Source organism: Gymnodraco acuticeps, unplaced genomic scaffold, assembly GCF_902827175.1.
Source record: "Gymnodraco acuticeps unplaced genomic scaffold, fGymAcu1.1, whole genome shotgun sequence".
Classification (NCBI taxonomy): domain Eukaryota; kingdom Metazoa; phylum Chordata; class Actinopteri; order Perciformes; family Bathydraconidae; genus Gymnodraco; species Gymnodraco acuticeps.
In genome coordinates this window covers 264,513-388,799 of record NW_022990501.1, presented here as the reverse complement: position 1 = coordinate 388,799, position 124,287 = coordinate 264,513, and the positions used below count along the sequence as shown (strand labels likewise).

The following is a 124,287-nucleotide window of genomic DNA, read 5'->3' as shown; positions in this document are numbered from 1 at the left end:
ATAATATAATGCAGTACAGTACTATTACGTCTGGGTCTCTGTGTTTCATTAAAGCTCGTGTGTGTGTGTGTGTGTGTGTGTGTGTGTGTGTGTGTGTGTGTGTGTGTGTGTGTGTGTGTGTGTGTGTGTGTGTGTGTGTGTGTGTGTGTGTGTGTGTGTGTGTGTGTGTGTGTGTGTGTGTGTGTGTGTGTGTGTGTGTGTGTGTGTGTGTGTGTGTGTGTGTGTGTGTGTGTGTGTGTGACGACGACCAATTTTGTGTGCACGAGCGAGAGAGAGCGCACCGGTACTGGAGATCGTTGTTGTTAGCTTCTGGTGCTAGCGAGCTACGCTAACAGATATAAGGAGTTTTTTCAACAACAAAGTGGAGGAGAGTCCTCTCCTGTCAGACTGAGAGACTCAGTGAGCTAAAGGACTCTGTGTTATCTCAGTGGGTCTCAAAGGTTTTGGTCACCATTAATGTAAACAATTGTTTCCGAGGCACACGTTTATATGATCATTATAGTTATACAAAAATAAGAGAATAAATGAAAAACAGGTATGAAATACTATATGACAGTAAAAAAAGAATAAAGTTTAAAAGGGCGATTTGTAAAATATCTATAAAGTAAATCTGTTTACAGTTCTGTTTCATATGGGTGTTGAGAGAGGTATCCATAGAGCTCTTCATGTTGCTCTCAAAGTGCACCAGATTGATGCTTTCAACTTCAATATTTAAAAATAAATCTTCCCGGGGGAGCTTGCCCTCGGACCCCCCTAGAGGAGGTGAGGACCCCCCTATGTGAGATCCACACACCACCTGTAAAAATAGCACTTTACCCCTGCTTACACCTATATGCCGTGAGCTGATTATCGAGCCTTCATTGTAACAGTCGCGGGTACACTGTGTATATGCGTGGGGAGTGTTGCAGTAGAAAATGCCACTGTAGCGCCCGGTACATTAATGGGAAACCCTAAATGTTTGAGCACCCTCTATGAAACGTCAAGCTACCCCACAGCACCCCAAAAATAAATCTCTGGCGCCGCCACTGAGCCTGACTATTTGTGTTGGGGGGGCCCGACTTTTTTTTTTCTCCAAAGGGGGGGCCTGACAGAAAAAGTTTGAGAACCACTGCGTTAAGGTCACATTTTAAACGGAAAATAAGGTAACCAAGACGATTGCCACCATTCTGGTCTTATTCATTATGCACGCATTACCCTTTGCTGGCTGTATAGGGTGGCCCATATGACATCTGCACCTGAGAAGATGTGTGTGTGATTTCATTCAGCTGCATCTCTGAAGGTCTACAACAAAATGTAAGTCGAATCCAATCAATATTTGTATGCTATGAATGGATGAAATCAATATTTATCAAATGAGAGGAGTCATTTATAGTAAAAAAGGCACAGGAGATATTCTCCCTCAAGTTTAAGGAACGTTTCCTTTTTTATCAGTGTTTCCAGGTGCTGCAGGAAGCTGTTTTTTAGCAAATGGGAAATGATTGACTCATCGTACATCGCCCATTGGTTTTTGGAATACCGTTTTTAAAGGTCACCTAGTATGCAAAATCCACTTTTTCATGTATTTTATAACATCATCTCTGTGTAAAGAGATTCTGAAAGTTTCAAGAAAAAAGATTCTCTTTTTGTCCTGATCCGTTTATATAAAAACCTGTCTGAAAATGAGCTGATCAGATTTTGGCCACTTTATGATGTCATAACGATTTATGATGTGTAACCATTGGCCAATAACCAACCAAGGTACCCCCCCCCCCCCCACACCATATCACCTGAATCTCCTCCTAGAGCACCATTGTGTTATTTGTAACCAACTTTCTCTCAGAGGGGCGTGGGGAGGGGCTCCTTATATTCATCTAAAGTAACAGACTGAGAATCAGCACTTCTGAAACAGGGCTGAAACAGAGGGGATTATGGGATGCTACAATGGGTGATCTGTTTGGCATTTCAGCCAAACACTTCAGAGACATGTTTGTATATATCTGAGACCTATAATATACTGATGAAAAACAGTATTGTTCAGGCCGTTGTGTCCTTGGGCAAGACACTTCACCCGAATTTGCTCCTGTGGGTATTGTCCACAGTAGATGACCATTACATGTATGATACTATCGACCATGATATCCTATTGCAAAGACTAGAGCACTTAGTTGGCATACAGGGAACTGCTTTAGGCTGGTTTAGGTCCTATCTATCTGAACGCTCTCAGTTTGTACGTGTCAATGATGAATCTTCCACGCAAACCAAAGTTAGCCATGGAGTGCCACAGGGCTCAGTGCTCGGACCTATTTTGTTCACATTATATATGCTTCCGTTAGGCAATATTATAAGGAATCATTCTGTACATTTTCATTGTTATGCGGATGATACTCAACTATATTTATCAATCAAGCCTGATGAAATTAATCATCTAAATACAATTCAAGACTGCCTTAAGGACTTAAAAACATGGATGACCTTAAACTTTTTGATGTTAAACACGACCAAAACTGAAGTTATTGTACTTGGCCCGAAGAATCTACGAAACAAATTATCTAAGGATATATTAACTATGGATGGCATTAATTTGGCCTCCAGTGAGACTGTAAGGAATCTTGGTGTTATATTTGATCAGGATTTATCCTTTAACGCCCACATAAAATCAATTTCAAGGACCGCCTACTTCCATCTACGTAACATTGCAAAAATCAGGCATATCTTGCCTCAAAACGATGCAGAGAAACTAGTCCATGCATTTGTTACTTCAAGGCTGGATTATTGTAACTCTTTATTATCAGGGTGTACCAAGAAGTCAGTCAAGTCGCTTCAGCTGATTCAAAATGCTGCAGCTCGTGTACTAACCAGAGTTAGGAAAAGGGACCACATTACTCCTGTTCTGGCTGCCTTACACTGGCTCCCTATAGAACACAGGATATAATTTAAAATTCTTCTTCTCGCCTACAAAGCCCTTAATGGGCAGGCGCCATCTTACCTTAAAGAACTCATTATACCCTACTGTCCTACTAGGGCATTGCGTTCCAAGAATGCAGGGTTGTTGGTTGTTCCTAGAGTCTCTAAAAGTACAATGGGAGCCAGAGCCTTTTCTTATCAAGCTCCACATTTGTGGAATCAGCTTCCAGTTTGTGTTCGGGCGGCAGACACCCTATCCGTTTTTAAGAGTGCGCTTAAGACCTTCCTTTTTGATAAAGCTTATAGTTAGGGCTGATTAGATTCAGCCCCTAGTTTTGCTGATATAGGCTTAGTTTGTCGGGGGACATCTTACTTCTTCCTTCTCTCTGTCTATACCTGTGTACTCTCATGTTCCGATTAACCCAGCTTCCCCAAATGTCTTTCTTTTTGGTGTCTGTATACGCCGGGATCCGGAGTCATGGATGATCCTGCGCTCCTCTGTCCTGGATCTTGAGTCGTGGCTGTGGTCCTGGATCATAGGTCCTGGATGGATATCCTCGTGGATTCATCTTCCTATTATACACACATGCATTTCCAAACATTTGGACTACCTATGTTGCAAATGTATTATCTTTTCAATTTACACACGGCATCTATTGCACGTCTGTCCGTCCTGGGAGAGGGATCCCTCCTCTGTTGCTCTCCCTGAGGTTTCTCCCATTTTTCCCTTTAAACTGTGGGTTTTCTTCGGAAGTTTTTCCTTGTACGATGTGAGGGTCTAAGGACAGAGGGTGTCGTATTGTCATACTGATATTTTGTACAAACTGTAAAGTCCACTGAGACAAATGTAACATTTGTGATATTGGGCTATATAAATAAACATTGATTGATTGATTGACTGATAATGTGTATTTGTAAAGCGCTTTGAGAGTCTTTGATAAAGCGCTATAATAAATATAAGGATTATTGTATAATAGGGGACCTTTAAGCTTTGAATTAGCCTTTTTAGCCGCTTTAATCTAGATTCTTTTTTTAACCAGCAGTGACATCAAAGGGTGGAGCTTAATACTACTCAACGCTGATTAAGAAATGTTTAGACAACCAAAAGCTAACTTTCATAAACTGACAAGGTTAAAGATGAAAACAAGCAAACAATACAACACTGTTGTAGCGACCTGTCAATCAGAAGGTAGCCACACCCTAAACCAAACACCTCTTTAATTTAAATGGGATCGAAACATACTAAATGAACATCTGCTAAATTGAAGATCACTTGATATTAAATTTGTCAGAATTTTTTTTACTGAATCTGGTAGAGGTCAATAGTCAGCTGTTCTCCACTGTTTTTTTACATTACATTGCATTTAGCTGACGCTTTTATCCAAAGCGTACTTACAATAAGTACATTCGACCAGGAAGACACAACCTTGAAGAAAACAGAATCATATAAGTACATCAGGTTTCATAGAGCCAAACATTTCAAGTGCTACTCAACTGGCTATAGATAAGCCAGTCCTTTATTAGTATATAAGTGCTTTGTTAATAAATCTATCGCTCGAGGTGGAGTCGAAAGAGATGAGTTTTCAGTCTGCGCCGGAAGATGTGCAGGCTTTCTGCTGTTCTAATGTCAATGGGGAGCTCATTCCACCATTTTGGAGCCAGGATAGCAAACCCACGTGTTTTTGCTGATGGGAACTTGGGTCCCCCTCGCAGCGAGGGTGCAGCGAGTCGTTTGGCTGATGCAGAGCATAGTGCACGCGCTGGGGTGTACGGTTTAACCATGTCCTGGATGTAGGAAGGGCCAGATCCATTCGCAGCATGGTATGCAAGTACCAGTGTCTTGAAGTGGATTCTAGCAGTTACCGGAAGCCAGTGAAGGGAGCGGAGGAGCGGAGTGGTTCGGGGAAATGTAGGAAAATTGAAGACCAGACGAGCCGCTGCATTCTGGATGAGCTGCAGAGGTCGGATGGCACATGCAGGTAGACCAGCCAGGAGGGAGTTGCAGTAGTCTAGGCGTGAGATGACGAGAGCCTGGACCAGAACCTGCGTCGCTTTCTGGGTCAGCTGGGGACGTATCTTCCTGATGTTGTAAAGCGTGTATCTGCAGCAACGGGTTGTAGCAGCGATGTTTGCAGTGAAGGACAGGTTGTTATAGGGTCACACCCAGATTCCTTGCAGTCTGAGTCGGGGAAACAACAGAGGTGCCGATGTTGATTGTCAGGTCAAGAGTGGGACAATCTTTTCCCGGAAGGAAAAGCAGTTCAGTCTTGTCAAGGTTGAGCTTGAGATGATGAGCAGACATCCACTGAGAGATGTCAGCTAGACAAGCAGAGATGCGTGCGACGACCTGGGTCTCTGAGCGGGGAAAGGACAGAATTAATTGGGTGTCGTCAGCGTAGCAGTGGTATGAAAAACCATGCGGGCTAATGACTGATCCGAGCGAGTTTGTGTACAGGGAGAAGAGGAGGGGACCAAGAACAGAGCCCTGAGGGACCCCTGTAGTTAATTGACAAGGGTCGGACTCGGACCCTCTCCAAGTTACCCTGTATGTACGGTCTTTGAGGTATGAGGTGAGGAGGGAAAGTGCAGAGCCTGAAACTCCAAGTTCTTGGAGAGTGTGAAGGAGGATCTGATGGTTCACCGTGTCGAATGCAGCAGACAGGTCCAACAGCATGATGACAGAGGAGAGGGATGCTGCTTTGGCAGTGTGCAGTTCCTCAGTGACAGCAATGAGAGCAGTTTCTGTGGAGTGACCTGCCTTGAAACCAGACTGGTGCGGATCCAGAAGGTTGTTCTGATGGAGATAACAGGAGAGTTGTTTAAAGACAGCGCGTTCAAGTGTTTTAGACAGGAACGGGAGTAGAGAGACAGGCCTGTAGTTTATAACATCAGACAGGTTGAGAGTGGGTTTCTTTAGGAGAGGGTTTACTCTTGCCTCCTTGAGACTGTTTGGAAAGTGACCAGAAGTTAGAGAAGTGTTGATGAAATGGGTGAGAAACGGTAGAATATCAGGAGCGATAGTCTGAAGGAGGTTTGAAGGGATAGGGTCCAGAGGACAGGTGGTAGGGCGGGCAGAGGTAATGAGGGTAAGAACCTCACTTGGAGAGAGAGGGGAAAAGGAGGTTAGTGTGTGGGTGGAAGGAGGGTCTGGTGACCCAGCGGTGAGTAAAGGTGAGTCAGAAAAAGAAGAGCGAATATCATCAACCTTTTTTTCAAAGTGGTTAACAAAGTCGCTTGACAGAAGTGAGGAGGGGGGAGGGGCTTTGGGGGGGTCCAAGAGGGTGGAGAAGATGGAAAATAGTTTGTTGGGATTGGAATAGGAAGATAGGATCTTATCTTGAAAGAAAGTGCTTTTTGCCTGAGAGATCGAAGCAGAGAAAGAGGAGAGGAGAGCCTGATAGGTTAGTAGGTCGTCACGGTGTTTGGATTTCCACCGTTTCCGCTCTGCTGCCCTAAGGACGGTTCTATTAGCACGCAGTGCGTCAATTAGCCAGGGAGCAGGAGGGGACTGACGAGCCTGCCGAGATGTGAGAGGACAGAGAGAGTCCAGAGAGGATGAGAGAGTAGAGAGGAGAGTTTCTGCAGCAGAGTTTGGAGGCAAGAGTTGGAACGAGTCAGAGGAAGGGAGGGCTGAGAGCACCGATGAGGCAAAGGTAGAGGGGGAGAGGGAATGAAGGTTACGGCGGACAGGTGCAGGATGGGAAGAGATTAGTTTGTTATGTTTGGGAAGGGGTAGAGAGAATGAAATGAAGAAGTGATCGGATGTGTGGAGCGGGTTTACAGAGAGGTTAGAAGTAGCGCAGTTCCTTGAGAATATGAGATCAAGGACATTGCCAGCTTTATGAGTTGGTGGGGACGGAGACAGTGAGAAAGCAAAGGTGGTTAACAGAGATGTTAGTTCGTCTATCTTCCCTGTCTGGAGGTTGAAGTCTCCGAGAAGTACAGCGGGAGGGCCAGTTTCAGGGATGTGTGAGAGGAGATTATCTAATTCCTCCAAGAAGTCTCCCAAGGCGCCTGGTGGACGGTAGAGAACAACAATGGTTAATTGTATAGGATGGGTTACTGTGACGGCATGGAATTCAAAGGTGGAAGGAGTGAAGTTAGGTAGCTTGAAGAGGGAAAAGCTCCATTTGGGAGAGAGCAGGAGACCAGTGCCACCTCCTCTGCCAGTGGGTCTGGGTGTATGGGAGAAGGAATATGCTGTGGAGAGAGCTGCTGGGGTGGATGTGTTGAATGGAGTAATCCAGGTCTCAGTGAGAGCAAGTAAATCCAGGGTCTGCAGGGAGGCGTAGCCAGAGATGAAGTCAGCCTTAGGAACAGCTGACTGATCGATGGGGCTTCTTCACGCCGCCGGTGGCCGGGGCGCTCTTACGAGCAGCCTTGGTGGCCAGCTACTTCCTGGGAGCCTTTCCTCCGGTGGATTTACGGGCGGTCTGCTTGGTTCTTGCCATGGCTAAAGAGAGTCTGCTTCTCTGTTCGAAAGTAGTAACGTGGAAGACATGTTTTCTGCTAACCTAAACAGAAAATGTCAGGAAGAGGCAAGACCGGAGGAATTTGGTACGAGCCGAAATAGCGAGACCCGGAAATGATGAGAGGAAGAGGGAAAGGAGGAATTTTCTTCTTAAATGTCGAAGAATAATCTGATAGAAAATGTAAACATTATTCCAACTATAGTTGACCGTTTGATGATTCGTTCTGAACGACTCGAAAATGATTGGAAGAGGAAAGGAAGGAGGTGAAAAAAAAATACTAAAAAAATATATAAGAAAGAAAATGTCTCTTCCTGGAAGCGTGCCATCTTTTGCTTCAAAATTTGGACAGTTTTGGGTTCGCCTGAACTTCACAGGCTCAGGAGAACCCCCAAGTCGTGAATATGTTGGAGAATCACTATTATTTGATACCTGCTGGATCAATACAAATGATGTGTATTCCTTCATTCCACTGCCAAACAGAAAGGAGTTTGAACTTTGCTTTTAGCTAGAAGCTCCCCTGATGTTCTCACAACTAAAACCTCAGATCCCAAGTGGAATGACTGGACTTTCGAATCTTCCATTCAAATGGATATCTCAAACATCATTGTTAAATTCTGGACTGACCGTATTCCAGACCATGATGTTGAGACCTATTTGAAGAGATATGGAGATATAATCAGCAAATACAAACCAATAGATAAATTTGGGATATGGTATGGAGTGAGAAAATACAAAATGAAGATGAACAGAAACAGTGATGGTGAGATCCAAAATCTCCCAAATTCGATATCTCTCGGCCCCTATAATGGGAGAATAACTTATCCAGGGCAATCCGTCACCTGTTTCATCTGCAACTCAGCTGACCATCAGGTCAGAAAATGCACCACAGTGAAATGTTGGAGATGCAATGAACTCGGCCACAAGGCTAAAGATTGCAATTCAGACAGTCTCTACAACCTGTGTGGAAAGATTGGGCACACCTTCTTCAACTGCCCATCTTCTTATGTAAACAAGGCAAAAACCCAGCAGCAGCCTGGTCCTCCTTCAGTCACCCAGCAGCAGCCCCGTCCTGCAGCCCAGCAGAAACCTGGTCCTGTACTCCCTCCAGCCACCCAGCAGCAGCCTGGTCCTCGTCCTTCGGCCCAGCAGCAGCCTGGTCCTCCTTCAGTCACCCAGCAGCAGCCTGGTCCTCCTTCAGTCACCCAGCAGCAGCCCCGTCCTTCAGCCCAGCAGCAGCCTGGTCCTAGTTCTTCAGCCCAGCAGCAGCCTGGTCCCGGTCCTGGTCCTGGTCCACGCCCAGCAGCAGCCTGATCGTCGTCCTGGTTCTCACCCAGCAGCCCAGCAGCAGCCTGGTCGTCGTCCTGCCAGCAAGGATCTCCCTTTCCCTGGAGATCAACAGCCTTCAACTCCTGAAGACGATTCTCCATCCCAGTCAGGTGAGGGTAGATTAACTATTGATAGTGATGTAGAGAGCGAGTACAGCTCTGAGAATGAGATTGAAGATGAGAAATATTATGAGAGTGTGAGTGAAAGCCCAGGATCTGACTCCAGCCCTGACAGCCTTACAGCTGGTCAGCATGCCCCTCTACTTGCCCCCTGAGAGCAACTCGGGGTCTTTTTCACCAACTCCGGAATTTCCAGAGTGAGACTCAGGGGGAAGCCCCGTCTGAGGTCTCAAAAAAGAGACCTCCAAGTAGAAACTTGAACCAAAATGGAAAACGGGCAAATGTAGATACATCATAGTGATTCATTTTATAAACCAATATGAGCTTCTTAAATGTCGCTACCTGGAATGTACGTGGTGTTCAGTCTAAAGACTTTCGAGAGAGGAAAATTAAATATTTATTAGACACTAATTATGACTTCCTCTTTACGCAGGAACTTAGACTGAATACCACCAGGGATGTTGATGATGTGTGTAAACGGTGGCATAAAGGCAAAAGTATTATATCCATCTGAGAGAGTAGAGCTGACGGAGTTGGCATTTTCTTTAAAGAAAAATACATCACTATTATTAGAAGAAGGGACATAATCCCAGGAAGGCTGCTTATGGTGGATTGCTTTTATAAAAATGAAAAATATCGACTTAATATTTATACTGCCCCTGAGGCAAAAAAAAAGTTACAATTATTCATGGACGGCTACAGAGCCCAGGAGGTGTGGTCGCTCCTACGGGGCATCGGGTTAGACTTCAATGTAGAATATGTCTCAATCATGTATTGTATTCTGGATGAGGGGATGGACAAAAAACACAGGGACCTTTTTCAGCTGGTAATTTGTATCACATGTATGAAAATCTGGGAAACAAGGTGCAAAATGGTACTAAATCAGACAATCATAAACAGTGGCACCATCGTGAAACAAATACTTACTGAACTAAGGAGAAGAAAAACCCTGGACAAATCCCAGACTCAGCGTTTTGAGTCTGTGACCGAGCTGAGTCTCATTGGCCACCTGTTTTTCACACACCTTTCAGCCTGTAACATCTTTCTCTCAATCTTTCTTCCTTTACACCCTCCTTAGTTAGCTGACTTCCTCTCAAGATTTAAAAGCTTTTCAGGGCCTGGAAGTATTAGATTAAAGTGTAAAGTGGATTCCTTGGCGAATCGATTGAGGTGTAACTGTCCTAGGGCTTCTCAGATACTGCAGTCTAATGTGTTAGACCCTGCACACACACACAGGTGTTTTCCTCTTCTGGCTGACGAGGCCTTGGTCCGGCAGAGACTTGGAAATGATCAAGTTTGTTATATAAAAACATGGGACTGCAACTGGAATCTTTGTTGGATATGAAACAGAAAATGTCCTTAGGAAATATGAATTATTTCTGACCGTTGTATTGGAGCTGCCTTTTAAGAGGACATATGATGCTCCTTTCCAGGTTCATTTTAGTAGTGCTGCAGCACTTCTTTTCACCCTCTGTCTGAAACCACGATTGTTAGGTAGTGATGTCACTATGTTACGGAAATAAACAAAGGAGTCCAATGGAGGTGTTTCAGGCAGGGGGGGGAGTGTGTGGGAGAGAAACTCCTTCTGGAGGGAACTATGGGATTTTAGCGTTTGCGCACAAACTATATAAACACACTACAGGAAAGGGAAAACTCCAAAAAGCAGAATAGGGCCCCTTTAATTTATTCTACAGCTCTGTAAGAAATGAAGAGACCCCTGCAAAATGATCAGTTTCTCTTGTTTTACTATTTATAGGTATGCGTTAGTAAAAGTAAAATAAAAAATATACATGTTATTCTTTAAACTACTTCAATTCAACAGACACTGGAATGGAATGTCTAGTCTACCATACATGAAGAGATTGAGATTTGAGTTCTCTTAATTTTTTCAGAGCTGTATATAGCTGTACTTGTTTGTTTTTGTGCCGCTACCCCTTTATAAAAAACAAACATTTGTATGATGTTTTTCTTCTACTGCAAGTGTGTGTTCCGTTAAATGAGCAAAGTTGCAGACGTTTGCTAACCAATCAATTTCCAGTCCAAGAAGTCCCTGCATCATCAGAATTGGCAGAAAGTGAGCTTACGCATGAGCATGAAGGCTTAATTGAAAATAAAGTGCTCATAATAGCAGTGTCGTCCTCATCCTCCCCCCACACGTTCCCCCCTCCCTCCTTTTCTTCTGTTTACTACCACCTTTTAAGCACATCTATCATCAGCCCAATCAATTTGAGCTGTTATTCAAGTGTAGCTACCCTTCAGAGGGTCCTCCCTTATCAGATCTCTTTCCAAAAGCTGTCTCGTTTGTTCTCTCAACTGCCTGGACATTAATTCATATATCCTTATACTTCCAGCTCAACAAAAAGGTCAAGGGAATTGAAGCCGTCAATCTACGAGAAGTAAGTTTTTCAGATTGTGTATGAGGAGGAGTCTGATAAGTAAGGCCCATATTGTTTATATGGTGTGATATCATAAGAAGAGAGATCACATTATGTCCATTTCTGATAGCTGCATGATCTTTCGGGAATGTTTTGTCAATATTTGACGATGAGCAGTCAGGAGTTGCTGACTGATTCATGAAGCAGGAGGGAAATGTTTTGTGCAGGCAATGCAAAAGCTACCAAGTAATTGCTTTTCCTGCAGTATTTTCTCCCTGTGTACAATCTATAGAGCGTCCTGATTAGCATTGATAACTGCATTTATAAATAATCACCATATATCCTGATGTATGCACACACAGCACAAGAGAGCAGTTTCATTGGGTTGGACAGTGTTCAGGTTGTGTGAGAGCTCAGAGACAGCTCCTCTCACACAGATTGAATTGAAGGAGTAAAATGTGTTTAAGAGTTTATTTGGTGAGGGCATGAATAAATCAAATCCTGCTACTCAGCAAGCAGAGACCAAGCACAAAGCAGGAACATGTGGAGAAAGATGGTTTCAGTTCTTCGAATTAGACTCATTTCACAGATGCATAAAATACATTATAACCAAAGGAGGGAAACATATTCAGATCTATTACTTAAGTATAAGTAATAATACTTTACTGTAAAAGTACTGCATTTAATATGGTACACAAGAAAAATGATGTAAGTATGAGGAGAATATACTTAAAGTATAAGGAGTAAAAGTACCCATTGCAGAAACAAACAAAAAATAAAAGCAGCAGAACTTAATGTTTGCGAAGCTGGAACTATAACACGTTTTATTCACCAAAAAGTACCTAAACAATCAGAAAATGGCAGCCAATAAATAATAATAATAATAGCGGTTCTGAAAGGGTGAGTTTTGAATTCTGATTTGAACATGGTGAGATACGACGGAGAAGGCTTTGTCTCAGAATAATTGTTTTAGGTCTTACTTAATTATATCGTTGGATAGTTTAATCTACATCAAACATCATATTTTAAAGGTTCTTCATATGGCTGTGTGTAAACATCTGGATCTTTAAAGTAAATAGAGCTATAAAATAAATGCAGTTGGGAAAAATATATTCCTTTTAATTGCAGGAGAGTAAGTACAGTACTTGAGTAAATGTACTTAGTTACTTTCCACCACTGATTATAACATTGATGTTAAACCCCTATGACAAACCCAAATACAATTATGTGCTTGCTAGTTTCCTTCTTATGGACAAGAATGCATCTGTGTATTACACTTAACACTGTTTATAGGTGACATGTGCATATATTACTAATTAGTTAACAAATACCAGTCTGCATTTCATTTCTGTTAAATACATTATTTTTACTATACTGCGGAAACATCTACTTTCCCTTACTCAAAGAAACCTAACACGATAATAAAAACATCAGTATATAATATTTTAAAACAGCATTGATCTTCTCTGTGTATGTCACATGAAATCAATCCCCTTTGAGTTCCTGTAAATTGTATCGTTGCTGACTCCTCTTGTTCAAAGGGTGTGTCAAACATTCCAACCAATCAGATTTGAGATGATGATCAGCTGATCGACAGAGCAACATAGAGCAAGGTGTTCAAGTGTGTCACTTTCAAAACATGTCCACTTCCTAAAGGGCTCTGGATGTGGATAATAAATATGTGAAAACTTGTAGGTATGTTTACTCGACAGAGGAAAATGACAATCTCTCTTCTGGTTAAACTTGCTCACTGAATGCTTGAAATAAAAAACAATATCTAAATACAAAGATGCTAACATTGGTTCATAATGGCATTGGATATGTTTTACCTATACAGTATAAAGCGTACATTATTGCTCATTCATATTTGAAGTCTGACTGAAATTGAGTTTCCCAAATGAACTCTTGTTTGTACATACTAAGTTAAGCAAACGGAAGAAGTTATTTGATATTTTGCTTGAGTAAAACTATCAATACTACATTCTTAAAATACTCTACAAGTAAAGGTCCCGCATTCAAATGTTATTCAAGTAAAAGTACAAAACTATTGGCATCAAAGTATACGTCAAGTACAAAAACTCAGAGTACTCATTAAGCAGTACGGCCCGTTCCTGAACCATGTAATTGTAATTGTTGATTTGTTCATGTCAATGTTGTCTGGAAGAGGATTAGGGCCACATGTGAACATTTGTCTGAGATATGATCAACAGTTAAGCTTAAGGACAGTACTTGAGTAAATAAGTTACATTCTACCACTGACTATTTGTTAAGGAGTTAGAATAAGCCCTTTCGATAAACATAAGGAGCAGTCCTCTTCCATAGAGCCCGCCATGAGGCATCGCCATGTTTCTATAACAGCCCAAAATGGACAAACCAAACTCTGGATGAAGGCCCTCTTAGTTTTCCAACTCACTTAGAAAGGGAGGAGTGAGCGGAGGGGTTTCAGTTTGGTTTGATACCGCCCACTAAAACCCTCATATTGGCCCTTAAACAGGTGGTTGGAGGTAGACAGCTGAACATCCACCCCTCATAACTCAGTCATATCAGCCTCACCATGGACTGCCACAGCTGTGAAATCTTCTCAAAATCAGACGTCTCTTTTGCTATGATGAACAAACAGCACAGAGCTCTTCAGACCCCTTCTTCTGAATTTCAGTAATATAGTTTGGTATCATTTGTTTGATGGGACTTCTATTATCTCTACCCTCTTTCACCTGTCCAAAAAAGTATATAAGAATATACTGGTGGCTGCCAGGAATGTCAGCAGAGCCTCCTGGATGTAGATGGAAAAGAGTGCAAAGAGCATTAAATCAGGCTTTATTGGACGAGCTGAATTATTGTTCACAGTCAGTGCTAAGTCTAGACATGAACCATCTATGTCCAACAAACACACAGTCACTGAGTAATAATCAGTTATTTCCACTCTGGATTAGGAACATTTTAATAGAAAGAGATGTCCAGGACAGTTTGACTGATTTAGTTGGAATGCTGTATCAGCATTCCAACTCTGTTATGCTACGCACAAAATTCTTTATTATTCCGCCGGGTTATTTTGCGCCACTTCTTCTCCCGCATTGTACATCGCAGAAAACTCTGTTCAAACATCAAAACGTTCAGCTCGGTCGGGAATCGATGGCTATTACTTTTATCATTCATAACTTTCATAATTCCAGAGATACATCCCATAATTCATCACATTTTTAACATGGAAGTCAATGGAGAGACTCTTCAGACTTCAACAATCTTCATGCAACTTCAACTGCTAACTGCTCCTTCTTCAACTGCTAACTGCTCCTTCATACTTTCACTCAGAAACCTCATTTCAACTTTAAAATGTCACACATCTTTCTGACATTATTCGTGTAACACAACTTTTAAATCTGATTCTTACTTTTAGAGATATTAAACATTGTTCAGACCTTGGTAAAGAGGCCTTCTTCAGATTTTAGAGTGCGTGATGTCACAGCTAGAGTGGAGGACAGATTTAATTTTGCCTTCATATTTTCTTTTAAACCTGCCATAATTCCCAAACCCTACATTCCTGAGACATAATTTTTCATGAGAAACGTAGGAAAACATCTCGTAGCTTGAAAGATAAAAAAAAGATTGAGCAAAATAATTAAACAAAATGCCTCTTGAGGGCATGAAGTGACAAAAACTTTCAACATGTCTCCATTAAAACCCATTGTAAGTTCAGCCTCACCTTTACCCACCACAGCAGCCGCACACCTTTAGTTAATCTGCCAAAAAGGCCACATTATTAACCCGAAAGTATACAAAAGGTACACTTTAGATGCTCAATTTCCTTGACATGCTTCACGCTTTGAAATTTCACCGATATCTGTTACGGTTCTTCAACAAAACGTTCACATGTAACAGGTTTATCTCTCATTCAGAACAATGAAAATGCTCTCCTCTCACTGATCACCATGGAAACCTTTGATCTCTGGACACGTCATTAGCTCAAATATAAACACCTGTGTCATGGAACACGATTATGTCATAACTCCAATTGACATAATTAGAGCAGCAGACTAATGACGTGGTCCCTGGAGTTTAACAGACTGTCTCAGCTTATTCTTTTCCGTCTGATGGAGACTTCATACTGACTTCAACATGTTCCACATATTTTAGACATTATTGGTGACGTATGCTTTTAGTTCTAAAGTTTTAAGTTCAAATATTCTGCTGCTTTTTCATGCATTTAGACTTTTATTTTATTGTTCTTATTTCACATTCAAGTCCCCTCTATTCATGAACCCTTTAAAGTACTCAGCCACACCACTTATATACCAGGTATATACTGTTGCTATGTGAGTTAATCTTTCAAATACAAGGTTGCTTGTTTGATTCAAGCTCTTGTAGTCAATATGTCAAGGTATTTATCCCTAACATTTGATCAGCTAACTAATGACACACACTCAGAGGATCTTTATAAACGTTTTAAGTATTGCACATCTTTAAACATGACTCTTATAAATCACTTTTAAAACCAGCGATGCACTACAGTCAGCTTTTCTAAAATAGAAACTTCAATGTTCACATCTTTCTAAATGATTCTACTTTTCAATCACCTACAAATAATCCTAATAATAATAATCCCATTTTCAATCTTCCAACTGTTCATATTTTTTGGTCAATTAACAAACCTGTTACAAATGTGTTGTTCAACAAATTTGAGCCTTTGCCACATTTATTTGATCACCATGGAAACCTTTGATCTCTGGACACATCGTTAGCTCAAATATAAACACCTGTGTCATGGAACACGATGATGTCATAATTCCAATTGACATGCTCAGAGCAGCAGACTTCAGATAATGGTTAACAGAGCATCCACACTACAGCTTCAAAAAAAGCTTGGAGCTGGGCGTGTCTGAAGCTTGGGGATTTTATTCGAGCAACGCGACCAACAACCAATCACATGAATCTCCCGCCCCCGACATACAAAGCAAAAAACCCCGGGGATTTTATGCGAGCAATATATATATAAACTCCCCAAACAGGCGAAAACCTACCAGTTTCACCCACTGTCTCTGCCACCTCCCTCCATGACTGGTTCTTCCGGTTTGTATCCCGGTAGGTGAAGAGGGTCTGGTCATACAAAACCGGGTGATTTGCTACCGCGATAATTAGTTTCTCCTCCATCTTTTTTTGAAATATAGAAATGAACGGTGGGATATCACTCCCAGCTTAGACGCGGTTTGATTGGCTAGGGCTTGAGCTGTCAGATTTTCAGAAACGGGATTTGATTGGCTGGCGTTGGCTACTCCGGCGTCTCTGGCGTCAGAAGTTGAACATTGTTCAACTTCTGACGCCGGAGACGGACCGCTATGCTACCCACAATTCAGTTCGGCGAAAAGCGAGGCAACGTGACGTCACCCCATTCAAAGTGAATGGGCAGACGCGTTGGAAACCGTTTTTGAAGCTGTCGAAGCTGTAGGTGGACGGCCCGTAATGGTCCTGCCCTCGACAGCTCTACGTCAATGATGGGGTGTCATCATATACCGTTTCCATGGAAACGCATCCCTCGCCATAAAACACGATGTCGCTGTAACTCCAATGGACACGGTCCGATCGTCCCCCAAACTTCGCTTGTATATCACCGGTCCATGCCTCAACAGCTTGACGCCAAATCTGAGATCTCACCATAGGCTATTGCTATGGAAACGCATCCCTCGCCATAAAACACGATGTCGCTGTAGCTCCAATGGACACGGTCCGGTCATCCCACAATCTTCACCTGTATAGCACCTCTCCATGCCTCAACAGCTCTACGTCAAATCTGACATCTCACCATATGCTGTTTCCCTCGCCATAAAACACGATGTTGTCGTAACGCCTATGAAAAGGGTCAAAACAGCACCACACTTCAGATAATGGTTAACGGTCCAGCCCTCAACAGCTATACGTCAATTATGGGGTTTCATCATATGCCGTTTCCATGGAAACGCATCCCTCGCCATAAAAGATGATGTCGCTATACATTAACTCCTATTAAAATGTTCAAAATGTGCTCAAACTTCACATGTGTGCTAACAGTCCAGCCTTGAAGACATCTACGGGACAGTTTTGAGATTTCTTCAAATGCCGTTGCCATGGCAACACAATGCTCGCCATGAAACACGATTTTCTCATAACTTGCTCCAAATGGCCCAAAACTCCACAGGTTTGGTAACGATGCAGCCATCAACTCATCTAAGCGTATTATGGGATGTCATCAAATGCCGTTGGCATGGCGACAGATCATTCACCATCAAGTTAGTTCAAAAGTTTGCAGTTCAAATATTCTGCTGCTTTTCCAAGCCTTTTTACTTTCTTTTCTTCTCTCATCACACATTCAAGCCTCCAGTGTTCATGTATCATTTCAATCTAAATTATTCACTTTCTTCTTACACATTACATTTCAGCATAGCAGTTTAGCGTCAGCTTTTCAGCATAAAGCATTCCCACTAGCAATTTCTTCAGGAATTGCATTCTCTAGTTATGGATTGATCCCCATCTTCTCAACTCCTCCCCAGCAGCCTTAGAAAAAGACTCCTCACATCCTTTGTGGTCGGCGCAACCACATTGATTCTGTCAGAAGGCAACCTGATGTTTTCTCAAGTAACCAGCCTCATGCCCCCAAATTAGCTTAGAGATTATATGCATTCACAAGGTGAGGCGGCAAGCTGCTCAGCTGGTTTGCGTTTTCCTTAGAATTGCTTTTTAATCTGAGTTATATTTTTGATCTCCATAGACAAGCCTGACTGAGCAACACGGTCACAGCTTGGGTCTTCAGCACCTTAGCTTTATATTGTTAGTTTTCTTCTGTCTATTTGTCTTATTTTAATATATTTATTTACATTTTTACCTCTTACAAATGTGATTTGTTAATGTCAGGTCTGTGAGGCAATTTGGCTATTTAAATCAATGCACATTAATACATATTAACGTCTTATATTTGTGTGTAATATTTTTGTATATATAAAACATCTTTCCTTGACACGTACGCTGCTTTTTTCAATAGCTTCTATGTCATGTGACCCTCCAAATCAACGCAGCTTTCTATTGTTTGTGTATGGTGCTGAATCATAGTGTCATACTATGTCATACTAGCCACTTTTCAATCTCAGCATCACTCTCTTTGTGTTCAACAAAATATGTAAAGAAGATTAGCAACAAACATTTGTATTCATAACCATCAGATAATGTAAGCATGCTTACACACTAAGCTAAGTTGGTTCACATGCTTTGCAGTATGCCTCCAAATTTGCACCAGTATGTTAGCATGCAGATACTAGCATTTAGCTCAAAGCTTTGTTATTATATGTTAAGACAATAATTATTTGGTAATTTTAATGATCATTTAATTCCTTGTTCATAGAACAACCTTTACTGAATGTGTGATGGAGGGTTACACACATGCAGAGTTCATTGTTTTCAGCTATTTTCTTCATTTATGAATCATACCTTTTTTTCCTTCTTTATATTCTTATTAATTCAATTCAAACCGCTTTATTAGCATGACCATAATTATATACAGCAACATCCATACAAAAATACACATTCGAAACAAACTGGTAAATTCTGAGCATAAGCAAGAACAACATGTTTTCTTTATTTCTTTTAAGCAAAACAAGGAAGGAAAATTCAGTCAACTCATATATTCTTATTATTTGACAACAAAAATGATGCAACCCTTACTACAGCATAAAAAGGCTGACTATAAAATAACACTAAATAGAAACCCAGGGATAATCTTTTTATTGATCTATTTTAGACAGTCGTAATTTATCTAATGACAAGATTGAAACAAGAAACATCCTGACCGGCATGTAATTTGTGATATATGAGAGGAACATGTGAGAATTTACTACAGTGTCCTGGATCTGCCTGAGACACCTTATCCACACACACACACACACACACACACACACACACACACACACACACACACACACACACACACACACACACACACACCACACACACACACACACACACACACACACACACACACACACACACACACACACACACACACAGAGAAATACAGCAGCAGCAGTTGTGTGGAGCAGACTGTGTAGAAGATGGGATATTAAAGCAGAGTGATAGGGGCTGAGCTGGCTTCCCCCTGCAGAGTCGACAGTGTAACACCAATCGGCTCTGAATACATCTCAAACATTGATCCTTTGTAGGTATTGATATGACTATAGCCACTGAACTGCATTACACACATTCAATTTGACACTAATTCACAGAAGGAACTATGGAATATGAATAATTCTGCTTACAAACTGAAGCAAATGAAACTGCCTTATCCCTTTGTATCATCATATCTTTATGATCTATATTCCTTATGTCTTTATATCATCAAATATTTACCTAAACAAGCTGATCTAACTGGAGTCAGTAGTCATCTCCAGCTCTATTCATGTGTCTCTCTCTTTAATTCACTCTCACATTCTCCATATCAAGTGAGTTTGACTGAGTATCTTTTGCTCTCGTGTGCTCAGCAACAACCATCCTCCTCACCGCCACACACACACACACACACACACACACACACACACACACACACACACACACACACACACACACACCACACACACACACACACACACACACACACACACACACACACACACACACACACACACACACACACACACACACACACACACACACAGACAAACCTGCGTGTATGCGGCTGCCAACCTCATGAAACACTATGCATGAGGAGACCGGTTCTCTGGATTCTTCTGATCCTTCATTTTGAGGTAAGCACACTCCTAGCTGGACTGTATAGCGCGTTGGTCAGTATTGTACATTTGACGGACCCGGAGGGACGTAGTAAAGAGGTCTGCAGCAGTCGGACCAGCACTGTTGGCACTTAATGCAAGCCGTATTAGTATTTCCTCTGGTCTAGTGTGGTAAAAACTGTCTGGTGTTGCAGTCTGAGGTAGGTATGCAGCAGATACCATGCTGTTGATACTTGATTTGCTTCTTGATATGTTTTAGATATACAGCCCAGAATGTGCTTCAATATGTTTTTGATGTATAAAAAAGTAGATTAATGTGTTTAAGGAATAACAGATGGACAGAAATGTGTTGTTTTTATTTTATTTTTCTTGGTTATTTTACATGCAGTAAATACAAGTACCAGGCATTTAGAGTTTACATACACTGCTAACTTTTGGCTGTGTTGTGTTCAATTTGGTAAGTGGACAGTCTCCTGTATTCCCAGCAGCTGTAAAACTGTTTGGAAAGAAGTGTACATTTAGCTGTCACCGTGAGACAGCTTATTGCCTTGATTTTGGATCAAGATCAACAGATCTGCTGACTCAAGAGCTGCACCCACCGAACTTAGGGAGAGGAGAATTCGTTTTTATTGTTTCTTGTTTTAATTCTAGCTTACAGTCTAGTGATGAAGAGATTATTCGGAAGTGGCACGCTCCTTATCCAAATGATGAAGATCTTTCACTACGATATTCAGGGAAAGGGAGTGTTGGATACGTCTAGTTTCTCAACTCTTTGACAAAGTATCAGAGTTCAGAGCCTTGAATCTCTAGTTTCAGTTTTATATGAGAATGCTTTCTTGGTTTGAGCTGACAATGACCGTCATCATCGCATCAAACTGGGTTTAACGGCTGGACAGCAAAAACGTCCTCACCTCTAACATTTACCTCTGAAGTTCATTATCTGCTGTTTTTGGAGGTACCTGCACTTCAACTTGATTATTAACTCAATGCTTATATGTGTCAACTAAAGGATTCACACAATATAGGTGTAACCCTGAGTGACACAGCCACGCCTGAGAAATTAACTTGTTGTTGCCTGTCATTAAGGATTGTCTAACAGCATTTGTTCTTCTTAATCAAATAAGTGTCTGTGCTTCGATCTAGTGTCCCCTCCTTCAGAGTGTGAGGTGGACGGACTCCCCAGTGGTTACGGATCCAGGGACTCCATCTTCAGACCTGGAGCGAAGAAGGATTGGAAAAGGCGTGGGCAACTAAGGCGGATTGACAGGTAAGCTCAGCCATTATGAGTGCTTCTTTATGTGCATTCATGACTGAGCCACTTGTGCAGTCGAAGTGGTCAAAGTGTTGGTGGACTGGTGTTTCATCTGCTGTTACATTTACTCAGTGTCAGCAGTGTGGGGAAGCCATTTAATGCCTCATGTGCAGCTAATAGTTTTGCCGTCTAGTGCTGGGTTTGCTGTCAGACTGGAGTTGTGGTCGGTATGAAAACGTTGTATTCATGTGGTTGCTGATGTTTCAGCTGCAGCAGCTGGGATCCAATCCATACCAGCCCCGCTGAGTCTGGAAAAGGGAAACAGCAGCCTTCATTCGGACTGGGTGGAGGTTCAACCATGCGCTGCTCCACCCTACTCGGCATCCTCACGGGGGTGGTTCTCTACTTGGTGCTGGGAGCCGTGGTGTTCCGTGCTTTAGAGACTCCACGACAGGAGGGAAAGCACAATCATCTGCAGGACACGCGCCGGGACTTCTTGTTGAACTTCACGTGCATGGGCCCAGATGACCTCCAGACCCTCATAGAGGTACAGTACAGCCCATGACACCATGTCCAGTTTAAATGTCATAAGTCTTTAACATTCATGTTGCTCCCAGTCTGTAAATGGGCATATTAGTGACACACCACAAATACTGTTGTTTCAATATTGTGCTGCATAAAGCCTTTTGTTGGGCATGTGACCCCTTTAAATTATACAATGCATGTTGGCTCAACAGAGTTGATGGCCTTGACAACATTTTTATTTTCTTGTAATTTATAGCAATTTAACCCAAAAAGTTAAAAGAAATTCTGTGTCTTTTGAACTTGTCTTGTAACCTTTGGGGGTCTTGACCCCGAGGTGCACAAAACCGGGCTTATTCACAGAGTTCACCAAGGAAGACCCCATTTGCCCTCTGTGCTTGAGCTGCCCCCCTAGCAGGAGAAACAAGTTGTATCTATGCTGTTGTGGTTTCGGAAATACGAGTAGCCCACCTGCTAAAGTTAGACCGCTATATCATCCAGACTTTCATTACTCAATGACAGACTTCATAGCGACTCAAATCAAGAGGCAAAGTGATGCCCTCAGTTTAGCACTTTACAGAGCATTTTTTTTTTTTTATCCGGGGGGAAATGCTTATGTTGCACTTCTTTATTTGTAGAGAAACAGGCCCTTAAAATGTCTATTATGGCGCGTTTCCACTGCAGCGGGGTAGCCCCGTTTAAGCGTCCCTAAGCGTCCTCGCTCTGGCCTCGGGCTGCCTCGCTGGCCGTCCGAGGCCGTGGCGCATTTCCATTACAGTTTAGGACCTGGGGTAGCAACGCAGTGTAGGCGGGGCGATCGGCTTTGTTTTTGTTCACATTTCGAGTTGTTCCGTCGAGCTCTCGCTGGATTTGATCATCCCCAATGAGATGTAGGAACGTCGTCACCTCCTCGGTCGACCACGTTGTGCTTTTCTTATTAGACGTAGCCATTTTTGTAGCTCATCCGTTTACAAAATGCTGTTTATAAAAATGCTGCAAGCTTGCTTCTAAATATATATGCGACGCTAGGGATGAACTCGCGCGCGATCTTGTGACGATTCTCTCTGGCCAATCAGCAGTCGAGAGTGTTGACGTCACTAGTTCAGCCCTGGCCCTGGTCTGATAGAACCACGATTTTATGGGGCCGGAAAAAGAGGGAAAAAGTACCCGCTAGCCGGTACTAGGCTATATGGAAACGCCACCAAAAACTGGCCTGGCCACTTGAGGACGGTTAAGGACGCTTAAACGGGGCTACCCGCTGCAGTGGAAATGCGCCATTACTGTCCCCTAAACACAATAACTACTGTATAATACGTTGACAATACGTTACTTTTGTGGAAAAGGCAAAATGTCATGCCATTAATATTACAAAAATAAGCTAAACCAGAACTTTTGATGTTCTATCTTCTTTAACATCTGAAACATAAAAGGGCCTTAAAGAGCCTGTGACAGCATCCCAACAACTGTTGTGCAATGAAATATTGGGCTATTAGTAATCTCGAACTGTCAGTTTAAAAAAGAAAAAGCGATACCGTTCCGTTAAATATCAATAATTTCGAACATCGCGGGGAAATTCCTTCGACTCATTTTGAAGTTTTGGGGGAAGCCGGAAGTGACGTCAATGCGGGAACGCTTCACTGTGCGGCGAGAGAGCCAAACACGGACAAAGTGTGTTGTCATGCGTAGAAATGGTGAATTACTGAGTTTAGGCACGTTAATAACGTTTTAATGAAGTTGACTACAGTATATTCATATTTGTCAGTGCTTTCATGTAAATTCAGCGAACATAAACATAAATGATCGTGGTGAAGATGATGATTACATTAGGATTCAAAATCGGTAGTGAGAGCTGCTGAATTTCCTCCCGTCGGATGTGATATAAAAACAAATCGATTATTTTTGTAGTTGTAAACTCAAGTGGATGAAACTACATGTATTAGTGCTTTCATGTCAATTCGGCGAACATATGATACATTAAATGATCGTGAGAATGATGATTACAAATCGTTTGTTTGTGCCGGTCTGCATTTCCTGATGAGAAAACAAACCGATGCTTTTTGTAGTTGTAGTAGGCCTACACCAACATGAATTAAACGTGTGGTTTTTTCACCACAATGTTGGGGAAATTAATGGATAAAATGCACGGATTATTATTATTATTATTCCCACTCCGATCGGGACACTAGGTCCACCGTTTCCCCGCAGCGAGGCTCCCCCCGTTGACAGTTTACGTGGGCTGGGTGCAGTGGCGGACTGGCCATCGGGACGAATCCCGATGGGCCGGTACCGAAGTGGGCCGGTCGGATAAGTCACTAGCACATCCCCCATAGGCGGCGCGTGAGGCTCAGGTTTGGGAAGGCTAAATAACTTTTTTTACCTGACGCTGCCCGCCTCCGGCGTCTATAGAAAAGAGATCAACTCAGTGAAAGCACCGTCTGCTGACCAATCAGAGCTCAGTGTGCGGAGTTTAAATCTCTCAAGTCATATTACAGGATAAAGGAAATACAGTTTAAACTGCCGTATGCAGAGAAGACGCCGACGTGTCGCACTTATCATTCATATTACATCATCAATCAGATCATCGATCATATAATGTATCATATATTTCCTTATCTGAGTCAGCTTCTCCAGCCGTATCTGGCCGTGCAACACTTACAGTGTCACATACTGTATGCATAAGTATTATTTTAAGCAACACATTATGTTGACGAAACACTCGAGTCAAATGTAATTAAAGTCAGATCCACTCGTGTCTTAGACGCAGTGTTGGGACTAACGCGTTACAAGTAACGCGTTACTGTAACGCCGTTATTTTTGTCAGTAACTAGTACTCTAACGCATTACTTTTTAAATTCAGTAACTCAGTTACCGTTACTACATGGTGCGTTACTCCGTTAGTTTTTTTATATAGTCAACAGCCAGGCGAACAGAGATGAGAACTGTACTTAAGTACAGTACTTGAGTAAATGTACTTTGATACTTCCTGTGTCACATGCGGAGATGGGCTGTGGGCGTGTTTGTGTTGTTTACTAACAAGACTATCATGGCGGCGGCGGAGCTCAAGTCTAGTTTCTCCACCTGGAGATATTCTCACTATTTCACTTTTGTCGAGCACAAAGAAAATAACGTTTTAGTTAAATGTAAGTTGTGTCTTGGCGGGTCAAAGATCCTACACTCTTAAAACTACTGAGTTAAAAAATAACCCAATCATAACCCAGCTGCTGAGTCACTATAGGACAGAACACGCGCTGGGTTGTCTTAACCCATATACTGGGCTGGATCATTTTAACCCATACATTGGGTTGTTCATTTGACCCAAGCTAGTGATTGAAATGAACTATATCACTGGGTTAAATAAATATAAACCATACATTGGGTTGTTCATTTGACCCAAGCTAGTGATTGAAATGAACTATATCACTGGGTTAAATAAATATAAACCATACATTGGGTTGTTCATTTGACCCAAGCTAGTGATTGAAATTAACTATATTGTTGGGCTAAATATAATATAATAATAATGTATAATAGTGTAATGAATAATCTCCAAACACACCGTATATATATATATATATATATAAAAATGCATTTATTCATAATTTGAACATCTTTGGCAAATCGTCAACATTCAGGCCACTATAAAAGAACAATGCAAACAATACAAATTCAACCCCCCCCCCCCCAAAAAAAAACAAAGAGCCTTAAAACAAATGATATATTACAAAGTGCTGTTATCTGGACCAACTTCTCTTTCAGGTTTAAATAACATGAACATGTTTAAATATAGAGATAAAACATTTCTCTGCCCAGCAGAAACTATATACAGACACAAACATAACAAGGTAAATAAATAATAAGTAAATTAAATCACGTAAAGTAAGAAAAATAAAATTAAAATAAATGAATAAACAGGAATAGTAGGTACTGTAAACGCGGGTCAATGTTTTGACACAATTAAAGTGTGTGCCTACTGTCTTCTGCAATCATGTTTTGTGTCAATCATATTTTTAGAGAGCAGCTGTCAACTTCTTTGACACACATCACTAAAAGGCTACTTCTCTCTGTGTACCTTTAGGCCAAAGCTGCAATTGATGTCCTCATAAATTTGACATTTGAGGATTCATGTCCATCAATGTTATATACTGCCTGTTGGATAAACTCCCAGATGGGGAGACACTGCTTTGTGTAATTGAGGTCAAACACAAAGAAAGCCTTAAAACACAGATCTACTGCACCCAGCAAAGTGTCCGTTTCAATGGCGTTGTCTGACACAATGGTGAAGGTCTGGCATGTTGTCATGTCATCACCAAGACACAAGATGTGCGGGAAGGGTTGAGTTCTCTCTGCTGTCTGTAGGTACTGTACCATGTTGGTCCCCACCTGTTAATTACACAACAGTTACTTGCAATATAACCTGCCATTTAAGTTAAGAATGTTGTTTTTATTATCTTTTTTATTGAAGTATGAAAATGCTAGTATATAAACACAGAAACACCCACCATTATTGAAGTAGAAAAACAAAAGTAAAACTTACTGGTTGGATATTAATGAAGGACTTGCGGGACTCCTCTATGGTGGGTCTGTGGACTTTTCCTCCAATCCTGTAGACCGATGGAGGAAGCAGAATCGGCAGGACTTTCAAAGCTCGGTCTACGCAATATAAGAAAAATACATATTAACATCAACATTTAAATAGTATATAATAGGGGTGTAACGGTATCCGTATTCGTCCCGTACCGTCACGGTTCGGACGTCACGGTTCGGCACACACAGTCACACGACGAATACGCATTTTTTTTACGAGTGGGAAAAAAGTGTCATTCAGGGCAGTATCCACTACACTATATATAATCCAGGGGGCGGTATTGCGCCTAAAAGCTGTTTGCCAGCCGCCCTTAAACAACAAATGAAGAACAAGAAGAAACACAACAACAAAACGAACAAAATACAAGAAGAAGAAAAGTTAGTATGGCGATTTCAGATAACACACAGTAGCTAGAACCCACCTGCTTCTTTTAAATCAGCTGTGTGGGAACATTTCGGGTTCCCTGTGGACTACAATAACGATGGAGTGTGCGAGTGGTGGATCGGACGAGGACGGTGTGTCGCCGTTGTTCTACAGTGGTGCGGTATGCTAATGGTAACACACGCCAAACATGCTAAATCATATCAGAAGGCATCACCCAGATTTACCAATCACCGGAGCAAAAGACAACAGCAGTTCAACAGCTGATCCCCGCCGTGAGACCAAAATAAATAACTGAAGCTTTTGGCATATGTTTTTCAACGACATTGCGCTCTTGAAACACTTTCTTATTATTTATGATGTCATATTTTCAAGACATTCTTTTTAGTTTTACAGCTTGATGAAACCTTTCTGTTTGACATCAGCCATTATAGATAATATGGCCATCTGAGTGTACTGTGTATGGTTTGTTTTTAACTGTTTAATACAGTTCATTATTCAAAAAAGAGTTCTTTTTAAAAAAAACTGAAACTTGCACTACTGTTCAAACATAAATAACAACAAACCTGGAATTATGCATTTGGGACTTTTTTTTTGCTTTTTCTTGTTGTACCGAACCGTACCGAACCGTGACCCCCAAAACGAGGTACGAACCGAACCGTGACTTCTGTGAACCATTACACCCCTAGTATATAAAGATTGATATTTCTGAACCAATATTGACTTTTCTGCCCTGGTGTTGAATGGTAAAAACAAGGTGTGAATTGTATAGCCTATTATAATCACAGGAAGTGTTGTGACATCTTATCAGAATCTGAATCTTTATTGTCACATCACAGGTTTACAGGTGTAAAACAGTGGGTGAAATTTGTTTTTGTGCAAGCTCCATCGTTTTGATTGTTTCCAGAAAGAGAAAGAAAAGGAAGGGGGGGAGCAGGAATCAAAGAAAGACAAAAGGTATCTAATGAAGTGGTTCACAAACTTGTTCATGTATTTGTCAACAGACTCCCATCCGAAAACATGTTGTGCAAGGGACCCCATACAGATGATTGTTAAAATATAAAAAAAATTGCAGATCCACAAGCTCACAACGAGTCTCATTGGGACGCAATGCAAGCATGTAGATCTGCGACATGCTTGTAGCTTAAACGGCTAAATCGCGTTTAAGAGATTTTAAATCTCAGATCTGCTCAGGCGAAACCTGCTTCACAGGTCTCAGCACTCAAGCCTGCATTAATATAGGCAGGGCCAGTCTATTGTCGCCCATCAGCTGTAGATAGTTAACTAATTAGAGGGGCGTGGCCCTACAGCTGTGAGAACTGAGCAATCAGGCGTCCATTTTGGGTAGCTCTTTTCTGGAGCGTCAGCTTCAGCGTCAGACAGCCGAAGACTGACAAAGACATTGGAGTCCTGCGGGAGTAAGACTGACAAAGACATTGGAGTCCTGCGGGAGTCACGAGGGAGGCAAAGAGGAGGCAAATCCTACTCTGATTGAGCTGGTGTCTTATTTCTCTTTTCTTTAGTTTTCTAGCCCCGCATGCTATAATCATGTGTATTTTCTCCATTCCTGTTCATGTGTCTTCTCGCAATTATCACTGGCCCCGTGTATCTCCTAATCGATATAACCGGCCTGCTCTCGTCTATCCCACGTGCTCCGCTGAGATCCAACATCTAGTTTCTGGTGGCCTGTGGAATTGCCAGTCAGCTGTTCCTAAGGCTGACTTCATCTCTGGCTACGCCTCCCTGCAGTCCCTGGATTTCCTTGCTCTCACTGAGACCTGGATTACTCCATCCAACACATCCACCCCAGCAGCTCTCTCCACTGCATATTCCTTCTCCCATACACCCAGACCCACTGGCAGAGGAGGTGGCACTGGTCTCCTGCTCTCTCCTAAATGGAGCTTTTCCCTCTTCAAGCTACCTAACTTCACTCCTTCCACCTTTGAATTCCATGCCGTCACAGTAACCCATCCTATACAGTTAACCATTGTTGTTCTCTACCGTCCACCAGGCGCCTTGGGGGACTTCTTGGAGGAATTAGATAATCTCCTCTCACACATCCCTGAAACTGGCCCTCCCGTTGTACTTCTCGGAGACTTCAACCTCCAGACGGGGAAGATAGACGAACTAACATCTCTGTTAACCGCCTTTGCTTTCTCACTGTCTCCGTCCCCATCGACTCATAAAGCTGGCAATGTCCTTGATCTCATATTCTCAAGGAACTGCTCTACTTCTAACCTCTCTGTAAACCCGCTCCACACATCCGATCACTTCTTCATTTAATTCTCTCTACCCCTTTCCAAACATAACAAACTAATCTCTTCCCATCCTGCACTTGTCCGCCGTAACCTTCGCTCCCTCTCCCCCTCTACCTTTGCCTCGTCGGTGCTCTCAGCCCTCCCTTCCTCTGACTCGTTCCAACTCCTGCCACCAAACTCTGGTGCAGAAACTCTCCTCTCTACTCTCTCATCCTCTCTGGACTCTCTCTGTCCTCTCACATCTCGGCAGGCTCGTCAGTCCCCTCCTGCTCCCTGGCTAAATGATGCACTGCGTGCTAATAGAACCGTCCTTAGGGCAGCAGAGCGGAAATGGTGGAAATCCAAACACCGTGACGACCTCCTAACCTATCAAGCTCTCCTCTCCTCTTTCTCTGCTTCGATCTCTCAGGCAAAAAGCACTTTCTTTCAAGATAAGATCCAATCTTCCTATTCCAATCCTAAAAAACTATTTTCCATCTTCTCCACCCTCTTGGACCCCCCCCAAAGCCCCTTCCCCCTCCTCCCTTCTGTCAAGCGACTTTGTTAACCACTTTGAAAAAAAGGTTGATGATATTCGCTCTTCTTTTTCTGACTCACCTTTACTCACCGCTGGGTCACCAGACCCTCCTTCCACCAACACACTAACCTCCTTTTCCCCTCTCTCTCCAAGTGAGGTTCTTACCCTCATTACCTCTGCCCGCCCTACCACCTGTCCTCTGGACCCTATCCCTTCAAACCTCCTTCAGACTATCGCTCCTGATATTCTACCGTTTCTCTCCCATTTCATCAACACTTCTCTAACTTCTGGTCACTTTCCAAACAGTCTCAAGGAGGCAAGAGTAAACCCTCTCCTAAAGAAACCCACTCTCAACCCGTCAGATGTTATAAACTACAGGCCTGTCTCTCTACTCCCGTTCCTGTCTAAAACACTTGAACGCGCTGTCTTTAGACAACTCTCCTGTTATCTCCATCAGAACAACCTTCTGGATCCGCACCAGTCTGGTTTCAAGGCAGGTCACTCCACAGAAACTGCTCTCATTGCTGTCACGGAGGAACTGCACACTGCCAAAACTGCATCCCTCTCCTCTGTCATCATCCTGTTGGACCTGTCTGCCGCATTCGACACGGTGAATCATCAGATCCTCCTTCGCACTCTCCAAAAACATGGAGTTTCAGGCTCTGCTCTTTCCCTCCTCACCTCATACCTGAAAGACCGTACCTACAGGGTGACTTGGAGAGGGTCTGAGTCCGACCCTTGTCAATTAACTACAGGGGTCCCTCAGGGCTCTGTTCTTGGTCCCCTCCTCTTCTCCCTGTACACAAACTCGCTCGGATCAGTCATTAGCCCGCATGGTTTTTCATACCACTGCTACGCTGATCACACCCAATTAATTCTGTCCTTTCCCCGGGAAAGAGAGACCCAGGTCGTTGCACGCATCTCTGCTTGTCTAGCTGACATCTCTCAGTGGATGTCTGCTCACCACCTCAAGCTCAACCTTGACAAGACTGAGCTGCTCTTCCTCCCGGGAAAAGATTGTCACACTCTTGACCTAACAATCAACATCGGCACCTCAGTTGTTTCCCCGACTCAGACTGCAAGGAATCTGGGTGTGACCCTAGATAACAACCTGTCCTTCACTGCAAACATCGCTGCTACAACCCGTTGCTGCAGATACACGCTTTACAACATCAGGAAGATACGTCCCCAGCTGACTCAGAAAGCGACTCAGGTTCTGGTCCAGGCTCTCGTCATCTCACGCCTAGACTACTGCAACTCCCTCCTGGCTGGTCTACCTGCATGTGCCATCCGACCTCTGCAGCTCATCCAGAATGCAGCGGCTCGTCTGGTCTTCAACCTTCCTAAATTTTCCCACACCACTCCGCTCCTCCGCTCCCTTCACTGGCTTCCGGTAACTGCTAGAATCCACTTCAAGACACTGGTACTTGCTTACCATGCTGCGAATGGATCTGGCCCTTCCTACATCCAGGACATGGTTAAACCGTACACCCCAGCGCGTGCACTACGCTCTGCATCAGCCAAACGACTCGCTGCGCCCTCGCTGCGAGGGGGACCCAAGTTCCCATCGGCAAAAACACGTGGGTTTGCTGTCCTGGCTCCAAGATGGTGGAATGAGCTCCCCATTGACATCAGGACGGCAGATAGCTTGCACATCTTCCGGCGCAAACTGAAAACTCATCTCTTTCGACTCCACTTCGAGCGTTAGAACTATTAACGAAGCACTTTTATACTAATAAAGGACTGGCTTATCTAAAGCCAGTTGAGTAGCACTTGAAATGTTTGGCTCTATGAAACCTGATGTACTTATATGATTCTGTTTTCTTCAAGGTTGTGTCTTCCTGGTCGAATGTACTTATTGTAAGTCGCTTTGGACAAAAGCGTCAGCTAAATGCAATGTAATGTAATGTTATTTTCAAAGAACCGGTGTGTGTGTGTTACATAGTAAGAAATAGCTTACCTGGTGTCATGTCATCAAACACCAAGGGCAGTTTTCCCTCTCGCTGGGCATATGTAAGGATTTGGTCACTCATAGTAGCCCAGTTCTGAAACAGTTTTCCTACTGCCTCTGGATGAAGCTGCTGGAAGTCTTGTGATATCTGATACATTTTGAAAAACATGAAAAACAATAGAACAGTGTTTAAAGAAATGATATGGGCTTGTAGTACCTGTTAGGAAAAGGGTTAGGGGACAATTTGACAGCCAGTGTCACTTCAACAGGTAAATTATTAAATTATTACAAAGTATATACTGTAGGGTCTAAGTGGTTAAACATAAACTTGTAGTGCATTGCAGAGTATCAGTCAAATTGTCTCGATCTGTCTGTGTTGTGTTTTGTCTTGTCTAGATCTGTTTTTGGTTTCCTGTTTTATTTTGAAAAGTGTTCACCCCCCCCGTCTTGTCTGTTGCTTCCTGTCTCTGTGTTCCCTCCTGCCTGATAACCCAATTGTGTTCACCTTGTGCCTCTGTGTTTTCTCCTCCCTCCTCACCTGTGTCTTTTCTTCCTTCCTGTGTTTTCCCTCCTGTGTCTGATTGTGTTCACCTATTGCCTTTCTGCATTCCCTCCCTGTGTCTTGCCCTGTGATTACCCCTCTTTGTATTTAGTCAATCAATCAATCAATCAATGAATGTTTATTTATATAGCCCAATATCACAAATGTTCATTTGTCTCAGTGGACTTCACAGTTTGTACAAAATATCAGTATGACAATACAATTTAGTCTTGTCTTCCCCTGTGTTCCTTGTCGGTTCATTGTCTTTCCTGTCACCCTCCATGTTTGTCAGTGTCGTTTTTGGCTGGATGCTACCTTGTGCTACCTGTTTATGGATTCATGGTTTTGTTTTGTTTTTTCATTGTCAACAACTTTTTGTAATTAAAGCTCGCCTTTTGTTACACTTTGAAACCTGCTTTTCCTCAATCTGCATTTGGGTCCTGCCTTACTTCAAATCCTAACACAAATAGAGTATCATTCAAATAGACAAAACCACAATAGCAAAATAATTTCTTACCATGCCAGGATTGTCTAAAAGCCTAGGGAACTCAGTCAAGATTTCCGGGAGGCTTTTAGATCCATTGCTGCGAATCCACTTGCCTCTATGTAGAGCTGTTTGATTCATGTAGTCCTCAACTTGGGACACTGGATACCTATTGACCTTCATCCATTCAACCATTTCTAGAAGTTTTTCAGGAGGCACATCATATTCTGTTGAATGATAAGTACAGAGATCCTCAGATTCATTATAGCTGATTTCAAACATTTGGGGTTCTGGCCTACTTGGGAGAGTGTGTGAAAAGTCGCCAATCGGTCCATCGGTGCCTGAGACTAGCTTTTAGAAGATGGATGGACAGAAGAGTCATGGGACCTAAAATATAATCCCTTGCATTTGTCTATTCTAGCCTGGCGGGGATAATTAATATTGGTTATTAGTATTACCTGGTGTACTAGGGACGGTCTGTTCCTTCTGTTGTTCTTGGTGGCATGGTCGTTTCAGCATTCTCATGCGCTTCCTGACGTTCCTCAAGCGCTCCTCCAGGAAACCTGTAGCAGGTTTGTGATTTCGGCCAGGTGTGTACCAAGCTCCCTGTAAAAGAGAAAATTAGATTCAGATTAAATTGGCCTGGCGTAAACCATGAAGATGGTTACATGGGATTTTCAGGAGCAATCCAAAAATGTGCGTGTGACTGTGCACTAGGAAAAACGTTTGAGCACATTTATTTTAGGTGTGTGTGTATGGAGTGTTCTCCTTTATGTGTTGATAGCCAGTGTTGGACAGCAACATCGTACATTTACTTTACTGACATTTCTTATCTCATCTGTTTGAAAGTGTATGTTCACAGAATAATTCATATGCGGCTCACTCATTTATGACTTAACATCTCTGTCTCCTATTGATCTGAGTATATTATAAAGAATAGCCAGTTAATTGAAGCATTATAGCACAGGCCTTTGTCAGATGGTATATTACGCTGTTTTTTTCCTGCTTCGAATAGTTCTCTCTTTTTTCACCATACCTGTGTTTGCATCGCTGTAACCAATGAGCACCTACGTATGAGAATGGCCCTGACTCCATTTCAGCCCAGATTTACAAACTCCTGGCAGGACAAGCTCCAGCTCAATTCTCGCACTGAATTTAAAAAAAGTGAGTGAGGGACTACAATATAAGAGGGAAAGAAAAATAAACTTTAAAACTGTTCAATTGTTATGATGTAAAGACTGATATTGTTCTATAATCGGCTGAAACTGTTAAGTCATGATGTGAAACGGTTAACAAAGAAAAAGAGAAACTCAAGCTGCTGCTACACTTTATTTTATTTATCTAAAATTAAGCACTTTAAGATGCACATATTTTCAAAAGCTATTTTATTTATTAGAGGAAACTGAGTTATTTAGTTTGTTAAAGTTTCACCTATTCTGTTTACAGTTCTGTCATCACATTATTTAATACCATTTGTTAAAACACTGTTGTTTCTTTTGATGTGAAATATTATTTATTTTATTTAAATTAAAAGCAATGTTAATTTTGTTCAAAATGTGTTTAGTTAATTTAATAATATATGTATTTTTGAATCAAGTATTCATCTTTATTGTCTTAATTGTTAGTTTCCACATGCCTAAAACAACCTCAAGCTACATCTAAAAGTTGATGGCTAAATAAGAGCGTTAGAGAAATTGTGCAAGGCATACAGTAATAGTCCGAATAGTCGATTAATCGTTTCATTAATCGATAGATTAATCGATTATCAAATTAGTTGTTTGTTGCAGCGCTACCTTGCTCTTTTTAATATATAACAAAATATTTAATAGTAACATCTCAACATTGTCTCAATAAAAATTAACTTACCTTTAAATGTGTCAATCAAGTTCTCAAGCTGCCATGCAGTCAACGTCTCTGACAAACGTGTCCATGGTGAAACCCTCTACTAGAATCAAATCAGATTAAGTACATTAGAATTTCACAAAACTGTGCAATGTTTTAACATTTATTGTAAGGTACCAAGCTACTAATGTACAGTTACTACAGGGGGTCTGCCAAATCTCTCCATGAAGACATTTTAATCATTCACGAATTATTATTATTTGCCCCTGACACGACCTAGCTGGTTGGTGTGCTATGCTAAGCTAAGCTAACCTATGGTAACACGTCGATGGCAGGGAACTAAAATGTTACATTATGTGGTTCGGTGACTCCGGTCACTCACTTCTAAAAATAACTTCAATAGTTGCTAACTTTAATGATTAATGTAATTAATAAATAACTCTAGTAACCTAAACTTACCTACATCAATGAGCTTCTTTGTCGTCTGTCTGTCCGTATGTGTGAAAGCCCGCGCCCGAGCTGCATGCTGGGAAAGAGAGTTGTGACGTAAAAGCCATCTGATTTATACTGCCTTATTGTACATCTAATACTTTTGCACACAAATCCAAAGCTATAGTTCAGACCCATTTATAACTACTAGTAGAACACACGTCTTTGTAAAATAATAATTCATCGCATCACAACGTAAATTCAAGGCTCTTTCACTCATTGACAGAAATGTAAAACATTTGTAGCCGACGTTAACTGCTAATGTTATACTTTGCACAGTCTGTTAAATGCCTACAGATCCCTATTGAACTGTTATCACAACTCATTAAAAAAATATAGGTTACAGAATTGTATAATTATATAAATATAGGTAAAATATAGGTTACATACCTTGTGTTTTGAAAAAGATGATTCCAGAATGATTCAGAAGTGGGAAAATGAATAAAGCAACCTCTGGGTTATAAATAACCCAGGCGGGTGTTCAACTGCAATTTAAGCCTTAATAACCCCTTTGACCCAGCATGAACAACCCACCAGTGTGTTTACAGTACCCAAATAACCCAAAATTATGACCCAGCCAAATCAACCCAGCAATGTGTTTATAGAAATAACCCAGCATTTTTAAGAGTGTATCTACTGCCCAAACCAGTAATTCAAATATCTTAAAACATCTGCAAAAACAACATGCTGGGACGAAGCTAGTAGCTAAGACCACAGAGACTCAGCCGACGCCACTCCACCTAAGCAACAGCGGCTGGATTTTAACCAAAGGACTGCTAGCCAGGGAAAAGTCGATAAAGCCATTGCACGGTATGTTGTAGAACACATGCAGGCTATTGCTACAGTGGAGTCACCTGCTTTCAGGGAGCTAGTTAGCATGATAGCATGTCCGGGCGGCACACGGCATATGGGACGGAAAACTTTTTCCAACTACCTGGAGAAAGAATATACAAAAATGGAAAGCCAGCTAATATCGATGCAGATTGCATATAATGCATGTCAAGTTGATCAACAAATTGTATTATTCTCCAATGCAATAACAGTACTGAAATGAAGGCTATAAGGGCATTAATGGGAGCCCTTTTGTCAAGTAACGAAAACGTTACTTTTCACAGTAACGCATTACTTTTGGGTGTAAGTAACTAGTAAAGTAACTGAGTTACTTTTCACATGAAGTAACTAGTAATGGTGACTAGTTACTGGTTTTCAGTAACTAGCACAACACTGCTTAGACGTGAACGCGCTCTCAGCTGGTGAGAGAAACCCTGGCTTGATTTACCGAGTTGATAACCAGCGTCGTAGGACAGCTTTAGCGAGATCTCGTGTGTTAGTTTGTTGTTGTTAGTTAGTTTGTTACTCAAATATATCCAGGGTATGTTGAACTGGCTTCGTAGTACAGGGCACAGGTGGCTAGCAGCGCTAATGTCAAAGACACAGACATTATACATTATATTTGTATTTTACCAGGATGCAGTGACACAAATATTTACATATTTACATTTACTATCTACAGCACCTGCCGCCCCTGACATCCCCCACTCCCCCCGTTGACAATTTACTAGCGGTACCGAAGTGGGCCGGTCGAGAGTCCCGGGATGATTTTTAGTCCCAGTCCACCACTGGCTACATGACCGTATGATCGCCCATATTGACGCACCTAATTCCTAAACTTCTAACAGATACAACATAAACCGATCCTTCAGCCTCATATGAGCTCTCAGACACGTTCAAAATTAAACTGTCATCGCTGTCTGAGCTTGCTGCTGTGTGCGCCATCGCGTTTACATGCAGATGCTGGGATCCTGAACGGTGCAGCTGGAGCGCTGTGCCCGCAATGACGTCACACATCATTTGGCGGGACTTGAAGAATCCCCGAGAAGATCCAGAAAATGGTCAACATTGAAGGGAAGATTAATGGTTATCAAAGTACAAATATCCAAAATCAGTTCAGTAACGGTTTTCAAGGAGACAATATTTACTCAAATTGATGGGTTTGGATGATGGGGGAAACTCGTGTCACAGGCTCTTTAAACACTGGCCAGCTCTCGTAGGCATAAATACAGTTACACCTAACTGTCAGGGAATAATTCTGTATATACATGTTTACCTTTTGCCCTCTGACGCAGATACCCAACCTTGGGCGCTATCTCCCTTAAGGAGGGGCTGCCCAAGCATTTTGTTGTTGTTACCAGTTTATGACCGGGCAACTTCGGACAGAGATAGTTATTGTTGTGTGACACCTGGAACACATCCTTCTCGGGTTCTTCAGTTTCCTCAGCTGTTTAGTCTATCTATTGAAGAATGTTGATTATTACACTCTGAACTAGTTAAAACCTGGAACTACAGGAGGGTTCTTCAGAATTGATGTGGCATCTCAACCGTGTGGTCAACTCGTGGCCCGTGACATGTCTTGTCAATTCTCCGGCCGAAGCTCCAAATAAACCGTCAGTGTTTGCCATCAAAGCTCCAGCTCTCCTCGTGTCTCTCTGAGTCCTCTTTCCAATTGCTTCAGAAGTTTCCCCCACACTAAATGCATCACTTTTTATATTCATTGGGAACCTGTTTGACCATCCTATCATATTGAATCAGTTGTGTGGGTCCTCAGGGTGACCCTTCAGATGCGTAGAGTGTTTGATAACTGATCACTGAAGCTGTGCAGTAGCTGTAGAGCAGTACAGGGACTGTGGGCCAAAGAAACAGGTGTGGTCAGAGCTGCTATGTTCGAGTTTGTAGTCAATGCTAGTGCATGAAAGCTCAGTGTTACGCACAGGATTGGCAACCATGCTGTAATCTTGAGATGTTTGTCCTTCAGCCTTTCGTTCCAGAATGAAACTTGTAAATGATGTTTTAGCAACTGACATTTGCAAAGGAAGGTTAAAGGAACTGAATGACATTACATTACATTGCATTTAGCTGACGCTTTTATCCAAAGCGACTTACAATAAGTGCATTCGACCAGGAAGATACAAACTTGAAGAAAACAGAATCATATAAGTACATCAGGTTTCATAGAGCTAAAACATTTCAAGTGCTACTCAACTGGCTTTAGATAAGCCAGCCCTTTATTAGTATATAAGTGCTTTGTTAGCAACTCTTTGCTAGTAATTCTATTGATCGAAGTGGAGTCGAAAGAGATGAGTTTTCAGTCTCCCGCGGAAGATTTGCAAGTATCTGCTGTCCTGATTTCAATGGGGAGCTCATTCCATCATTTTGGAGCCAGGATAGCAAACCCACGTGTTTTTGCTGATGGGAACTTGGGTCCCCCTCGCAGTGCGGGTGCAGCGAGCTGTTTGGCTGATGCAGAGCGGAGTGCACGTGCTGGGGTGTACGGTTTAACCATGTCCTGGATGTAGGAAGGGCCAGATCCATTCACAGCATGGTACGCAAGTACCATTGTCTTGAAGTGGATTCTAGCAGTTACCGGAAGCCAGTGAAGGGAGCGGAGGAGCGGCGTGGTGTGGGAGAATTTAGGAATGTTGAAGACCAGACGAGCCGCTGCATTCTGGATGAGCTGCAGAGGTCGGATGGCACATGCAGGTAGACCAGCCAGGAGGGAGTTGCAGTAGTCTAAGCGTGAGATGACAAGAGCCTGGACCAGAACCTGCGTCGCTTTCTGGGTCAGCTGGGGACGTATTTTCCTGATGTTGTAAAGCGTGTATCTGCAGCAGCGGGTTGTAGCAGCTATGTTTGCAGTGAGGGACAGTTTGTTATCTAGGGTCACACCCAGATTCCTTGCAGTCTGAGTCGGGGAAACAATAGAGGTGCCGATGTTGATTGTTCGGTCAAGACTAGAGTGGGACAATCTTTTCCCGGAAGGAAAAGCAGTTCAGTCTTGTCAAGGTTGAGGTAGTGAGCAGACATCCACTGAGAGATGTTCGCTAGACAAGCAGAGATGCGTGACGGAAGTTAAGCAGGCCAAAGCAGGCCAATACCTTATTTATACAAAGATGATAAGAGATCTGAGGTGCTCTAAACAGGCAACGTCTTTCATGGTTCATAGAAGTAATATTGATTTGATGATTATTTTGAAACCTCTTAATCTTCAAAAGGTCTTTAAACAAGGGTTGGTTAAAATATGGAAGTTTACCAACCATTTTTTAAATAATTTAAAAAAAACTAGCTTAAAAACAAGTCAAGTTATATTCCTTAAGTAACCATTTTAACGTTAGCTTGACAAGGCTTCATATGCTACCTACCTAGAAGGCTAACAAGCTTGTGATTCTAGATTATTATTCACTATCAAAGTGGAGAGCCTGTGTTAGCATTGTTAGCTAGCTCCTTTTGGCGAGAACGACAACAGGGAAACACACTGTATTTTTGTTCTTTGCAGTGTTGTGTCTCTCAGGGGAACATTTTGATTCAGAACACTGCATAGGTAAATCTGAATGAAGAAGCTATTGCTAGGAGCTAACCAGGCCCGGACTGGCCATCGGGAGGACCGGGAGGTTTCTCGATGGCCAGGCCTGGCCTGTTAAGTGGCCTGGCCTGTTAAGTGGCATGAGGATTTTTTTGTATAGTATGTATTGTGAATGCAACGCTGCGCAAATGTGAGTCTGACTCTGCCTCACAGAGGGTGACTGGCTGTCTACATGATGTGGCCTGCCGAAATGGCTACTTTCATACAGATCATACACTAATGTCTTCGATTGGTCTCTGTGTGTCATTAAAGCTCGGGAGGGTGTGTGTGTATGACATATGTGGTGCGAGCGAGAGAGAAAGCGCGCGCACCGGTTACGTGTATTGTTGTTGTTAGCATCTGGTGCTAGCTAGCTGCGCTAACGGATATATAAGCCTAGGAGCTATTTCAACAACAAGGTGGAGGGAGAGTCCTCTGCTGTCAGACAGAGACTGATAACTACAGCTCAGGTGAGGTAAACGACTCTCTGTGAGTGTTTAGATAGTTAACTTAGTCTAATGGCGCGTGGTCTGAGTATGCTAAACTAGAGAGAGAGAATCGCTGGCAAGGGGACTACAACAAGATGAACATATTTGACTGTGATTTAATTGTAATACACGTTTCAAAATGATGCCGAAGTAACAACATACTGATACCGGTTAGTAAAAAACATGAATTAATGCTTTGACAAGTCTACAGACAGACGGCAGGCAAAAAACCCTTTTAAAATGCGTGTTTTCTAAATGGAGCTTGGCTAAGCTAACGTTATATATGCTCCGACCGTCCACACTCACAGCAACGGCCTATACAGACATAAATAAACCAGCGACTGTATTCGCCATGACACAGGCAGTCTGTGGTTTGTACTGGTTTCACTTTTGTCTAGTTTCTGAACAGATATGAAGAGCTGAGCTTGATTGATTGATTGAAAAGTTTATTAACGGCTTGTATATTGGGTACAGTACAGTACAGCTCAAAACATACAATTGTTAAGGGGATGCAGACCAGAGAAAGACTTTCGTCTTGTTTACATCAGGGTCCCCCATTTCCAATTCATCAAATCAGCTCTGAGTGCTAAGAGCTAACGGCTGTGTTGTTTTTTGGGGCGCTCATTGAAGATGACGTCACGGCTCCGCCTACACTGCGTTACTATAGTAACTACCCCAGTTCCTAAACTGTAATGGAAGCGCAGCATTAAAGTGAGCCGGGCCTAATAAGGCCTAACCAAACCGAGCGAGGCCGAGCGAAGCCTGCAGTGGAAACGCGCCATTAGTTATCTCTGTGGGTCTCAAACGGTTTGGTCACCATTTATGTAAACACATATTTCCATTTTAGGGGGGAGTGATTGGTAAAATATGCATGAATAATACAAATAAAATGTTAACTAGGTGAAAAAAGGTAAGAAACTTTTAAAACTTGTTGAGAGCTAAAACTAGTCTTTGCTGCTGCCTCAAAGAGGAGAGGGGGGAGACGAGTGAGGCTGGTTCAGGAGCACAGACACACTCACAACTATAAATGAACCAAAAACAAATAAATAAACAAGTTTCAATGTTTTTTCATATTGGATATGGTATGTTATTGGTTATGGCCATGTACTTATGATTTTATGATTATTTAAATGTGTACAGTTCTGTTTCATATGGGTGTAGTCTCTTTATTTCCGCCTCAAAATGCACCAGATTAATGCATTTAAGTCCAACATTTAAAAACAAATCTTACAGGGGGAGCATGCCCCCGGACCCCCCTATAGGATTTGAGGTCCACCCCCACTTCAAATATGTTCACATGGATAGGTTCCTAAATAGATTTGCAACTTTTTTTAAATAGTAACCCATGTCCATATGTTTATTCTGGGGTAGTAGATTTAAACTAGAGGGCTATCACTATGGGCAGCAACGCTGTAAATATTGACAAATAAATCCAGCAAAATGGCACAAAAAAATGGTAGTGGCCTGGCTGGGTGTATAATTCCCGGCCTGACTTATTGTCCCAGTCCGGCGCTGGAGCTAACTACATATGTTCTCCACTTTGACACTGAGTAATTAACAAAGCCTACACCTAGCCTAGCTTGTTAGCAAACTAAATATGGAGCATGTGCAGCTTCTATCAAGCAAAATACAAAAAAATAGCATTTTTAAATGAAATCTCTATATTAAATAAGAAAAGGTGCTACTTAATATATTATAATTATTCATCTTTTTAACATTGAGTTAAAGCAGGGTTGCCAACTCTCACGCATCTGGCGTGTGACACACGCTTTCACTCTCAATCTCACGCTCTCACACTGCCCAAACTATTCTCACGCCAAAAACAAGAATACCGAAGACTAGAAACTGTTTTGAAAACTTTTGTGACGTAGTGATCGTCTTCTCAATAGAACATCTTTGATAATGTCTTCTGGCCAATCAGAATCAAGATAACGGCGTGGTGTTGTTGCAGGAAGTCCCGACGGAGAATACTTTTGCTCTAGTACAGAGGTGCCCAGTACGTCGACCGCGGTCGACCGCGGGGGCAATGCTGGTAGATCGCGAGTCATTCATAAAAAAAAAAAATCCGGCTCCGTTACAATAGACAAAACTGGTTTTGATCCCTCCTCCCTTGGCCTCCCTGTCACTTAATTCAGGAGTTTACTTGATTGACAGAAAAAGCGACCTATCGCTTTCCAGTTTGTTAACCCAGAATGCAAAGCGATACAAAATCAGTCAAGTGCGGGGAAAACATTCACATTCAAAGGTTATTTGCCTTATTTGTAAAGCAAGCGTCGCTCTGCCAAAGAAAGGTAACGTGGAGAGGCATTATCGGAGTGTTCACACGGCATATGGCAGCGACTTCCCTCCGAGTAGCGAGTTGAGAAAGAGAAAGGTCATGTATTATTGCTACAGAAACATTATCTCGCAGTCTTAGTGTCGCCAACTCGTTTCTAACATGCAAAAAGACACACAAATTCGTATATGGTCGGTGTATTTTCGACCTGTATCTCTCTCCCCCGTCTGTGTGCGAGGGGGCGGGGCAGTTTACACACACGCAGCTGCTACATGCAGCAACACACGGCGGGGATGGCGGAGAGAAGCGCTCCAAGGTGTGGTTAAATGTTATCCGTCTTGAGGTGGACAATGCTCCTTGCCAGGGGCGTCGCCTGGACCTGGAAACATTCGGGGCTTAGCCCACAGTGGCGGCGCTACAGTCAAATTTTCTACTGCAAGACTCCCCACACGCACATACACAATTGCGCCATCTGGTGTCACAAACGTGTGCCTGCATTAGCTTTGTTACGGCAATGGATTGTGGGAGATTTTCATAGCACGTGAGGATCTCTTGAGGGTAAGGTGCCTGTATTATCTCGGTGGACAAAATGTATGTTTTTATTTTATAAGGACAATAACGTACTGTTGTGTTTGTTTAGTTTAATGTTAATTGTTTAATGCTCACAGTCACAGCAACATGTTTTTAATGTGATTGGCTATTTGTTTTATATGATTTATCAACGTGATCATCAATAGCTAATCTGAGCACCAGAACCCAGCTCACGAGTCCTTTTATGCTGTCCATTGAAATGCAGGTATGCGAGTTTTGTACACCAGTTTATTTATGTTTAATGTTGCTCCACATGTTGCCTTGACTACAAAGTCTTCCAGGTTTCTACGCTTGTTCCTCTGTGTCACAGTTTCGGGAATATCAAGATCATTGCACAGGGCCTTGGTCTTGTCATAGACCTCATGTGCTTTCTCGTTACTTTGGTAACTTTTCAGTGTGTTCTCAACTGCTGTTTTGTAATCTACTGCCTGCACCAAGTCAATTGTTTCTTTCTGCAGGTATTTGTGCAGGCCCTGAGTGGTTGAGAGCAGTGTCTGGAACATGACAGCATGTAGATGGTACTGCATTTTCAAAGCTTGCTTTCCAGTCCCTCTGCTAGAGGGGCTGAAAGGCTCCCTAAAGTCTTGATCAAAGCAGGGAGGTTTTTGACATGCCCAGCGAACAAGTTGTTTGTCCCCTACCTCTAGCTGTTTCTGAAATGTTTGCAATCTCTGATGGTGAACAAGAGATGTGGAGAAGAAGAGTAGAGACACTCCAGGAGATCAACGCAGGTATGTGAGTTTTGTACACCAGTTTGTATAAGTTTAATGTTTCACATTGCTTGTGAAAAATATACTACCACTATACGATCACTGATGTTTTGTTGTTGACTGGACACTTATTTTGTAAAAGAGATAGCATGAGAGGATCTCTTAAGCAATGCAGCTCACGTGTCCTTTTTATATGCCGGCCATTGAAATGCAGGAAAGTAATCACCAGCTCTGAGTGATCTGTTGCCGAGGGGACACTACACCGGAGTTACATAAGCAGAGATAAAGTGCTATTTTGGGGGGAACTCACCTCCTCTGGGGTCCCCTAGGAAGACTTTTTTTAAATACTGAAGTTAAAAGCATCAATCTTGTACACTTTGAGAGCAACATTAAGAGATATGGATACATCTCTCAACACCCATATGTCAAAAAGAAATCAAAGAATCAGAATCAGAAACGGGTTTATTATTTAAAAACACTTCATTTTCCAATTAAATCATAAACTATGTCAAATTATTAGAAGTTGTTAGTAATCAGATTAAACAGAAAAAAGGGATGGAAGGAGGAAATAATAATCCCTCATCACTTGCTGTTTGCGGTTGAAATTATCTCTTTTGCTGGCCAAACATGCTGGATGGAAAGCAGTGATGTCTCACTTGCCTTGGCCCTGTATCTGCAGTCCCTAAATCAGTCATGTTACCCATTGACTCTTGTCTGTTCTGGTGTTCCTGTTCATTGTTGTCTCCATTGTCGTTCTTGTCTGTTGTATCTCCTTCTTGTGTGTCCCTTTCTCCTGTTCTCCTTTCTTCATCCTCTACTCTGTTTGGCTCATCTGTGATGACTGTGTAGGTAAACACAAACAAGTATGTATCAGTTTCCAGCTCTGTCAAATAAATGAATTTCAAGATACACACATGTGTCTTCATTAAAATGAGTGTCACCACACTGTCACAAAATGTAATACTAACCAATTGAAAATAGTTACATTTACATCTCTTGTAGATATCACTGTTAGAGTAGTTATCTGCCAATAGGACAGAATCATTCCTATACAAATGCAGTTTGAGTAATTCACTTAATATATTTACTTAAAACTTTAATATAGTCATTTTCACTTAATACTCTAATATAGTCATCTTTCTGCATTCAACACTAAGGAAAGCTGTACAATTTGACATGATAATGAGGAAAAAAGGCCTCCGACAATGCAGATCATTTTTTTATCATATCAATTTTAAGATGGGGGTCAAGGCTTAATATTTGGGAGCATAGTGTCCCTTCCCCCTTTCAGGAGCCCCACTGGATTGGCTTTGATCTGAAATATTTGTATAAAAAGCTTGTTAGCTGGCTGTCCATCTCATAATGTTCACATAGAAACTAGCTGTCAATAGGAAATATAAATCAGAAGAATTCTATTTTCATGCAAAATCTGTCACAAAAAGAGGTTGCACATTTAAATGCAGGTGTTGTTATGGCAACGTCAGTGGCCAGACAGCCACATTTACTGCTGCAAATACGTTCAAACATGCTGTCGACACGTAAAGCAGTGGCAACTATGCCACCATTTCAGCTGACTTTTTCTCAGAAATACTGTCACATAACATCGATATATATATTTCAATGCTAGGTTGATGCTTAGCTAAGCTAACTATGAAACACTTTAACTGACAGGACTCAGGAATCAGGATCAACTGTTTACTACTGTAAGGTAGCTTCTAGCTTCATGTCGAACACAGACAGTAAGTCAACATTTCCCATAGAGCTTTCTTTGAAATCACCAAGTAACGCTAAAAAACACAACATTTAGATTGTATGACAAAGTGTTTATTTAATATATCTGGCTAGCTATAGCTACTTGCTAACGGTTTAGCTTACCCGCGCGATTCAAAGTAACGTCAACGTAGCTATAATGTATGCTTTGCTTACATGTTCGCATAACTTGTAAGTTTACTGACAGGTACATACCTTGTTCACCTGGCTCAGGTGGTGGCTCTGGGGTTGTTGTGTGAGCCACCCCTTGAGAATTGCCGTCTTTTTTATTAAAGAAATGTCTAATGTCCATCTTCAGAATCTCAGCGTCCGGGGCTGACAGTTTAAAGTTTAAACATTGTCACAGAGGAGAGGTACGTACCTGTCAGCCAATAAAACACGTGTATTTCCATGCAACTCTCTGATTGGTCTGGTGGCGTCATCTTGCCTCTGTGTTGCATTCACTGAACATGGGAAATTACATTTCTGCCGTCCGTCCTATAGGTAAAGTAGGTTAATGTACAGGGCTGCACATAACTGGTGCGCAGGTGCGCATGCGCACCTCCGCCAAAAAAAGAGCACCGTGTCATTTGAAAAAAGGCGCATTTGCGTACCAACATTGAGAGAGAGAGAGAGGAAGAGAGAGAAGAGAGAGAAGGGAGAAGAGAAAAGAGAGAAGAGAGGAGAGAGGAGAGGAGAGAGGAGAGAGAAAAGAGAAGAGAGAGAGAGAAATATATTTGCGAGTTGCATATGAACCTATGATATGAACTCAGGGCCGGCCCGTAGCACTGGCGTAATAGATGTTCGCCTAGGGCGCCAGATCTGGGGTGGCGCTGCGCTGGCAGATCTGGGAGGGAAAAAAACATTTTTGACCGTAGGTGCTCATCCTAATTTTCGGCCTTGATGTAACAATATTCACAATTAAGTAAATGTAACACCTTTTCACGTTTCACGTTACACGTTGCATTTGCCCTGTACGATGGGCGCTGTAAGTGATGAAAATGGGGGATGTTGGCTTATCTGGCACCCGCAGCTCACAGCCAAAGTGCGAGTGAGCGAGGGAGAGAGGGAGGGTGCACCGATTCCGGCGCTGTTGTTATTAGCATCTGGTGCTAGCTGCTCTAACGGAAGAAGAAGATGTTTCTACAATGATGTGGAGGGAGAGTCCTCTCTGATAACTACAGCTCAGTGAGGTAAAGGACTCTGAGTGTTTAGATAGTTCACTTTAGTCTAAGTTAAAACGGTTTGGTCACAATTTATGTAAACACATATTTCCAAGGCACTCCTTTATAATTATTGGGATAAACAGGTTTGAAATCATTCCAATGTATACTATAGGACAGTAACCAAAAATATCCTTTAAAACTGGAGAGATACAAAAATATGCATAAATAAATAAATGTTAAGGTAAAATAAGATATGAATGAACAACATAAATAAAATAAATTACATTAATTTGTTATTGGCTATGGTAGATTATTGGTTATGTTCACATACTTATTTGATTACATCCACTTTTCTAACATGACAACAGAGCTAGCAGCTAATCACAGACTCAACCAGAGAGAAAGTAGTAGGCCTACATCATCAGCTATACCATGTCTGACAGAGAGGAAGACAGTGAGGAGAACAGTCAGGAGGGGAGTGATGACAGCTTGTAGGATTACTGGTCGTGCTAATGTTGTCTTGTGTTCACCTCTGCATGTGTGTTCTGTGTTCACCCCTGCATGTGTGTTCAGTGTTCACCTCTGCATGAGTGTTCTGTGTTCACCTCTGCATGTGTGTTCAGTGCCGTGTCGTGTGTCTGGCAAATAAAGTCAAGACCCCCTCAAAAGTTACGGTTTATTTCATTTTAAGGATGAGCACCAAGCAACATCTCCAGGTGCTCCTTTGAGAACCAGGGCAAACAAGTTATGTGCACCCCTGTTAATGTATTATATTATTGAGGGAGAATTTGTCCGGGGCTAAAGAAAAAACATCCGGGGCTAAAGCCCCAGATGCCTACCCCAGGCGACGCCCCTGCTCCTTGCCAAAAGTGTTTAGCATGTAACACGAGCAATTTGTCTAAACATTTAGCAAAAGTGCTCCACATTCAGAACGGAGGAATGCACCGGGTTCCACTGTCTTTCTAGCAGCTCTGTAGCCCCATCCACGAGTAACGTTTCCACGTCAGGTATTGTATGCTAGCAACAACACACAGAGTTAACTATTATACAAACATGGGTTAATGATCAGCTCACCGAGGTCTACCAACCAAAAATAAAGGAGGTAACAGAGTTACTCTTTATTTTGTTAAAGTTTCAGCTATTCTGTTTACAGTTCTGTCACCAGATTATTTAATACGATTTGTTAAAACATTGTTGTTTCTTTTGATGTGAAATATTATTTATTTTATATAAATAAAAAGCAATGTTAATTTTGTTCACAATTTGATAAATTAATTTAATAATGTATGTATTTTTTAATCAAACTGATCCCAATCCTGTGTTGTCGGTTTGAACTACCCGTTTTGAAGATTTGATCCAGATTAAAGCTTGGATTGGATTTCCTGATCTGATCGGATATCAAAGTGATCCTAATCCTGTTTTTTGGTTTTGAACTCCCCAAAATCCAAATCTGATTTGATCAGATAGGGATTACAAGTTTTGAACTCAATCAGATCCGATCAGATTTTGAAATCCCATTTTTTGTGATCCAGGATCAGAGAAATCGGCCAGATTTTGTCCCTGGAATTCAAAGCAATTCAGGATAGGATCTGATCCAGATTACGATTTTTCAAGATTACTAGATCCTGAATATCAGTGCTTTAATTCTACTGATCGCCATCTAGTGGATAGGAAAAATAATACAAGGAAGACAAGAGACCACATTGCAGACATCTATAATGTCTAATTATATTTTTTAATTTGAAAGGTGATGATGACGGATGATGGACTTTTTTTTTGTTGAAGATATTTTTCCTTAATCTAAATTACATTTGTGATTGACAATCTTTGTTGTGATACTTTTATGAGCATAAACATTTATGTCATCAACATTTGGTTGAAAACAAAATAGGCCACCACAAACGTGAGCAAAAAATGAAAAATAAAATGTATTTCCCATGAAGGCTAACAATTGTGTATTATTTCAGTTAACAAACTTTGCCATCTTATTTAAATTGAAACATATTTTAAAATAAATGGTACAGTACATTTTGCTTTGGTAATCCACTGGAAACCCACCCCTCTGGTTGGATCAGGATAATCCAGTTTTTTGGGATCAAACTGATCCCAATCCTGTGTTGTCGGTTTGAACTACCCATTTTGAAGATTTGATCCAGATTAAAGCTTGGATTGGATTTCCTGATCTGATCGGATATCAAAGTGATCCTAATCCTGTTTTTTGGTTTTGAACTCCCCAAAATCCAAATCTGATCTGATCAGATAGGGATTCAAAGTTTTGAACTCCTGGGCCCAGAAGACTACGCAGTAGCTGACACGCACATTGGTTAACCTCTTATTTTAGCCTTTGACCCTGAATTCTAAAAACAGTTTTTTACTGCTGACTTAGAAGGAAGATCTGGTTCTGAAAACCATGTTGGCACCTAGAGATATGTCATCCTTAAACCTGCAATTATTATGCTTATTTGGGGTTTTCTAACCAATCAGAGCAGACTGGGCTCTGGTTTCAGACCAAGGGTGAAAAGAGGTGCTGCAGTATGAGAGAAAGTTAAATAACAACTTTATCATACTCAGATATCAATTCTGAGTTAACAAATGTCTTCACCTACCAACTGACACAAAACACATAATTATATGGAGAATTAGATTATCTGTGGTGGCACGGGTTCGATACACTCGGGACATAATGAAGCCGTCACAGTTGTTCATCACCAGTCACTTATTTGCCACTGACTGCCTGCAGCTGATGCCATGACAATGCATTTTTACAGCATTTCCAACATAACTGCCCCAGATAATTGGATAATAAAAATATACTACTTGTGTGTGTGTCTTTGAATCTTGTGTAACATTTATGACACCCAGGTCTATTATTCATTCTAAACATACTTACAATGCATTATATTCTATATTTAATCACTTGCGATGTATCATTATACGTAAATATTGATGGTCACTCATTGGCATTCTTTTTGCAAGGAGACTATTGATTTAACAGCACTTTGAATACAGTGTGTGTACACATAAAGCGTCTTTGAGCATTAGGAAAAGTGCTATAAAAATCCCATGTATTATGTTTATTATTATTATATAATTATGCAGTGCTATAAGCAGATTTTAACATATTATGTATACATGTTTGATGATATGTATGATGCATTATTTACATAGCTGTCATGGAAAATGTTCCCAAAAAGTCAGAAATTATGTGTTTCTATGGTTTTGCTTTTTTAATGATCTGATTAAATAAAAATTACTGAACTCTTCTTTTCTCCACCGTCCCATCACAGGAAGTAGTGGAGGCCGTTGGTGCTGGAGTGGATCCCAGCAGCAACTTCACCTTCGTCAGCCAATGGGATCTGGCCAGTGCCTTCTTCTTCTCAGGAACCATCATCACAACCATCGGTGGGTGTTCAATAGGAGCATTTAGATACAATTCTGAGTTAATATTCAATGGAATCAGTTCAACGTATCTTAATCTTCCACCTTTGACCCCCACATGTTCAGGTTTTGGAAACATCTCCCCCAAGACAGAAGGAGGGCAGCTGTTTTGCATTTTCTATGCCCTGGTGGGAATCCCGTTGTTCGGTATCCTGCTCGTTGGAGTCGGAGACCATCTGGGTACTGGGTTGAGGAAAGCTGTTGGCAAAATAGAGACTCTCTTACGGGTCAGACCCTCAACAGAGCTTTCAATGTCTAATTTGCTTGCACTGTATACTCTCCTTTACTCGTCTCATCCTATTTATTTATTACCCTGCTGATAGAAATGGCGAGTTAGCCCGACCATCGTACGAGTGATCTCTGCCGTCCTGTCCATCCTGCTGGGCTGCCTGCTCTTCATTGCATTGCCTATATTCGTTTTCCAAGAGGTTGAGCATTGGACTCTTCTTGAGTCGGCCTACTTTGTGGTAATCACCCTGACGACGGTGGGGTTCGGAGATTATGTTGCAGGTATACGACCACACACGTGTTTAATAGTACGCTAACAGTATTACAATATTATATCAATATTGCAATGTGGAAATTAGATATATTTTTTACTCAAAAGCAGCTAACACATTACACAGAATAGTTTCTTTCACAAAGGGAAATGTACACTGTTACGGAAAAGTGACAGTGCAGATTAAGGGCCAAATAAAATGCGAGACAATCATATTAAATAAAGAAGCAAGCTTATCTTAATAAAAGCAAATCAAATTAGGTCACATCCATGCTAAACAAATGTATAAATAGGTAGCAGCATTATAAAAGTAGCAATATGCAACAAAACATTGTATAGAAAGTATATATTGCACATAGTAGTATACTGTCTTAAGTAGTCAAGTAGCAGCCAGTGAAAATAATAATGTATTGCAAAAGAAATGGGTATATTGCTCATTATTTTGATATTGCACAACATTATGTATACTGGCCATATGATTTTAAAGCGAATATACAATACCTTTTATGGTAATGAAGCTGTCAAATGTGAGGAAAAAGTAGGGAATTGTTGAGTTTACTGGATTCTAAATCTCTAAGTCTGTCCTTGCCCTTTCTTAAAGAGGCTAGGTTTTATTTTTGCCCTGAGGTCACGTCAGAGCAGAACTTGAGCTGACCAGAGGGCCTAACCCTCTGTTAAGGGCATCAAAGTGTCTATAATCTATTTAAAAAATGACATTTCTACAATCACTGTCTTGTCATCACTGGACACACTTTAATACACAGATCAATATGAATGTATTAGTGACATTGCCATGTTTGTAAAAATGCATTTCAAGTGAAAATGTGTTTTAAATCTGACTTTACATATTTTAGCTTTTTCATTGAATTCATCGACCTGTAGATGAGAAGATTTAATTAGCCATCTGTAAATGCATCAGTGTCAGTTGTAATGCATTAAGTTCACTTAGCACAGACCATTTTCATTTCCCTCATAAATTATTCAGGGTGTTGTTGAGATTAATTATTGATGATCTAATATGCTATATAGTGTCTCTTTTGTTAAATGTTTATTTACTTGGACGGATGAATATGTTGCGTTTACACACTGTATACTGTGTCTTCTTAAAGGGGATTCTGGAAATGGGGGAAGCGAGCACTGGTACAAGCCTTTGGTGTGGTTCTGGATCTTGCTGGGCCTTGCCTACTTTGCCTCTATCCTGTCTATGATTGGTAACTGGCTTCGAGTTCTATCTAAGAAGACCAGAGCTGAGGTACTCCCCATTCTCATGTCTGTTTTTGATCACATCTCGCCCAGATTCCTTTCAATAATCTCTGTTTATATCCTCTTCTCAGATGGAAGAGCTTCGAGCCCACGCAACAGACTGGACTCAAAATATCCAGAACATGTCGGTGGACTTTCGCATTGCAGGGAAAATCGATGACCCCTTCAAACGGCGTCGACGAAAGCGCCGCCACGGCCCTCGCGTCCATGGTCACAGTGTGTCAGCTAACGGGGCCCCCGATGGTAAAGAGGAGCAGCGTGAGAGTCACACAGAGTCTGAGTCTTACTCTTCCTCCTCTTCCTGCTCTAATGAATCAGGGTCTGAATCAGAGTCAGACTCCCAGGCCACTCAGACGGAGCGAGTTCCCGGAGAAAAAACTGCAGCAGAGCCTAAAGAGGAGACGACTCTTCCAGATCCAAACCTGTCTCAGCCTCTGGACTACTTTGGGGAGAACCTGGCCTTCATCGATGAGTCTTCAGATGCCCAGAGTGGGAAACTACACTTAGATCCTCTGATTGATACTTCACAACCAAACTCTGCACGCCATCGTCCGGCCAGGAGGAGACGCCAAAGAAGACCTGTTCCCCCGAGAAGCCCCAAAATCAACCGCTCCTCAAACCCTGACAAGAAAGAACCCAATGGAAAACTAGTTCCAGCTGTGCCAGTAAAGCCTCAGGATTGAAGCTGATAACAGGTGCTCACACAAGTATCACCCTGAGAGATATGAGAGTAATTCTCAACGTAGGAATTAATGTGTATATGTACTGCTTACTTACAGACACTTAACATGTAAATGCTGCAGATGCCTTAGCCACTTGTGGTTTACTTTTAATGCATGCAAGTGTGTATGCCTCAATCAGAGATGATGATTTGTATGCCAATGTTCCCATTACTTTCTGAGGAGTGACTGCTCTCTACTGGGCCAAAACAGAAATGCACTTCTACCCCTCTCCACATGAGGGTTCCCGCCTTCTACTAATCCAGAAACAAGAAAGAGAGATAGGTAGTGAGAAGTGTCCACAGCGGTGTGGAGCTCCAGGTTGCTTTGGTCTGAGACAATAACACTTTAATCCTGCCAATCATTAAACGGGTACTCAAACAGGCTCTTGAATATTTTTGGTATGTAACAACTTTTTTTTATTCTGTGTACAACCATAATATTAGCATTCTGATGGCCAAATGCATGAATCCTATACTGAACTGCATATGTAATAAAGATGTGTTTACATAAAAGAGGCTGTGTGTGTTATATGCATGTTCAGGGTGTAAATCTTTCGGTATCTCCCAAACCAATGTCAGTTTCCGGGGGTCACAAACAAGTCATGGTGTTTAAAAACAACATTATCATTTCATCCAATAGGGCTAATTTTAAGATCTACTCCAGTCTTCTGTGCACTCATATTGGCGATTTGCAAAATTCTGGCAAGAAAGCAGATTACTTGAGAGTTTTTCAATTTCGTCATTTATTTATTTTTAAAAATAGAAATGCAACCCTTAGAAAAAATGTGAAATTTTTTCATGCTTAACACGCAAAAATAAACACATTGTTCTAAAAAGGTTTTCAGCGTTTCTCAATTCTCAGTGACTTGCAAAATAATGATAATAATGGTGTGTGGGTCACTGCCATCAATAGACATATCTAGCGTCTTTTGTAGGAAAAATAAACGACTTTGGGGAGTGTTCTGGATCAATTCAAAATTGTAGGAATCTTGATTCTTACATGAATAAATTTCCCCTCCCCCTCAATGTTTGGCATAGCATAACTCAGTTTCAGCCCATAAGCTTCTCTGGGAATCATGATGTTAACTGAACAAACATCATCTTTTATCCCATATGTCGGGTCAACATGTCAAACAGGGATTGAGCATAGTAAGGTGCATTAGGGAGTGCTTAATCACAATGAGGGTTTTAAATCTTTCTCCAGAGATCAAACACAGAAAACACAAATCTGGCTACAATGTATTCTCACTGCACCAGCAGCATACAGTGCCTCTATATGAGGATCATAGGTATGGACTGGAAAATGGTATCAGGTTTCATAGATGATTCAATAACTCATGTCAAATGTTCCTGGAGGTTTTATGGTCTGTGCTGGCGAAAAGGTGCTGCTCACAGAATCTGTCAGTCATGCTTCCTTTTATAGGTGATAGGCTGCAGCGATTATAGTGGTTCCAATCACCAGATTGATACGGTGGCCGACACTTCCATTAGAAGAAACACAATGCAATTTGAAAAACAATGTAAACAAAAAAACACAAACATTTTCACCAAATTGACAACACTTTATAATAACCGAACGTATACACGCACTCCGGTGCCTGCTGGGTGTTTTGAGCTTCTTCTATCATTTTTATTTGTATTTGCGGAATTTTGTATTTGCAGTGTTTCATTATGCATCACTTCTAGGAAACGCTGCGCATGTTTTGGCAAGTTGGTGAAGGTTTTTGTAAATGCTGCGCATGTGTTTTTAAGTTGGTGTTTTGTTGTGAAAATGCAGCATGTGGCTCTGAATCTTTGAATCTTGAATCTTTGAATTTGAGGTGTTTTTGCGGGCATTGCAGCACGTTTGCACGTGTCGGCCATCGTAGTTTCCACCAACAAATCACCTTGTTTGGCTAAATATGAAGAAGAATAGCTTTTCTCAAAGACAGAAGTCTTCAGCCATGCTTTCCCTGATGATGGCGCTAGAGGGAAATCAGAGATTAACAAAGTCATTCAAATTCATCCTCTAATCACAATGAAAGAAATATAAAGACAATCCATTAAAAGGTAGATAGTTCAGACAGAAGTGATGTCTGGCCGTGACCGGTATATCCCTAGAGAAACCCCAAACACCAGAAACAATGCCAGGCTTTAAAGTCATTCTAAACAATTAAAGTTGTTTCTCAATAAAGTTGAGCTTTTCTCAGGGTTTTGTCCGTAGTCCGAAATGCAGGCCTTACTTTGTGCACGGATAAAGAGGCGAGAATGTAGTCATGTGGAGGCAGGCCTTACACATGGTACAGGAATTGAAAGGCATGCATAAAGCACGGTATTGCAGATGTCCTGTATACATGCCCTTCAAATTGTCAATATGGCCCTTTTAGCATGTGCTGTTGGTCCTCAGTTGATCCATGTAAGTGATACGCTGCTGGAAACACTACCTTGGTAGAGGACAAACATGGTGCAGTGTCCGCAGTTCTTTTGTTGTCTGTATTTTCTATTAAAGAAAAGCTGCTGTTCTTCCGTGTCACAAAATATCAGATTCATAAATTGAAGTTGATACTAATTTTGAAATAAAAACCCTTCCATTCTGGGTAAATGGATGCAGATTTTCTTGTCTTTGAACACAGCCAGCAGATGGCATACACTGACACGTTTCCCTCTCTATGACAGAACAAGTCTAACTTATACTTCCATTGTCTTACGTTGTTCTTTAGTGACCTTCTTGATGATTTGAGATGAAACAAATTGCTCACTTTTTTTGACAAGTGAGCAAAATGTTATGGCGAGTGAGCAAAGTGTTTTTAAAGGAGACCAGTCATCTGCCCTTTAGAAATCTGACACTTTACTGCAAGATATGTAAAAAAGAGTAAAGGCAGCGTTCTGGCATTGCAATCAGGAAGTCAGCAGGCGGTGATGATGTGCTGTGGCAGTGGGTGACCTTTCAGTGGAGGACAACCACTCACTCAGCTGCTGGAACGTCATCAATGCCGCTGCTGCAGATCACTGTGCTGCCACTAGTTGGCAAATAACTGTGTCATAGTGTTTGTAGAGCTCATATAGAACACGCATGCAGTTTAAAGGGAAAATCCCCTCTATCTAGAATCCCAATAAGCTATTTCTGCAGTATACCACACTACAGATTTGCACAAGTGTGTCTTTCAGCTGTAGTAGAACAATTGCAGTTATCATGTCTATTAAATACAAATCAATGAGCAGCTCAATAATGGGGAAATTGTCTAATTCAAGAGCTTTATGCTGTCATGAAATTTGTCAAGTATGGGTCGTTAAGATATCAGATTTAAGCCACTTGATTACTGTGGCAACACATTTATTTTTGCTATCAGTAATTCCTCTTTAACTCTGTTTAAATTGTGCAAATTGTCTCTTTTTTGACAAATGAAATACATTTAAAATAAGAGTGCAGGTACTTTAACTGTAAAAAAAACAAAACAGTTACACATATGGATAGTGATATTTAAGAATATGTCATTTTATAAATATCCCAGTTATCATAAAAACCAGTATATCACAACATCTCGATTATCAATCCAAGATGCTCTGATCTCCAATTTAGTGAAACAACTGTCAAATGTCCATTTTTAGGTGAAATGCAATTTGGATATGTTAACTCTGACATAGAGCCTTCTTATTGCACCAGGATAAGCTGAAAGAGAAATGCTGTTATATCCTACACACCACCCCCCTTTTAGTCTACTATGCTAATGCTGATCAAGGTGTTCTTTTTATTAGTAAAGGTGGAGGCACTTATGTTATCCATGAGTCACTGATGCAGTGCTAGATGCTATTTGTGTATCACAAACAATGGCGTCTTGGTATTTATGAAGCCTATCAGCTGACACCTGTCTAAGGTCAGGACCTCCTGTAAGAAGCACCCTGGGGACCCCAGCTGTCTTTTACAGTATGTTTCTAATGTTCCCAGCTTGAATACACATCCACTGCCTTTCCCACTCACTGTCCTGAGTAAGTCCGAGTAAGTCCTGTCATGATGCACTAAATCTCCAACAAACCAAATTGGACAAGCTTTTGAGTGAATCTAATGAATATGGCCGGTTTGCCTCTAACAGGATGATAATGCAGACTCTGCACCAGTATGATGCAGCTCCGCAGAATTGCAGTGTCTGCAGCAGAGACTCAATGACCTTGCTTCAAGGTCGCAATGACACTGCCGTCAGTTTTTCCTCTCGTGCGCGCACCACGTAATAAAAAACTGTCCCGAGCTTACTGCACACACAGCCTGCATGTGACCAAATTGAAACACACACACACACACACACACACACACACACACACACACACACACACACACACACACACACACACACACACACACACACACACACACACACACACACACACACACACACACCACACACACACACACACACTGGTGTCCTGCAAATCTGATGGACACACACACCGCGAGGGAAGTGCAAGTGTGGCTTATTGGTTTAAACAGACTAGACTAACGTTTATTGGTCTATAATTAGATGGATAATGCTGGGCTCTGTGGGGAAATACTCACTTAGGCAATCCAAAGTATACCGTGGGCTGCTACTGTCTTTCCCTTTTTTCAAATCATTGTTTTCATGCCACTTCTTTTAATTAGTGCAAGGTTGTCAACTCTTCCGTGACAACTTCCCTCCTCTCGAGCCAGCTGTTACCAGGCATGTTAGAGATCGCAGGGGGGAGGGGGGGGGGGGGGGGACGACTGCCTATTTCGAGAAGCAGCAGGCTACCAAGTTAGAAAATAAACGTGCATTTAATTGTTGTTACAATAAACAGTAGTAGCATACACAAGAGATGTTTTAGACATGTTTGATGATGCCATTTTATTTTTGATAACGCATATGGCAAACCGACTTGAAAATAAAAAACATTATATATTTTTAATTCAAACTACTATCCCTTGATTATTTCCTCTTCTCATCCCATTGCAGTGATCCCCTGACCTCCTGTTTCTTGGCTCCTGTCCAAATAGTGTAGTGCTGGAGAGAGCCGGGTCAGTGTCACAAGACCAACAGCATGACAACATTTTCCATAGAGGTGTGCTGCAAGCGACATGTGTACCATTATTTTTCATTCTCTCTCCCCTAAAGCTTGTGGCATTGCCTTAATACAAATAAAAGTGTCTTTACAAAAGCCATTCTGATATTGAATGGAAGGTAAGGAAATACAAAAGCTAATACAATGAATAATAATGCCAATACATTGTACATGTATGCGTTGTATTCATGCCCCTGTGGGAATTTCATGTTTTTATTTATTTATATTGAACAGCTTTGGATTAGTGCTATGACACAACGGATTCAGCTGATGTGACACATTCTTCAGGCCGCCGGATCTTCATAAATAGGCTGTACCTGAGTATATTAAGAATAACGTTGACTGGGTCACATATATATATTTTTACGAGTTGCAGGCCTTTATTATAATGCTGATGACGCTGTTGGAAGGTGCGTACGGTGGGACGTAACGGAGACACAGCGGACGCAAATTGGACGGAGGGAGGAGGAAAGACACGGGATATAGGTGACGTCACGGCGCTGCCTCAAGCTAGCGAGCGGGAGCTAGGAAGAAACCGGAAGTTCCTTAGTTTGCCAAAATAAAAACGTGATTTGTGTTAATTTGAGATAAACCAGCAGTTATAGGATTCTGTGGAGCAATGTTGACATACATTTAGTAAATTACGAGTCCCTTATATCCGGTGTTGCATTTGCTTTAAGAGGTTAGCTTGCTCGCTAAATGTAAAAAGGTTTTCTGCGTCGAGTTTTATTTTTGAAACTTTTTTAATAACCGGATGTTCGGTGTTCCTCCTTGAAGTCTTGATGCTGAGGTCCAACTACAACCTCAGCGTTGGCAGGGGAAGACGATAATTTATAACGCCAGTGTACAGACCCGAGCAGTAGGATAAGACAGTGTGTCGCCGGTTGTTGTTACCGCCTCATTATCCGGTAACGTAGGGATGCTATGTGAGTCACCCTGCGAGGCTTGGACAGCGCCGTTGCATCGGTTAAACCGACCGTGGACTTGCCTGCCGCAAAGACTTGCCTGACTCCAGATTAAAAAAAAGGCAACAACCCTGCGATGTTTTTACATTTCCCAGTAAGTATGGCCAGCCTTACTAACCCTCACTGCAGAGATAGAGCATATCGTGTGTTCAGGTTGTTATTAATCTCTCTGCGGAGATGTCACGGTGTTAACGGGAGGCTGATGTGCACGCACGGTTCGCCTGGCAGAGCTAAATTCGCCTGGCCACGTTATTGGGGGTAGGGGGCACGATTCGGAGAATAAACATTTAGTATGCTGAATTGTGTAATCTCCCCCCTAAAAAAATATCCACTGACTCATTCCAACGAAAACACATGCTATAACACGGATGTCTAAAGCTGTACTCGTCGGTAAACCCCCCACAAAATGTCTTAAATCTGATGTCACTTATCGAGTAAATGAAGAATGCAGGGCTATTGTTGAATAAGATGCAGTCTTACAATTGTCTTTGTAGGTCCTCACTCACAATGTATGTAAATCCTGCATGGGCTGATAAAACTCGGCACTTCTCCCACTGTACACACTTTATTTATTGGTGTAATTCAACGCCCCCTAGTTATTATTCTTCCTGTTTTAACACACTGAACTATGAAAGATACCGAGCCTGCTGGACCAGGATTGAGGTCACTGATCTTAAGGCATAATCCACTATGGCAATTAACCTTTCACCGGTCCGAGATCAGTAGACAAGGTCACCCCTGGGTGCTGTTCTCGCTGCCTCCACAGCGCGCCGCATTCAAAAGCCTCTAACTGAGTTTATGTCCAGTCAGTGAGATGCACTATCAGTGACAGAGACTGGATGTACCTTAACAATATGATAAGAAAGCTTTGCAACCATTTAAAACGAGGGAAGGACTCACTGATATTTGTGTTGGGCAATTTAATTCAGAGATAACAATACCAGGAATTATTATAGTGTATAGCCTACCAATTAAGAATCCAGATCTACAGTGTTAATTCAAATGTATTGTCTTGTTTCAAAGGTCAGTTTTAAGTTCTGATCAGTTCAGATCAGCACATTTTTGTTTGTTTTGAAATATTAAAGATTCAGTTTGCTTTAAAAAAACAAAACAACTTAGCATACCAACGGTTTCATGCGGTTTAATTAAATTAAAACTGGTCTCTTTAATTATTTACAGATTGTTATCACCGAACTCCAGCTTATGACATTGCATGAGAGTGAAAGACAAGGTGTTGGCTTTACTCTGTCTGTCCTTCAAGCATTCCTGTAACTGTGACCTTTGGAGTGTGTCACGCAGCACAGGGGGGAGGGTACTCATGCAGCGTGCAGAAATCTGGATAGATACAGTGGAATATGTATTTTAAGAAGGGAAAGTCATTACTACGATCACACAAGACCTGCCAAACTAATTCCAATATATATGAGTACATCTGAAGATTAGCCCTGTAATAATTCCATTAATCTGATGCATACAACTCGTTCTCAGACGTTATGATGAGGCTGGACAATATGTACTGTACTGACTTACTGACCGTTAAAATGACAGATGCAGGAGGGACCTTGAAAAGTGACTTGGTTGTAAATTATGTGACGGCACTAAAATAAACCTTTGCTTACTTTGCAGGTGTCCTGATAACTGCAGACCTCAACCCAAAGCAGCATCACTTCTTAGTCACTAGACTTGCTCTTCATCTGGGAGTCACACGTGTATAATCTTCAAACTCCAGCTAAGCAAACAGGTAATTTTTTCACGTGACATTTAATGAAATATTGTGTTATATGCTTATATGCAACACGCGCTATGCCTGGTATTTGTAAAGGTCATTTTTATGATGGACTTTTAGCTGGCAGTGTAACAACTTTTTGGAAAAACATGCAGCCAAAAGAGGGATGTGGAGGAGGGAAATTCAGCCAAAAAGGAAAACTATTATGAAGGTTTTGGCTTCTCTTTTCATAATCTAAAATATTACGATGGGCTATAACAGAGTGCTTATCATTCTGTTGCAATCAACTCATGGGCATGTTGAAAGGAGGTCTGTGATTGCTCTGCAAATCTAAAAATGATACATGATGGAAAAGTTATGTATAAAGGGGAGAAAGTATCATTCCCTTCTTGAGAAGTAGCCTATAAATCAGTTTGAGAACATCCAAGAGAGGAGCAGTCAAATGATCAGTTGTGATTCCATAACTTTTACATTTATATATATATTTTTTGGGACATTCAATACATTTTTTCAAGCACAATCATAGTGTTTGCCTAACATTTGTAGGCTCAGAAGCCTGACATTTTCTAAATTCCAAAACAGATGTATGAAGGATATCTGACAGGTATTTTGACAGTTAGAGTGAGTGAAAACGTTGGATTCATTAGTCATACACTGGTATTAAATGATGACCCTGCCAGTCTGTTTAGTTATATGTCAAATGTAGAATTAGCACTGGAAATATTTATCCAAAATCACCTTTTATTCTATTTTATTTTTTACTAACATTTAGTTTATTTGACAGTCAAAGCTGGACAATACTGATGTTGGGTAACAGTGTAAAACTGTTTCCAGAGTGCTCCTTGACCTAATGTGTTTTAGCTTCAGTCCTATATCCCACCATTATCATGTACCAGCTGTTAGAGAAAGCCGATTGTATCCCGGCCCATCTCAACACACACAAGCTAGCAGGCGCTGGCAGTCTGGAAACCGATTTTCTATTGAACCTGTGCCATGATATCACACCTTGGAGAGACTTAAACTCTGTAGTAGTCTCCGTTATCAGGTAAGATGCAGCCTAGTCCGGGTTAGAGTGATAGAAATACACCTCGTCCCCAGCACGAGAGAGCTGGTCAGTCAGGATTAACGCTAGCTGCTGTTAGCCTAGTTAGCTAACCTGCGGTTGTCATAATGCTGTTTGTGAAGCTAATGCTAACGCTACTCAAATCATACTGGTACGTCAGTTTACAGTTCACACATGTGTATATGGAGAGTCAACACCATTAAGGCTAACCTCAGTTGAGAGTACTTACTGTTGAACCTGTTTTAAAATAGTTATAATGTCGTTATTATGGCTCGCCTTTGAACGTTTTCTGTACTGAAAACGATGTTCCCCATTTGCTAAAGGAGATGTGGAGCCGGCCAGTGGTGCACATGGTATGATTGTACTGTGCTTAAACTGTAAGGAGAACTAAATAACAGTATCTGGGCTCAGATAGTCCTGGTGTTGTTGGCCATTTACTGAGCTTGTAAACTCAGCCCAAACAAGCTAAACTTTAAACAGGCAAGGTTCGCTGTGACCCCCTTGCTGCTTGCCAAACAAGTCAAAGGGGGCAAACTCCATCCAACAACTACAGGGTTGGATTATCAGCTGCAGTAATACATATGATAAAGGCACACTTGGTTTGCATTGAGTGATTATATAACCTTTCTTCTCCTGGCTCAGTGTCTTGAAACCCACAATGCTAAAATTATTTCTCTACAGCTACACTTCCCTGTATTACATAATGTATTTTGTATAATGTAAAGCACAAGATAGACTTAGTTGATAGCAAATATAATTCCTCCTCCCATTTTTTTTTTCTCAGACTATCTTGAACCCAGTTTATATGCCTGTTTTCTAACAGCTTTGACAACCTCACAATCTCATTTTCATGTACATGCTCTGACTGAAGAATACAGGCAAAGTATTTGACAGATACGTTATGCAGTATGCAATGAGACACATAGAATTGTGTTTGTTCTTAGAGTTATATCAAACAAATGCTCTGATGTGAACGCATATGTGGATGTTAAGTTGTCACTAGAGGCCTGTTCATTATATACGAGTAATAACATTGTCCTTTAGCTTGGCACGGACAAAAAGCATATATACCACAGGTCAGGACGGCTGAGCTCTCATTGATTATTTACCATAAACTCTGATTGTTGGCTGATATTTTTGAGTCAGGGTAGTAGTTAATACGTTAAGAGCTTGCTTGTAAATTATCTTATATCTGGTCTATACAGGTAACGTGGTATTAACCCACACCATTAGGTATATAGAATACAACTGGATAATGTTGTCTTTGTGGGCAGGGTTAGGGATTGGAGCGTTGACCGTACACAATGCATTTTAAATATTGCAACACTTGGTAAATATTATATATATGGGCTGCAACCACAGTAGTGTATCAGCCACAACTGATAAAGGAGTGAAACATAAATTGGTTCGGGAATAGCGGTGTACTGCCAGGGTTTACACATGAGAAAATCACAAGTTACTTTCAGGTCTTAACTGGATTGAGGCTATTTAGGCCGCAGGGATCGTCTCCACACAGTGGAACAAGAGGATGAGCAGTTGAGCCAGGAGACCCTTGGCACACACTGCAATTAATGCCCCTCTGTTTATCCCCTTTTATCCTTCTACCCTGATCATTTAAGGGCTGCTGTCAAAGTCAAATCAACAACAATTTCATCTACATGAAAGCTGCGAAAATAATTGATCAATCAGTTAGATGTCTACTTTTTAATTTGTTTGATTACATTTTTTCAACATTCTTGGATTATAGCCTCCTGAAGGTTAATATGTTTTTATGTGACTCCTCAGTCAGAGACAAAACAAGTCATTTGAGGATGTGTACTTGGGCTTTGGTAAACCACTGATGTCCATTTAATATACTACATGTCAAAGAAAGCAAGTTTTTAGCCTTATTATCTCATTTATAAAAGATACATTACATGTTACTTGTTAGACGCTTTTATCCAAAGCGACGTACATACTCAATACTGTGGACAATCCCCACAGGAGCACTTTGGGGTGAAGTGTCTCAGGGACACAACGACATGCTGACTGCAGTGGGGTTTGAACCTGTGACCCCCTGATCCCAACACCAAGGCTCTATCCACTGCGCCACACGCCTCAGACACAATGTATGATTGACATTAAGTCGCAATCTTAAAAGCATGAACCCAATTACTCTGGGCAAACTAACCACTCACATTGTTTTGGCTTTGCATTTTGTTGAGGAAGGTCATCATAACTGTGCTTCACTTAATTAAATAATTTCATTTAATCGTCATAATAATCTTCTTACTTCAACCAAAGTCTACTTTTGGGCAGCATTTTAATCGATTGAATTCAATCATTAAGCCTTCTTTACCAAGATTTGGACATGTATGGCAATCTTGACCTCCAAATCCCAGCTGTCTGTCTGAGATTTGGAAATGCAAGGATTTACTGATAGATTTAGAGAAAACATGTGATGGAAAAGATTCTTCTCGCCACTGCAGTGCTGCAATTGGGCCACCGGTTTCCTCATTTAAGGAAGTATGGCTGCAATGTATATATTTGTATTTATAATTCTGGTATCATAAGCCTTTGGTGTGCCTTTTTATTTGGATTTGTAAACATACTACATGCACAATTACTTTTAAAAAGGCACACTCGTGCAATCACAAGTATTTATTGTGCATGTCTGTAATTACATTGAGAACTACAGACAGCCGTTGGCAGGCGAGCAGGATGCCGCAGTACTCATACTGCCTTACTTGAAGTTATGTCTCTGAATAGGGAAGAGCGGTCACTGTTTATGAGCAGAGCGACCTTCATCCAGTCACCTTGGCTATTTTAATGTCCACAAGAGTCCCAGACAAAGACTTCACGCTGTGGGGATGAATCGAGGGCTGTGCAGTTTTCCTTTGAGCGAGAACGGTTATGCTTCGAGTTTAAGATGTTTTTGAAGCCTAACTGAGGTAAAAACTAGAGTTGTGTTAAAGAACTAGAGAGGGAACAAGCAACTCTTTTGTCTTGTTAGCATGCTGATTATGCAGAATCAAAATGTTTCATGCTTCCAGCTAAGAAAACTGCCCATGATATTAAACTGACATAAGCACACGTTTCTTAATCATAAGTCTTTTGGGGAAGATAGGAGTAGGTCAGTTGGGCTTAAACTGAGCAAAGACGTTGGTCTGAAGGCATAGGAGTTGTTGTTTTACTGCGGGTGTTACTGTCACGTTACAGCATTCCCAGTTCAAATATTAGCTTATCATTGCTGCTCTGTGTGTTTTACTCTCTCATACTTTGTCTACTCTCAATATACTGTACTTATATATGGATAAACTAAATGCATTGGTGCAAACAGTAATGATCAGTTTAAAAAGGCTAAAGGTTCACGTCGTAGGCAATGGTGGGGTCCCGTAGCACTCTCTTACTCTCTCTTTTAGTTTGAAGAGGCCAAAAAGGAAAATAAATCAGACTGAACAAATGAATTGCAGTGATTGCAAATATGAAACTGACTCCCATAAGATTGATTCAACAACATTTAGAAAATATTAGATTGCATTTACTTTTTGCTGGTCGACACAATCATAATCTGATCTTTGCCAAGTGTTTACCATTCAACGTGTAATAAATGTAAAGGTAAACGGTTGTATTCACTTAGTATTTTTTTCATTTTTTCCCCTCTAGGCATCATGTCTTCCAGGGAGCGCCGCTCAGACGTCTACATAAAGGCAGAACCGAGCAGTCCGGAGGGGGGCGGGGGGGGCCGCAACAGCCCTGGCGGGGCCTCCTCGGACTCCTCTCAAAGTGGAGGTGGAGGAATCAGAGGAGACGGCGTTAAACGTTACTCGCCGCCACTCTACACACCGGCCCTGCGTTGCCACTTCAAAGACGAGGGGGGGGATGGGGCAGAGGAGGGCTCCACTGGAAATGGAGCAGGGCGATGCAAGTATGCCCTGAGCACGCTACCCAAGAGGCTGTGCTTAGTATGCGGGGATGTGGCCTCAGGTTACCACTACGGCGTGGCGTCCTGTGAGGCCTGCAAGGCATTCTTCAAGAGAACCATCCAAGGTGTGTGTCGTGGTGAGGTTTTAGAGTAGGCAGTTTTCTATTATTCTATTCAAGGCTTTCCTTAAGGTATAATATGTTGCATTGTTGGTTGCTGCTTGTAAACACACCATTCAAATAAGCCCAATTGTTCATGCATGTTACATTTGTGAGCACAAAAAACACATCCTCACATCCTCTGGAAGGTGCCCAATTTGGATTGAATACAACCAAAGAGCATACTTCATCCTGCTGTGGGCTCTGTGTGTGTGTGCTTGTTTGTGTTGGCAAACTAACACACACACAGGAGTACACAGCAAAATAGACATTAACACTGTACCTGCAGAATAAGGACCCACATCACATACTAAACATGTTAATCTTTAACATGTCTCAGTATAATGTCGTACCCCCCCTGGCTAATGCATGGTCTGTTAAACAAAACATTTTGACAATTGCTTTTTTGCCATGATTGCCAACTTGAGCACCTTGTATGTTTTAAAATATCAGTAAGATTCAAGAAATTCAACGAGTACGTTTTCATTGAAATACAATTCTCATTCATACTTCTTATTTCTTGTTCTGTTCTTCTGTTAAGGAAACATTGAATACAGCTGTCCTGCATCGAACGAGTGCGAGATCACAAAGAGGCGCAGAAAGGCTTGTCAGGCATGCCGCTTCACAAAGTGCCTCAAAGTAGGCATGCTGAAAGAGGGTGAGTGTTCAGACTTTGATATTATAGCTTTGTGTGGATCTTTTAAATATGGTAAATGTTTAATCTATTCTTTCCCTATGCAGGAGTTCGTCTTGACAGAGTCAGAGGAGGAAGGCAGAAGTACAAAAGACGTCCAGAGGTGGAGAATGCAACATACCAGAGTGCCCCTCTACCACTGACGAAGGAGAGTGAAAAAGGTGGGATTCATTTCCCTGTCTTGTGATTTGTTTTGAAGCGACAGCCCTGGCATGAGGCATCATTGTTTCCGTCTATCAGTTTTTCTGTCTGTCCGTCACATCTGTCGCATCCTGGTGGACTAGATAAATCAGGAAGGCCAACAGGGATTATCTTTAATTTAACGTCCACTTGAACTCGAGTTTAACTGATTACAGTTTGGTGTTCAAAGGTCAAGGTCACTTTTGAGCACACAACATGTCTTATGGGAAAATAATGATGTAGTGATGATGATGTAGACAGACGTGGATGTAAACTGTTGAGACTGGTTGGCAAAGGCATGAAATCACCAGGGAATCATTTTAGTGTATTTTTTTTTGTTTTGCAAAAGGCGTCTTGTCAATTGATGGTGTGCCGGCAAGTTTAATGTACCTACAAACTAAGCTTGCTGCCGGGAGCATGCAGAAAACATTAAACAATATGATTGCATTATTAAACACTGCCCTCTGCTGCCAAGAAAATTGATCATTGCAAATCTTTGCTTTTTATCTGAGCTGATTTGCACCAATTTAGATCTACTATCCTAAAGGATTTACATAAATATGCCTGAGGAGTTAAAATCTCTCTGTTGTCCTCATAGACGTAAGAATAAGTGTGTGATAGTATAAGAATCAAAACTCTGTATTTATCCCCGGGTTAAATTAGGTTGCTCCATTTGGATTCAAGTATAAATCAAATGAAAAACTAAAGATCTTTACATAAACATAAGAAGTTGAAGGAGTAATGTGTAATATATAAAATAAAGAATACAAATGTATATAAACATAATGAATTCAAGTAAAAGTCATAAAGCCTTGCCGTATGAATACAGTGCAGTTTATATACCATTTACAGTGTAGCATGTCGCAAACAAGGTTTTAGTTTTGAGTTGCTACCTTGGTGCAGTGTGTCTGTGTATGTATGAACATTATCTGTGCCTTTTGTCTCCCTGTGTCTTACCTGTGCATCATTTGAATGTTTTGTTTTGTTTTTGTGGCGTAGGTTCCTCCAGCATCATTGTGTCCCACCTTCTAGTGGCAGAGCCCGAGAAGTTATTCGCCATGCCCGACCCCCTGCAGCCCGACACAGCCCAGCGCACGCTCACCACCCTGTGTGACCTCGCGGACCGGGAGCTGGTCGTCATCATCGGCTGGGCCAAACACATTCCTGGTAGGAGACACAGGGGAGGAGAGGCTGGGTGGCATGGCAGCGGGGGCAGAGAGATCACATCTGGCATGTTTCATCCAGACAATGACTTAGGAAACCTAACAAATACACTTTTGTACATCTGGATTGATTTTTGACAGAACTGGAATGTAATTGGCAGATATGAACCTGATACTGATGGCTGAGAAGCCTAAATGATAGGTTCAACAAAATGAATAAGTAAAACTAAATGTCAGCTGACAGTTGAGTCACCAGTAGGCCTCTCACTATACCTACTTTTGTTGGACGGTTTAACGTCCCAGGAATATAGTATTATCATTTTAAGACCATTTTATTTCTCTAATATACTCATAATCTAAAATGTTCAGACATAAGAATTGGAAATGTGAAGAAAAGTATTTATTTTATTCTAAATAAAATCAAAATAAACCACCCAACCAAAACACCAAATGAATTGGACTCTCCTACTCTGTCTTAATAATGGTAGGGAATACCCTGCATGTCGGCCTAAATGTTAGTGACATCTCATGTAAACAAACACACAACAGCCAATATCCAGGTCAGGAAACCCAATCGAGGTCATGTCCATTTATCATACGATACGTCAATAACCTAATTATTGTGACAGGCCTAACCATCAGCTGCCTACAGTATGTAACCCATTATCATTCTACCAAACAAAGTGCTTGCAGAAATGTGAACCTGTTGCCAGTTAGCCTATAGTCTAAGTTTATAACTAACTGTCCGTCTCTTCCTCTGCAGGCTTCCTGTCGCTGTCCCTGGCAGACCAGATGTCCGTGCTGCAGTCCGTGTGGCTGGAGGTGCTGGTGCTCGGCGTGGCGTACCGCTCGCTTGGCTGTGAGGACGAGGTGGTGTTCGCCGAGGATTTTGTCCTGGACGAGGAGATGTCCCGCGTTGCTGGACTGACGGAGCTAAATGCAGCTATTAGTCAACTCGCTCGCCGCTTCAGGTCACTAAACGTGGACCGGGAGGAATTTGTCATGCTAAAAGCCATCGCACTCACTAACTCAGGTACTACTAGTGGTATTATTTATCACATCAGAGCCTTGTTAATGTATCCGTTCTGTCTCTCGCTTAATATAATATTAGCCTTATTAACGGTTAGTGCTCATCGTCTCTGCTCACAATTTTCCTCCACACAACTAAGTGCAATATTGATTTGAAAAACGACACCCCCTTTCCTGTTTGTTAGGAACATTATTAGGTCGTTTTCTGGTTTAAACTAATGCAGTCTATTACAGCAGCTAAGCAATTACCTTTACCATCATGAAGGTTTTTGTTGAAACAGTTTCAGAGTGATATTCATTTAACTTCACAATCATTCTGAAGTCTGCAGTTTGCGGTGCTGCAGTTTTATTATGAGAACAGTTCGTATTGAATAATCAAAATGATTCACCCTCGATCGCAAAGATTGAATCATCCACGGGGAGATTTAAGTAGAGAAGGCATTGTCTCTAGGATTTATCGTAGTTGAAATCGAGGAGATATTATAGGCCTGATCAGACTGGTCATTACTTGATTTTTGGGTTGTGGTTTACCGAGAGGAGTTTTTAAATATTTAGTATACCCTCTTTGATATAATCTTAACATGATGCAGTTTAACATCACCACAAAACACAGACACCAAACTGACCCAAAAAGTTCAATTACACCTCTGACACAGTTTAAACACAAATGTAATACATTTAGCTAGATGTACAAGCTAAACTAGGAACTACTGTAAGTGTATACTTTCCTATCTTACGCATGGTGTGACAATGAAGAATATGTATGTCCTTCCATTTGTGAGTAGCTGGTGGCAACACAATGAGTGGATTAGCTGGAAGGAGTTGGCATGACAACAGGAGAAAGATCTTGTATTGTTAGGAATACCTAGTGCTTTTTTTAGTTTCAGTTTTTAGGCGATTGTATTGCAAAGTATGGCAATATTACATCTATACACAAAGGGCAAGTATCGATCGTTTATTATATAAATGATATTGCTGATACAAGTTCAAATGAACTTAACATCAGATAAATGAGATGTCTACATTAGTTCAGACAAAGCGGTTCAAACGCTCCCTGTGCTGGGTGTCCTCTTTGTAAGCAGGAAATCCCACACCTATGCTCTGCAGGGGGTATGCACAAAAGGTAGACCTGGCAGAATGCACACAGACCCCCACTCACTAACTGCAGTGTTAACTTGCCTTTCATCTTACACAATATCTTTCTTTTTTAAAGATTACAAGTCAATTGCCATGACAGGAAGAACAAATCTAATCTAAAATGATATGGAAAAACAAGAGAATGTTGACTAACAAGTTTAATTTGCAGTTTTGCATTTATAAGAATATAACTTATCACACTACTATACATATGGAAGATGTTTTGAAATCGCAATAATGTATGGCGACAAGTATCTTGAGGCCCGTTATTACGTCCTCCCCTAATGATGAAGGCAAAATACAATAACATTATTGCTAATGGTCTTCTTGGCAGGCAGACATGTTATTGTAAAAACATCCAGTGTTGATTCGAGTGCATTAGCTGTTGAAAGGTCACAAGCCTGGACCTGTATGTAGTCATAGAGATTCACTAAAGGTTACTGTCAACAGCAGATCATGCTACCTGCTCCACTGTTTGGTCTGTAAATAAAGGTTGCCTTACGTTTGTATTTGTTGTGAGTAACAGGGCAAAAGAAGCTCTTTTTGAGAAAATGTAAACCCCCGACACATTGCTTTACCATGTGCTCCCTGCTGTTCTGTCAGACTCTGTTTACATCGAGGACATGGAGGCTGTGCAGAAGCTGCGGGACCCTCCTCCACCAGGCCCTGCTGGAGATGGAGTGTCAGCGGCGCCCGGACGACGCCCAGCGCGCCGGACGCCTCCTTTTAACATTGCCCCTCCTCCGACAGACTGCCGGTCGCGCCCTTACCACTTTCTACAGCATCAAGACCCGTGGTGGTGTACCCATGCACAAACTATTCCTGGAGATGCTGGAAGCCATGATGGACTCTCCCTAGAGCGGCAAGCAGCAGTGAATAGGATGCAGAGAAAGACCCAACAGAGATCTAGCCCTGAACAGTGGACGTGTGGTTTGTGAGGAAGATTTTAATAGAGAATGTATAATGAGGGAAATGGTCCTTTCTTTCCCTTTTCCCATAGACTACATGAAGAAAGGAAACAAATGAGAAAATAAAAAAGCTCATGTCCCTAGATGGGAATAAAGAATGAGATGTAACTGCCACACTTTGGTAAAAGGCTCCGACATCAAAGTGAGAAAACATTTAATGTGAATGCCTCAGTACGAAAAACAATTGTCATGTTATGTTCCATCATAGCATCGATCTGCATTTGCATAACCACTGAGGAACAACAGAAAGGTACCCGAGAACAGACTGCAAACATGTTGCTTTTGAACTCTTTCAAAATAAAGCAACATGCAACGAAAGCCATAACAACATATCCGGCGAAAGACTTTGAGGGTCCAGTAAAGGGGCAGATTGACATGCACATGGAGTGCTTGTATTTAATATAGTTTAGTGTGCCGTTGTAGGCAAATTCATAGGAATTACTTGCAATATGTTTAAAGCAATATAATGACTCAATTGTTGTTTGTCACATTTAAAATGTGGATAAAATGGTAGTTGTGTGAGTATACCAGTAGTCCTCCACTTTCCAGACCCCAAGTGCTCATTTTTTTTAAAGAAACAAAAAGCACGTTGGGGGTTAAAATCTGGATTTGGGAACCACTGATGTACAGAGTAGGTGCAGCTTTCTTTATAAAAGGTTGTGCAATTGTTTTGAAGTGGACGAGAAGTGCATATGAAGGTCACAGAAAGATTTACGTGGAAGGTTACATATTCGGTGTTGTTTGTAAATCGGCACACAAAAAAACTGGCTTCGATACAAGCAAGCGTGTGCGTTAGTGTGCAGTCTAAACCAATGAGCTGAGATCAGGGAAGGACACTACTCTTTGACATTAAAGTTTGGCAACAACAGTGCTAAGAACTGAAATGCATATGCCTCATCCGCTCATCATTTTTTTATATACAATCCTCCGTTAGATCTAACCACCATTTCTGACGTCAGTGTTGTTCAGAAATAATGGTCTGACCTATTTGATTTATGGGCTATACCTTCTAACACTAACCCTGGTGTATGATATGCATTTTCTGCAGTCGTGAAGAACGTTGCATAAAAGATCTCCATTGTTTCAACGACAGATCGCTCCTTTGTGTACGGACAGTTCCAACTTTAACTTGCAAGTGCCCACAACGGGCTCAGGACAACAAGAAACGCAACATCTTCCTTTTGGGTGTTGTCGGGCAACATCCTGAAAGTCCTACTCATTGATCAGCAAGTTTGTATACCTACAATAGAAGTGATCACTGCAGTAAGCTTCACATGCAATGCAAAGCTACAGTATCTGATGTCAAGATCAGATATGATATTTAGTGGCCATACGGGCCGTTCATCTTTCGGCCATGTACAGTTCCATTTAAAGAAACAAACATGCAATTTATAGTGGAAGATAATAAAGCCAGCAAATGTGATCCGAACCCTCCCCCCCCCATTACAAAATATGTGTGCAGCTTACAGTGTTCTAACATTTGTAAAGACTTGAAACTTACTTTTTTCATACATTTTCCTTTCTAGGATTTAAGGGTATTTTATTTACATTGTGACATTGTTGTGGGTTTGGTATTGAAATGACGCATTCTATTCAGAACGATATGAATTGTTTTAGTTTCGTAAGCAGTTGTGCATTTTCTGAAGCTGATTGTCATTTGAGGGATCAATTTACATGGCTCTATAGATTTAGCGGCGGGCTACAGAGGGCTACCTCAGGAGGCAGTGGAAAGCCAGATGGCCAAATAACTGTGGAGACAAACGTAACTATTGATCTTTGGATTTGTCATTTTAAATTTGAACATTGGGTTTATTGAATGTCTTTGAGTTGCAAACAACACCTGCTATTGGTTATTACTTTGTTTTTATAACTTTAAGTTGTAAATGGCTCATTAATCTTGCTTTATAGGATGCCCCATGGTACTAGATGCGGGTACAGTTTCACAAGAATAATGATGCAGCTCAAAAACACTGGAGTTCATAAATGGCAGTAAATAGTTCTACTTTTAACACACAGGTGTTAAATCAAGGACACTGAGTTACCGGTTTGTCTTGGTGTTCGTAAGTTACAGCTTACATGTTCATCTAGCAAACAATGTAAAATAAAAGCCTGGGTCAAATTAGAGCTGATAAAAACTCAATCATACATACAATAATAGATGATTTATTGGCATACGAATATTTCTTGGGTGTGGAGGGTTAGAGTGAAGGCAGGGTCATATGCAGTGTCACTGTTAAAATGTTAAAGTCCTTTGTAGTTTTAATAAATATGTGCGCATAAATATAAATGAGCAATACAATAAATTACCAAACCTCACACATTTCCTTGTATAGCCACAGTGTACATTTAACATTGCCAGTTATAATGAAGCATAGCTACTTAACGTTATATTATTTAGAAGTTCAAATCAATGTTTGTATTTTGAAAGACTATTTAAATGATTAAATTCTATTTTTTACTCAATTTACTGTCGTTTGTTGACACTGCTTTATTTTTGTGTGTGATATTGGCTGTGAATATCTGTGTGTAGTTTTTTTCCCTTTCATTTAGATAAACCAGTTTGATGTCCTTGTCTAAACATGTCCACATACAAATCACTGTGAAAAAAGTGAGATCTTCCACTGTCTGACGCAACGGGGAGTGGATTATTGTAGGTGCTTTGTGTTGTGTAATAAATGGACACACCTCCACCACACATCATCGGTCTCATCTCTCCCTGTGTGTATTTATGTATGGGTGTTTGTGTGTGTATTGGATGGGGGACTGTTAAAACTGTCAACTTCATAATTAAAACATTTTTGACCATGCAGTGCACATATCACATTTGGACAATCTTAATTGATGTTGAGGAGCATACTTCACATAAAGCTCCAGCATGCTGCCATTATAAACAATTTTCTCCATGTGTTTGTGTATTCATTTTAAAGCAACTTCTTGCAAGGCATTTGAAGTTTTAACCTACATTATCCTGTCAAGTGTGTCTGTGTAGGACTGCTGACTTGTGTGCTGTGTTCAAGCTAAGGTAAATAAATAGGACTTCGAAAAGAAGAAAGAAAATAAAAGTCATCTAAATCACTGGATATATAGATTATTTGTTTATTTAAAATGACATATCAACAGTGGTGCAATTAACTAATTTACCACACATAAGAATACCTTTGAAATACTTGTACTTCACTCAAATATTTGCTTTTTATAATGCTTTATATACTTGTACTCCACTAATATTCAATAGGAAATAGTGTAAGTTTTATTCCACTACATTTTATGTGACGCTCAAATATGATTCAGTAGGCCTACTACACTGCTTATTCATCTATAGTTGTAGTATTTAAAACTGGCTCCACATTAGACAACATGAAATCGCTTTTTAATGTGTGTTAGTGATAAAAAAAAAACTGAATAATATAGCATTATTTGTCTTTGATAGTTTATGCATTGATACTTTCAGTGCATTTTCCTGACAATACTGGACTCTAGACTTTTACTTAGACCTTGATATACCATGGCATTTTCTATTTAAACTTGTGTTTCTAGTACTTCTTCAACACTACAGCACATGTATTAGTCATTTACATTATACTTGGCTTTAGCTAGCAGATGGCCCATGTAAATACAGGTTTAACAGGCCCAAATCTGTAAACTAGGTTAAATCCCAACAGCCAAAGTCAATGTGGGACACTGCTGTAGGTTAACGGTGTGGTAAGGTTTAGTGACAGGCAGCTTGAGGTGTGTGTCTGTCGGACAGCAGGAACGCAGAACAGGAACACCATACGCAGGACTCCATACAGGAAACTAAGGCTAGCTGGTTAAATAGCGAGCCGTAATGCTTGCCATTACACGCACTATCACCAAGAGCACCCGTGTCCTCCAGTGCGTCAAGCTCTTACACACTTCTCCCGTTGTCAACATGCCGATTCAGGTAAGTCCTGCATGGGGTTAGCTGCATGGCTAGTGCAAGGACGTGAAGGGGTCGTTGAAATGTACTGTAGAATGAACTAAACTGCACGACAATGCTCCGTCCTTCTCTGTGTAACTCGCTGTGCTGACGGTCTCTCCGAAGCCCGTCGCCATGACAGTCACGAGCTAGGATTTAAGCAATTTGTTTGATTATCACGACTGTCCCCACTCCCCGTCCTCTCGGTACTTCGCCAGTTGCTTTCTCTACATATGCTGGTTATTTGAATGAAGCATAATGCTAACAGTAAATTATTAACGTAACACTAGCTGTCGGGCACACTACCCCCTGCCTTTTATACAGAGACGCACGGAAACTGATATCACTTTTTTAAGACCAGTGAAGTTAAAATTAGACTTGCGTTGCCCCGTCTTGCCTCCACAAAAACTGTATGTTTTAAAAATATTCCAAGTTAAAAGTTCCCTTACAACTGGATTATCCGAGTGTGCCTGAACTTCACAGCTGCTCTGTATACATATTGTTTTATTAAAATATCTTTAAGGCCATAACTGAAGTGTATATTGTGTTTAATATCTTGTTGGAAATGCGTTTTATGTGTAAATGATTAATCCGTCACTGTTGATGTTTTCAATAGTTAAGGCAATCGGCCATTTTAATGCGACACGTCTTTATGTGGTAATGTGGTAATGTGTCGACCTCTAGCGGCAAAAGCCAATATTTGCTATTCATCATTTTCTAAATCCCCTTCCAATCTTAATTAGTAGCTTTATTGCTTTATAGTAGGCTACTGTTCCATGATTTACATTACAGAGTTATCAGCATTCAAGAAGTCCAAAGCATTACAAAATAGCTATGCTTCATTTAAGTGTCTTTGCGTCACTACAGTCACTACATGACAATTTGCTGGTCATTAGCTGGTAGGTAATTGTGTTGATGGTCATTTGAGAATGTGGGTCTACCTTCTTTCATGTTTTTCTTCTCAATCCCCATCAGGTTGGTGAATCTCTCCCTGCAGTGGAGGTCCAGGAGGGGGAGCCAGGGAATAAGGTGTCTATGGATCAGCTCTTCAAGGGGAAGAAAGGAGTCCTCTTTGCTGTACCTGGAGCTTTTACCCCTGGTTGTTCCAAGGTGGAGTCCACACTTTCATCCCTGTTAACTGTGTGTTGTGCACAATTCCCTTTCGCATCAGGCAGCTGACGTTGTCTTTGTTTTATGCTTTCAGACTCACCTTCCAGGTTTTGTGGAGCAGGCTGCGGACCTGAAGAGTAAAGGTATGCAGGAGGTCGCTTGCATCTCTGTCAATGACGCATTCGTCATGGCTGCCTGGGGAAAGGAGCACGGAACAGATGGCAAGGTATGGAAGACAATGTTTTTGCAATCAGCTTCTTTTTTTTTTTATGACCTCAAGTCAGATCGTGAGATACCCAACAACAACATCTCCTCATAATAAACTGCACACAACTTTTTGGTGACAAAAAAAGCCTCATTATCAGTAGTCCGGCAGTGGCTCAGTCAGTAGAGGCTTGGACTATGAGCCGTAGGGTCGCCGGTTCAAGTCCCAGACCAGACCTAAATAAGGAGTGTGGACTGGTACTTGGAGAGGTCCCAGTTCACCTCCTGGGCCCTGCCGTGGACAACCCCTGACCCCACTCCCATTGCTCCCTGGGTGCTGTACAATAGCTGCTCACTGCTCCTAGTCCTATGGCTTCACAATATATATTTTACATATATATATGTTCTTTGCCATGTCAACATTGCAAAAAAAAGGCATTATTTAACTCTGGGATTTTGATGTTAGTTAAAGCAAAGTTATTGGTTACATATTTTGTGATATTGAACTACGTTAGCTCACTTTTTCCACATTCTGAACAGCCTTTTTTCCGAGTAGCCTTCCTTAAGAAAAGAAAGGTTGATGACACAGCAGATTTCATAATTCATTAAATGTACCGTTTGATATTAAGAATGCTGAGCTCACTCCTCTCTGCAGATTCGAATGCTGGCTGATCCTACCGGAGCTTTTACAAAGGTAAGATTATATTTCTGGTATTATTCTGTTCTATTAAATGTGACCTGTGCTCATCTCTCCGTTTCTTTCTGCCCCGTAGGCGGTGGATCTGCTGCTTGACAGTGATCAGATTGTTCAGGCACTTGGGAACAAGCGATCCAAGAGGTAATGATCATTTTTGCTCATATCAGATTTGACTGCATTTGTTTTGAATCTTTTTTTGTTTGATCAATTACAATGTAAACTCAGGCTGTGCTGTAAATCACTCCCATTACTTACATCTTTTGTTGCTACAAACATTTCTGAAAATGTAACAAACAAAGTAATGTTTGTTATTTACACGATATGGTAATAATCAAAGAATTGCATTTTATAGGTGATAAAAAGCAGTTATATTATATACATAAGTATAGTATATTACAATTATACATAAGTGTGCTCTTTAAATCTCAATATACCGCTCTCTATAGAGTTAACTGTCAAATGATTATATAGGGAGTGAACAAGGGTGTGATTTTGAGCATAGCAACATACGATGAACCTGATGATCACAACATCTGTTCAGGGACTGCATATGAAAATAGCCTCTTGTAACTCTGGTACATTTGCAATAATGTGCACTGTCCCTGTTAAATAAATATAAAACCCTTTTTGTTTTGCAATATCATGTAACATATCCAACTGGACTCTCTCATGGTGCAGAGATGAAGTGTGTGTTTGATCCTGTGTTTCAGATATGCGATGGTGGTGGAAGATGGAGTTGTGAAGAAGATCAATGTGGAGCCAGACGGCACTGGGCTGACCTGCAGCTTGGCTTCTAATGTTCTGTCTGAACTGTAGGCATATTTAGAGAGTATTAAACCAAACTGCAAACACTCAGTTACTATTAAAGTTGCACTAACCAAACCAAGTGCTACCCTGCTCACGCCTCTTCCTTTCCCCCCAACAATGGATGCAAAAGTAACTTGGATGCTAATGTAAAGAGCTGGAAGGCATTAACGCGCACAACTATAAAATGATTAATCAATCCAAAGGAACTAGTGTTATCCTCTGTCTCCTGATAACCTGTAAGAAAATAAAAGTCAACCGTAAAGCAATATTCAATGTTTTCTGTATTGTTCATAGTTTAAGTTATTGTATGTTTTAATTGTTTTTTGTATACACAGCCGATAATAATAATGATGACCAATGCAAAAAGACAGCATGCCCTAATGTGTCTTAATGACATTTTGAATCAAAGTAAACATGCATACGATGTAAAAAACAAGACACCATGCTAATTCTAACATTCAAAAGTACATCTTTCTTAATTATACAGGTAAAGTGTTGTAGATAGTAAAACATTCATCCTTGTTAAGAAGTTGTAAAGTAACAGAGATTAAGGCCTGGATGTTGTATCCATGGCTCAGACATGCTTATCCTGTTGGTCAACAATCAGGGGGGAAAAACGCTGCTGTACAGTGACGTAAGGACGCAAGAAGCAGGCGCATTGCATTGTGGTCGCCGGTGTTTGCACAGAAACAGAAAGCAAAGCATCAGCTCTCCACCGAACTACACTCATATCAGCCTGGACAGTACACTAAGAAGTAAGTCGAAACTCATCCATAATGAAGTTTTCATTAGCTAAAATATGCTGTGTACAAAAAAAGTAGTGTCAGAAGATAACGAGCACTACTTTAACGTGCAGAGTTATTGGCTAGCTACCTCTGAAGCTACTATAGCGTTAAGTTATCATGAAGGCGCCTACATGCTGAGAAACTAGCTTCACTGCGCTAACTTCGTATACGGCGAGGGTCTCTTCAGGCCCACGTACTGTTTTAAGACCACCTTGAATTAGGCAGTGGCCACTCGTAGTGCAATAAACGAAAACACTGTTTATCTACTGAGCATTAGCTCGTTGTGCTAAAGCTATTAGCACTAAGATGTGTTACCCGCGCAATTCAATGGTGGAAGTGTACCGTATTGTAGCTAGCCAGTCGCTGTATCAAAGCGTAAACAGCTTTTATATACACAGTATGGTAAACTCCTGCATAAATATCCAATGCAGTGTGTAGAATTGTTTAAATATAAGTAGGCTAAAAGTATGATAAATAATAAGGACTTGCAGCAGGGAGTGGTTAAGGTTAATAAGTAATAACAAGAGGCCCTTTGATACCAATAACATGTTGGTTGGTGTTAATCATGCTGTTTACAATTTACATTTTGAATCTGACAACTCTGAATTGATTGAAGGGGGTGATATACATTTGTTTTGTATTGAACCCAAGCTTAGAATCACTACACATTGTAATGTAGCATGTATCACACTGATCTTAACATGATACTCTGACATCGAAACCTAACGCACTGTATTAGTTTCAACACACCCTATTCACTTACTTGTGTGAATGGATTCAAACCAGGAATGCTTATTGGGTGTGCACAATGACTTCTAGCCCTTTCTCCTGTTAGTTTAGGAACGCTGCCCAGTATGGACAAGAGTAAGACAGTAAATAATAAGCTAGTGTTACAACAGACCTGGCAGACTCTCACTGGGAAACATATCAAATGTCTTCGAGACTTATTTGAAACTAAAAATAAACACCGTAACTGGTTACAAAGCTTCACAGTTGGTGTTGACCACAAACTACCTAAACCAAAACGCAGTCAGAAGTCTAACCCTACAGTCAATTCCTCATGGTTGTTTCAGAAATGCATGCACACAAATAATGGAAAAAACAACATGAATTATGGAATAGGGCAAATATCTGTTACATGAATTTGACTGCCTTTTTAATTTATATTATCTTGTTTGTGTTACAGTTCATTAGTTGGTGATCTTTGCCCGTCTACGAAACAGCCATGTCGTCGACATCCCAGAAACATAAAGACTTTGTGGCCGAGCCCATGGGCGAGAAGCCTGTGAACGCTCTGGCAGGCATTGGAGAGGTCCTTGGCAAAAGACTGGAGGAGAAGGGTTTTGACAAGGTAATTGGGATTTGATTTGTATTCAATATAAACACGTGTGGTAGTTAGTTATCACAAATATACGATGCACTATAAAGGGTGCCAACATCGCTGCGATTGTGGTATTATCAACGTTATGGTATTTGTGTCTTGAAATCAATGAAAGAAAAAACATTAGTAATGCACAGGCTTATAAAATGTTGTCATTTTAAGTTTAGTAGCTATTTTCGTAACTGCCCTTCCTTATCAAAGTATCATGAATATTCTAGTTTTTGTAATGTGAACATTTAAGAAACAGGGTTAGTGTTAAAGCAGTTGCTGGATTGTCAAATAATAATACTACACTTTAAATGGCACCTTTTTGATTGAATCAACGTTGTGACGGAAAGGCCATGTGCAATTTAGTGCCTTTGCTTCCAGGAAGACAAAGACAGCACACACACTGTCTTTGTCTTCTTAAAAGTCAATGATTATTTTGGGTGCGTGTGAAAGGCTGTGACAGGCTTAGTCTCAGAGAAAACTAAAGAGCTGCAATCTTGGATCATCACTCAAAAAGAACAAGGCAGTGTGTAAACATCACAGGGAATAATGTCATGAGTGGCTGGTGAGGCACCATGGATAAGGAGTGGTAATATTTAGGGGTTCAATAATACGGTGTTTGGGTTCAAATCACACCACGTTTTTAAACTGGCCTTTCCACCTATCCTCTTCATGCTTTCCGAGATGTGATTGAACACTGGCTTCTTAACAACGGGGCCGTTAATGTGGGAAACCCTTGCATTCCTGTCTTTATTATATTTCCGTGTGTGTCTGTCTTTCCCTCCGCAGGCGTACGTGGTCCTCGGACAGTTTCTGGTGCTGAAGAAAGACGAGGAGCTTTTCCGGGACTGGCTGAAAGACACTTGCTCTGCAAATACCAAACAACAAGGTGACTGCTTTGGGTGCCTCAAAGAATGGTGTGACGCCTTCTTATAAAGTGTTCAGTCATCGTTTTCTACTTCTGAAGTCCAAGCTGTACATTACCTCTTCAGTGCTATCCATTATATTCAGCTATACCACAAATACGAACTGACACTGTGCACCCTAATGAAGTCATTGAAGTCATTTTTATATTTAAATTACACTCAAAGCTGTAAGTGTATTTCTTGACCCCAAACAAAATGTACAAATGCAATTTTCATGGTCTTTCACAAGTAGGATTCATCTTCCTTTAAAATGATATTCATACTGTGACATTTTATCTGGCTGTGACGTCGGTAGGCCTTTTTATGGTGAACATCTGAACATGTCCTCGTAGGGCTGTAGCACAGTGACACATGAATATAACTTTATTAATGTTGTGCTGTAATAACATTTAGTAGACTGTCAAGTCTCCAGTTAAGAGTGCTCATGTTCATTATATTTAATTTGTCTAGGTTCATTGGAAAACTGCATTTACATTTTGTTTACGGTCAACGTTTCGAATGGTTCATGAATTGTTGGTCGTTTACTAGGAATTGACATCTTTTAAGCTCAAATACTTAGTTCTATGTTAAAGCCTTTAACTTTGTTGCCATCTTGCCCTGTTTATCCATTTTTAAAGCCATTGGAAAGTCCACGTAAGCACTCTTTTTCCCCTCATAATTGTGCATCATATCACAGTTTTGCACGATGTCACTATAGGACAATGTTTTTAAGGATCTCTTGTAGGTTGTCAGTTTGAAAGTGTCTGGCTGAAGATGTAACTGATTTGATGTGACAGACAAAAACAAAACCTCACAATGAATGTGACACTGGTCTCAGCAGAGAAGCTCATTTTGTACTGGAAACACCTTTTATGTTTGATCTTGCAAATAAAGAAGCACCATGGCCACGTCTGGTCAAAGCTGGTTTTAAGATGGGGGAAAAGTGTATAAATAAAGACTCTGATGAAACACTGTCGTAAATGGCTACCAGGATGAGAGGTTTTGGATAAACGCGGTTAGAATATTATGACAAATCCAATGATAGAGTAAATCAACCCCTGTTTGTCCGTTAACAGTGAAGCTGCTTGTATTGCTATGCTCTACTGGAACAACACCATTTGCAGCTTCAGTAGAATCTCGTGTGACAAAACTGATGTAATCTATTGGTTATATGTGTCTTAACTAACCTTTAAACAATACTAGATCACATGGTGTTAGTTTGCAGTGAGCTCCACACCATCTCTGACTGTTTCTAACATGATGCCTTAATGCATGCCATTCCTAACCTGTAAAACCTGCAGTAGTGCTCGTCTGGGTTGTGCCATTGAATCTTCCACACCCCACCAGCTGTGTATGAAAACTCTTCAGTTTTTATATTCCACACGTGTTTTTCTCTTACATGTTCATTAAAGATTCAATTTCTATCAAATAAAATCACAAGTGCGAAAACATCTTTGATACCAGGAGGTTTTATTTCAATTCTTCATGTTCCATGGTTTCTCTTTTTGCAAAGCACCACATTTGTTATTTGCAAGATTTGGAACATATGTTTTATCGTGTTGAAGATGCTGTGGAGCTCGTGAGATGAGGGGAACTCCAAATTACAGCAATTTTCTTTTTCTTGCAGACATTTAACATAAATATGTCATTGCCTGTATTGCAGATGGAGAAATAACCACAGAGAAAGCGACACATTTTAATTAATAAAAGGAATTCCCAACTCATTCACATTCGTCCTTGCTTCACATGAATGAGAGGAGACGTTGGGCCCATCACACCTGATTGGTTAAAATGTACACTTTAAAAGTACATTTGACGACTGCATTTATTTTGTTTACCTTGCAGAAATATAAAACTTCCTGTGACAGACTCAATAAAATAGCTGATTTTGATTTAATGGCTTAGATTATATATTAAATGTTCATAGCCCTAGGAATGTTTTTTTCCTTTCGGGTCTATGCTATTGAACTATAACATGTGTTTTCCGACCGTGATCTGACTCAGGATTGTGGCTTAAGTTTCACAGTAGCACCTTTGCATACACATACACGTTTCCACACACACGACGGCAACAGTATAGAAATTCTAACATCCTAATAAACCTTGAATGAAATGGCTCCACTTATAAACACAGCCTGGACTTGGTAGATACAAGCAACTGCCAAAACATATTGGAAAAGAGAACTGAGTGCTGCAGGGTTGAAGTATTTTGTAGTCCTACAAATAAGCATTTAGCAAATGTTCCTTTAGTTTTTCGATTATTGTGGAAAATGAGTCCTGGCCAACGAACGTTTATCATACCACCTGTCTTGTTAGTAAGATGCTCTTCACAAATTATCATCACTATGATTTTAGAAGCGTAAGCCAGACCTTTTTTAAAAAACATGTAAAAGCCTCAAAATTCACAAGCAGGATGACAACACTGTAAAGTCTCTTTCTGACACACAACTCATTTCAGGCGTCTAACTGAAAACCCATTGACTTCCAAACGGAACCTGAAGTGCAACTCATTTCTGGGGTTTTAGGATTCATTCCGCTGGATTTGTTCCTCTATTGAATGAATGTGTAGCTCTAAAAGGCTAAGCTAGCTGTTGATGGAGACAGAACACGGAAAGAGCGTTAATCTGAAGAAGAGTGGTATTACCTCTACACGTAGCAACCAAGATAGGACATTTCATAAACGTACCTAACAGGCTTTTTTTTCACAAATGTATGAACATTATAATGGGCCGAAGTGACAGCCTTGATCTGTCAGAGCAGCATCTGACCGAGCTAAATCCAAAGCGTGGGACTTTGCCTCTCAGTTAAATCTGATCCATATGATTATCCTTTTTTGGCAGTTACCTATAATATAAATAAGCATGACATGTGTTATTAAACTAATAATAGCTAAGTTTATTTACTTTTGATTATGATAACTCTGACTCTATCGATTGAATGTTTGGGTTTTGTTATATTTGTTTTTCCCCTCTTACATTGAGACTTTAGCAGTGAAATAATTTAGTTCCAGAGTTGATTGTGTACTTTACATCGGCAGCTTTTATGCAAGGTTCCTATAGTAGGCTACATTGATGTCTCATTCAGATCAGAAGTACACACTGTACATACATGTACTGTACAGTTGTACTTTTAATCACAGCAATCCCTGATTGGTCTCAAAGCAGAGCGCAGAAGAACTTCTTCTCCCTGTAGGGGTTCTCTGAGATGGGCACGGGGCTGATCAGGGGGTCGTCACAGGAGTGAGCGTCGCAGTACGCCATCAGGTCCGCCGCGGCCTTCGATACCTGAGACGAGGGTCAGAATCAGGGACAACTCAACATCACGTTTCAATCAAAGGTTGTTTTCTCTGGATTTTTGCAAGACATTCAAGATCTCCACTGGAGGACTTTTGCAATATTTTGTACATATTGGAAAAACGGGAGAAATAAAGAAATACAATTTCCATTTTTTCTTACCAAAAAATGTGAATACTTTGTCACAAATAAAAGTCCTGCATTCTAAACGTTACTGTAAAAATGTGTTAGTAATGTCTGCAAAATGTACCTAAAGTATACAAAAATGGTCTCAGTGTACAAATATCGGATGATTATTATTAATGTAAACCGCATTCAATTGTGCTAGCCAACTGAAGCAGAGCTAATTTAACTTATTCTATCAATCCACGGATTCATTCACTTTAGCAGTTTTTTTTAAATTGTATTTATTTGGTAAATTGGTATACTATTATAAATAATACCAACAGTATGAGCAGGTTTAATATTGATTCATTTTAGGAAGACTAGATGTCTGCAGTAACAATGGTCTCACAGTACAGCCATAACATAGGGGTAGTGTAATACTTCAAGTATCGCTATAAAGAGTTCTATATCTAAATGTTTAAAGGTTGAATTTCTAAATGTGTTTTGGTTCTTGAAGTCTTTGAGTAAAGAGAAGTACGCCTTTTAAAGCATTAAAACTAACCCTTGTTCTGGTCAAAAGTCATGCTGGAAACTCCTCCATGATAAGCATGGACTTAGAGTGCATTGATAGTCACCTGTGATTCTCTCCCAACTGCAAAACAGATGTAAATGTCAAGATCGTTTAGTGCTGTTCTTTCAACTTAGATGCTTTATAAGTCAATGGGCAAATCAATCGTGGACTTTGTTTAATCTGAGGGCGGTTTTAGTTTGTGCAGCAGTATTAATCATTCAATACAAATAATGTAGTATCATTATGACTTTGTGTGGGCATGTACTTGACATGAGCAAGTACACGTTTGATTTCAGTGTTGGGCATGACATTATTTGAACTTGTATCAACAAATATTTTTTTAGCTTCTCAAAAAGCCATTTGGAAATGTATTTAGTCGACTGTTTGGATTTAACTCATACATTGGTTCAATTGTTTCCCTTTTTATTATAGGGTTTAGTGTATGATTTGTGTCTGAATGTGAGACGTCCAGCTTGTCTTACCTTTATCCTGCAGAAACTAGCCTCTATCTTCAGTTGCTCCACCAGCTTCCTGGCCTGACCGACACTCATCATGGTACTGTTCACTGGGGTGTCTCCTTTCATCCTGTCCACCAACACAACAACATTTAAGCTCCAGGGATAACAATGGCATAGAAATACAAATACATTCTGTAAATCTTTTTTACATTTTCCATTGAATTGGTAGCCTTATATTTCTCCAGAAAATGATTATTCCAAAAATCTTAAAAATGCAAGTCAATACTTTGACTAAGTGTGCCATCTCTCTAAAAATAAAATGTATTCCTAATATGTAAAGGCTTTGAATAGTTAAGATGGAGGTGTGTATTTCCTGCTCATACACATTGGGTTACTGATTGCAAAGTTAGCTTACACATCTAGGTGGCTGATCAAAATCACTGTCTGACCTTAAAGTTCCTGAAAAAATGAAGTCATTCTTTCAGCACTATTGTGTCATACAGAACATGATGAAAGCTATGCTCAACAAGTATAGCATATATTTATTATTTACATTGAAACGTTGGTTGCACAGCCATGTCAGTTTCCAATGAATAAGTATGAATATCAGCCAACATTGTATTATAGAATTGACACCCCTCCTCCAATATATAATTGTAAATATGAACAAAAGTATGGGTCTATGTATTCAATCAAATGCAAAATAATCATTACTGGGCCAAATGGTCAGATGTATACCATGGCCCACACCACAAGCAAGAATACCCACAGAAAAATCAAATGTAGAATGGAATAATCACATAAATATATTTATGAAATGTTAAATAAATATACATATGATTTAAACAAAAAGGTATCATATGGAAAATGAATCAAGAAAGATGTATTGTCAACAGGGGGGAAGCATGCAGAAGCAGCAAAGGATCTATTTGAACAATTCTGGACCTTTCTCCATTGTCTCTTCCCCTTTATCTCCACCCACCCCCTTTTCTCCTTACCCGTTTTATAGTCCTCTTTAGGTGAAATCTTCCCCCCTCTGCGCTCTATTTTTCCTCTCCTTTTCTGCCTCTCTGTTAGCTTTCGTTTGGTGGTATCAGTGTAGCCGGACCCCACCCCTCACAGACAGCAGCCTGGATGCTACACTGCTCTGTACAGTCCAGTGCACTGTAATTCTGCCACAATGAGCACTAGATCTGGGGTGGATGGATAGCATCACCCCCTCGGCAGGAAGTGGTACCTGCCGGACGGAGGGAGGGGGGAAGCCATTGGTGATGGTTTTCTTATGAAGGCAGATTGTACCATGTCTGTGCTGTAGGAAATTGGGGAAATGTTAAGGTTTTAATCTTTGATAGGGAAGCGGATGGTTATAATGTATTGTGGGTGCATTTGGGTTTTAGTGCTTAAAGATTATAAACAGCCTTGGATGTGAAATCCAGAGGCATGAATCATGACGTGACCCTTTGCCTTTTGTGATGCCCACCCTCTCCTCTGTTGCTATGGGGACTGCAGCAGTCTGATTTATTAGTGGTTTACACAGTTTGACAGTTTAAAATGGAAAATATCTGTTATTATTTAAATGGGAATCTTATTTATGTGCTACAGATAAAAAGAAGGTCTGCATTGTACACATTAGAGTGATTAAAAATAAACAGGAAATGTAGTGGATGTATTGTCACCTCTTATGACGCTCTAAGATCAAAGATTCTGTGGAGGAAAGATTAGCCCAATGCCACAAAAGAGCTCTTTCCCAAATCGTTACACTATTTTAATGAATAACCACCCTTTTTCTTAGTTTAAATGTTAAATAAAGATTGTTTTACAAACGTACATCGAAGTAAATGTAATACAAAGTGGAAGATAGGCATCTGGCAACACGCAAAAATTACCCGACGCCATTTATGCTAGGCTAATGTCTCCACTGCTTTAATGGCCCTACGACTGTGTCCCACAGTGGTCTCCAGCGGCGGTGACCTCTCTTTTGCTAGTAATATCTTTGTTAACTAGGAGGCAGTTTCTCGATCTTGTTTATTTGTCCATCGTGCTTGCCGTCGTATAGTCCTCTCAAACAGTGCTGTTTGAAATGAAATGTTTGAATGTGAAGCTGTGGCTTTGTACTTGGTGGTAAGTATTGTTGAGAACATTCCTTACACACTTAGCAACCTTTTATTTTATATCTTTCTTGTATCCACCATCTTGGAATGAAATAACGAAAATAGTTGTTTTGTGAGTCCCATACACAAATGTAAACAAGGACATACATATATATTTTTTTTTTCTTTCTTTCTTTCTTTAGCTGATTTCCACACAGTTTACCAGTTCTTATTGGTTCTTATAAACAGTTATATTGTTTATTAGAGTGTAACTCCTCAGAATTTCACAAAAATATAACAATAGCCTACATGTAATTTATATATGCATGTGAGATGTGCAAATGAACAGATTGTCTTTTAAAAAGTTGTAAGAAATTCATGACAATATAAAATGTTGATGATTTGGTATAAACATCAGAGAGCAAAGACAACACTGCTTTCCATACTCGTAGTTTGAGTTAAACAAATGGCTTGTTATTGTGTTGAAATGATTGTCTTTTTTTCTTAATTGCTCTACCAGGTACTGCAGAGAAACTTCATGATGGCAGAGTGGAGAGCAGTATACATATTTGGCTGTTGAAGCCACAGGCAGCTGCAGTTTAAGGGCTCCATCTGCTGGATGATGCTGGCAGGTTTGACCCATCACTGATCTGTGAAGTCCGCACAGTGAATACAACCCAGTTCCTGATGAACCACCCAGGAGAAATCTGAACCCTGCAGCTTCTTTTGAGGTAAAAAGTGCCATTTAATGGCCCAAATTCAGTATGCACTAGGCAATAATGACAGTACAACTTACAGAAAAAGGGTAGAATGTATTCAATGATAATAAAACTCATGTTACTCAAGTGAACCACAATTGACATTTTGGAAAATTACCAAGTGGCAAAGGCAGTCTGACAGCTTTTATCCCATTAACTATGTCCAGATCAAATGACTTCCATTTAGCACTAAAGGATGCTTTGAAAAACTGACTTTTTACAGACCTGTTACTGGTTGGGGCAGAAAATCTAAGATTTCGGAGCAAGTTACAACCAAGTTGCACCTACAATATTTTGATCATTGTTCATAACTTCATGTCTCTAACTGTAAGAGAGAAACAGGTATTTACTACTGAACATTTTACTCTGATCAAAGGCAACACATCTACAGCCAATCCCGGTTTCAATTCAGAAGGGGCTTGTACATTTAAACAATTTTTAATCATCCTTGAGAACCTTTTTTGGTCCTGGCACAAACTGGAAAAAACAGTGACAGCAGGTACAAATCAGTACATGACTGCAAGGGCTGTATCGACTGAATCGCTCCCCAGATGGTCCATGAAACGCTCCTGTTTCATCTCTGCAGGTTTCCTCTGGTGTAATTAGTGTGGGTGCAGACACCGTTGCCATCCAGCAAATACATCATTTTGTAAAAGGCTGCCATATGACCAAAATGTCACAGTTAAAAGTGTAAATGGTAAAGCCAAGGAGTTGTGAAGACTTATTTCTTATAAAGCTACTCCACAATGCTTAATGCATACATCCAGCAATGCTTATAGAAAATAACATAGTTTTAATTCAATTATTAGCTCCCTTTCATCTATTGTGCCACATGTATTCCAGTTAATTAACCGACTATACATTTCTTTGTTTTTGATTAATAATCCTTATTTACATTTAACCTAATTACTGTCGTGACACACTGGAGCATTCAAGTCTGGAGACCTCAAAGCTGAGAATCAGCACTTCATTTCTCACTCACTTGATTCAAAAATGGAGCTTAAATCTGTTTAAATGTATACACGAGGGCACATTTGACAGAGTGGAAGTTAGAATGAGGATTCAAGCTCCCTTGTTATCTACTACCAGTGTGAGGCTGTCAGATTATCATTACTTTCTCAAACAACCGCTGTTTTAAATTATTCTTGCGTGATCCTGTAAGATTTTTATTTTTATTTTTTTTATTTTTAATGTTATTCATGCAGAAAATAGTGCAGTTCTCTGCCTCAAGGGTGATGTAGAAATTATTGAACCAATGCTGCTATTCATTTATTTGGCCCATTGATTCCATGTTTGGACCCAATGGTAGAAACACAAGGTGGACATGTTTCACGATCAATGGTAACCGTGGTTTTGATATAGAAAAACACAGCGCATGATCAATCAATCAATCAATCAATCAATCAATCAATCAATCAATCAATCAATCAATCAATCAATGTTTATTTATATAGCCCAATATCACAAATCTTACATTTGTCTCAGTGGACTTCACAGTTTGTACGCAATATCAGTATGACAATACGACACCCTCTGTCCTTAGACCCTCATATCGTTCAAGGAAAAACTTCCAAAGAAGAAAAAACCCCACAGTTTAAAGGGGAAAATGGGAGAAACCTCAGGGAGAGCATCAGAGGAGGGATCCCTCTCCCAGGACGGACAGACGTGCAATAGATACCGTGTGTAAATTGAAAAGATAATACATTTGCAACATAGGTAGACCAAATGTTTGGAAATACATGTGTTTATAATAAGAAGATGAATCCACGAGGATGTCAACAATCCTGTGGGAGCCATCACGGAAATAGTGTGATGAGAGTCAGGCAGGACCGCAGAGACAGGTTCAGCCACGACTCGAAATCCAGGACTCAGGATGCAGGACTCAGGATCCAGGACTCAGGATCCAGGACTCAGGATGCAGGACTCAGGATGCAGGACTCAGGATCCAGGACTCAGGATCCAGGACTCAGGATCCAGGACCACAGCAACAGGCACAGCCACGACTCAGGATGATGCATGATCTGTGTGATTCTGAGCGATAGTCATGCAATTAACTGCTGCTGCATCTTAATATTCCCACAGTGAAACATCCACTAGAATAACCAATCATGCAGCAGGGGCTGATGAGCTAGTGGAGCCAGGTGTGTGCCACTGCCAACAAAACGTAACTATGGAAAAGTGCAGTATGATCTCGACTTAGGAAATTGTGATGTTATGTAGATCAAAGTTTCTCATATGTTGTCCCTTGGGGCATGCATGTGTCAAAATATGATTTGTTTCATAATTAGATGGTCGAATGTACTTATTGTAAGTCGCTTTGGATAAAAGCGTCAGCTAAATGCAATGTAATGTTGACAAATTCATGTTTATGTAAACCTGTTTCCTATATACTAGTCAATGGTTTTGACATATATGCTTTGGAGGAAATGTCATCATATTTAAATTGGCAAAAGCTAGGCTGTTTGATAGGCTGACTGCACATCTGACAAAAGAGGCAGTGTGGTGTACAGCTGAGGGTATCAAATTCTGTGGGAGTCCTAGAACCTGGAAATCAGTTGGCATCTTATAAATGTTCCTTTTCCTAGTCGAGTTTTGAACGTGTTTTTGGTTAGAAGCCTGAAATAAGGTCTGTGGTTTAAAAAATATTTTCTGTTTTTGTTTGTCAGTAAATACCCCACTCTAGAATCGGGCAACTTCGGGCAAAAGTGTTGCATGGGCTCCAATTTCATTTTGCAGAAGTTGGCAGATACATAAATTATGTTTACTTATATTCAAATTGTGAGATAAGGCCTTGCATTCATGTGTTGCGGGAATAATCTGAAAAAGTGTTCCTTTGTGGGAAAATTCTCATTAAGTCGAAAAAAACGACTTGGAAAAATATAGTAACATGTTGTTTAAAAGCTCAGAGCAAGAAATTGCAACACATCTTCTAGCGTCAATTTTGTTTCCACATTCCAAAAAAACCCTAACCCTATGAACTTACCAGACTCGTATAAAGGAAGTCACATGATGATAGTCTGAAGTCTGTGCCATTTCAGTTTAGCAAATGGTCTTAAATCAGCATTGGCATGAGGATTGTACAAGCAAGTACATCGTTTCATCTGATGATGCCGCTGGACAAAAAGAGAAGGGATCACTAAAGTTATAACAGTTAATCCTCAGGAGAACATACATATTCCAAATTTCATGACAATTCATCCAATAGTATTTAATACATTTTACTCAAAACCAATCAAATTTCAACCTCACTGAAGCTCTAGAGGAAAACGGGATCACCACATTTTGTTGGGTTCATCCTTTGAGGGGCATGAATAACTGCACCAAATGTCATGTCAAAAATTCCGACTTTTCAATCTGGACCAAAGTGGTGGATCAATAGGCAGAGTGTCATTGCTGCCTCTCGTGCGACGCTCCTAACATGGTTAAAAATGAAAACTTGAGATAATAGATTGCACACAGATTTTCAGAATTAGAGATTGAGAAGTCAATATGTAGCCTAATACAAGCATGCTCCACACATTAAATAAAGTGAATACAGTGATGCTCGTTCATTTTTATTTGCAGCAGTCATTGCCAGGATGTGAGTTTTGTTTTAACCTCTCTCACTGATCGATCCCCCCCCCCGGGTGCTCAATCACACAGCTGTGAATCACAAACCGGCTCTTATGCAATGGTGGGCGAAGCAGAATGGGGTGGGTTGATCCTCTGAATCGTCAATTGAAACTGGCCATTTCTATTGATGGCAATGTAACGGCTCAATACTTTCCAAATAGACACTCCTGACTTCATTCAGAGAGTGCTGGCGATCTGTGGGGGGAGAGAGCTGCAGCCTATCACAGTGCTTGCTTTTTATTGGACGATTGAGTTCACCAAAGCTTTCAGCTCACTCACAGACACAAATCATAACGAGTCATTGTTTTCTCAGGTTTTTCTTTTTAATGAAAGAGCCAGTTCCAGTGTGTTTTCTAGAAATGAACATAGAGAACAACTTCACAATCCAGCCATCAGGTTTTGTACAGCACACTTTAGGATGCTATTATGGTAACATTATCATATTCAGCTATAACCAACAAAAGAGAAGACAATACAGCAGTTGAATCACTTGATGGGGAAAGCATCAGTCATGTCACCAACATAGAAACCTTATAACTCAGAGCAGCTGTGAGTCAAACATGTATAAATGGAAGAGAAAGAACATGTTTGTCTAGAGCGGATCCTCAAACCTCTTTATGAAGCTATAGTGTGTCTATGTATTGCACAACTGTTCTGCCTGAATGGGAGTTTGACGTCATGCCAACAGAGTGTGTTCACATGTAAACCAATAATCAATTCCCACACACCCCTTTTCTTGACATCCTTCTAACTGCATATGCTACTGCTCTCTAAACGTATACATGTAATTCTTCTCTAGGGATGCATTTAAGGCCTGTGTATATTTGAGATTATAATCTTTACACTGGCTGCTAGATTATTTGAAGGTAGGCCTACTTTAAGTAAAGCTCCTCTTGAAGTTTTGCATATTTATTTGTGCTACAAGATGAGTTATAGATGTATGTTTTTGGGGCTTATTTGTCTCAGATCGGCATCAGATTTTCAAAGTTGGTAGTGTCTAAAGCCACAAGCAAATAGTTTGTTAACAAAAATCAATTAGATCCAATCAATTCTAAATAAAGTGTTTCACAGGCTTTGACTTTAAGTAGTTTACCTTAAAAGCAAACATACAAAAGACCCCTAATACTTATTTCTAGTAGCCCATGGATGTTTCTATCTTTGTCTGTAGGCTACAACTGACATTGAATTATTGTAGTTCAGTATTTATTTTGTCAACCAATTTTTTTTTGTAAGTATAGGCTACTTGACATCACATCATGAGACCAACTACATGTATTGTGAGCTAATGGCTTTTTTTTGCCAATCATACCAAGAAATTACTGTAAAAAAACAATGACAAGCAGTTTTAGCTTACAATCAACTGAAATCTTGCAACTGAAATGCGCGAGAGAGAACATGCAGATTTGTATCACAAGTGTGTTATTCATTGCAGCAACATTCACTTGACAGAAAAATATGTCTGTAATGAAGTTTTTGTATGTCTTAAGAATGTGTGTAGGTCTGAAAAAAGACTATGTACAGCCATGCTAGCTAGCTTAAGAAAAACGGTCAGCAACCTAACATGTTAGTTAGCAGTGATAGTGCTAGCATGTTTGTTACATCTTAACCGGTGCATGTGATCAATTGCCTAGCATGTTTATTTAAAATCCTAATTTAGTAACAGGATGCTAATATTAGCAAATTAGCACTAAACACTAAGGCGTATTTGAATGGCATTAGCAGGTATTGAGTCATACACCATTTTGACTTGCAGATTGCACTAGATGAAGAAGAAGTAGGGGAATTACATTCATTTAAATATTCTCTGGTGGATGAATGTGTGAACACAATTCCATGGCATCTATCAAATAGTTTAAACTCTGCACGTAACAACGCCACATTTGACATAGCAACATGAGATACAAAAATGCATCTTGCTTCAGTTGCAGGATTCCTGTTTTAACCCAACTACTTTTAAATGTTCAACTCCTGATTTCTTCAGAGGACATCATCTAGATTGTGTCAAATACATACATACAGAGCCTAATTAAATATTCCTATGGTTGTTTTCTCGTATAGGCCTACTGTAACTACGGTCAATACCTTGACAACAAATTCTGCCAAAATGGTTGCAGAAAAAGCAACATCACAGTTATATTGACAGGAAGCAATGAGTTAGGCTTTTTTTGTAACTGCTACATTATACTCTCTCTTTTCTTTTATCATGCTTGTAAAGGAAGACCCTCAGGGACAGCTACAGATTTAAACACACTGCAGCGAGGCAGCACAATAATAAAGCCTGGAAAGAACTGGAAGAAAACATTTGATCAAGGGTGCCTCTGTATCGGAGCCCACTTTGTAACACCTTTAGCGATATTCACCACTAACATGACTTACAAAATAAAAGTATTTGTGATATAGCAGCATTGTATTAGTCACAGTGCACCTCGAAGAATTATGAAGAGTATAATCGGTACATGAAGGTAAAAACATTGTCTAGATACAAGGACCAGTTACTACAATATGAAAATATTACATTTGCTTAAGAGAAACAATCCATCATGAAAAGGAAGAGCATCACAGGTTGGATAGATAACAGGAGTTTTTGGGTCTCTGGAGGAAGGCCGGGCGGGGGGTGAAACAGCACAGCATTACTATGATAGTCATACCTGAAGAGTTCTTACCCCGTTAGGAAGGAAGGAGGTGATCTGCTTTTTTCTTTTTCTTGAATCGTCTCATCAGCGTCAGTCCTATGAGTTAATATCCTTGAATTCAATATTTGGTACAGGAATGTACACAATGTTTTAAAAATGAGCAGTAAAGTACAAACAGGAATAATTAAGCAATGCACGGATATACAATGTCCTCAAAACCTTATCATACACACTGTTCGAGAGCAGAACACAAACTGATTTTTTTTCTTCACACACAAACACTCAAGGAGAGACTGGCCCTTCAGTTTATTTGAATTAAAGAGAAAACGTTTCCTTAGATGTGTCTCTCGAGAACAAGCGTCTGAGGTCAGCACTGACTCGACTGCACAGCAAGTCCATTCAGGGTAGAATGAATTGCTACAACAGCCATTTTGCATATAAAGTCTGTATAAAAATCAAGGAGCAATAGCAACAGGCCCTCTTCAAGGTTAATAACACACCTACTGTGAGCTTATAGCTGGAGAGACCGGAGGAAGAAACGTTGAAGTCTCTCCAGCTGAAATAAAGGCGAGAGGTAAAAACAGGAATACGGTATGTTGACCCACGGTAACGGAGGTCTGATAACAGTGAAACTGTAATACTGCAAATGCACAGTTGGAAGATGGCATTCTGTCCAAACAGCCTTTCATACAAAACAAAGATTCATGTAAAAAAAAACAACTGTAAAAGCACAATTACAGTAACTGTGTTAACCTAACATGATGAGGTTTTGATTGTAGAAAAATATATGGCCAATATCAAAGTCACTTAAACAGAAAATAAATCCCAACAAGCACAATTCAGGGTCATTTTACAAAGTCTTATCTATAATGACACCACAGCAGGACCAGATTACACACAAGGCTAAACTGAAGGCATTTTGGTTGTAGAAACTTGGGACAGGGCATTTTGTTCAAATCTGGAAAAGGTGTATACATTTAGATTTAGTCACGTATCCACATACTGATTTATATTTGTTTGGGTTTTTATGAACATATGAGTGGGACCTTTTCTCTTTAATCGAATGTGTTAGATTTAATCAATAATGTATCCGTGACAAATCCTGCACAACCATGTATTTCCTCTGTCTAACTGAAGAGAAAACAAATAAATACAAAATAAGAACAACTCACAACACCTGAACTCTTTTTCACAACAATTGATGCTAGCAAAACACTTTTTTTTTCAAATTCTTAAGTCCTAAATGACTTTAAATATTTACAGCATCTTTGAAGAATGTGTTAATATGGCATCAGTTTAGAAAATGTGCAAAGCAATTGTCATCCTTAGCTACCAGATTAGTCAACACCAGTTCTCCACCGTTCACTTATTCTTTACATGGCGTGAATACATGGATATAGTATAGAATTCCTAACGGGAAGCTAGGAAAAGCTGCAGTTTGTATCATACTTTTTCACAGCCCTGCATCTAAAGTCTCAATCTGCCAAAGATTTCTAACTACTTTCACATCAACTATGTTCAGTGTTTTAACCACACTATTGACTGTGCAGACTGGATACACAGGACTTCTAAAGGTAAATACATCTGTATTGAATGGGAATCAGACCTCGACCATTATAATACAGTTCACAGCGAGTCCACCTACTCTAATAAAACCACGCTTCATAATAAAAGTCATGCATCGTATGGGGGAACAGCTAAGGATTTCAGTAAGGACAGTAAGACAAAAGAAGTAACAGACATCAACCAATCAGCTACCAGACATCACCATCTCTGAAAAACAGTGATGTCATTATACTCATTCACAAAGGTTTTAAATCACTAATAAGTAGATTTGGCATTTCAAGTGTTCATGACTTGGGTATGGTGTAGCCTTAATACTATACACTTTCTAAATGATTACTTGGTTGAAAATCCTTTTCTGGTACTGTAGGAAAATTAACACTTTTCAAAATAAAAGCTTTTAGTTTTCACCAAAACTATAATCCAAATGTTCCCGACCACACAAGTTAAGCAGGATGTTACATGTTGCATCTTAACTGTTAACTCCAACCAATTTAAAACACCATGTGCTTTGTATATTAAGAGCAATATCTGTCCGTGCACCATGACAGGACTGTTTCACGCCAGTTATATAATAAATAAAATATTGCAATTCTCTAATGAATTAAACTCAAAATAAATACTGCACAGTTGGACAAGGTCTGTTATTTTAAATCAGATCACTACAGCTGGACAAAAGGAACCAATCCACACCTCCGTTCAAATATACTGCAATAATACTGCATACAGAAACCTCTGGAAGTACTGTTGCATTGGGGTTTCAGCTTTTGCAGTAAATGTATTTATGATCAGCATATTTTTGTGTAATAACCTGTATTCAATCAAATATTAACACTGTTTTATCATCACTCTGACCCTGTGAGTGCACAGCATCATTTAAATCTTGCAGTCCTTTTTCTTTGCTAACAAACAGGCCACTTCACTGGAATACATTTACACATTTCCCTTTTTATCCATTTTATCCATTTTGCTACAAGTTGCCTAGGTTAATGCTACTCTTGTTTCTGCTCGGTCCATGCCGCTCTATTGCACAGTTTCCAAATATAAAAAAACACAATTATATGAACCAAACATTTGTGACATTTCAGTAGGTCATAAAGAAACAAACGCATCAAAGGTAAAGTGCATTGTTATGACCTGTGTTTGGCTACATGTGGTGGGAACATCAGAGTGGTGATGTTCATGAAGTATGGTCTTGTTTGCGTACCTGCTTTGCATGCATTTGAGATTAATGCCAACAAAATAATTGCATTTCTGTGTGTGGTTGTGAATGTAAACAATGGGAACAAAAATGAGGAGAAGACAAAAAGAAGTGAGATATCTGATGTCAGGTCTATACAAAATATTGGCACGTCATCTTATAAACAGTGTGCTGGATGATGATCATGTCTAAGAATGACCACTTACATGTAGCATCCAGTCTTTTGTATCACAGTATTAAAAGTGCACAAATTGCCACCATTTCCCAATTGTAATATTTCTCAGCATGTCTCTCTTCTACAATGTGCTGCACTTTTTCTTTGATGCTCATCCATTCCACTTTAATGTCTTCTTTACCTGAAGGTACCGGACACGCTCCTGACCCCTGACCTGCCTCACACCTGAGTCTCCACGCCGCTAAGTTTAGGCATCAGGATACGAGGAGTCACCCCGGAGTTGAGGTCCCTCTCGAACTCCAAAAGCTGGCCCATGAAGTTGAGATTCGGGGACACCACGGGACGACGGCTCCGCACGTATTTGTAGGCATCTGTCATTGTCATGAGGGTGTGCTTCATAAGGTAAGCGATGGCGATGGTTGCAGAACGGGACACGCCTGCCTGGCAGTGGACCAACACTCCCTGTCCACTCTGATATGCCTCCTCTGTGGATGAGACGACAAGAGCGATGAGCTCAATTAAAAAAACGGCTTAACACTGTGAGCATGGGAATATAGAAGGTATCGTTACTCATTAAAACGTACAACTTACAGATAAAGAAGCCTATAAGAAATATATCCTAAAACATGTAATTAAGCCAGTTAATCACCAACATTTAATATGTTACCATGCATGTTTATATATTTAAAACATCCCTGACTACTAAAATCTTGTCTAGTCTGATAAGTCACCATCCATCGCAAAATGGTGATGTAGCATTTTGCCAAAGGATTGCTTTATTTATATTCTGTTTATAGTGCACTGTTAATAACTGGGTTTCTTTAGCAGCAAATAATTGCTGTAGAAAGTTACAGCTAATGCAAGCTGAACATTTCCTTCCATTTTATTTTATTCTAAACAAAAGTTCTGCCAGTCAATAAAGTAACTTGTCTGAAGACGAGTCTCTACTAACGCAGTGTGAGAGGATATCAACTGTGGATATGAAAAGATGATCACATTGAATTTAGATTATTTTTCTTTTTGAAATTGTCACTGAAAAAGACTCAAAGACAAGACAAATGCAATCGGACGTGGGACTCACCAATGAATTCGAAAACCTCCTCAAAGTATTGTCGAAGGTTTTGCTTGCTGTTATCGGTGGCAGGCAGCCTCTTGTAGCGCAGTCCAGACTTGACATGGTAGAGCGGCAGGTGTGTGGTCACGTTGACCACGTAGCCGATGTTGAGGCGCAGCAGCAGGTCCAGGTCCTGGGCGTCTCTCTCGTTCCCCAGAAACAGGAAGGGTAAGATGGGACTGATCACCGCATTCTCCGCATCGGGACTCATCGCGGTCTCATCGGACAGAGAGGCAGGCAAGGAAGATGAGAGCGGTAGAGAAAGGTGCACTGAAGGAAGAAGAGACAGAGAAAAAGGTTTTGTAACGTGGTCTGCCGAGACAAGTCATGACAAGAATAATACGGCGAGAAACTAACAAATAACACTCAAAGTTACCAACTCAATAATTGAAAGGTGTGATATTCGTCTGAACACTAACGAGCAGTATTTATTTATTTTTTTAAGAGGTCTGGCCATTATCACTTGTTTTGACTTAAATTAAATAACTTCAAAGATGCTGGATGTTACCAAATGTGGATGCAACAGCAGAAAGAACTGCAATATATTTAACACGCTGAGGGAACAGGATCGGAATTATGACAGCATATTCCAAGCAAAGCCAGGCACTACTCTTACTTAAAAAGCTAATTAACAGGGATTTTTTGATTGACATATTCAGCATAAATGGGGGGAAACTGCTAAATAACAGTCAACATGAACCAACTTTATGTCAGTGATTGAGTTGCTTAATAGCAATTATGAATTAGTACCATTTGCACTTGAATCGTGAGATATTCTTACTTCTGTTGTTCTCCTCGTCCTGCTCTCTGTTCAGAGAGTTGAGGGCCAGGTGAAGCGAGTGAGCCGTGGGCAGCGAATGTCCTCCATCCCTGTCGCTCTGCCAGGGCCTCGGTTTGATGAGTGTGCTAGGGGCGGACGGAGGGGGCGAAAAGGACACTGGTGACGGCGGAGAGGCGGAGCGTGGAGAGGGGGAACGTCGATATGCTGCATCTCCGTCTTGCTCAGCTTCTACATCTTCAGCTTTATTCAGGAGCCTCTTAAGCGAGTTCCGGCCTTCGTCATAACTAGGTCCTGACCTGCGGCCCATAAAATCTAAAGCAGCCATTTTCCCCTGCTGAAGACGTCGTCGGCCAGCGCGGTCTGTAAGATGAGAATGCGCGTATTCCTGGAGGTTTTGACAGTCCAGGATGGCGAGGCCTTTTCCGTTGCTACCGTCCTGGGCCTGGGTTGCGCAGGTGTTCCCGAGTTCTGCTCCCATCCCGGCACAGTGATTCTTCTGGGCCTTAGAATGGGTCATCTTCTTGACCAGTTCATCAGGCCAAATAGTACGCACGCTGTAGTCGTCGTCGTCATCGGCTTGGAACGCACCTGCCGGATGAGCCGCTCTCCCCGGGGGTTTGCCTCTGCGAGGGTTAAACGTCACCACTATGGGGTCGCTGCTGCAGTAGCTGCAGGTGGAGCTGCCTGTCTGAGAGGCTTTGGGGTTGCAGCCTGTGACGCAGCTCTGTATCGCCCGGAGAGGGGCCGAAGAGGACAGCGGGGTACAGGGCAGACATCCCCCTACCAGTTTTTTGCGAAGGATAGCAGGACTCTCGAAGTTTCCGCCCTCTCCAGAGCAGGAGGCACAGCGGAGAGGCTTGAACAGGCTTGTCCGGCAGTCGGACACAGTGCTGTTAGAAGAGGAGGTGTTGGAGGTGGAGGTGGTGGAGAGACACCCCCCCAGATTTCTCAGGCCCATTTCTTTGCTTCCTCTCTTCACTGCTCCAGCATTATGAACACAGGAGAATGATGTGGACGTGCTTCCTCCCCCTTGTTGGCAGCTTGCAGTGTGTCCCTTACAACCTCTGCATTTTACCAACCTCCAGCAGCCACAACTGAATGGGCGGGTGCAGTCGATTGTGCAGGTATGGTCAGGGCTGGGGAAGCCTCCGACGTTGGAGGTGCAGGGGGAGAGGGGTAGACCATGAAGAAGGTGAGAGCGGAGGTCCTTGGTGTGGGAAGGGTGCGGCTGGCTGACTTGCTGAAAGGAGACTGGGGCATGGGTGGGTTGGGAGGGAGGGGGGTGACGGGTAGTTGGAGTTTAGTATGGCAGCATGGGGCACAGGGACGGAGTTTTGGTGGTAGGGCAAACTGTGGCTTTGATGGACAGTTCCCAGTTTGGAACTCTTCTTGTGACCTAGAGAGGGAAACTCCTGGTCTCTGTTAGGGAAACTCGTGTTCTCCTTCTCACTCCTGAACCTTCGCTGCTGTGCCTGAGCTGGGACGAATTGTAGGATGCCTCCAGGGGAAGTTGACAGCTGACTGTGGCGACTTTGCTGTGACTTGTGTTCGGCACCACCTGGCCTCCCTGCTGTTCCAGTTCTTCTCTCACATTGTCCTTGATCTATCTGGGACGAGGCACATTTTCCTCTGCTCCCCTTTGCACCTCCGCTGCGCTCTAAAGAGTTGCTGTTTCCTCCTCCCTGTCCTCCTTTGTCCACCGTCACCCTGATATCAATAGTATGTGTGTGGGAGGGCAGTCGTGGGCCGAGAGTTACTGTCCCATTGCTATGGCAGTGACTAGAGATGTGGCTGACATCTGCTGGGACGACCGGTTGATCGATCTTGAATTTGGGCACACGAGCGGATCTGCGCTTGCATTCCCGAGTCAGAGATTTGCAGGCTGGTGGATAGAAATGGGAATGCGAAGGGTGGAGATGAGGAGCGTGTCCATTGGAGGAAGCTGATATTTGAGATGAGTGCTGCGGGATGGTTTGTGGGGAAGCCTCACAAAGGGTTAGGTTTTTGGGGCGCTGGATGACCACTATGCGCTCATCAAGAGGAAGGGGAGGCATCTGGGTTTGTGCAAAGCTGTCCAATGAAGACAGAGAGAGAAACAGAAAGGGAAAAATTAGGAAACGATTGTAATTCACAACAATTTATATAATATACACACTGGAAATGTGGTACACTTTACATTCCATCAGTTTAGATAAAACTGAAAAATGAACAGACATCCAGCTATTCAATATTAATATAATAGAGTGCATAATTTGGAGTATAGTTGTGCTTTGTATTAATATAGTACATCACACTTTTGTGTAATTGAATGTAAAAAGTGAATTATTTGTGAAATGTAAAGTAAAACCCCAAATCCACCACAACACATTTTTTTGTGTTTTGCAAAATGTCCTCATATCTTGGATGTCTTTCGCAAAACACATAACTACAAAAAACAACTAAACACAACAAATACCACCAACGGCAACAATATTGCATTTCAATATTATTTCCTCTCACAACCGCAAATGAAAGGAGAATTTATATAAAGAGAAAACCCACTGAGGTGCATGTCTGATTTGAATGGATAACACTGTAAATCATTACGTTTGCCAATCCATTTCAACATGCACATCAAAATCTGTAAACTGCTTATACCAGGGCCCTTTACCCGGCTTTAATGCTCAACTTTATTTGTAGGACTCTGACTGTCAAATTTCAACAGTTTCCCAGTAATATCATTACTAGGTACAAGAGTGTGTACCTGTTTGCTGTTAGCAGCACATAATCCCAGCTAATCCTGATGGCACTGCCGCTTTTAAAAGCTCTGCCACGAAAGCTGAAAATGAGCTGCAACAACCTTCATCACTGAGTTGCCTTTCTTAAAAAGACACATAAGATAATAAGTTAAGTCATGGCTGTTAGGAAAAGAAGGTTAATATACTTTACAACATGAACTGAACAGTGCATGTTTGCTGATCTTGATGTTTTAAAAACAACAAGCCTGTATATTAAAATGTTACTGTGATACAGTTAAGCCCTTAACATTGACAGTGTTTTACATTGCTGCATTTGCACTTAAAAACAACCCACTGCCTCTCTAAAGTAGCTTTTGGCTCAGTGGGATTCTTCACTGTGAAGACTGTTTAATGCAGGAGAACTAAAATGCTTGCTGCTCCCAGCCATCTGTTTATCCTGCCTCTGGAAAAAACTAAATTAACCAAATCCTTTGGGCCAATTAGAAATGAGCATTTTTGTCCAGGCCTTGGTATAAACAGAAGATCGCAACACACACAATAATATAACTCAGCTAGAGAGAAAGCTGTCTCACCATGACACAGCAAAAAGAGATGAACTGAATGTAGTTAATAAATATGCACTTTGTAATACAATAATTGTATAATTTAATTGCCTTTATGATTAATGTCTTTAATAACAGGTAACTACTAAGACTTTAGACTTTACATTTTTTGATTAATTCGGTACATTCATTATAAAGCTGCTCTCAAACGTTAAGTGGAAAAATTGCTATCGTTAATGCAAAAAAATCCTCCTCCTGGTTCACACACTGCTAAAAACAATCAATCTGAGATGTTCAGTGCACCCAACAGTCGTTTGGTTGATGAAGTGCTTTAATTTGGTTTTTGCCGACCTACTGCTATGGCTGCAGGGTGGCTATACAAATGGAATGGCAGGATGTTAGCATGCTAATCCCTGTTGAGAAACAGTAATGTCATGCTTTTGTTGATGTGAACTGTTGACATCAAATAGTCCATTGTCTCCAGCTCCATTACATTGGATGGAGATGGACGTTTCTAATACAAATCAAACGCAGCACATTTGCATGGCAAGATACCATGAGTATAAGTAAAAAAAAAAAAAGTAGTTTATGTTGTGATTTAAATAAAGTTACAATCTACAAAATATCACATAACATTGTTTGGATTTTGCCACCAAATAAACACACTTGTAATTGCATTAAACTTCAGGGTGGATTTAAATGTTTAAAGACTAGTCATATTTATTGAGAATCTCCCAGGGAGTTGAAGACCAAAACAACTGGGAGGAACCATAGACTGTGGGAGGAACAGATACTGAGGACAACACTGGCTGACAGATACAAAGTACAGACACTGTACACCATTGACTACAGGGGGTGACGGTACATGTCAAAATAATCTGGGGATGCCTTCAGTCCCAGCACAACACACAGATACCGACCCATGGAGAACCACATTCCAGTGTCCCCGTGCTTACATCCTCGCACAGAGTATGGTGATGGTATCCTCATCTTTTTTTCCTTTTTCAGCTTTGCCTGTGGTGGAGGGGGTGGGGGTTACATTGACCCAGTTTTATCATGGTGGAAGTCACTATCACTCTGATCACTTTTCTCTCACACACTGTAAACTGCAGGCTGGCTAGTGGCCTTTTCACTCACTCACTCACAGCTTCAGCAGACAGTAAAGGCCACACAGAGAGAAGGGAAACACAATAACAAGAGAGGAGCCTTTTTGAATTTTCACTGCCACATGTTGACATAATAACTCATAAGTTTAAGACAAGGCTGAAAGCATTACACCATCTGATGAGCTATGGCGACGGTACACTTTTCTGTGTTGGCAGCATACAGTCAGTACAACATGTTTAAATGAGGAACAAAAATACAAACATTACAATGATTATCTTAATCTGAGAAATCCTTTTGTTTTGACATTTCTTCTAATGTTTTTATGGTTAACTGTCTGGTGCATGTATCTACTTGTGCTAGGACTGCATCCGTACTTTTTACTCTGTTATTGTAGTATGCTTTTACAGGCAGAATAATTAACTAGTTTAGATTAGGACATCAGAAAATATAATTTATGACACATAAATATGTAGTGTCTGGTTGGGGGAACTTGTATTATTTCAGTTGTCAATTGTGAAAGTAGAATTGGGAATACAGGAGTTTTTCATTGATGTATTTTTAAACAATGCCCATTTTCAAAATACATGTTATTCCTCTGGTTTAAGACGGTCCTCAAATATTAGTCATCTCACAAAACTCTCACTCAAATCCACAATCTTAAAGGTGTTAGAGATGTTTTGATATATAAAAGGTTGGGACTTCTTCATAGACAATGAACTGTAAAAGATGTTACAGGTGAGCAGCCAGGGGTTTTACTGAGAACACGTCAAAGCAAAAAGCTCACTTGGGTATTAAACAATGAGTAAAGCATTGTGTGGATCCAAACAAATCAGTCTCCATTGATTGTCAATGGAGCAGCTCTAGACCTTATACTTGATGACATCACACGTTTGAGACTTACTTCTCTTGTTTCCAGCTTTGAGAGAGAGTAGCTCATTGTGAAGAAGAAGCTTTCATCACAGTTGGCATAGGGGCATGGTAAAAGGCACACTGAGGGAAACACATTAATAACTTAGCTGGACATTGATCAAATAAAACCCAAGTCATTGTTTGTTCAAGACAGATTCATTTGAAGTCATATATAACTAACCCTAACCCTTTGCTCAATCAGTGGAAACACCTGTGCTCAATTGGAGCATGGGTGGCAATTTTCTTCCAAGTGTAAAAATGTTATTGTTTAAGGCTTTTGTAGTCAGAAATATAGAATATGTTGACCTATTTGATTTATTGTGTTTAAATAATTTGCCTTACATTTATTTTGAATATGTTTGTAGATAAGAATAACATTAATTAAGGGTATAAATAGTGGATTGTCCTATGGGGAGGGGCTTAACATATATAAACCTCTGGCCACAAGTGTTTTGAGGTTAGTCTGACTGTAGCTGTAGAGCAGAGAGGTACCAGTTATATGTCCTCGACCTGTACGTATATATTGAGGTTTGCTTTCTGTAGATCCTTGTTACTTGGTGTTTTTTCAGCATTTTCTCTGTTAATAAAAGCACCTAAGGATACATTTTTTTGTGACTCTAGCCATCTTATTTAATTCCTAGTTTTTTCATCTACCCTTTTTGTAACATATGGTGTCAGAAGTGGGATGGCCAGTCGCAAAAATGGACGCATTCTTAAGAAACGAACTGGACTACGCTCAGCGAAAACCTTTTATGACGAAGGATGAGGAGTGGGACACAGCTGTGTCGTCAGAGGAAGAAGGAATATCAATTGGTTTTGAAGCACAAGGGGCAAAACCGTCATCAAGAAGCCAATTCTCATTCTCCACCAACAGCGCCTTGTGCTGCCCTCCTCGTTGATGTAGCAGTTCCATGGCCATGGAGGACATGACGCTCTTCTCATCAGCCAGTGTCCTCCTCAGGTCCTGATTATTTCCCGCCTCCTGTTGGAGCTCGCTCTCCAGCTTGCCACTGGCGGTTTTCACAGACACCAGCTTAGACACTAGGAACTTAAGGGCACACTCTGCCTTTTCCAGTTTACTGTGATGCCGTTTGGTCTACATGGTGCCCCAGCAACCTTCCAGAGGTTAATGAACAAAGTTCTTCTGGGGTGCGAGGACTGCAGTGCTGCCTACCTGGATGACGTGGTCATTTACAGCAGGACCTGGGAGGAACATCTCGATCACCTTCGTCGGGTCCTAGGTGCAATCCATGCGGCAGGACTTACACTCAACCTACAGAAATGTGAGTGGGCTAAGCAGGGGACTCGTTACCTTGGGTATCAGCTGGGGAAGGATGAAGTCAGGCCGCAGGTGGACAAAATTGAGGCCGTCCTGAATAGTCCCAGACCTCGTACCAAGAAACAGGTACGGTCCTTTCTTGGCCTGGTTGGATGGTATCGACGTTTCATTCCTCAGTTTGCCACTCTAGCAGTTCCGTTGACCAACCTCACGCGCAAGGCTGCTCGTAATCCTGTGGAATGGAATGAAGAGTGTGAAAGGGCTTTCCAGGAGTTGAAGGAAAAACTGTGCTCGTCTCCGGGTATTGCAAAGTCCTGACTTTGAAAGACGCTTCCTGGTTCAAGTGGATGCCTCTGGAGTGGGCATCGGTGCAGTGCTGGCTTAGGGAGAACCAGGAGAGGAACATCCAGTGTTGTATCTCAGCAGGAAACTTCTGCCCTGTGAAACCCGGTACTCCACAATCGAGAAGGAGTGTCTGGCAATCAAGTGGGCATTGGACAGCCTAAGGTACTACCTACTCGGGAGGGAATTTGACCTCCAGACGGACCATAGAGCCTTGACATGGATCCAGACCATGAAGGACCGGAACGTCAAGGTGACTAGATGGTATCTTGAACTACAACCGTTCAAGTTCTGTGTGTGGCACAAAGCAGGCAAGGAAAACGTCACCGCGGACTACCTGTCAAGGCTGCCAAACATCGTTGATGCAGGAGAGGAGGGTGGTAATGTGAAGAAGCTTTCATCACAGTTGGCATAGGGGCATGGTAAAAGGCACACTGAGGGAAACACATTAATAACTTAGCTGGACATTGATAAAATAAAACCCAAGTCATTGTTTGTTCAAGACAGATTCATTTGAAGCCATATATAACTATGCTGTGCCAAAGTAACCTGCTTACCCTCTCGTTCAAGGTTGTGAAGGCCAAACAGAGCAACAGAAAACTGCAGCCTTAAGTAGAGGCTCAATCAGTGGAAACACCTGTGCTCAATTGGAGCACGGGTGGCAATTTTCTTCCAAGTGTAAACATGTTATTGTTTAAGGCTTCTGTGGTCAGAAATATAGAATATGTTGACCTATTTGATGTATTGTGTTTAAATAATTTGCCTTACATTTTGAATATGTTTGTAGATAAGAATAACATTAATTAAGGGTATAAATAGTGGATTGTCCTATGGGGAGGGGCTTAACATAATAAACCTCTGGCCACAAGTGTTTTGAGGTTAGTCTGACTGTAGCTGTAGAACAGAGAGGTACCATGTCCTCGACCTGTACGTATATATTGAGGTTTGCTTTCTGGAGATCCTTGTTACTTTGTGTTTTTTCAGCATTTTGGCTGTTAATAAAAGTGTCACGGTGTATGAAGCAGGTAGGACCCAAATGCAGAATAAAGTGACAATTCCTTTATTTCAAGGCTAGGTGATAACAACGACAAAACAGAACACTCACCGACGAACAAGTCATGACAAAAGACGAACCGACAAAGACAGACAGAAAAACCAGAACTTAAATACACACAAGACTAATCACAGAAACAAGACACAGGTGAGGAGGGAGGAGAAAACACAGGGACACCAGGGCTGCTTCTCAGGTCGACTATTTTCATTTCCTCGCTCCTCGCTCCTCGGTCTCACCGGAAGTTGATTTGCCTGCGCCATCTTGAGTACCGTCCCATGGCTCTTATTTCTGCCGGAGGACCGAGGATCGAGGAGCGATCATGGAGGACCGATAACCGAGGAACCACCAGACCATCCTCCGATGAAATCTTCAGATACTCACCCCGCCCCCTTACTGTGTATCGCTCACTGATTGGACGAGGCAGTGCATGCACTGATCTGATGCTTCTTGACATGAGAGCAGAGTGAAGAAAATACATGAACCTCACGGGAGTCACTCCTCAGTTTATACCGTGTTTTGTTTCAATTCATGTATCATTTAGTTACAAATATGTGATATATCTGAACAACAAAGTGGTCAAAAATCATTTAATTCATTTATTGGAAACATTTTCATGATCGCTTTTTTCGTTTTACATTTTCATTTATTGTCATTTCCATTCAGTCAGTCATTAAGTGCTATTAAAATGTTAATTTACTACATATCCAAACAAACAAACAAAGTGTGCAATCCAATAAATGTTAATCTAACTGGGTTTTGATAGATAACATATCTCTTTTTCTTCTCTCAATTATTTTATTTCTATTGTGCACTCTAATCAATATTAATCAAACTATTGTTCGTTTATAAATTTTAAGAATGGCGTTTATCTTTTTTGAGAATTAGTTCTTATTTTATTTTATTTATTTGGGTCTACAACAGATGATACAAATGTTTGTGTCAGTAAATGTGTACTAACAGAGGCGGGGGTGTGTGTGGAAATAACGGGGACAGAGCTGCTGTCAGACGATCAGCTGTGCAGCGTCATCACAAACGGACGTCGCTTCACGTGACGCTCCGGAGGAAAGGACGTCCCATTGCTCTTAAAACTAATTTCCCTGCTTCTCGTGGTTTCCTTGCGTCCCTCCATGCTTCCCTGGTGGGAGGGACTAAACGCAGGGAAACGACGCAAGTGAGGGAAGCAAGGATTTAATTTAATCCACCTGAGAAGCAGCCCAGGTGAACACAATCGGGTAAATTAGACACACCAGGGAAACTAACGACCGGGAACCACAGACAGACTTAAACAAGACACAACGCAGACAGAAACAGGCAAGACAGGAAGTGAAGACCTTTCAACATAAAACATGAAACAAGACAAGACAAAACACCATAAAGACAGATCGTGACAAAAAGCACCTAAGGATAACATTTTTTCTGACTCTAGCCATCTTATTTAATTCCTAGTTTTTTCATCGACCCTTTTTGTAACACTCATGTTCACAGATATTGATTAAACTTTCCTCTGCTATGGAAATCAAATACTGGAAGATTCTATTTAGGTGGTGTTCCCTTTATAAGTAAATTAGTTGAGTACTTCTTCTACAGGTTTACAGTTGATCTGGTGTTTGCAGGACTGTTTTATTTAAGGTCAGGCAAATACTGTTGAGATGTTGAATATCATGTCTTGTTGGCAGACTGCTGCAAACAGGAATCACCTGAGAGAATATAACTGCAAAATGGGGTGAGCACTGTTGATTAGGAGGTTAATTAAATTGGTGTTTAATTAACTGTGTGCATGTGAAATCCCTCCAGTTGGTTGGTTTTTCTAATGGAATCTGATAAAAGGCTCTAAGCTACCTGCTCTGCCAGGAAGCACACGCTGGGTGCTGTCCTGCGTGTTTGTTGTGATTGAGGCAGCTCACTTTGGAAAGACAATCTGCTTTGTGGTGTTATTGCCAAACACCACAAAGTGTTTCATTTTTCATTATTGCCCCCTTGTTAATATAATGCTCAAATGACCAGATCCCAGCACTGAGGTATAGCAGCATCCTTCACCGCAGAGAAAACAAACTCTTGTCAGTTCGATCGGCAAAATGGATGTGTCATGGCTTCGTAGAATCACAGCTGCGTACCATGACTGCAGCAGTATTATACATCAGACAACTCAGTATGTGGGATTGCATAATATATCTACCAGGCAAATATATGACTTCAGATGTTTACAGTAAAGTGTGAATAAGTTATGAGCTCATTTCAGAGAAACTGAGGCATAACACCCACTCAGGGTATGGCAGTTTAGCGTTAGCCACTTATATTAGGGTGTGTGGCAGGATGGATCACGGACTGCAAAAGTATGCGCATGATTAGGTGTCTATTAATATTAAAGCAAAAGGTATGATAAGCTTTAGCTGCTTCAGAATTCAGCACATGAAAGTGTGAACGCAAACCCGTAAGGATGAAAAGAAATATATTTTTTAAAAAGAAGATAACTCAGATTCTGTTAGCGAGAGTGGCACAAGCATACTGGGGAGATCATGACGCCTTCCCTCGCGCACTGCTACCCCACCAGCAGAATAAAATATAACAGCTTAACAGACACAGGCAGAGAGGAGAAATGAGCACATGCTAATGTTTTTCCATCTGATTTAACTCTTTCAAAAACACCTGAGCCAAAGTTGCACCAAGATAACTCTCTGAACTGTGAAATATATCATAAAACAAAATCCAATCAGGGTAGAAGTCATTTTACTTGACAAGGACAATAAAAAATAACTTCATTATGCTGATGTTGACATGTAAGGGCCTGGCATACAGGACAGTGCATGACTTATGGTATCTCATCAGGTACAGTGTAGATTCATAGCGCTCAGTGTGTCTCCAGCTGCATGTGCTTTTGGGACAAGCTGTTGAAGAGGCTGATGTTTTTTCTGGGAACAGATGGTTGTCTGGCTGTGCAAGATCGATGGAGGTCTTCCTGTTCCCTCTCCCCGCCCCGGCTTTATGCAGCTCCTTCATCACAACGCCACCTGACAGCCAAACACCCACGCTGCTGCAGAGCGGACCCCACCAGAGTTACAAAAAAAAAGAAATGATGTGAGGAGTTGCTACTCTATTACTGCCTCGCAAATATGCTTTGGTTTAGACTATCTCTTCTTCTGCTGCATGATTATTTTTCCGCCACAGTAACAAGGCGTCTTGAGATAGTGGATGGCAGGAAAATTAGTCATCAGTTGTATGTTACCAGAGGCTGATGAGCAAGCCGTTTTTTACATCTCCACATTTTCTCGTGTTTGCCGCAAAATGAAAGGGAGGCGCTTCACTTCTCTCTTTATATACAGTATCGGTCCACACGCATAACCAGCTGACAGATGGACAGCCAGAGCTATGGGCACTTGAAGGAGAAAGGCACCAGGATGTTCCTAACAGCATTGAGGTTCAAACAGTTGGTGCCACAGATCATGAAACTACACATCCACATGCGGCAGCTGGTCTGACTGAAAATCAATGAACAGGTTCCTGCAGACAGGACCGCCGTGAAAGTGTAAAAACAAGTACGTTGATGGATTTTCTGCTGTCAGAAATTTGACATGAGTTGCGGACTCACAGCTAACGCATAGGAATGAAACAGGCACTGAAGAATAAAACTGAAAAACATGATTTAAAGCACAATTTTCTGTTTTTCATTATTTGGATGATATAAGAGAGGTGCTGGTAGGCTGATCAATTAGTTTTACTTTGCCAGGTTAGCTGTTTTGCCCTGCTGACTCAGAATAACCTGTGTGAGCTGTGATGATTCGACTTTCTACTCTCAGACCATTTGATTGATGAGGATCTTAAAGGGAAAATAAATGCAAGCTGTCCCTTTGTGTTTTCATATGATGGTAGTTTTATACTCTTCAGGAGTGTGCACCATTAGACTCGCAGATTTAATGCTCTGACATAAAGCCAAAGATGACAAATGATTATACATGTTATGGAGTAAAGTAGCTAAAAGAAAATGGCGGTCCCATTTATCATATGGAATACTTTTCTTTGTCTGCACAGATATCAAATAACAGGCTTATTCTCAGATCTGCAGAGAAGCAGAACACGATGAAGCTAATCAGGATTTAAACAATCGGGCATGATTTGGAATAAAGCCAGACATCCAACAAGCGACTGATGTATTGCCTAACACTGAAAATCCATTTGTCTAACCACAAAAGCTTTGTAGGGTGTTCAAATTACTAGCAAATTCACAAGTCTACTTCTAAGGAATACAAATACTCTGGACACCATTGCAGTGTGACCTGACACTGGTGTCCCAGCAGCATGTAGATACATGGGGGTGGAAATGGTAATTTTTACTGCAGCAGAATGGGTTGTAGATAGGTGACGCAGGCAGAGAGTTCCTCCTGCCCATCACAAATATGATATGAATAATAGTATCTACTAAACTAAAGCACCCTTTAGAGATGGCTACCTGCAAAACCGATTGAAAAATCACATTTAAATGAGATATTCCTCGCCCAATTTCTTAAACTCGAGCCATTCATTTTTTTGTTTCTGACAGAATAGTACTCCAAAACTGTTAAGATCTGAATCTAATTTCATAAGAAATGTCTTAAACAGATTGGAAATAATTTGATGATGGACTCGCGTACAAACTAAGGGAAGTGTTTTTTTAAATTACCCAATCAATTGGAGTGGGACATAAGGTTAAATCTAAGTTTTAACCAAGCAGCAACCTCAGGTTCTGAAAAGTAAAACCAACTATTCTGTCCAAAATCCAGCATGGAGGGACACCACTTGTAGAAAATATATTAAAAATGGTGTGGAAGTCTATGAAAAAATGACCTTACTTTTCACTTGATTTAGTACCTAAGTAAACAGTCTCCTAATGAGTTTATGATCTCCAATTGCTAGTTTAAAGTCCTCTTCAATACAGCATGATGTTCTTTGTGTAAACTATGGTCTAATTTAGAGTGAAAAAGAAGATAGAAAAACAGTGTGTGCTCTAGGGCTTGGCTACCTTGTGATTGACAGGATTTTACCGTAGTGTTCTTTGTGTTTTTGATGATGATGGCCAAAATGCCAATTTTGAGGCTTTAAAACCATAGTCAACAAACAAATGAGAGGCACCACGATGACTATGTCGACCTATATACCGTCTATGTATGCAACAAAAAATGTGGTCAGCATGACTGTATTAGGCTGAAGTCATACACTAATGATGGATAATGTACTGGGGACAAAGGGAAATTAGTTGCCTCTTGATTTCCTGCTCATGTGATGACCTGCTTTTGACTCAGATGCGCACATAAGAGTGTTTTGTCATGATAATGGTACAATAATGACACACCAGAATGAGGCTTGTGTTGAGTTAGCCTTCTTTAATGTTGCTTTGTTTCGTATTTAGAACGCTGGTCTCCCATTGGATCCTATTCTACGATTGGTACATCTGTACTGCTAAACTGCACATTTGTGAATTTTGTTTTTTCAGCGTTATCTGCTTTGTTTCACTGTGTCATCAGAGCTCACACCACTACAGGCTACTGAGGGGAAGTCAAAAATAATTACATCACATAATCTCCACAGTCAGCAGACAGAAAGTGAAAGAAGCAACTGCACAAACCGGCCAATCAGATGGCAGCGTGATAGGGAACATTGAGCTATCTCTTCTTTCCCTCCACGATTCAGTCAAACTGATTTAACACCTGACTTTTAGGACATACATCACCATCCACCCACATCCAGAGTTAGGCAATTGTTCATTTTTACAAGCCTACATAAAATGGGATCAGTTGCACTTTGGCTGCGGGGCCATATCTTTTCAGGGTGGCCCAGATTTCCTGGATGTGCCCCAAATTTAGAGATTGAAAAATCTAATATTTTAGCAAACCAGTGCTAATCAGTTAGAGCACCTCTAACAGCACAATGATTTAAAAAGATGATGAAAGTAAAAAAAAGCCCAATGCCAGCACAATGTTATGGCACATTGTAATGCGAAAGAATAAGACCTCTGTTCAATTGAATCCAAAGAAAATACTAAATCCTGAAATAGAATACTAAGAATAGAAAGTGTCAGAAGCAGCTCGGAGAAAGGTTCTGTGGTTGGTTGGGATTGAGCTCTCTGTCACACACAGATACAGAGAACAGTAATAGGCTTTGAATATATTTTAAATCTTTGAAGAATGATCTCCTTAAAAAAGCACGCTGTCATGGTTATTGATGGCTATGTAATCAGCAGACATTGTAAATCCCACCAAAAATGTTTTTATGAAGCTGAACCAAATGTCCTCCCAAACTGTCATTTTCTGACAAGCTGTAACTTGCAAACAGCATTCAAAAAGACAGACAGGCAGGAAAAACACATTCTGATTAATTGGTGTCGACAACAACTGAACAAACGTGCTCTAATATTACACACTGTGTGCTCTGTGGCAGTATTTGATTGATGTTTGTATCAGAGTGTATTTTGATCTGAACCAGGGAAGGAGTTGCTGCTCTGTAGAAATCCAGGATCTTGTCTTTCCAGCTAGTCCTCAAAATATATTTTCCCCTGCAGGCCTTTCATCTCAGAAAAATAGCCCCAGAAATGATTTTTGCGACACAAGTTGCTCAACTTGAACAGGAAAAAAACAACATCTGTTATTTGTAACAGTGTGGTAAAAAACAATGTGTTTCCATTCCCCCTCTGGAATATACTATCTTCATATCCTTTAAAGAAAACCTCCTAGGAAGCATGCATGAAAACAACAAAGCAGGACATCCCGAGGCTATCAGAGCCGGCCTGCAGCATCAGCATTTAGAAGAGGGGGTGCGTAATGCTGTTGTCATAATTAAAGGTTGGAGTGAATCTATAATTAAATGCTTGAGGGAACATTTTAATTTCAGCCACTAAGCGCCACAGAACTGTCTATCTGCTCATTCTTAGTCAAAGTCACCAAAGACTATACGTTTAAAAGACAGAGGAACAGGATAGGCCACCAGTCTTACACAAAAAGGGTGGAATATGCAAGCTAAAACAATTAGTTGACTGACGGAAAATTCCTTAGAAGCCACATTGATAAGCCATATTTAAAGGTGAAACACATCATAATAGTGTTCCAATGAGATTTGATCCTGACTTTTGTATTATTACTTATTAAGACACAATGCCATCATTTAAAATGGACCTTGAGTCTCTTCAATAAAGCTGATTCACTCAAGCTAATTTCTGTAAAATCATTGGCACTGTGTTAGATCTTGACTTCTCTTGAATTCAGAGATATCTTTAGCTGTATATTTTAAATATCGTAAATATCTTGTTATATTTTCAGAGTTAATCTGCCCTGAGCAATCCCTTTGAATGAGAGCATTGCATTTTGTGTGATTATGAACAGTTCAATTAAAATGTTCCATGTTTACTCTGAGATTTAATCAGAGTAAATGTAGTTATTGTTCCATGAAACCGTACACCGTCACCGGAAATGGCCAGCCATAGTTTGATATTGATTAAAGCATTGAGTCAACAGTCTCTGTAATTCAGGCCTGGAAACCTAAATCTGAACTAGGTGTGTCATGTTAGAGGCATAATAACATTTAAAATATAGTTTAATGCAGGTTTAATTGTGATTTGTATTTGTCCTTACACTGCTTGGTCTTGCAGCAAATGCACTGCAGTGAATTTTCTGTGTGTGTGATATGAAGCTACCATAGTCTCATCATGTGTGTTAAATCAAATGAGTATGCTTTAACCATTAACACACTGTATGTTTGATGTAAATGGAGCCTTCATATGCGAGATCCTTAATCTCCAGGCATCTTTATAATTTCACCACCTTTGGTTTCTGCTGGAAAACTTTCAATATCGACAGAGACTAAAAGCTTAACTGTTGCGATTTAAAGTAATGTGCTCAGGCTGCACATTTCTCCTGCCCTGCCTCTTATCAGCACTACCTCAAACAGAAATAAAGCAGGTATTAATATTTCCATCTTCCACTGCATTGTTGTTATTCTGCGGGCCATTAGAAATGGAAACGCTATTAGTTCCTGTCTAGTGTCTATGCAGTCGCTAGATGGCGCACTGGCTAATTTCTGTTATATCTTTTATTTTAAATCGCATATTCGCTGCACATTCTTTAAACCTTTACCATTACGAGAAATAAAGCTGATGTGTGCGACAGACAGGGCCCTTTCCCAGCTGGCGTGTTACCTTCACGGACTCGCAAGTGCATGTTTATAACAAGGCTGTTTACTTGGCTCTTTCACATGGCTGCAGTTAGAATAATGCGCGCTTATTATAGCAAAACTGCAGCAGTGGATACATCATTGCATGGTTTTAGTCGCGAATTATTACAATAACATACACAGGGAGACATTGAGGACGCGCTTGATCTGTGCTGAGAGCCCAGGCTGACCAACACGTAGTGCTGTGTGAAGCCGTTGAGCGTGACGGGGTCTCAGGCTGAGGCCGACCGGAGCGAACCGCTGCTAGAAGTACCGATACTGAACAGAAACATCACTTACATCAAGCGTGGCAGTCCCGTAGTGTTCTCCTCATGTATGCGCAGCGGAATGACAAATCCTCATGTCTGTAGTGGCCGAGTAGCCCACGAGCCGCAGCGATGGGATGCTCCAGATGTGTGACACCTTCCCTGCCTTGCTCATGTATTTCAAAAATAAAATAAATTAAGAGCTGGCTCGGATAGAAGGTGCACAGCTCTGCCGGAGTTCAGATGGACACATGCATTAATTCATGTCATCAGGAGTGCTTGGCACACTCAGCTGGCCTCACGTCGGAGCGTGTGTCACTCTGAGCTACGATGCGCGTGTGAGGAGACACTGACGGGGGGGGCTCTATTGTCTCTGCTGTGGATGACATCATCCCAGACCAATGGCGTAGCACACGGGACGAGGGGGGGGGGGGGGGGGGGTCGGGGGTCGGGGGGCGAGCACGCAGCACGTGTGGGCTGGTAGGGGGGGGGGATGTTAAACAATATGCAAGCCCCCCCCCCCAAAACATTGTCAAACACTTAAGTATACATGGTGTGAAATGAGGCTACTACAGGCATTCATAACATGTCTATTTTCTAATTAATGGGAAGATAAACTTAGTCGAATAGATCTATTAATTAAATAGATACAGGCCTTAATAAACATATATCAATATCACTTTGATTTTGAAACTGAAATAATGGTGATCGTAGAGTAATAGTTACAAAAAATATACTTTCTGTCTGATAGCTTCAAAAACATGTCAAACTATTGCCTCAGTCATTGTGTCAGACACGATTAGATAATACTTTATATTTGTAGTGTTACAGCAGCAAAGGCAATTTCAATGATGTGTAATTGAGGGAGGACACTTCAGGAAAAAACATGTTTTGTGTTCATCTATTGGTCCATTTTAAGGGTTTGGCCTGTTTTGTCCCCTTAAACCTGATTAGTGGAAAGATAACGTCCAAAATAAAGAATGACATTTCTGTCAATATGAATTAAACAGATAAATAAATACTGTAAGCATGGGAAATAAATAAATATGGCAATCAAATCAAATCTCTTTGCATATTTTGTTATGGCATAGTAAATTAAATGGCATTCCGTAACACAATACACATTTAAGGGTTTAATTCACTAACTCTGCTCAGTAATAGGCACCGGTGGTGGAGTGTTATATTTCCATTTCATGCTACTTCCTATGTCTTATATTTCTACACTGCTCTCACAGGGAAATATGTTACTTCTTATTACGTTACCATTGACTGTTAGCAGGCTCAATGTCGAGTCAAGGCAACATAATAAAGGAGACGGTAGCCGAAGTAATCAAAAAAGAATTTAATTAATGATTACCACCATGGTTGAACAAAGGAAATATAAAGTAATGACAGACAAGAACACATACTGCACAGACAGGATCAGCACCAGACAAAGGGGAAGGCAGAATACTTATACATGAGGTAATGACGAGACAAGACACACCTGGGTTAATTACAAATGGGTACACCTGGAGGGGAAACGATAAGGACTACAAAACCATAACAGGAAACTACAGCTAGACATGACACATCACACTAGGAGTGCCTGATCAGGGCACAAACACATAACACTTCTTATTCCACTACATTTATAAATATATATCAGTTTACCATCCAACCAGAAGGGCAAACAAATAGTTAAAGAATAATGAGCAAATAACAAACAGATATACAATGCAGATAAGAAGCATAGAAGTTATGTCAATAGTGACATGTGTGAAAGTATAAATATAGTGCAGGTAAGTGCAGTACCGGGTGAGGCAGACTCCCAGGATTCATTTTTCTGCTATGAAGACTTTTGATAATCTAATTACATTTTGCCCATGATCTCTTGACAGTAACATTTCAAAAGGACTGACATTATTGCCAGATTAAAAGGTCTGAGTATTTTGTTCATGACTCCTAAGCCCTCAAATTATAAAGCGGTGTAACAAATTGCAGGAAGGTGAAATAAATATGTACTTTTCATAAAGATATTCTATTTCTATTTTGTAAATGTAAGAGTAAATACTCTTAACAGTTTCATTGATGAAAGCAAAGACATGTAGCGGTACTAGGGGGGTTACACATATCCGAATATAAAAGGTTTCTCTGTTGGCTGGAAATTCATCCCCCTTTCAGCTTTTTTTCTCTCAGACCGAATAGCATTGTCCTCAAGAGCTCTCTGTTGTTTCACCACCATAGTTTCCATCCAATCAGGTAATAGACCTGCGTTTGTTTATCAAATATTCGGACGTGCATCTGTGTCTTGTATTTTTCTAACACCTTTTGTGAGTTCGCACAGTCATATACAGTGCTGGAATTGGGCCGGTACTCACCGGTACGCAGTACCGGCACTTCTGGTTCTGACCCATGGAGTACCGGCACTTCTTGCTCAGTACCGGCATGCTGGCGGTACTCCGGTACTCATGCACCGTGCCAGTACTCAACACTCTCCCGCCGTTCTTATTATACATCCATATATATATATATATATACAGCCGCCCGGTACTCAGTAGATGCGTCATGAGGTGCCGAACGGACATTCTCATCGCTCTAACCGCTGGAGTTTCACAGCGGCTGTCAGCTGTTTACTCCTGTCATTCAAACAGAACGTGCTGGAGAGGGGGCGGGGCTTATCTTATCCATGTAAATACTGTGGTGGAAACGACTATGTCAAAATTAACCTATTTGACCGTGATTTAATAGTAATACACGTTTCAAAATAATAATAATAATAATGCCGAAGTAACAACATACTGAAAACTGTTAGTAAAACCATGTTTTAATGCTTTACAATTTACATACCTAGATGCACGTGTGTTGTGTTTATGCAGTGCAACTCCCACCCAGTGGGTGGCTATGTAGAGTGATAGAACAGAGCAGGCACGCCCCCGAGAGAAGGAAAGCAAGTCACGTCACAAATTAGCATTTCTAAAATGTTAGCTTGGATTAATAAAAGTGCAAAAAGACAGCGGTTGTCACCGGAAGAAACTTCAAATACAGAAAATGCTGTGCCTGTGTTGGAAATTGTGTCTGATGGGGAGCTTTCTTTGGTTGATCCTCCTGCTCCAAGTTCTAGTGCATTAGCATTAGCACTAGCTCTGCCGCCTCCTCCAGAGCCTCTAACGTTAGCTGCTGCTGGCGCAACTGCCACCACCAACACCGGGCAAAGCGATGCACCTGACTGCTGGACAACGGACCAGGTGCAATATTTTTGCAAGACCAATGCATGGCTCCTTCTTAAAGATAAGAAGCTAGGATGTCGGATATCCAGAGATGTCAAATCTTTGGGAAGGTCAAGGGCTGAAACTGTCAACTGAATGGGGTGAGTGTGCAGTGTCTCATTTCGGTGTTGACAAGGGCAAACAACAAGCTAGCCTGAGAAAAAAAATCAAAGAACATAAAGAATCACAAGCCCATGTAAAAGCTGCTGACATCCTTACATCTGCTTCACGTGAAACTATTCAACATCAAGTGCAGTCTATGCATACATCTGAATTAGACACCACTATCAGAGTTTTTCGAACGGCATATAAAATTGGCAAACATAGCCGGCCATTCACAGACATGCCAATTGATTTGAATGTACAGAAACTGAATGGGCTGAACGTGGGCAGGGTTTTGCACTCCAATAAAACCCTGTGGCGAAATCATCGACCACATAGCTCATGAGCTGAAGAAAAAAATGTCAAAAGACATTACAGAAAACCAAAGAAAACTCTGTGTTTTGGTCGATGAATCTACCACTATTAGTGGTAAAACGGTGCTTGTTGTGTGTCTACGCTCAGCATTAGCTGATGCTGAGCCCGAAACGTTTTTTTGGGAGCTGATCGAGTTGGATGGAACAACGGCTGATGACATCACAAAGGCGTTAATGGAGTGTCTTGGAAGAGATTTTAACGAGGACTTTTTAGGTCAGTGTTTCGTTTCTTTTGCATGTGATGGGGCTTCAGTCATGCTAGGGAAGAGAACAGGCGTTGCTACCCAGTTGTGTAGTAAATTCCCAAGCCTGTTTGTGTGGCACTGCTCCAATCATCGTCTAGAGCTGGCAGTTGGGGATGTGGTCAAGGAGGTCTCAGGGCTCAATCATTTCCAGATCTTTTTTGACAAACTCTATTCCTTGTTCCATGCCTCCCCCAAAAATCAGAGGCAGTTAGCGCAGTGTGCGCAAGCAGTCGGACAGCGTCTCCTGGTGATAGGGCGTGTTTTGTCCATCCGCTGGGTGGCTTCAAGTGAAAGGAGCGTCAGAGCAGTCTGGGAAAACTACCGAGTGCTTCATGATCACTTCACAAATGCTGCAAACGACACGAGCAGGGATTCCAGAGACAGAGCAAAGTACAAGGGCCTGGATGATGTGCTCACATCTGCAACGTTTGTCAGCAATCTGGGACTGATGTACGATGCGCTCACAGAGCTCAGCGACCTCTCTCGGCAACTCCAAAAAAAGAGAGATGACACTGCCTACAGCAGATAGGCTCTTAACTCGAGAAATACGAGTTTTTGAATCCATGGTCACCATGCCTGGCCCACACATGACTACAGTTCATACAGCTCTAGCTGAGAAGTCCTTCAAGGGTGTTGCCCTGCGTGAGAATGGCAGGCTTGTACAGATTCATGCAGGTCAGTTTTTCCGCAGTATGGTAGAGAATCTGAGACACAGAATGACTTCCACAACCTCCTCTCATGTCAGCACAAGAGAAATCCCATTACATGGCCGGGAGGCCCGGGACAATCAGCTAATCCAGGACATGAAAGTTATCCATCCTGGAAGTTGGCCTGAAGAGGAGTTAGACGTACAGTATGGGGACGTAGAGGTGCTACGTTTGTGCGAAGTGCTGAAAGTGGACAGAAGAGAGACTGTTCAGGGCTTTCGCGAATACAAGGAAACCAGGGCATCCCGTACACCTGCTGCCATGGAGCCTCTACTGAAAGCAGTCCGAACCATCGCTGTCTCCACTAGTGAGTGTGAGCGGGCATTCAGCTGCATGAACGATATCCTTACTGCAAAAAGGAATGCTCTCTGGTCAGCCGACTGTCCAGCCTGGTTTTCATTAAATGTAATGGACCATCACTAGGACAGTTCAATCCGGAACAGTATGTGAGGTCCTGGCTGGCAAAGGGAAGGAGAAGTGCTGATGAAAGAGCCTGTCCAGCTCCAGCCCCTGATACTGATGTCCCCAAGGCCTTCTGGAGCCTTTTCTAACAATGTGAAGTATATTGCAAAGCAGCTCACCCAGTGAGAAGACTTTTGGCATAATGTGCCGATTTGTACAGATCCTGGAGATAGAAGGACTTCAGACCAACCAGGGAGTTATCTGATCAGCTTGGTGTTCAATGTAACTCTTTACCATGGCTCAGACTTGTTACTTGCAGTTACAGTTTCTCATTTTAGATTGTGCACATTTTGCATTTGTTTTTACATGTTCTTTGTTCATGCTCTTTATCATTTTTCTGAGTTGGAAAGTTAGATTGCATCATAGTTTACTTTATACATATTTGTATTCTTCAGTGGTGAAGTATATTGCAAAGCAGCTCAGCCATGTGAGAAGACTTTTGGCACTTTTTCGTTTTTCGTTTTCTGAGTTGGAAAGTTAGATTATATTCAAAATGTACAGAAATACTTAATTTTGTTAAAGCTTTTTATAAAAAATGCTTCTGACCAGAGTTTTGTTTCCTTGTCATTAATGTTGAACACCACCAGAGGGGCTCTCACCTGAAAGGTCTCTGCTTCATGTGTCTTCAGCAGAAGATCTAGACTTTGATTGCTATATTTTCAGTTAATATTGACCTTACTGAGCTTTAGCCATATCCGCTGCCTATCATAAAAAATGTTAAGTACAGTGAACCTTTCTAAAATATACAGTAGTAAAGAGACAAACCCACCAGAATTATAGTAGCCAAATTCTTGTTTGTGGGCTGTATATATAAAATTGACTTGAAAAAGTTGCTGATTTTAGAGTACTGGCACCTTTTTCATTCCAATTCAAGCACTGGTCATATACGTAGGTATATGGTGGCAAACAGTATCAAAGTTTTGGCTGCGTGTATAACATTTTCATGGGTTCACCTGTTGTGACATTAACGAGGCTCAGGTTCACATGACAGTCAGGCCGTGGCCAGGCAGAACACTCATAGGGTGGGTGGCTATGTTGTGTTTGACAGTTGGACAGTTTATGTGCATACAAAATAAAATAAATAAAATAAAAGTTTGGTATAGTTCGACGGAGGTGAACAAGTTGGTGTATCGACAAAAGTTAGATACAACAAAGTGCATTTCAAACAGATCTAGCGAACAAGTAAACGTCTGTTGAACAAAATGAAAGATTGCATCTGATCACTTTAATACGTAAAACAAACATTAATATATTTTTTGACTTTCAAAATAGTTTTCACGCTCTTTAAATTGCCTCATCTTTTAGCGCCCTCTACTGCAATAATCCATCTGGACAAGTGGCAATTTGTATCGCATACCTTGATAAATAACTCATAGCAATTGCTGAAAAACAAATACTGAAGCATAAAGAGTACATAATGCTCATTTTCAGGTTTCATACTTGTATTTTGTGCCTGTACTGTGTACCTGTCTGCATGCTTTAATGTTCAAATAGCTCTTTATTTTTCTCATACTGCCTGTGCTGCAGCACCTCTTTTCACCCTCTATCTGAAACCAGAGCCCAGTCTGCTCTGATTGGTCAGCTGCAGGCCCGGTACCAGAACAAAATGACTTGGGGTGCATATGAGATCACAGGGGGTGCAGCAGTAGTAGGGTTAGGTGAGCAATAGCGGCCGGCAACAGCAATGAAAAATAGCATTGATGTTATGGTCCCCAATGAACAGATTGTAGCATTTGTTATGTTTTGAAACCAAGCAAGTGAGAACATTTCAAGTGAGTTAAAAGTGCAATCCTTCATCCAGTCCAAAGTGGACTATGGCAAAGAAAAGATAAGATAAGATGGACTTTTATTAAAAAAAAGCACACAAGCTTCAACACTGTAGGCTATTGATAAAACAAATGAGAACATATTGTAAATCAAGGCAAATATTATTTGAACCAGCTCATGGTTTGAACTGGCAAACATTGAAAAGCAAAAGTATTATTAAAACCATGTACTAAATCATCACCTTGGTCCCATCATATACTCTGGGAAGAGAATATTTACTCTGCTTGAGAACTGGTATCACATCATCATGTGAGGTTGACTGTGACCTGGAGAACATTTCAGCTGCAACATTAGCTTGTTGATAAGCTTGGGATATGAGATCTTTGTGTAGCCATTCGTGGTGAAGGCATCTGTGCTATTGTATGCATTATGTTTGACCCAACATTTCTACAGGCATGGCAGAATATGGAACTATTTTTACATTAATATTCTAGCCATTGTCTATTTTTATACCACGAGCTGCAAAATGACCGCCTAACCCCACTGTATAGGTGAGTTGTGTACTTGTTTAGATACTGTATACCTGGGCAGGCTCTGTTTTGCCGAGGTCCCCTGGCACCGGTGGCGTTGTTTCTGGCGACGAGGACTGCTGCTCCGGGGGCGAGGGCAGCGAGTCGGCCGGGAGTAAGCTAGTGTCCACAACGGAGGGTAACGTGATGTCCCCATCCGACCTGTTGCTACTGTCTGCAGTAGATGCAGTGGTGCTGGCGTTTAGTGATGGTTGCTTTAACCATTTTCGTATAAATGATTATCCACAGATGTGTGTCACTGCTGTGGAAGCACTTTGGAAATGATGCAGGCGCAGCGGAGCAGGCCACGCGCACCTGACACAATTTATATTGTATTGTATTCTATTATTGTTGTTCGCTCCCTTCTCTTTTTTGAATAGAGGGTGCATAACATTCAACTAGGGGTGCAATGCATGCCTATGCACCCCCGTAGAACCGGGCCTGGTTAGCTGGCCAGCTCTATTGTTGTTTATCAATCGCTAAGAGATGTCCCACCCCTTAGCCCCTATATCACGTACAATGTGTTGGAGCGCTAGACATTAGAATCATGAGTGTTGCATAGTGATGTCAGGAAGTGAATACTATACAATTGGTGCCGCTTGTCATGTGTCATCTTTAGTTATAGAGCATCTTTGTGACAACTGAGCAGTGGTAAAACATTGCCTGGTCCCCCCTATTGTGGCTGCATCTGTGTGTGCTTATCTACTGTAACTTGTGAAATGTGTGTTTCACAGATAATCACAGCTTGTCTGTCTGGCATTTATATTACAAAAACGACTACTACTTGACACATTGATCAATGTTTCTGCGACCTTTCTTAAACTGAAGCCACTTCACCTACCAGCCTCATTTAGGCCCATTCACAGCTATGTCTGTAATGTGCAAAGAGAGGCTTACAGTTTCCCACATTAACAGCATTTCATATCCCAGTGTGCAATGATGTGTAAACCTTAAGATATTATCACATTCTGACCCGCATTACAAATTAGATAATGTGAGTGTGTGTTTTTAAAAAAAAGCATCATAAATCTCTTAATGTGTCACAATTAACCATGGCAGTGATGCCTGTAAGCTAGATGTTATTTATGATAACAAAAAGTATCCGTAATATATTTCATCCCTCTTAATAACCCATTATCTGTTGCTGAAATGATCCGTCACGCCCTGAAGAAGTGTATCTGCTCCTGTGTCTCGTGCAACCGAGATGTTGTGTGTGGTCCATACTTAGCGTAGTGCAGCAGGAACAGGAGGACGGTGATGAATTTCAATAAGCTTCTTTAATTTCTTTTCAGGAAGTTATTTCACGATCTGTTGGCAAAGTTCTGTTAATCCATCCGGTCCCAGGAGGTGGAAGTGACACCTCCTGTTAGCATATTGATGTAGCAAACCTAGAGGATTGTTTTATGTCTGTTCTACTAATTTAAAATATGCAGGAAAAAGTCAATGACAAATATGAGTCACTTTGGAAAAACAATCGTAGGGGTGGGTCTGTGTAGATAAGTGTCTTTGTGATATTGAGGGTACAAGATAATTTCATAAAATGTCAAACTATTGCTTCAGTCATACCATGAGATAAGAAAATCCTTTATTAGTCCCACAGCAGGAAGATTTGCAGTGTCACAGCAGCAAGGGGGATACTGCAATAACATGAAGTGTCTGTACAAACAAAGCAAGATACAATAAATAAGTAAACCATTCTAGCAATATATAATAAGTAGACAGACTGAACGGCTGAAGAAACTGTACCACTGGGGGGCATTGCAACAATTTGTAGCACTGGTATTAATTAATTAATGTTGTTGAGGCAAACTTGTTGGCATAACATGCCCAGCAGACACAGAGAAACATCATTAGCTTCATGTGGATTCCTCTTTCTGGCCACTTAGTGGATACAACTCAATATTCACTCTACTTTTAGATGTGTTTTGTTTTGCCTCTAATAACTCCTGGGGGACATTTTGGGCTCATAAACTGTAAAATGCTTAACGATGTTCATCACATTTGGTGCTGGCCAGGTATCTTAACATGAGATAATCAGAGCATTGCTAGTAAAACCCAAAATGCAACAAAAAGAAGAACAACAACCATAGTGCTGACGCTCATCTTTGGAGACATCACTTCAGGTGAACTCTTCACATTAAACATATTTATTTTATTCATGGT

The 124,287-nt window shown here is 40.9% G+C and overlaps 7 protein-coding genes across 10 annotated transcripts; 4 read left to right on the top strand and 3 right to left on the bottom strand.

Moving 5' to 3' along the window:
- The first annotated feature begins 8,090 nt into the window (after positions 1–8,090).
- On the top strand, positions 8,091–52,517 carry LOC117552905 (potassium channel subfamily K member 4). The gene is made up of 9 exons (XM_034226586.1): positions 8,091–8,115; positions 8,690–8,926; positions 21,063–21,186; positions 21,439–21,718; positions 49,404–49,518; positions 49,621–49,781; positions 49,878–50,064; positions 51,163–51,305; positions 51,388–52,517. The coding sequence occupies exons 1-9, from the start codon at positions 8,091–8,093 to the stop codon at positions 51,997–51,999; spliced, it is 1,884 nt and encodes a 627-aa protein (XP_034082477.1). The 3' UTR covers positions 52,000–52,517.
- On the bottom strand, positions 25,359–35,184 carry LOC117552902. 3 transcript variants are annotated; one of them, XM_034226583.1, is made up of 7 exons: positions 34,712–35,184; positions 34,277–34,355; positions 32,869–33,016; positions 32,444–32,637; positions 31,395–31,533; positions 26,228–26,343; positions 25,359–26,073 (listed from the first exon to the last, which is right to left on the bottom strand). In XM_034226583.1, the coding sequence occupies exons 3-7, from the start codon at positions 32,933–32,935 to the stop codon at positions 25,765–25,767; spliced, it is 825 nt and encodes a 274-aa protein (XP_034082474.1). In that variant the 5' UTR covers positions 32,936–33,016; positions 34,277–34,355; positions 34,712–35,184; the 3' UTR covers positions 25,359–25,764. The 3 variants fall into 3 exon arrangements, with proteins under 3 accessions (XP_034082474.1, XP_034082473.1, XP_034082475.1); XM_034226582.1 differs by having other exon boundaries at positions 34,716–35,184; XM_034226584.1 differs by having other exon boundaries at positions 34,277–34,352; positions 34,716–35,184.
- Positions 52,518–57,875: 5,358 nt separating the features above from the next.
- esrra (estrogen-related receptor alpha) lies at positions 57,876–72,882 on the top strand. The gene is given in 9 exon segments (XM_034226682.1): positions 57,876–58,145; positions 59,678–59,792; positions 64,486–64,869; positions 65,444–65,560; positions 65,644–65,757; positions 66,776–66,943; positions 67,703–67,972; positions 69,709–69,755; positions 69,757–72,882. Coding segments are annotated over 7 exon segments (1,302 nt in total). The 5' UTR covers positions 57,876–58,145; positions 59,678–59,792; positions 64,486–64,490; the 3' UTR covers positions 69,964–72,882.
- An 827-nt stretch (positions 72,883–73,709) lies between these two features.
- prdx5 (peroxiredoxin 5) lies at positions 73,710–77,096 on the top strand. Its single transcript, XM_034226763.1, has 6 exons — positions 73,710–73,995; positions 74,986–75,120; positions 75,215–75,346; positions 75,980–76,018; positions 76,098–76,162; positions 76,732–77,096. The coding sequence occupies exons 1-6, from the start codon at positions 73,900–73,902 to the stop codon at positions 76,835–76,837; spliced, it is 573 nt and encodes a 190-aa protein (XP_034082654.1). The 5' UTR covers positions 73,710–73,899; the 3' UTR covers positions 76,838–77,096.
- Positions 77,097–77,433: 337 nt separating this feature from the next.
- Positions 77,434–81,781, top strand: banf1 (BAF nuclear assembly factor 1). 2 transcript variants are annotated; one of them, XM_034226600.1, is made up of 4 exons: positions 77,434–77,583; positions 78,800–78,964; positions 79,772–79,871; positions 81,551–81,781. In XM_034226600.1, exons 2-4 carry the CDS (start codon positions 78,839–78,841, stop codon positions 81,589–81,591), a joined length of 267 nt encoding a protein of 88 aa, XP_034082491.1. In that variant the 5' UTR covers positions 77,434–77,583; positions 78,800–78,838; the 3' UTR covers positions 81,592–81,781. The 2 variants fall into 2 exon arrangements, with proteins under 2 accessions (XP_034082491.1, XP_034082490.1); XM_034226599.1 differs by lacking the exon at positions 81,551–81,781 and having other exon boundaries at positions 79,772–81,338.
- On the bottom strand, positions 81,341–85,525 carry gng3 (guanine nucleotide binding protein (G protein), gamma 3). The gene is made up of 3 exons (XM_034226602.1): positions 85,313–85,525; positions 84,339–84,441; positions 81,341–83,171 (listed from the first exon to the last, which is right to left on the bottom strand). Exons 2-3 carry the CDS (start codon positions 84,438–84,440, stop codon positions 83,043–83,045), a joined length of 231 nt encoding a protein of 76 aa, XP_034082493.1. The 5' UTR covers position 84,441; positions 85,313–85,525; the 3' UTR covers positions 81,341–83,042.
- Positions 85,526–91,084: 5,559 nt separating this feature from the next.
- On the bottom strand, positions 91,085–99,309 carry si:dkey-175m17.7 (dual specificity protein phosphatase 10). The gene is made up of 3 exons (XM_034226598.1): positions 98,242–99,309; positions 97,428–97,730; positions 91,085–96,831 (listed from the first exon to the last, which is right to left on the bottom strand). The coding sequence occupies exons 1-3, from the start codon at positions 99,197–99,199 to the stop codon at positions 96,566–96,568; spliced, it is 1,527 nt and encodes a 508-aa protein (XP_034082489.1). The 5' UTR covers positions 99,200–99,309; the 3' UTR covers positions 91,085–96,565.
- Positions 99,310–124,287: the final 24,978 nt, after the last annotated feature.

Coding starts and splice junctions, on each gene's coding strand:
- LOC117552905 (XM_034226586.1), top strand. CDS start 8,091: ATGAAGATGAACAGAAACAGTGATG. Junction 8,927..21,062: donor CCCTGACAGCCTTACAGCTG/GTCAGCATGCCC, acceptor GCTTCGATCTAG/TGTCCCCTCCTTCAGAGTGT. Junction 49,782..49,877: donor AAATAGAGACTCTCTTACGG/GTCAGACCCTCA, acceptor CCCTGCTGATAG/AAATGGCGAGTTAGCCCGAC.
- LOC117552902 (XM_034226583.1), bottom strand. CDS start 32,935: ATGAGAATGCTGAAACGACCATGCCACCAAGAACAACAGAAGGAACAG. Junction 32,638..32,868: donor GACCGTCCCTAGTACACCAG/GTAATACTAATA, acceptor ATCATTCAACAG/AATATGATGTGCCTCCTGAA. Junction 31,534..32,443: donor TTTTAGACAATCCTGGCATG/GTAAGAAATTAT, acceptor AAAATGTATCAG/ATATCACAAGACTTCCAGCA.
- prdx5 (XM_034226763.1), top strand. CDS start 73,900: ATGCTTGCCATTACACGCACTATCACCAAGAGCACCCGTGTCCTCCAG. Junction 75,121..75,214: donor TTACCCCTGGTTGTTCCAAG/GTGGAGTCCACA, acceptor TTATGCTTTCAG/ACTCACCTTCCAGGTTTTGT. Junction 75,347..75,979: donor AGCACGGAACAGATGGCAAG/GTATGGAAGACA, acceptor TCCTCTCTGCAG/ATTCGAATGCTGGCTGATCC.
- banf1 (XM_034226599.1), top strand. CDS start 78,839: ATGTCGTCGACATCCCAGAAACATAAAGACTTTGTGGCCGAGCCCATG. Junction 78,965..79,771: donor AGGAGAAGGGTTTTGACAAG/GTAATTGGGATT, acceptor TTCCCTCCGCAG/GCGTACGTGGTCCTCGGACA.
- gng3 (XM_034226602.1), bottom strand. CDS start 84,440: ATGAAAGGAGACACCCCAGTGAACAGTACCATGATGAGTGTCGGTCAG. Junction 83,172..84,338: donor CTAGTTTCTGCAGGATAAAG/GTAAGACAAGCT, acceptor CCCTCGTCTCAG/GTATCGAAGGCCGCGGCGGA.
- si:dkey-175m17.7 (XM_034226598.1), bottom strand. CDS start 99,199: ATGGGCCTGAGAAATCTGGGGGGGTGTCTCTCCACCACCTCCACCTCC. Junction 97,731..98,241: donor GGACGAGGAGAACAACAGAA/GTAAGAATATCT, acceptor TTCTTCCTTCAG/TGCACCTTTCTCTACCGCTC. Junction 96,832..97,427: donor GGAGGTTTTCGAATTCATTG/GTGAGTCCCACG, acceptor TCTCATCCACAG/AGGAGGCATATCAGAGTGGA.